Source organism: Hetaerina americana, unplaced genomic scaffold (genome assembly GCF_022747635.1).
Source record: "Hetaerina americana unplaced genomic scaffold, ioHetAmer1.1.p SCAF_4, whole genome shotgun sequence".
Lineage (NCBI taxonomy): Eukaryota > Metazoa > Arthropoda > Insecta > Odonata > Calopterygidae > Hetaerina > Hetaerina americana.
This window is the reverse complement of record NW_027286985.1, coordinates 67703343-67828154: the sequence shown is the minus strand read 5'-3', so window position 1 is coordinate 67828154 and position 124812 is coordinate 67703343. Positions and strand designations below refer to the sequence as shown.

Sequence of the window (124812 nt, the reverse complement as noted above, 5' to 3'; positions counted from 1 at the left end):
AGAAGCTTTAAGATGAGTACCTGCCTTGAATTTCAAATTATTATATGTAATTACATTACATGCATTAATGATGAATGTATTCTGAAGTTACCCAGCAATTTGAGTCTTCAAAGAGAATGCTGTGAACCTATCGGCTGAATATTGGGTTTCAGTATTGGAATGAAGCACAAAAATTTCCTTTCTATATACCATTGCAAATTTAAATAAACAAAGCAGAGCAGTGCCTCTTTCATTCAAATTTTTATTTCAAGTTCATTCTTTGGTCAATTTTTATCAGATTGGCTACATAGAGTGCCTTGGTAGATTTATTTAAATGCCTGGATAAATTTACATGCCCATACCATTCAATCTTCAGGGATTTTATTGGTGAGGGTCAGACAACATAGTGTATTCCTGCTGATGCAAGTAAATTGTCACCTCATCAGTTTCCCGATATGACACATCAGCTACAAGGATGTAATCACCTACTCCCTACTAGGTATTCAAAAGGGCATGCAATTAAAAGATAATCAAATGTCTGAGTAGTCAACTAATCACTAGATGTCAGAAATTTCTTGTAGCCGACAAAAGGTAGTAGCTAACACCAGCATATTCTGTAACCCATTATACTACCTTGATCAAAAAGTTCCCGGAATAACCACCGTGTGGCGCTCCCATCGTTCCGATTTGAGTTCTGTTTTTTTTTGTTAAATTGGTACATCTGTTGTTGATATTCCCTTTAAATCTTAGTGTCATAACTTGACATTTGCAAAAGTTACGGTCGGTTTTCGGTATGTCCATCAGTGCTTCCTGCGATTTTTCCATTACTTCCTCTCGGCTGCTAAAACGCGTTCCCCGTAATGGTTTTTTAACTCGATTGAACAGAAAGAAGTCACAGGGAGCCAAATCAGGTGAATTCGGTGGCTGTTGGATGGTATTTGTTGCATTTTTCGTCAAAAAATTACGAATAATGATAGCACTGTGCGACGGTGCGTTATCATGGTGCAAAATCCACGAGTTTTCTGCCCACATTTCTGGTCTCTTTCGGCGAATTGCTTCACGCAAACGTCTCATAACGCCCAAATAATACTCTTTGTTTACTGTCTGGCCTTCTGGCAAAAATTCATGATGCACTACACCGTTGTAATCCATGAAAACCGTCAGCATTGCCATCTTTTTTGACTGAAAACGACGTGGTTTTTTTGGTCTCGGCTCATTTGGTGAACGCCATTCACTTGCCTGATGTCTGGATTGCGTGTCGTACTCATAAACCCACGTCTCGTCTCCAGTAATGATCCTTTTGATGAATGTGGGATCGGATTCAGCCTCGCAAATCATGTCTTTTGCGACGTCAACACGGTCTCTTTTTTGTATGAAATTGAGGTCTTTTGGCACCAACTTTGCTGCTACACGACGGAAACCCAAATCATTAACCACAATGTCTTGGGCGGATCCATAGGCAATGTTCAAGTCCTCTGCTATTTCTCTGATGGTTAATTTGCGGTTATTGACCAACATTTCTTTTACTTTATCAATTTTTTCACCGACTTTCGATGTCGATGGTCTGCCACTGCGTTCATCATCTTCGATTGACTCACGACCACTTCTGAACCGCTCGTGCCACTGGTAAACGACCGTTTTTTTTAGAGAATCGTTGCCGAAACACTTTTCCAACATTTCCAACGTCCGTGCGCCACTAAATCCGTTTTTTACGCAAAATTTAATACAAGTTCGTTGTTGCAAATTTAAATCCATTTCTGCAATTGTAAAAAATCGCCAACACACACAGAGATAGATGTACTCTTGGCTACGTAACTTTTGCAAATGTCAAGTTATGACACTAAGATTTAAAGGGAATATCAACAACAGATGTACCAATTTAACAAAAAAAACAGAACTCAAATCGGAACGATGGGAGCGCCACACGGTGGTTATTCCGGGAACTTTTTGATCAAGGTAGTATGTAGTCATTTATGTGTATTGTGCCTTCTTGATAGTCTTGACAATTTACTGTCTTTATTGTGTTTGTATTCTTTATATTCTATGATCACCAATGGAATACAGCATGAGCTTGTATTTCCTCAAAAGATATTTTGGTATATCACTCATTTTCTTGAAGTCAAATGCCACAGTAATCAACCCTAATTGTTGTGGGTGGCATAACCTATGATAAAATCTCTACTGAATGTGAAATTTAGACATTTTGAATCAGGAAGCCAATTCGTTTTTTTTTCTATGCTGCTTGCATTTCCAAGAAAGGGCTGGTACCCTGATAATTATGAATGTGTCCTGAGACATAACACAGAATTCAACACCACCCAGTCCAGAGCCAAAATACATCGAAAGTTTAATGATAGAAAATAGGAGAAACATGCATTCTTCTCTGGCTAGGACTTTCATTGTGATGTGAGGATTTGAGATCCAAAGCTGAAAACACAAAAGAAATGTGTAATTTCAAAGGAATATGTTCCCCTCAACCCAGGAATTGTCTTGGCTAATGCAGATATATCTGCAAAACCAATCATTCTTGATGCCATCATAGCATTATTTTGTGTTTAAAAGATTTAATCTTTAGAAAATCTCCCTTTTTTTTAATGCTAGTTTCATGTTGCAGTGAACTCCATGTTTCACTTACTGTGTGTGCCCTTTTTGAGAAATTATGACTAGGCCACAAAGCATGTCAAAAAAGAATTCTGGTTTGAATTTTGGAAGATAGGTGTTCACTCCGAAGGCACATACTGGTGCGACACCCCCAGAAGAGATGAATGGTTAATCCCAAAAAGGATAGATGGAACCTCTAGACTGTAGGAGAGGTATGGAAGAAGGGCAATGAACAAAAGAAAAGGAAATGCAGTTTAGTGAAAGAAGGTAAGTCCTATATGGCTAGTCCTGTCAGTTATTTTTCAGGGAAAAAAACAGGGGAGTGATAGGAAACTGAAACATTAAGCTTGGATGCCAAAGGTCATTGTAATTATTGAAGCTCTTGCTTAAAAATTAAGAATTTATAAAAGAAAAAGAATGTTCTTTTCATTACTTGTTTTTAACTTTATTCCTGCCAATTTGGTTGGTAAATTTTCACTTCAGTGTCCAAAGACACTGAAATTACGTACTGACATACAATTACAGGAAAAAGGTAATATTTATAGTTAAACAAATGACTATGATGAGATCTTTATTTATTGCTAGTTTCTTAGGAGGAAAAATTAATTTTATGTAACAGATATTTCCTTTCCAATTTCTTGACCCTATTTATTTACATATAGGAGCACAACTTCTTTGCTTTCATGACAGAAATCACATGTGGCACCCTTGTTTCTTTCTTTCTGCTTTTACCCTTTCAGACAGAAGTTCCTTTTGTTTTCAGGGTGCACACTTTTCTAATTTTCTACATTAGTATATTATTTATTTGCCTAGATAGACTCTGGAAAAACCACCTGAATACTTTATAGAATCGTGAAAAAGATTTCACCAAAATAAGTTATTTGGGAGATTTTCAACTTTCATATCTATATAGACTGAAAAGCCCCACTCAGTGCTGTTTGTTGCAATATTATGTCATAAAATTACAATAATTCATAAGATATTTGGAAGATCTTCATAGGAATTGTTTGAGGCCAGTAATTTTATCCAAACGTGACCAAGATATTAGGTTTTGTTGCCCTAGTTCTTCCATTTAGATCAGGAGCTTAGGTCTAGCTTAGAGACAAACTTATCCTATGTATTCCCTGACAACCTCCTATGGGCTATAACCATGATGTAGTGGAAGGGCTTGTGCCTTCTGTTGACCTCTAGAGCTGTGCTGTGGGACAATGATATTTGCTCCTGGTAGGGTCACCCATGCCAGATATGTTGAAGGGTAGGAGCCAGACAAAAGGGAGTCCACGCAGTGTCTGTTCTTCAGTGCGACATCTGACCCGTGTGGGGTGGACATTGAGCTATCACGCCATATTAAAAACACTATTGAGGATGGCAATGGGAAACCACCTCCATTATTTATTGCATGACTTTTGGGATGAACACCATAATGAAGATGAGTCCTGGCAACTTTAATAGCCAGTCCACTAGACCGTGTCGTGCTCGTCAGTAGAAGAGTGAAGGCTTCCTCAGTCATCATCGTACAAAATCCTTTCAAAGCTTAACTTACAGAAGAGAGAGTAGAGGATGAATCAGTTAGGTGTGTGGAATATTGAGAAGAGGGAAATAAAAAAATATTGAGGGAGATGAGAGGAAATATAGATAATTAAGGGTTGTCTGAGGTGAGATGGAAGGACGGGGGATTATTGGAGTAATAATTATGGAGTTATTTACAGTGCAGGCAGTAGTATTGGTAGTAAGGGTAGGAATAAATGTAGTGAAGATAGAACAGTTGCTAACTGGTGCTAAAGTTACCAAAAACAATGAGAATTATATCCTGTGAAGTTCTTTCAAAAAGCTCTATTAGTTTCAGTTTAATGACTTTTTCATAACTCTATTAAACCCTAATTGTAGAAGATATAGGGAAGTGGAGATGTCGGCGGACAAGTCATGGACCAGGTGAGAATGAGGCGTTGAAGTTACCAGTATTGCAAAGTAAATTAATGATGGTAACACTAATTTGAAATGAAATTGCATGTGCAAGCAGCATCTTTATGCAAGAGGAGATATATGACTGAAATTAATGGTTATTTATGGATACTAATAATAAGTGCCTCTGTAGAGTGATATGGGATGAAGCTCTGTGATTATATTGTGTGGTGAAACGACCGCATCTGGCGGAAGATATCAATTCCAACTCATTAGTGATTAATTCAAATTATTATCTTGTAATTATGCATTATTTTGGTTTAGAGATTTAAAAATGGCAGTTATTGATTTTTGGGGAAATGAGTTTTTGGTCAACTGCTTTAGAGATGGAAGGACAGCAGGGATTATTGGAGTGATAATTATAGAGTTATTTAGAGTGGAGGGGAAAAGAGCCAGTGAGGAGTTGCAGTAGTATCGAGCAAAAGGGCCGGAAGAAATGTAGTGAATATAGAGCAGTTGAATGATAGAATATTATTAGAAGAGGCAAAAACTGAACCAATAAACTTGGCCAATTTTCTGGTCTACATGCAAACAAGTAACTGTAGGAAGGAAGTAATTGGGAAGATATGAATGAGTGTATGATGAATTAGAGGATATAATTGTGGGTGTGTCTGGGAGGAAACATTTATAGTTATGACGTATTGGAACGTGGTGGTGGGTGAAGGCAGAGATAGTAGTGAAGTATGGCATTTATTGTTTAGATATGAGCAGTGAAGTGACCTAGGGGAGAAAGCAATAAAGTTCTGCAGGATACATGGTTTATACATAATGTATGTAGGAGATGCCTTGGGATTCATAGGGATATCAGTTAGACTATATTATAGTTATACACAGATTAAGGAGCAGCATATTGTTTTTGCAGTTTTCTGTAAGCAAATTTTGATTCATAGAATTTAGTACTAATGAAGTGTAAAGTCAGATCCCAGAGAATGAAACGGGAAAGGGATGAGGAAATGAAATGTAAAAGCATTAAATGGGTGAAAGAAAGGAGTGCTAGGAGGCAGTAGAAAAAATTATGAGTGCAGACTGAGACAAGTATGTTTAAATAAATATGGGCACTCATCAAAAAAGGGATATTCAAAGCCACAAACAAAACTATAAGAATGGTTAAAAGCACAAGGAAACCATTGATTACATGTGAGATGATTAGGAAGATAGATGAGAAGTATCAGAGAAGGTGGCTACTTAAAATGATGGGCAGAACCAAGTCATTTTCATTGTTTAATCTACTTTGTTTGTGATTTGATGCATATTATGTATACATTGGCATTCATATTGTGTGTTTCAAATATAAAAAACATCTTTGAGATTTTGTGATACATGTCATTTCTATGCACAATTATGGATGGGCAAGCCTTTGATGGGACATACTCCTGGCACCACTTGCTTTTGTGCAGTGGTTTGGGGAAGAGAAATTATACTCTTAATTAAAATCTCAGTGAGAACTAACTCAGGGATTTCCTTGGGCAGCATAAACTCAGACAATGCCACGGGATAGTCATTATATAAGCTCAGCAAACAATTTGAGAGAAATGATGAATAACGGCAGCATAAAACTCAGTAATTCCACGTATAAAATGAACTAATGCAACCTAGGTGTCACAGTTGCAGTGTAGCATCATCAGGTAAAAAAATTACATCTGTAAAGGTATATTATATACATATGTTGGCTGTGGAGGTTGGTCAATAATTGGGAGAGGAATGGGTTGAGGATTAAGGGAGGGGTATAACACGTCCTTGACAACATCAGGTTTTTTAGAACAATGGAGGGAGAAGGGCAGTGGTTGGAGGGATGGGGGTTCCTCTGAATTGAGGTCTATGCATTTTGCCACCCAAAGAAGAGGGGAGTGCAAGGTAAACAAAATATCATTCACTATTGAATTATTCCGCCACAATTTTTAAGAATTTCCCATTGCTCAAAACTGTCGAAAGTGGCCCCTTTGCTTTTCAAGTTTAGAATCTGAGGGGTGAAATCACTGGTGTGTTGGTTTTCCAGGAGAAGTTTAGAATAAAGAGAAGTTGAATTGTTCCTCTTGAAGTGAGACTTATGATTCTTAATCATTTCTTTAAACTTCCTTTTAGTTTGTCCAATATACATGGATAGGCAGTCCCAACACTGCAATTTGTAGACCCCCACTTTTGTTGAGTTTTTCAACTTTGTCTTATGTATAGCATAAAATGTACTGTAATTCCCATTTATTGTTAAATTCAATTCAGAGTCATGGGAAATGTCTTTTCAACTTTAGGGAAATATCACCCATTTATGGTTATTTCCTCCAGTGTACTTTTTTGTCCTAGCCATAGATTTGTCTGGTGGCTTCTCTGTTCAATTTTATACTATACAGTCAGATTAACTGGATAGATGTTACTGATGGAATTCTGCTTGATCATCAAGAGCTCTCTTTCCTGATTTTCTGTTGTCAGTCATACTGTTCAAATTGCTTCTGATTTACAAACCAAATATTCAGAGGGCTCAGCCCTCTGCTGTGGTATTGTACAACTTTGAAACATTACTTGAAAAATAAGTCATGGCTCTTTTAAAAAAGCATCAAAATTGGTTAACACAATTGGCATCTAAATTGTATTCATTATTAATTACAATGATACTTATCTAGTTTTGACAAAATGACATTTATTTATATGTGCATAGTATATGCATGGGCATCACAATTAAAATCTATGGTCATTACATGGTTAAAATTCAGATATGAAATGAAAAGAAATTTATGGAACCATATTCACTAAAAACGACTTATTCATATCCTAGTTACAACATTTCACTATAATATTTCACATTTATGTGCATATGATTTAGTTTGGTGAAACATTTATAATCTTATCCCAACAGGAGGGAAGAACTTGGAGGGTTGATTTCACTATGTGAGAATATGAGTAATTGATTGACAGAGGAAAGGGTAAATGGTTTTGGGAACAAATTAGGCCTGAAATATAGAATTGGTTAGAGTAAAATAGATATTAAAGAGCATTTACAGTGTGTTACTTTTCTTAGAAAAATTAAAATATCTTATACTCCATGGGTAGGTAATTGTTTTTTTCACAAAGTTGGCATTATAAGTCTCCAAAATATATCTCATTAGGTGATAATCTCTGTTATACTGATTGGTATAAAACACCTTTTCCGTGCTTTAGCCTTCAGCTCCACACTCTTCCCAATTTGTCAAGAATACATGATACTAAAGCATTTTTGCCTCGAGCAGTATTTTCCAAACATACTTTTTGATTAGTTACATTGAAAATCTGACACAGAAATGGTTCAAATTAAGTGTCAATGGTGAAATAATATATTAAATTAGCTACCTAATTATGCCAGATGATAAAGCAGTATGCAATTAGATTATAGTCCAACAAATAACTGCATATAAAAATAAATGGACAGACTTCAATAATCTCATAATGAATAAATCAGAAATCATTCACTTATTTACCTCTTCCAACTCGATGTTTTCTCATTCCCCTTCACATCAGCTTCTAGCTAATGAATAAATGGTGCAACTATGCAGGAATCTATGCAAATAATAATATATACATGAATAGATGGCACTATTACATTGAAACTAGGTTTTTACTAATTGATTATTGTGGAAATGGATGATAGAAAATTACTCCTGCGTAATGCTTACCTCATGAATAGTGGAAAATTATTATTTTCTAGATTTTTCCAAAGAATTTCCATTAAGTACAGCATCCACCAAAGAAATGTAGAACTTCTGACAGAGTACAACTAACATCAAACCTAACAGATTGATGCATTGAACAGAATAACAATGTGCATCCATCTGTAATGTGATATCATTTTCTACTAGTATAATACAATTTGGTGGGTAGTAGACTATATTATTTAGCTTAGAAAAATGAGTAGCACTTGACAAATCACATAGCACATCAAATATATGACACACCACTTTGGTAGGTGCTTGTCCTTTGGAGAAAAGCTCCCATTACATTTTTCATTTGTGATAAAAGAGTACACCATGTGTGGGTTTGTACATGAATTACTAATTGCATCAAGGTATTACTCAGTTACTGGATAGTAATTATTCAACTATTTCGAAGAATAATTGTTTTCATGAAAGTGACTACTGCAGTTAATAATTACATGAGAAGTAACTATTACATGCAACAGTATTATCTTATCTGTCATCACTACACACATATCACTATACATATACACAGGTATTTTCACAGCACACACGAAAGTCATTTTTCATTTTTACAAAATATCTCTAAAAACAATAAATATGTTTTAAATCATTGTAATATTACAAAAAAATAGCAATGGCACAATAAATCATATAAAAACTATATTCACATTTCAATCAGTCCCATAAAATCAGTACAATCGTATTTTCTTACAAAATAACACAGTTACAAAGTCTCATTAATGTCTACAATTTTAGTTACGTATTGGTAACTAATTAAACATTTTCAATTAGCACTTTAGAAAACATCCTATTTCCATTCTTGGTTTTGACAGAAATACACTGTCATAAATTAGGAATGTCTAAGATACAGACAAAATTCTCTCAAAATATCTTCTTCTGTTTTTCCATATGTGCCACACACATAGAATTGCAGTCCATAATCAGGAACCTACCGACAAAAGGAATTAAATCATTTATGATTACAAAATATCTACGGCAAATTCAAGAAGGAATATCGGAAAGCGTTCAGCGAATTCAAAAGAAAAAGATTAGCGGAAAATTTTTAAAAATCTGAAAGAATTTTGGTCACACATCAGAAAAGTTAAGGGCAATAAGTCAACAGTTAATTCACTCAAAAATGATAAAGGCAAGAGAGTAACATTTTCGAAAAGGCTAAAACAGTAAATTTCTTCTTTAAATGCATTTCCACCAATGTCTCAATGAATGTCTCCAATAGCTTACCAAATCATTCCTGCCTATCTATGCCCAAAATTTAAATCTAATATAATAGAATAGAACATTTGCTGAAAAATATTAAGTCTAATAAATCCTCCAGGCCTGATCAAATACCCGCTCGTTTATTTAAGGATCTAGCGTTGGAAATTGCACCATATCTAGAAATAATATTTAAGAAGTCGCTGGTAGATCACAAAGTTCCCAGAGATTGGAAAACGGCTAACGTAACACCAATATTTAAAAACGGAGACCAGGAGGAACCTAACAATTACAGACCTATTTCCCTCACATCCATTTCATGCCAGGTTATGGAACATATGGTAGGAACATGCAAGTTTGATGATGAGAAACCTCTATAGTCAGTTATTAATGAAAAATCAGCATGGTTTCCACAAGGGTAGAATCCTCCAAGAAACAACTTGTGCTTTTTGTTAGTGATATTCTTACTTCGGGGGAGAGAAATCTTTCAGTAGACGCGATTGTTCTAGATTTTAAGAAAGCCTATAACAAAGTACCTCATAGTATATTACTCACAAAGCTAGAATCATATGGCAGAGATAAAAATACACGGGGTTGGATTAAAGAATTTTTGAATGGTCAGGTACAAAGTGTAGTCCTAGATGGAATTAGCTCAAATGCGGTAGAAGTTACTCCAGGTGTTACCCCAGGGAAGTGTGATCGAACCTCTTTCATTCATACTTTACGTTAACGACATTGACTCTTTAGTCACCAGTACGATATGTTTATTTGCTGACAACGCAGTGGTTTACAATGATATACATGATCCTGAGGACACAGCACCTTCGTCAGATGACCTTAATGCTACACAATGCTGGTGCGACTCTTGACAATTAGGATTAAAATTTTAAAAAGTGTGAAGTGATGAATTATTGGAAAAAGAGAAATTCCCTCGCGAATGCTTACTACATCTAGAACACATAAATGTAGATTTGATTAAATACCAAGGCTTTATCCTCACTCACGATCTCTCCTGGGTGAAACACACATGGGGAAAATGTGGGCAAGCTAACAATAAATTAGGATTTATTAGAAGAGTACTGGATAAATGTGATGAAAAGGTCAAAGAGAAATGTTATCTTTCACTGGTTAGGTCCCATTTAGAATATACTGCTAGTATATGGGATCCTCATGAAGGTGGCTTGATTGCCGCATTGGATTGCGTGCAGCGTAGTACAGGAGCTAGATTTGTAAGACATCCCATGATAAACTTAGCAGTGTATCCAAAATATTAGAGGAGCTAGCGCTGGGAATCACTCAAGGAGTGAAGGTTAAATCACAGATTGAATCTCTTGCATTATTGAAAGGATATCTCTTTAGCTGTGATGTTGACAATGTATTGTACGACAGTAGAAGAGATCATATCAATAAAATTAGAGAGATTAAGTGTGTAACAGATTTAGGATGTTATTTTTTCCACGAACAATAAGGGATCAAAATAACATTGGGCAACCACGGTAGGGATCATATTCAGGTCAAAATTAGTCTGGTTTGTATTCACCCCCTGCCATACATTCTACTGGTGGCTTGCAGGGCTCTAAAATATTTTAAATAACCTGAAAACCAAGATGTCCATCATGTCATTTGGTTGAAGCAGTATTCTAAGAATTGAGAACTTACACCTCATTAATTCTTTATTCATCAACATAATGGTCCAAGCAAATACAAGGTTCTTTTTTGATTTGAACCCACTTGGGTTTATGCTTACATTAGCACATAGCTTAACTTATTTCTGTGGCGTTGCCTTTCCATTGTTTTCTTTTGATTAGCATCTTATTGGCCGAATGTTTTGATTAACTAAAGAGATTTTCAGCAAAGCAATGTTGTTATCATGGGTGGTCTGCCAATTCGAGGTAGGTTATTGATGGGTTGATTAGCACTGACATCGACTTCTTAAGGAAGTAGATCCGCAGAAACTAGACCCCTTCTAACTTTATTTCTATTTCAGCCCTCCATACTCCCAAGATGAACATTGATACCAAAACGCCCATCCTTTGCTTTCTCTACTCCACTTGCCTTGCACTCTTTCACCCATCACAGCCTTTATCATCCCAGTACCTCAAACTTCTCTAAACCTTTGCCTCATTTCAAACTACTCCAATAACTTAGTCTCTTACCATACCATACTGAACACTTTCCTATTCACCCAAATATATTTTCCTAAACCATAGAATACACACATTCTAAGTCCAATCCTTCAAAAATCTTACCTAAACCTTTTGACTTAGAATTTCTGAAATAAATTCCCTATTTTTTATAAATACTTTTTCGGCTATTACAGATCTTCTTCCAGTTTCTTACCACTATATCCATTTTCATCCAGGATTTTATTCACAAGCACACGCTTGTCGCAACTGTTTTAGTGCATATCCTCTTACTTACGTACTTCTTGAAAATCTCATTACTTTTATTTTCTAATGTTTTATCGTCATCCCATGCCTCTCAAATTAATCTTGTAAAATGCTCTAAAAAACTGTAATCAACTGACTGACTAGCTAATTAAAGCTTTATCATCTGACTTAATAGGCACTCCACCCTCTACCTCATCCCTTGACATTTCTTTCATCTAGTGGAAAGAAAGTTAAAATGAATGGAAAAAAAAGCAGGAAATTCTACAGGTATTTCACTCCCTTACTTATTTACTCCCTCATCTTAATTCTTCAGCATAACTTGTGGAGTGACTAGAGTACCTATTTCATATACTGTATTTCAGGATACAACCGCAACCTGTACATGTCTCAGACTGCTCAGGTGTAAGTGGGGAATAAAGAGTTTCGAGGTGGTTAAAGGCCTTTAAGGAGAACCAGGAAGATGTTCACGACGAACAACGCTCTGGGAGGCCATCAACCAGCAAAACTGACATGTATGTTCAGACAGATGTGTCTGGAAAAGGAGAAGGGGGGGAAAATCATAAACGGATACACCCAAAAGGGAAGAATGAAATGAGTTAATTTATTCATTAGCCCTTTTTATAATTACTGTGGAGGATTTTGTGCCCACAATGACATTCCCAAACCGCAGCACTTTGCATTTACCCAGGGAGGTAAGACAAGAATAACATTCCAGGAACTTGATTCTGTATATGGTCATTCCAGCCTATATGTGGAATTGTATTTTAACTTACACTGATCAATTCCAAAGAAACTGCAGGAGATGCAGCAACAGTAACTTTTAACGGAGTCATCCACTAATATGCATTTCAATGCAACAATTTCAGAGGGTAAAAATCATTTGCCTTGACCGGGATTCAAACCTGGATCCCTCAATGTCCGGTCGAGTGTTTCAGCTAGTTATGCTATCGAGGCATCCTCTTAAACTCTGAAATTTTGGGGGCTTTAAAGGAACAAGGTGTTGTGATGAAATACCATACATACAAAGTCATAGGTATTTGTAGTTGTGCGCGATGTGCCACAGTTCACGAGGTTAAAGCAAACTTTTAAACACTTAGGCTGTTTATACCTTGACAAATTCCAAAGAAACTGTGGGAGATGCCGCAACAGTAACTTTTAACAGTAGTCATCCGCTAATATGCATTTCAATGCCAAAATTTCAGGGTTTAAGAGGATGCCTTGATAGCTTAACTGGCTAAAGCACTCGACCGGACATTGAGGGATCTGGGTTCGAATCCAAGTCAAGGCGAATGATTTTTACACACTGAAATTGTTGCATTGAGATACTCTGATCAATCCATATTTCAGAGAATCCCTCATATAGCTGTGTTCATTTGAACCTCACTCATTTCCCTATCTTTCATGACTAAGCAATGAAAAATCAATGAGTTAGATTTGTGGTTCAGACATGATTCAAAGTGTATTAACTGTTAAACGTACACATTATATTAATATGATTAGTCTCTTTCTTATTCGTCATGCCACTTATTTCATCAAATCAAAACATATTATCTGGTAATAATCTCTTAGCGAGTCATGAGACAATTGTATCATTACATGGGTAGTTACTGCCACATTCGGTAAAACTAAGCAATTAGCAATATTTCTTTTTCCTCTGCATTTTCTTCTTCTGTGACAACTTTTTCATTGGTAACACTTTTACCATTGTAATGATTAACCCTAGTAACTTGGGTGAAAAAACACCTCAAAGCGGTTGAAAATATCGCTTTATAAAATAAATTTTCTCTCATCTGATAAACTTTGAAAAAAATCTTTGTGCCATGTGATTCTACATTAAAATAGGACTCTCATAGTCATAATGGGTGTGAGACACAAATTTTTGAAAATTGTAACCAGTATAGGGTGAAAAAAATAGCATTCCCGTTCTAGAGTAAAAAGAGAGAGAGAGAGAAAATGGCAAACCGGTAACATGAAAGTAAATGAGAACAAGACAACACTTACCTGTACCACAAGAGAGGAAGAAATGAGGTGCTCAAGTGCCACAGGGCATGTGCATCTATGGACCAAAAGACAGGAGGGAAATCTAATATTTCAAGGGCTGTAGATGCAATTGCCAACAGTACTGATATGATGCACAGATTACGGGATTTGGATGAGGTACAGCTCTTTGGCCAGGCACACCAGAGAAGCCAACCAAGGGCATTGAGTGCTCCTGAAAAGTTGAAACTCATTGATTTGCATTTCATAACAAAGAGACATGATGAAATATATTTTTATGTATATAAGTTTAAATTCCATTAGAGCAAGTTGAAAGCATACAAATGGGATTCTAGAGCTTCTTACCAAACTGTACAAAAAAAACAGTAGGACCTGCAGAGTGAAAATTAAAATGAAATCAATCAGGATCATAGTTCAACAGTTTAATTTAGAGATGACCCCCCAGGCTTGTTCGTAGATAATTTTCCTATCAGGCTCAGATTATGCTACCTGAAAAAGCTTGAGCTCTGCCTCTGACATGGATTTAGCAGTAACTCCCGAGTGTCCAGGACATCTGATACCAAGCAAAGACGTTGAGGGATCTCAAGGGTGTCCAGATCACTAGGGAGCAGTTTATCATACCTTGTACTTCGTATTTGATATAATCGGTTGATGGTAACAAATGATGCAGCTCTTGCAACTTGCCTCTATTAAACAGTGTGCAAACTTAAAAGTTTCATATTGTATTTTTAAGACTTTCAGAGAACTTTTCAATCGACTTGTAGCTTTAAAGGAACAGAACCCAGATGTAATTTACCACAAACATCATCTTCAGGCATTGCTGACTTACCGACTAAAATGTTTGCCTGCATGTTGTACGAATAATCAAACTTCACCAAAGACAGGTAAGTCACATGATACACAAAAAGAAGTCCACAGATGACAGTGAGAAGAAGTGTTTTGAAATTGATAGTTGCTGAAAAGAATCTGGAAAAAAAATAATCTCAGCATGAGTTTCTCATAATTCAAAGTTGAAGCATTTTTAACAGTCGCCATGACGGCAAAATAGAGACAATTACGTACCTTAATCCCATGACATACAACGAACACAGAACCATTGAATATGCACAAAAGTAATCCATCTTTTCAGTGAGAGGAGTTTCCCAGCCATGGAAGACAGAAGACCAGAACCAGGCGTGCATACAAACCTAAAAATAAAATTCAAATTATTCTGATATTAACACCATTCCTTAATCATTGCCAACATTTAAATGAATAATAATATGCATGGAATTGTCTTCATTCCTACATATGCTCTGAATTCCAATTGCCCTTTTGCCCAACCAGTCTGTTAACTTTCACGCAGTAGTGAAATATCTTTAACTGTATTGTTTATAAACTACTTTATTCCTAATGTTTACTGCAACTTTGCTTATCAAAGTTCATCACACAAAATTCAGGATTGTCAGAAAGGAATCTAAAACCATTTTCTTGTGATTTTTGATGAAAAACTGGCTCAATATTTCCTAAAAATTAAGAAATATCATGGAATAAGGTTATGGACTCAAATGATATGTGCATTTTGAAAGAGGAGCTGATTGTCAGCATGACAGGAGCAGCACGTAAATGTTAATCACATGAGGCTCAGAAACTGGTTAGAAAGACAAAAATTTCATTGAAAAGTTAATTCATTTAACCAATAGTTGAGTAAATGAGCTTAATGCAATTAAACTCTCTTCAAAGGAAATAGATATAATGAGAATCACTATTGATTGGAATAATTAGGAGCACGTGGGAGGTATGTGTGCATGGAATAATAAATGATGCAATTAAAGAGGCACTAAACTAAGGTGGTGAAATAATAAGCTATCAAGTTTTTTTAACAGAAAGAAAATCAGTACCGGATGATATTTGCCACAGAAATAGATCATTAGGAGGAATATTCAGGGAGTCAAAACATTTGTTCCACTTAACCAGCCACTATTGTAGTTCTTTCATGAGTTTTACCAATCCTCAATGTTCATCTTATTTAGGATACAACAAAAAGAAGAATTGTCATAAAATTTAGTGATAAACACAGAGGAGGGGCTCATGATGAAAAAAACAGCATCATCAAAATGTTGAGTGCCATTGAAGTCAAAAACAAAGCAATGCATAAGTGAAAGATAAAGGAAAATTTGATAAATACTGTATTTCTTTAACCATAATATTTATCATTTGTAATAATTTAAGGCAAGAGAGTAGAGTAATAATTTCTACTGTGTTTACTTCTCCAATGCAATGAAACTGTCAATTGTTTATTTTAACATACACCAATGATTAATTCAAAATACATGACAACATATCACATAGATAATAAATGAGTGTTTGAACATAATGTAAATCATTATTATTATTTTGTAAGTGCAGACCCCTCAACCTGAACTTAAGAGAGAATGCAGAACTCAGATATATTAGGAAATTGGCACTGACAGGAATTTCATCAACTAGCACATGATGTTGTCAAACAGAGGTCCCAACGATTTGGGAGGATTGTAATGCTTAAGAATAATTCTGAAAGATGCGCTTATGAAAGTAATAGTGTTCAGATTGATATTTGGGCATTTAATTTAAAATGTTCAAGTAAACTACTCAATAAATGTGTATTCACATTTATTGGGAATGACAGAACAAGGGGATAACCAAGGGACATCGATTTTGTAACATAAATGGGTATTGAGGGGTAAATTGAGTGAGTGAGAAGGATTGTATGAGATGAGACAAGATTACATTGAATATGAATAAATGCATACCAGACTATGGAAATGCCACACCCAATACATTGGGGCAGTCCTAGGAACTTCTTTTCTGAACAACTGAAGCATAACCATGTGTGAACTAAAATTCAGAATTGAAAATAGCACACTTGCAGGCTCCTGAAGTCCTAGAAATCTGACAAAAGGCCACTGAAAAAAAAATTAATTGATCAACCTTGGAAGAAGTAAAAGACTACCTACAATTCTATCAAAATTTAAATTTTGAAGTTGCTGATGAAGTATTTTCTTCTATACTCTATGTGTTTTACACATAACAACAATGATTACAGGACACAATTACTTTAATTTCCTGCCAATTGTGAGAGATGGCATTTTGAAACATCAACTATGGTTAAACCTTTCGAAGACAAAAAAGAATCTAGTTATGTATGTGATTTGGTGAAATATTCTAGATTATGCTAAAAAGCTTTAGTGTGATACTGACCATGTAGATATATGTACCTAATACAATGAACATAAAAGCTGAAGTCATATGAAAAAATGTAAAATAATTAACTCTATTATGATACAAATATAATATATGACGAGTACTTTACCGTGAAAAATTGACATGGTCGGAATATTTGTTTTAGGGGACACAGTTTTCCACTAAAGCTTAAAAATAAGTGGGGATTTGCGTTGATTTTTTTTCAAGTGTTTTGGGATAGGGTGGTTTCCCTCAAATATTCCCATGTCATGAACTTTTCTTTAAGTAAAGTGTGGTCTCCAATGACCAATAAATTTATGTTGTAAACAATGAATTTCTCACTACTGGAGCATATTATGATCTCCTTGCCTCAAAATTGCAGCTGATACTCTCATCTTATATCAAAAATATAATACAACAAATACCTCTAATAAATATTATTTCAGACAACCATATAACTTGAACCTGAATAAGTTGTGAAGCCACTTCACAATATCTAATTACACAACAGCATTCAGTAATATGCCAATGATCAATAATTTTATGCACTGAAATTCCCACTGACACTATGTGAATAACTGACTGTTTTAGATACTCACCCTGCCATGAAATTGGGGAACATCCCAACCTCTTCGAAGGAATGCATCGACAGTAACCCACATGCAATGGTACCTGCATTCTTCAAGGCAAGGCCAGGCAATTATGCTCCCGGGAAATGATGCTGGCTTATAATTTTTTGTATGATAATCTGCAATTAATTTGGGTTAGAGTATGTATCCCTTTTATATTTTATAAAAATATTAAAAATTAGGTACTCAAATATGCCAAGAATCGTCAAACCAAATGATAAAACTTTTTTAAATTGAGAATTAATGGAGAAAATTGAATTTGCAATTTTCTACATAAAGCACGTCGCTCATTTAGACTTTATTCTTTAAGTTTTACAGCAAGATGTATATGCATCTAAAGCCAAGTCTTGGGTGAATAATACATTTAGTAATAACAAACGCCTTTATTCTGAAAGTAAATATACTCCTGTTAACGTTACTAGAACAATATGCGAACACGTAAGTGTAAACATTTTCAGCACTCCAAAGAATAAAAACCACCAATATTGCATAAACACAGGTATTTTGAGAATGATGGTCCGTATAATTTACTGTCCTCAGTTGGCTCAAATCATTTTTTAACAACATAAACAAGGCTCATTCTAATCTTCCCCGTATTCTAGCTGCTTGCTGAACATTTAGGTATTGCAACATTCACATTTAAGGAGTTTTCTTCAATTTCCATCATCTACTCTACCCATTTAACTATCAGACCATAATATACAACAATTCACTAGTCGATATCATATTCATTTCTCTTTCAGCAGCAGTTTGAGGCCTTTTGATATGCCTTTCAAGATATGAGTAGAACAGATTGAAATTGGAAGAGCATTACTTATGCTCATACTAATTATGATAAAAATCAACCATTGGCACATTTTATCTTTTTCCACATTTGAGACAAAATCCAGTGGTATGCGCTACCAAATTGGTAGTACAGTAGTAGTATTGCTATTTACCGTTGGTACAATTTGCAGAAACGCATATAGAAACACAGTTTCTATAAAATGGGCTATCATCGCCGACTGAGGCAATAACTCCTGACAAAATTAAAGGCAAGAAAATAAATATAGACCGCGTCAGTATTGCTTGCAACCCAGTCATATCTTCACAAATTTCATGCGAGCCGGTGAGCGCAACTTCACTTCAATTGTTTCTTAAGTTGTTTATGTTGATTCTTTTGGTTATCTAAATGTATGTTATAAAATTATGTAGCGTCTTTAAAGATCTCAGAGTCTAAAATTATTTTAAATTTATTATTTTATTTTAATCACTTTCATTGTGGACTACCGTGAAAAATTAATCTAAATTTCCTTTGCTGGAGAGAGAAACATTGTTGGTGGGCAATTTAAATACGCGAGTAAACACAACCAGGAAAAAGTAGTACATTTCATTGTGAACTTACTTACAATTACAGGTTTTCGCATAGATTATATGGCAAACTGACGCTATTGTATGCCAGAGTTAATGCTCAACCTAGCTTTTCTATTTCCGGAGAATCACATTACTTTTGCTATCATATGGTTAATCATCCCATATTTGTTGTATTTCTGCTGTACAAGTATAGCAACAAAACATTATTGTAGTCCCTTGGTAATCTGACTAACTTATAGGTTCATTTGAAGTGTCACTATGGTTTCCAATTATAAAGCCTTTATTATTTTCTTTTTCATTTCTACGCTACATTAGAATTACAGAATAAGACTCTCCAACTGTGGTAGGGTCATATTTGGGCCAAAATTAGTCTGGTGTCTATTCACCCCCTGCCACACACCCTAGCGGTGGCTCGCTAGGTACTAAAATAACTTACTCTTCCTTTGCCTGCCTACCCGAGAAAAAATAAGTCATCCTACTGTTGTGACAGACCTTGTAGAGTAATAGATAGATAGATGTCTTCATTAGGGCAAAATAGAGACCACAAGGTCCCTTCTTCCATTTAGCCCTTTGTCAAATACAAATATAATAATAAAGAGGAAATATGAAGCGATATAAAAAATGTAAAAAATGGCAAGTCATTTATGCAATCGATGAAATAAGCCTTAGAAATACTTTTGAGGGAAAAACCTAGGGAGTTCAGACATGAAGACTCTATTAAAAACCCAGGCAAGAAAATACCCACAAAGAAGGGGGGTGTGAAAAACCTGCAAAAGCCCTCCAAGTGAGTAAAAATTAAATAATAATGATAATAAAATAATAATAAAAATAAATGAATAAAGTACAATAAATACATATTTAACAGCGTGAGGTACAACACAAAACAATTTGGTAATACATACCCAATACGAGAGTGTTTTGATTGGCAATGAGATGTTCAAGACTGTGATAGAGGGGAGAATGTCAATTAAACAAGGAAGGGGCAGGGAAAGGGATGCAGTATGGAATGAAGGGAGGAAAGAATTATATGGTGATGAAGAGGGGTTCATTGTAGAGCAGAAGGTTGGGTTGGCCTGTTAAGAGACACAAGGGACTTGTCGCTGTACTGTTTGGTAGCTGGTGTCAATTCAAAATCTACGTTAACCGGTAGATTACTGATAATAATAATAATAAATTATGAGTCAAGGACAAAATTTAATATTTTCTTAAGTAAAAACTTAAATGACATTCTATAAACACTCACTTTTAATAACTAAATATATTTAAATATAACATCTTTCCTGTCCGCTACAGTCTGCAGTTCCATAACGACAGGGCATTGAAGCCATGAGCTCAATAACTCCTCAGTGTACCCTATTAAAAAATACATTTTTCGAGGAATAATCCCTTGGCGAATAATAGCAGCAATTCTTATAATGTTATGCTGGCGTTTAATTATCACTTCTGATAAAACAAGACTGTGCCATGTTCCAGTTATAAACTTCCGGATAAATATATCTTCCACTGCAGTTTCTGCTGGCCGAAGTCCACCAAGAAGGTTACCTGTGAAAAAATAAAAAGATTAATCAAGCAAAAGAAACAATGATGACAGAACATAAATTTCACACACCTTAAGCTGAAAAATAATTTTAAGTTTTTTTACATGAGAGGAACTTGCATTGCGCAAAGACAAATTTTTCAAGGTCTTTGGTGCGATTTCAACAATAAGTCTCTGAAACTGATATCACATAATCTTTAATGCAAAAAATTGAAATCAGAAAATGTCTGCACTCCAACCTTATGCTAAAACTAATGTGCACATTAAGTAGAAATTTCCAAAAGGCATTCATAGGAAAATAGTTCAATATATTATTTTTAATATTATTTTCAGTAATCTACTAGTTTTGTGAGGACACAAGCTACAAATGGTACAGCCTCTCCTAACAAAACACAACCCAAAATCCAATACTACAAAAGGCTCCTCTTTAATTCCACATACTTCCTCCCTTCATTCCACCCAACATCCCCATCCTATTCATGCACCTTCCTTATTTGCCTAATATTCTCCCCTCCACCACAGTCTTTCCTGCCTCTTTTTGATTTCTACCCAACAATCCTCTCTCCTCCTCCATCATGCCTAGCACTCATTTGTTCTACTTTCTTTCCACTTTACCTTTTCCATCCTTCTCCACACCTGCATTTCTTTTAAACCTTCACTACATAGGCTTAATGAAATTTTAATGTGTGGCCTGAATGCAAATCCTGAAACATTTATGCTTATCAATGGAACTACACAGTAAAAACAAAAATTTCTTGAATTGAACCATTTTCAATTGCTTATTCAAAAGTTGAATAATTTAGTAACAATAATAGAAAGTTGAATTATTTCGAAGAACAAATATGGAGCTTAAACTTTCTTATTCTGCTTATATGTTTTGCATTTTCAACAAATTTTGGAAATAATTTCATTTAAACATGAATTATTTAAGATTTTTCCCTACAAGATATATAATTACACAAATACACATTGCTTAGTACAGCAAATCCGCCTGCTATTGAACTGGAAAGAAAGTTTTGGTGCCTAACACTACACCATCAAGGGTTAGTAGAAAAAGGCCAGCAGTAGCGGTAGTTATTAGGGCAGGCGGCCATTTTTGCCAGAAGGGATAAGTGGGTAATTTGATAGAGGTAGGATATAAAGGGATTTAAGGAAGGATGGAGAGAAACTCAAAACGAAATCCCAACGAAAACCCAACAGTTCAACATCCCATCTGATGCACAGCAAATTTGACTTGAAGTTATATGAGGACACTACCAATGGTACAGCCTAGCACTACAAGCACCACACGCACTGCATAGCACCTCTATCGGGATACCACTAAAAATTCTTATCACTTTTGGGATTTGAACTCAGGCCTCAAGACTGGGAAACCAATATGCTACCCACAGCACCATTCCAATCACATTTTGAGAAAGTGATCATCATACCCCATTCAATGACATAAGTTTCACGATACCAGAATGAATCTATGTGACATGCACACATACATGCAGGCTGACAATTCGATAATATTCCACTTTTCTTTAAGAATAGCCATATTTATGTTCATTCTATCATTACGATATATAATATGCTTATTTGGAAGTAATACAGGTATATAGTGTATGTCTGTTTACATTTCAAAACAGGAAGCTACTACAATTGTGTTTGGCGACAATCTAAAATTTGTTCACAAGAATTTTGGTGGGCACTACCCAAGAGATTATATCCCAAATGGATACTTGGGTACAATTTGATAAAAACCAAATTTTTGATCCAAAAATTAATTTGTGCAGTCTTTAAGTGGTATCCTTTGACATGCGTTTTAGGAAGTGAAAGGAATTGTACATCCTGAGCTTTAATGAAAGAGATATAAATCTCACACGTAAATTATTTCAGAGCAATAAAAAGTTAAAAGCAATACATATTTGAAAATTCGCTTTCCAAAAGCCTTATACAATTCATGACATCATCAATCTCATGTCAGCATTATGAAAATGCTCATTTTTTATGAAAATTAAAAAATATTCATTTGGAATAATAATCTCCTTCTAGATGAACCCACAAAAACTTTTTTTTGCAGATGCTATCTTGTATCTCATGCCAGATTTTACACAGAAAATGGGTGATATTAAAAATGAAACTGCGCTCCTTTCACTCGACACCATTAAATACGTTGTAAAATTATTCACTTCATCTACATCTACGCAATACCCCGCAAGGACATGTGTCGGGGGGTGTTAGGTCACCAGCTTTGCATGAACAATCGCAATCGGGTTACCTCTACACAAATATTAGTTTGATCATGCACTCAAAAATGTTAACCACACGAAAGAAAGTACCTACTCAATAATAGTATACATATATCTACATCATGCTGTAGAACTGTTAAAAAGATGGGTCTATTAAATAAAAAGAATAACATGCAGGATACCGACAAATATGTACACTACCAATACTATTTATCTCTTTCGCGATGGCTGTCATATATATTTTGATCTCTAATGGTTCGAGGAAAAAATTACATTTTTAATCCATCCGTTCTACTATAAATCTCCCTGATTTTACGTAGGCGATCTGATCTACCATAGTGAGTCGGGGCCATTAATGTCTTTAATATCCTCAAATAAGAAACCTGCCTCAAATGTATGCAGTAAATTTAAGCCGTATTTAAGCCCATGGCCAACTAGTGGATACCAACCTATTCTTCCAATAGCGCCGTAACACTGCTACCTTGTTAATAACAACTTTTCAGAAACCTAGTTGCTCTACGTACTTACTTGTATTGAAAGAATTCCAGCTTTTTCTGTGAGCAATCTGATGAGGAGGATTGGCCATCTCGTAGGTAAGAGGACGATCTCCTTTTGGTGTAACTTTGTAGCGGCCCGATTGAGACTTCATCAGAGCTGATCCGGTGTGTACTGGCCGGCATATTTTTGGAAATATGTTCCCAGTTATGCAAACTCGTAACACCTGTCATTATGGTAAAACTCGTTTCATTAAACAATTCATACTTGTTTATTTCCCTTATCATGGATCATAAATGTCTTAAAACTCTGGAATTGACAATCCCTTTTGGAAATGAATGCATTTCCGAAAACTAAGGTGAATTCTAGAATAGGTTATAAGTGGATGAACATTTTAATAAAAACCAAATAAACCAAGATAAGCAAATTCTACCAAAATCCAAGCGATAATACGCACCTGTGGATAAATAGACATCCTTCAAGGCTTAACCGTCAACTTTAGGAACCTGAACTTTTCCTCGTAAAAACTTTTACTAAACTTCCCACTCCATATTTCAGACGCTAGACGGGTTTCAATTGTTCTGTATGAACAACGAAAATTAAGGATGAGGTTGATATGAATTCTCATATGCATGGGAAAACTGACAGTAATTATATTTTTAGTGATTTTAAACGTTTTTCTTTTTGAAATTATGAAAAAAGTTGTTGGCTCTTTTTTTTCACAATAACCAGAGCAAAATTTCGAACATTGATGTCTGTTATTCGAGTTAGGTCATGGCGAAAGCTCCATTTACTAGATATTTGGAAAACTCGGAATATTCATTTGTATCTCCTTGAATTTTCTCCGAAACGACTAACTCTTTGGATGGCCGGCTTAAGTTTCATTTTCCATAAAACTTACTTGATTCTATGGGAGCATTGAATATGAATACTAGCATGCTAAGTGACCAGCGGGTTTCTTTACATACAGGAATGGCTTTAATTGTAGGGAAAGTGCAGATAGGGAATCAAAGGGCTATGGAGCCCTTATCTAGGTCTGCAGCTTCAAATCGCATGTCCTCAAAACCACACCCACTCAGGTCCCAGGTTTGAATTACTACAGTCGTCTAAGAGGCAATGATATTTATGATCCATGATTTTTACGCTTTGAAAGATGCATTTTATGCACATTAGCTGATGACTCCATTGAAGCTACTGTTATAGCATCCCCCATAGTTATTCTAATTTATCCATTTTCCATCTTCATGTTAACCATATGGTGAAAAGCAGAGAGTATAAGGACACTAGCTAGCAAGAGAAAATTGCAATCAGATCTTAAAATATAGATGGAAATTACATACATGGTAGTTTAATGTTCGAGTATTTTAAATGGCAGTGCATAATATCATCCACTCTTTATGCATGAGCAAATATATTCCTTGGGTTGATTATTTTTAAAACTTTTTGCTTTGATATCTCATTTACATCTTCCTTACAGATGTTATCCTTACAGGGCACGGCAAGAGCAGTCAACTGGAATGATGTTCCACGGTATAATAGCCTAACCTCTACATTTCCCAGTCATTCCTCAGGTCTCCATGCTATTGTGTGCTTTCCCAAAGAAGGATTGCCCTCTTTCTCACCAAAAGTTAAGATGCAGAGGTCAAGTATTTCCGTGCCCATTGGGGGCATCGCTCTCATGAGTCATATTAGGGAGGTTACACATCCTGCAGAAGATTGTTTTTCATATCAATATAGATATGGGTGCTTCACTGGAATAGTAATACAATATAAGGAGTGCTCTTAACTCACTTGAAGGTCAACTTACTCAATTTCGGACGTTGGAAAATTTCATAGGCCCGCAATCTCAGCAGTGCTGTTGCAGCATATTAATTTTAACGTTTCAAGGATTGAGTTGTGAACTCAGTAGCAAGAGCACCTACCAATAGAATTTAATATTCTGGTAATAAACATTTATATATTTTTAATCAATAGAAAATAAGTTAGCACAAACCCTCCACATAAGATGCCAGAAATGTTCAATACCCTACAGTGAATTATTTTAATTGATAAATACCTGTAGTGTGGGTTTCTCGGAAGGCAAGCGCCTCAGGTCATGCATTGGTGACTAATGGTCAGAGTTGCGTACCTTTCTGTATGGGCAATCGTGTTTACCCTCATTATGCTTTAGTAATAAATCTAGGGGACACACACTATGAGGGCATAATTGGCTTGGATTTTATGAAGAAGTATCGAAGCAAGATTTCTTTCGAGAACTACACCAAAAATTTGAACCTGATCACATGATGTCTTTAGAATCCGTATGCAGTAAAGGTGAGGAAGTAGATTTCATTTCGTTTGAGAATCCCCCGTTAGGACCCTGCAAAGAGGCCGAGAAGTCAACACGGTGCGACATTCTGTTTCATAACCTGAATGACTTCCTGGAGAATAGCAATGGGACGGGTTTAAGGGCTTCCCATGAGTCTGGGTTAGCTTGGAGCGAGGACGCGGAGACGCTGGTGCAAACATTGCTTGCATCCCATAACCTGAATGGCTTCGTGAACCAAGGCAAACCCGACGATCTCCAAGGTACTGTAAATGAGAGTAATGAGTGAATGGACCAGATCTTAGAGCCTGTACCCAAGGAAGAGAGTCAAGGTGAGGAACTCGGTGAGAGTTTTGTGTGCATCAAGAGAAAAGTAAAGATTCCTCCGCTCTCGTATGTCATGGCAGATGCTTGTAAGAAAGATTTGGCAGGTAAAGATGTGGTGATAGAATGGGAAGATGGGAATGTTTTGATACCCCCAATGTTAACACGAGTTTAAGAAGACGGAACAATTCCTCTTTTACTTTGTAATACGGGTAAAGGCGAGCAGGTGTTTAGGAAAGAAACAGAAATACCAGTAGGGATGATAGAAAAGTATATAATTGAAACTGTAAATGTAAATTCGGTCAAAGAGGTAGAATTATGGCCCAAAAAATGTCCGCAAAGTAACCTGTTGTCTGCAGAATGGAGAATCCCTGTCATGCCCAAGAAACCAGCCCCCCCCCCCCCCTTGGAAAGGATCTGCACTTGGTGCCATCCCTGACCCAACCCTTGATGACCATGGCTGCCTCCACATGGGAAGAAGATGCCTGATGCACGGAAGACGAGGGATGCAATATTGGTGTTGTAACCACAACCACCTGGCAGCCTCTGACACCAGGGAAGGACATCGATTGGGCCCTGTTGCACCCACCCAATTCAGTGATGCGACAGGTTACCCCCAACAGTTACTCCCTTCCTATCCAAAGATCCCTTGCCGCACTTCCTAGCCACCCAAGAAACTCCCCGCGAGCCAGTAAACCTCTTTGCCACGCCCACCGCAAGCACAATCGCAGGAGAAGGGCTGCAAATGCCGCCCGGAGAGCCAATATTCAGAAGTGCCTACAACTGTCTCACTATTATACTAGACCTTCCAACTTTCTGACCTCCTACGGCTGCGTTGGGCAGTTAATGTGGTTTGTGGAGGACAAGACCGGCTGGACAAGCGCATGCATGCCCCTCGATCTATTCCAGACAGTGTTTATAGTGCTCACGTGAATGTTGGTGCTAGCTTTGAGGAAAGAGGAGAAGGCATACAAGTAACTCGAGAAAAGAGGAGAAGGTGTATGAGTAACAAATTTCCCAGGCGTGAAGGTGGTGCCACATGAAAAAGACTGAATACGACTGAAAATGTCATCGACTTCTCAATTAATTTCAAGTGCCGTTTTGTGAAACATCACCAAAGATGGAGTGCTTCTAGATTTTAATCTTAGTGATATGTACTTATATTCTAATGTTTGCTGTAATTTTATGACTTTTTCCACGAAAAATCAGGGTAAGAAAATGTAGAAGTTACTGCATTAATGCAGTGTTATGAATTTCACAAGTGAAAACAGGTGAACACTGTGAAGGTGAATGTTTTTTTATTGTTATTGTTTATATGATTTTCATTCATTACTTTTGCCAATGTAATATCAAAAAAAGTGTACATTCATGTAAGGGGTAAAGCACCGAACCACCATCTACTTTATTTCTGTATTGTCGGTTGGTGGTGACAAAATATGGCATGGTACGCACACCCCACCCCCGGGCCTAATTTGCTGCGAGGGTGATGTAGTGTGGGTTTCTCGGAAATCCCCACTATTGGTTAACTCTCCCAAGGAGTACCCCCCAGCATACCAGACAATGTATGGTGATGTAGTGCGGGTTTCTCAGAAACCAAGACAAGACAATGTCCGCTACCCGATTCCCTTGTTGCAACAATGTAGCTACTTTGAAGTCCCTCCACCCCAAGGCACAATGCCTTATAAAGCCAGACGCTCCTGGAGCAGAGAACCATTCCTTACCCATTCCTCACGCGATACCCTGTCTCTGTGTCCATCGGTCGAGCCTACGACCACACCAGAGATGCCCAGCCTTACCCTGCACCTTTCCCGACGTCCCGTGCCACCTCCGTGTCCGTCGGTCGAGCATATGACCACACCAGATATGCCCAGCCTTGCCCCGCTCGCTTGTCCCTACTCCCTGGTGCCTGAACCCCATTGCTTGAAACCCTACTCCTCAGTGCCTGAGCCCCATAGATTGAAAAGGGTTAAATAAAGACTAATAAACCACATATGACTCTCTCATTCCGTGCTACGCTCCCACCAATGATGTCTTGGCCGCAAACCATGCGGCATACCAGAGTTCATTCATCCTCTATCATAGGCCATTCAAGGTAGGTGAGTACTATCATTTTTGAAAGTCTACAGAAAACCACTGGCCCTGGGGAATGGTATTTTATGTTGACATTCAATGATGTGCAGGTACTCTGGCCTCTCAGAGGAACTATATCCAACTAATGCAGCCAAAGTGTCTCCTAAACTATGAAGGCAAACACAACTAAATGTTCAATCTTTCCCTAATTATTGTCATGCCAATGATTTCTTGCAGACTTTTGGAAATTACATTACATTTGGTATAATAAGACTCTGGAATGGGAAGATATGCTGGGAGTTGGAATTCATGTATCGGCCAAAGGGTGACAGATGGCACTGATTGGTGATAAGGCAAGTTTCTGTGGCAGAGGGGTATACCACTAATATTCAGGCAAATGGGGAATTATGAGATGGGCACAAGGATATATGCATGGTCCACATTTAATTTCTATGGTGGTCTGTCAATTAAAATAGGTTTCGGATGGACGCACAGACTAACCACAGTTTCATTTTTAAGGCCAACTAAGACACAACCTGACACACAACACTAAAATAAACCCTACTTCAACTTTTCATTCATTCTTTCTCTCTCTCTCTCTTCATTCCATCCAATATACTTCTTCTTTTCTTCCATAAACTGACTTACCCCACGTTCTCCCTTCTATCACAGTCTTCAACATTCCATCAAAGCACTACCCTTATGGCTTGTACCAAAAAAACATTTATGTACCCTATGAGTATATTTAAGAAATATAATACATTTAAATACTAATAAATAATATATCATTTATTTCAACATGAAACAATGACAATTTACTCATACACATTCCCCCACACATACAGATGCACAAGGCGACAAAGCACCCTAGGTAATCAATACATTGATTAAATGTAAACATATCCAATTTTTTGTACAAATAAATTAATGTATAAAGTCGTGTAAGAATGTCCTTTCACATTCTTGTCCATTTTGTTCACTAAAAGCTGGCATTTATGAAGGTCAAAATATATCTTCATATATAATGAGTACTTTGCTTTGGTTTTAGCATTTTTTAAGAAAGGTTCACAAATGTAAAAATGTTGAAAAATTACAGCAAAATTTTATATATATTTCCCATTATCTTCAAGATTTTTATAAAATTTTCATCAAGAATGTTAGGCTTTAAATGCATTCTATTGATGGTATAGTTCACTGGAATTCACACATTAAGTTCAAGTATGCCATGTACATTACACGACAGCAGCATGTGAAGACTACTTTAACAACCGAAGTTGCTACTAATAATGCTAAATTTAAAAAAAAATGAAAAAAATTTAATGAATCATGAATTCAAGCTAACAGAGGTAGTCTCACATGATAATACTTCATTTTCCATTTTCATCAAAAAGCTTATCTTGCTGGCTGAGCAGATTTTTCAAATTCACTTCAATGGTAGATAATACTTTATAGAGTATGCTCCCACAAAGGTCTCTTGGCTTTATTTGGCCATATCACAGAAGGGTAGCTTGATCAAGTCCCAAGGTATTGGAATTAAACACTTTTCATGTTCTCTAGAGATTAATGAAAATATATCACAACACATGGCTAGAAGGGCACAACACAATAAAGCTTCTCATCGGTCCCATTCTGGGCATTAAATACTCAACACAAGACACTCCCAAAATGTTTTTTTTATAAATATGGAAGAAACTCTTTAAATTAAGCACCAAGATAGGATACATTATGACACACCTACACATTAGGTGAAATACACAAAAAGAATTAAATTAAGACTACAGGAAAAATTACGTTTCCTCACAAACATGGATGCTCACACGCTTAAAAGAAATGGATGGCAATAAAGTAACATTACATGATCAGGTAATTTTGAGAGAAATACAATTCCTTAAACTGATGGCAGTATTCATATTGCATTGAAAATATACTCCCCACTAGCAGACAGTATTTGGTATTTGGCTTTTCCTCTTCTCTTGCCAAAATTTGACTAAAATAACTAATGGTAACCCTCTCACAGCATCACAAAAATTTCTATTTTAATATCACACTCTAGCAATGAGAAACTCTTGTAGGCTTACTCTTTTTCATCATCAGATACACCGAAAGGTATTCATTGTTGTATATTTCAACCACTGCAAACTTCTGAATGTTCATCCCAAGCTGATACCTGTGTGAAGAGAGGAAGAAATGTTGACAAACACTTGCACAGAAAATTAAAATTCTCAAAACACTCTGCACATTTTACCATGTACTCACCATTTCATAAATTCAAAATTTTACTTGAGTAATAACATTATTGAAAAAGGATAAAGACTTGATGAATAAATGGATGGAAAAATATTCATTAATTTTTCACACGAATTTTTAGTTTTCCAAGACAATGATGAATGCAACGGATGATAAAAAGCATTAACAAAATGCAAATGATAAAATTACAACAATGCAGCACCTCATGTCACACCTAACAGTAGGCCCAAAGCATCAATAGGCCAGCTTCATATATTATGTGTTTTGGCAACATCTGTTGAACCAAATGATAGCCACTACCATTTTATTGGGTTTATTTTTATTCCATGTTAGCAGATAATAGCATCAAAAGTGAATGAAGGTGCCAGTACTAAGAATAAGTAAGGAAAATATGTCACATTAAAAAAGATTCAGATGTTTTAGGATGCAAAAGGCATAATATTATAAAATTAATATTGGAACTTAGGATCCATGACAGCATAAACAAATTAATTAAAAATTGGCAATTTCCCAAAACAGAAAAATTTAATGCAATCGGTTTCAATATAACTCCGTCATTGTCAGGTAATGTAACTACATCCCACCTGACAATGATGTAGTTACACTGAAACTGGTTGCATTAAATTTTATTTCGTGGAAAATTGCCAATTTTTAATTAATTATGATATTCCACCGTATCATGCCTGAAACGTCTCTTTTTAAACATAAACAAAGATAATTCACAAGTATTTTCGGGTGAAAATGAAGCAGCCACTATCAAGAGAGCTAGACACAGTGGCAAAAGAGATAACTGAAAATGCCTAAGATGGCACTAGCATGGAGATGCGGTTTTGTACATGAATGTAGTTTGGTACAGAACATTCTGATGATAACCCCTCTTGAGCCAATGATAATTCAAAAAGTCAAACTGATTACCAAAGAATGTTAACGACGTATGTACATGTTTGAATTTTTCTTCAGAACAGTGTTATATCTTTTCAGACACAGTAATCAAAAGTAACACAGACATGACCACAGGTTTGCATGTTAAATTATCACAAAGGGTTATTTTTGAAGAGTTAGTAAGGAGCTTGTAGTGCCATATTTCTTAACAAAATGTGGACAAATATCTCTGTGTGCACTGAACAATAACCAAGGCAAATGCTTAAATAATGAGTAAAGAACAAGTCTATGACTATGAGGTACTTAGTATAAGTCCACTTCCTCAATATTTTCCTATGCTCTATTAATTAATGTTATAAATCACCTCTGAAATCTTAAGAGGTAATGCTGGGCATCGTTACATTTTATACAAAAAGTATTCAAGTGATTTATACAATACAATATTCATATTGAAATGTTATCAGTACATGTTAAACATCAGTTTAATTTTAGACCTAGAAACTTCATGCACAATTAGTTTAAAAGTTAAACATGCCAAATTATTGTATAATGCTTTTCCTGGGACAATACCATAATCTTCCAATTATAATACGCAACTGTTATAATAACCTGTATTTTCTTGAATATAATGTGTAGATGTTCTTTTTAGCAAGCATAACAGGCATAACCACCCAGCTGACATGACCCCACCCCTCTTACGTTTCTAATGCGACCTGAGACGAGGAGAAAGAGTCTTACTTTCTTCCCATTTGTATGTTTCTACACAAATTATATATTCCAAAGATTGGATCTCTATATACCATAGGTAAACATTCTGCCCATCATAATCCTCACTGCCCCCAGACTTAACTTATATAATTAGTTGAGAGGTGATGAATATAGTACAGTATTTTTTTTATCCTCTGTTCTCATCTTTGATACACACTTAATTTTTTCAAAAAATTGAGTCCACTAGCTCAAGAACTGATATTTTGCATCATGCAGCTGCTGCAAAAGCAATAGGGATACACTAAGATTCAACTCGGTATACCTTGTGAGCTTAAGAGAAACCCAGGTTGCCAACCCAAAAAAAAACTGTTGAGACCTGGCTATAAGATGACCCACTTGTTGTGGTCTGAGTACAGATATTGAGACAAACATGGGAACGCAAGACAAGTGTTACAATATCTGGAGAAATACAGTGTTAAAAACCAAATTTTGACTGAAGAAACATGAACTGTTCAATTTGTCACTGTGAATAAAAATTTGAACTATTTCTGCTGCAATATTTGTTTGTGAATGGTTACATGCATGCAAATGCACATGCTACAAACATGCAATACATGACCATGCACTGCAGCACATGCAAACCATTGGCCTCTGTACTTGTATAGTGTTTCTTGTTGACACAGCAGTATTGATATTGTGCTTACATCAATATACTAAATGGGATGAAGGACACCAAAAAAAGATTTTTATGCACTGTCAGTGAAATAAGACTATTTTTAAATTAATGAATGTTTACTTTACCCTAAAAGAAGAACATCTACGAATTCTGGGAAATTTCTCTCAATCTTGGTTGAAGTTAAAATTACAGGGCATGTCCAGGACTTATTGGATATGGGGTGGACCCAAGTTTGTGGACACAAAATTTATTGATGACCCTATGCAATCACTACCTCGTGTCATGTCATCATTTTAAACTTGCTGCTTTTTATGTGGAGGCAATGAGCAGAAAATGAATTAACTTAAGCTGATTAAAATCAACTGTGGAGTGTAAGCCTATGCACTTGGAGCCTGTAAACAAATATGAGGCAAGGGCCTCTAAGGGGACCCAGCCACCAATAATCTGTTCACTAATTAGCTGGGAACTGCATACTCCTGGGAAATGGAAACAATAGCCAAGCCAAACAGTGAATTATGACAAAACTGACAACAAAATGCAAGTCTATCAAATTCAAATTTTAGGTTGATAAGCATGAATATTTCTGTTGCCATGAAAACATTGAAATATCATTCTAAAATCAGGTTAATTTGGTGTTAATTTTACGTAAAGCATCCTCCATAGCCCTAAGATTAGCAATCCATGCTGGAAAGAGTTGGTTAATCCTACCTGACAGTCCCGACTGCAATACCACTGGTTGCCACACCCTGCACAAACAAACTGTGCAGCCCTGCTGTGACACCCTTGGCATTCCGGGACAGGTCCTTCCTCTCCCTCATCCTCCTCATCATCCATGGCACCCTCCTCCTCATCCATTCCATCCCCATCCTCTTCCTCCATAGCAACCTCCTCCTCTTCCACCTCCTCCTCATCTGCCATTCCTTCCTGCACTTCAGGTGCCATCCCTGCAGGTGCTGTAGCTAATGGTGCTGGCCGCTGTCTTGACTGACGCCTGCCATCACCCTCTGAGGCTGCTAGGGACTCATCAATCACCAGACGGTCTGTGCTATCATCTTGCTCTTCCTCCTTTGTGAAGATGATGAAATCAATGGGACTAAGAAACAAATACAAGCCTTGTGGACCACAAACTCTCTGAGCATCGAACAGCCAATCATTCGTTTTAGGATTATTTTTCAGGGATAAGCATCGATAAAAATATGCTACATCATTATCAAACACATGCACACACATACACACACAAAAACACTCATGCATTAGCAGGCACACATACATTAGATTCAATGAATTTTGAATTATTAAAAATAAAGCCAATCTGAATAAATCACTTTTTAGGATATTAGATAACTCCATTATTTCAAGGTGTATTAACATTTCATAGAATTACATTTTTCCTGGCCAGAAAATACTTGACATTACATCTACCAGCATACTATTAATCACCCCTCCATTACATCTCACTTTGCTATGCACAATCTTTCTTGGACTTTACCCAAGTCCACCAGTTGCCTCTAATTAAAAGAAATTGTTTCATAATCACCCGCCAATAGATTTATTGACAATAGTTCCCTGATGGCAGAGGATAAATTTAATTTTTTCATTAGTATATCATGTAATTTTAATTTTGCAAGGATAATCCAAATTACATAATATACTCAGGAAAAAATTTAATTACAACCAATTGCTTTTAAATTCAGATTTAAAATATATTATACAAAATTTTTTTCTGTACTGTTTTGCCCAGCAGCCAAGATTCTTAAAGATGCCCTGGCAATTCAAACACACTTAATTCCAGAATCCTCCCATTACCTGGCTCCAGAATGCTTTTCTGATACTCTCTACGATCATTTTCATTGCCTTTTAACAAATCTGCACCCGAGAAAATACTATACAACAATTTTTTTTAAATCTTTGAATTTGTGATTTTAGCCTCGTCAAAAAACTCTCAAATCTCAGGTCCTGAGCAACAATTTAAATATTTGATAATTAGCAAAATCTTTTGTCCGGGACTCAAGTCTAAGAAAAACACACATTTTAAGCAAAATTATGATAGTCACATTAATATAGTACTTAGTATAGGCACCATCCATTACGTGAAAACATAGATTTCTGAACCCAACAGTTTGAAACCTTTAAATTAGAGAGGTTTATTTTACAGCCATGCGTAACAAATTCAACAAAATTATGTGCCAAATAATCCAAATATACATATCCAAAGGGACAAATACTAAGCGGCAATGGCAATGGGAGGAGTGATGATAATCCCTAACAAGATAGGCAACTCTCATTTTGAAATGCAACTCTCGAAAAATAGCTCTACAACAATATATACAGTCAAAGATAGATTTTTTTATTAAAATTGAGCATTATGACAATAAGAAAATCTGTAACCCAAAGAAATTCAAATATCAAGTCTATGGTGAAAAATCAGAATCAGTATTTCAAACCAGCTCATTAAGTAAGTATTTAGGCAACACAAAAGGTGACTTAGAAATCAATATATCCACCCATGACACTAAAACTGACCAGGCACTAAAATTAACTTGTACACAGTGAAGAAAATGAACTGCGAAGAAAATGAAGGAGTCAGAATATGAAAAATATGACGGGTATAATGAATAACTGATCATAGCACTTTTCCACGTGATTACATTTTATTTTACGACTGGGTTTTGATGTACTACATGATCATCAGGTCCTAATGATGATGTAATACATCGAAACCCGTTCGTAAATAAATTTTATCAAGTGGAAAAGTGCTAAGATCAGTTATTCATTATGTACAACTTCCACCACATCACGCCTGAAGCTACTCAATATGATGGGCATTGAATTTCCGTGAAATTAAAGTGTGCACATCAGAATGGACTACTTTTCACCATATATACAATCATGTAAGGACAAAATTGATGTAGGTGATAGCTATGTATTCTATATAAAATCGTACACATAGTAATCAACCAGAAGGTCAGTTTGGTAGTTGAGGGAAGAGTTCACCCAATACTACACATGACAACGTGTGAAATTTGCACATCAGGGTAGGGGGTCCAGTTCGTTTCCGTTTCCCGGTTATGGTTTCCTAACAAGATCTAGAACACAAAAAATCACATAGTTAAGGTGGAGCTGAAGGTGCCCAGGAATGGAACCCAGGTCCTACAGTCAGTAGTCCAAAGCTCTACCACAGGACTACCGTGACCCATGTGTATTTTGTACATTGGATGGGGCAATATTTTTTTATATATAAATAGGATTTTGGACGAATGTTTGGTAATGTTAGCTCATCTGAAAGGGAGGAAGGGGAAGATGGGGTGAGGGCTAAAGGAAGGGGAAAATGCAAGTTTTGAGAGTTCCGAAAAGCTCTTGGAATCCCAGGAAAAATATATGAAACCAATGAATGCATGAGGTTGGTCTCCAAAAGAGTAAATGTGAGGTTAAATTTCTTTTTCCCATAAGATTGAATGGTCGCAAACTTTAGCGCGACATTTGAAAAACACACATGTTTACTATGAAATAGAATCGATCAAAATATAAGCCACCCAAGGCAATAAAATTGAAAGGAAGCACTTTTGCTGATACCAAATTCATCTTGTTTTGTAGTTTATAAACTATCTGCATTAAAACCTTAAGTCTACTATGTAAAGATAAGCTGTTGATAAATAGAAAATCAATTTAAAAATTTAATGACATGAGTAAAACCACAAAACTACATAGGTACCATGTGCGCTGCTGGTTCTTCCTTTGCAGATCGATTTATAATTGGTTGTTGCTGCTGCAGTTGTTGTTGCTGTTTCAGCACAGAAGACTGAGCTCCACTTACAGGAGTAATGGTGATTTCATTCTTTGCCTAGAATGTAATTCATATATTAGACATTGAGCCAATGCAACAAATTGAAGTGAAAATATTGACACAAGGACTTAAAATAACCTGACTAAGATCTTCAATTCAGCAATTGTATGTGCATATGAATTTCCTCCTGATTTTACAATGGCTAGGTACAACAAGAAGTATTTAAAAGACTTTGTTTAGCCCAACATGAGAACTGTTTCATTAATGAAATAAAATTGTGGAAAATTGTTACCTCATTTATTTCCTTAATATATCTCACATCATCGCCCAGAGGTTGAATTTTGAAGTGCTAAAAATGTCTACAACATCAAGTGTAAAAATGAAAACAATAGCATTTGGGGAAAACATATCAAAGATTGTTAATTTAAGTTTTCTTTTCAATCACATGGCCTCAATTTTAAACCAGGTGGTTCCCAATTTAATCATATTTATGAAACAATTTTTTTCATTTAAATATTTTATTAAATAAGAGGGTCATCCGGAAAGTAGTACCCGTTCGTGCCGCATGAAGTGCTGACGACGCGAGTAGCCGCTGGACGAGGTCAGATAGCTTCAGTGGCTTGTCTGCCTTCTCTGAGCCAAGTTGCGTGACGCTAGCATTGCCTGTGTTGTTTCTGTGATTGTTTACAATGTTTAAAAAAATTGAGAACGCCGCCAGTTGTGAAGTGAGGGCAGTGATTAAATTCCTCAATGCAAGAAACGTTCGCCCATGTGATATTCATCGCCAATTAAAGGAGGTGTATGGAGACAATGTAATGGACGAGTCGTCTGTTCGGCGGTGGTGTCGCAACTTCAACATGGGGAGGGGGAACACACACGACGATGAGCGTTCGGGGAGACCGTCTGTCATTACAGACCAACTGGTGAGCTCAGTTGACGAATTCGTGAGGAACGATCGGCGCGTCACAATTGATGACATCTGTGAGCATTTTCCCAATGTTTCTCGAACAATTGTTCATGAAATTGTTAAACACCATCTGCATTATGCAAAAATTTGTGCAAGATGGGTCCCTCGCGTATCTCAATGAGCTGGCGGCGAAGGACTATGCAGCAGGAATACAGAAACTTGTCACACGTTATGACAAATGCCTTAATTTGCTTGGAGATTATGTTGAGAAGTAGTTTAAAGTATCCTCTTTCAAATAAAATTTTTTATGTTTGTTAATATTTACTTTTGTGTCTTTATTTCACGAACGGGTACTACTTTCCGGATGACCCTCGTATTATTAAAAAATTAGCAATTTTTTGTGTGAGAAAGCAGACTACCCATTAAATGATTAGGCGCATGAATGGTATATGCATTATTTTTCAAAACTTATTAGCGTTAACTACTAAAAATAGGTTGAGTCTTCAGTATAATAACTGTTTCATCTCAATGAGCTGGCATTGAGATTTTGAGGAACTAAACCATGTGGATTACAGATTCAGGTGTGATGTGGTGGAACTGTTCCTTAATAACAGAGATGAAGATTACTAAAATTCTACAATAAATAAAAATTTTATTCATAACAGTTTCAAAGGGACTTAAAGATGATGTAGTGCATTGAAACTGGTCATGAAAAAAATTTTTATTTAGTGGAAAATTGTAGTAGTCTTCATCTCTGTTTTTATAGCATGTAGGTTATAATGGTGATCACCATTATATTATGATTCAATTAAGTATGGTACCAATGCCGTTGAGTGATGAATAACTGAAGTTATTAATCGCACCTTCTCTGTTTATTATAAATCCCTTCTCTAACTGTATTTACATGCAATAAAAGCATGAATTTTGCAATAAAGAGCCTTTATTCTTCAAAATTTGATGACATGAGTTTTCAGCATATTCCAGTATATATTTTACCCTTATGATGCCCGATAAGGTTTAATATATTAGGTAGTAGAAAATACAACATTTCCTCAATTCGAGAAACTGTGGGAATTCACATCCAAGAATGAATGCAAAAATCTCAAAAAAAAGGTCCAAATCATACATTTTTCAGTTTGGGACTACGCATCACAATAATTACCTCATTCCCCCAGGTCATCAGTTTCAAATACTATATGGGTTGCCTACTCACTATTTTTGTCTGGGATGAAAACAAAAAAATTGCCCTGAGTACATTTTAAGTTGTTTTATTGACAATTTTACTCTTAGCCACAAAAAATTCAAATATATTTTTCAAATCGAGATTTATCACAGAAATCATTCAAAAATATGCTATGGCAAGCTTTAAGCTATGTGACAAAGTGTTTCTACAACTAGGACTCCAAATTTTTTTCCTGCCATTGCTGGTCCTCGAAGGTAATGTCTCACTCACACCAAAGACGGATTCCCATTGTGTGTGTGTACCAGAGGATAAGAACCACTTATTTGAAAATATGACCATGGAAGAAGGAAGAGTTCTACTCATATGACCTTTTCAGAAGTGACTTCCTGACTGTCAATGGCAGCTTTTCCCTAATTGGATCTAATTCTAGAAAACAAATGGGTAAATTTTGCTATAAGATAGTCGAAGAACAGGTCAACATCAGCTGGTAGTTAGTCCAGTGTCACCCAAAGTCAACTGGGAACATGGTCTGATTTTGATGCATGACTATTAGACTAAGCATGAAAACACAAAATTCACAATTGATAGAAATAAAATTTACTTCTCAATGCCTTCAATGATCTTTCTTAAAATTCTCGCAATGTAAATATGTATGTCTCTCATTAGCTTTTCTCCCCTCTAATTACAGATTGAAATGAAGATGAAAGAAGTATGCATTTCTCTTTGTCTAATATTATATTGAGACTTTGGATTACACTCTGCTTATGATCAGAATTATCACTGGGGAGGCTGTGGGAGTAAGTGACACAAAGTTTGACATGGGTTATGGGGAGATCAGGTGGCCAAAGAGGATGGAGACATTGGCCCCCAAGAAGCAACCTAATGGGAAAGGAGGGGAGGATGGTTTTGTAAAGCATGGGGACTGAGGAGGAGTCTTTAGCAAAATATATACATGCTGAAGTTTATAGTGCTGCACCAGTGTGTCTATTTGAAGCAAAGTGGATCAAGAAGGCAACAGGGGATATCTCTGAAGTAGGAAGCTAAACAATAGATTGATCCCTTTTTAATTTCAGGTAGTTACCATAAATATTGGATAGACAATTTTACAACCAAACACAAAACAAAATTTTGAAAAACTTTTTTTAACTCATTTGGTAATGTTTCCTGTTTCCAGGCATGATTGGAATAAGGATGTGGATTAATAAGACAGCAGCTATGTAGAATATTGTAAACTGGGTAACATAGGAAAGTGTAGAAAATTTAGCAGTGAAAAAAGAAAATAGTGACCAAATATCCAATCCAGAATGTTTAGCCAACTTCATAAACACTCACTTCATAAACATACCCCAAAACGTAAAGCAGGCCCAGCCCTTAGTGAATCATGCTGATTGTCAATGCAAAGATCATGTAGTCTCTGTTTCTATTTTCCTAGTCACAGAAAAAAATGACTAAATGTTGCATACAATCTCAAAAATTAGCAATCTACTGGAATTGGTGATATTACAGTCATAAGTATTAAAAAAAGTATAAATGTAATTTGAAAACCCTTTATCCATATTTTAAAAGTTAGTCTTTCAAAAAGGGAGACTTCCCAAATCTGCTTAAAATACTGAAATTAAACATCTGTTTTAAAAGGGAGACAGGAAGTATCTTGAGAATTATCAACCAATATTGCTGCTGTCTAATTTCTTGAACATTATTGAATATTTAATGAAGGTGAGGCTGATCTCTTTCTTTGAAAATTTTCAAGTTTTAAATTCAGTACAACATGATTTCCAAGAGGGGAGAAGCATCAGATCTGCTCCAGCTTGTTTCATCAATAAAATTATGATAGGCTTAGATAATGATGTATTCACTGTGGGAATTTTTAATGAACTCTCTCAAGCCTTTGACTATGTACACTACCCTATGTTGCTGGAAAAGTTAGAACATTGCAGAATAAGGTGAATAATAGGTGTTTTAAATCCTACCTCAAAGACAGAAAGCAGGTAGCGGGTGTTATAGGTACCCACTCCAACAATAAACAAAAAAGTTACTTATCCACTACAAAAACAGTAAACTTTGGTGTGCCACAAGGAAGTATACTAGATCCCATACTGTTCTTAATTTATGTGAATTATTTAACAGCCTATGCAAAGAATAATGAAGTAATGCTCTGTGCAGATGACAAAACTTTTTTAATACTATGTAACAAGAACAACTGATTGCTGGAGTATGATGTTAATAATTTCCTAGTACTCATAAGAGACTGGTTCACAAAAAATTAGCTTACATTAAATTAAACAAACAAACAAACTTACAATTTAAGAAAAAATAAAGAAACCCCTGCAATGGATCTTTACATAAAAATAATCTTCTGAAGAAAGTTATCCGTAGCAACTTTTCAGGTATTATAATTGACAAATGTTTAAACTGGAGTTATTGCGGCATTAATACGGTAAACTTTTCTGAATTTCCCATGCCCTAAGAAACCTAGTAAAAGTTGTAGATCAAGTAGTTTTCAATGCAGCCTACTTTCATAATTTTCAATCTCGAGTGTGTCATGGAATTATCTTTAAGGGCTCTCCTAGAGGTGTTCACAAATTATTCATTATGCAAAAAAGAGTTATCAGATATAGGGCCAAAATTCCTAAAGGAGATTCATGTAGACCTAATTTCATAAATCTTGTGATGATATATGTTCAAAAAACACATGTCTATCTAAAAAAATGGAAGTAGTCATTGTTGTGCCACAATACAAAGAAAAAAGGTGCATGAAATACATCATTCGACTTCTCTGTTTCAAAAGATACCCCTTTGCGCTGGCATTATAATTTATCATCATTTAACAGTAGGCATAAAATATACCAACAGATGTTTAAATCTAGAGTAAAATCTTTTTTGAATAGAGATTTGTTTTTATGACCTAAGTGAATATTTTTCATCAAGGTATGACAAGTGGTAATTTTATTATAACCATTTCTCATATGCATACTTTTCGTTTTTGTATGACATCCTGTATGTAATCTTTTACCAATGTAAAATAATTAGATGAAATAATGAATTAATTAATCAACTGATGAAGAGTACCTCTGAAAGGTCTTTAATGAAGAGGATAGAGAAAACCTTGTCAGAATAAATTAGACAGAGAAAGTAATTAAGAGTATGGGTTGGGGTACAGGAAATGAGATGGCAAGTGGTCCAGACACCATCACACTTCTCCTTTCCCTTTTTTTATGACCCAATCCCTCAGAAGAAGGCTTCATGTCTCCAATCTGTTTAATTTCTCTCCAAGCAAACATCATTTTGTCTCACAGGTCCACATTATATTTCCATATCCATCATTGCTAAATTGAATTTTCTTTGTATCAACTGTGATTTTGTGCAATCTCTAATTCCATAAAGCCCTGCCAGTTGAATATTGTTAATGGGTTACATTTCCTTGTAGTGTAGCAGCATAGTCTACTTGACATATTTCCTCCAATATATATGCACAGCCCTAAACTTTAAAATAGATAATTTCAATGCACATGAATGCTGTGTACACAAATGCTCAGAAGTTTTCAAAATTTTTGATAAAATAACAATCTCATGGAACTAGTATAGACCAGGATAGCCAACCATATTTCCACTCACTGTGTTACTGGGAGCAATGAATGCTATTATTATTATTATTATTATTAAGTAATCTACCGGTTAAGGTAGGTTTTGGATGGACACAACTACCAAATAAATATTTTGTAACCCCAAACAAAACACAATCCAGCAACCAACTCTACATCAAGTCCCTCTTTATCTCTGTGTACTTCCTTCCTTCCTTCATCCCGTCCAACATCCCTATCCTGTTCCTGCCCTTTACTCATTTGCCTAACATTCTACCCTATCAATGAATGCTATGGTGTATGAAATTGTGCCTCTCTTCCCATATCAAATTTTCATAACTCAACATTTTTCAACTACATTATATTTTTGGAAAACAAAAAGCTTCAGTAGTGAAGGATGAAAGGTCAGGCATCTATATTCCCAAGTAGTACAATGAATAAATTAATTTCAGCTGATCCAACCTAATTTTGAACAGCCATATGCTGTTTGCCAGAATGTTCTGATATCAAGAAAATCAGTCCTACACCACATCTTCAGTTATGATTGCCCCAAGATCAAATTTTATACTAGGGTCCTCCTATTCAATATGGTAATGTTCAACTCAATAGGTCATCAAGCTTTAAAATAATGTCAGCCAAAAATGAGGAAGCAGTGGTAATAACATAGATATGAAAGATCACAAAAAGTAAGGTAATTTGATATGGAAATAGAAATTTAGGGCTAGAAATACCTCACCACTATTAAATTCAAAATGAAAGACTTATAGAATATTAAAATCTAAATTGTTGGTCATAATTACCACATAAAAATGTTATATAGATGACAGACTTAAAATCCACTGAAATGATTTCATTTAACATTAATGTTTTTCTTACTCAGTCAAATTTTAACATGCAAAAAATTTTGCAAAATAAATGCCATTTTTTCAAATTTGAAAATCATAAATGAAAAACTGCTCTGTTCAGGCTAATACTAATTTCACAATAAACAAAACAAACAATAAACAAACTGCCAGTGGTTAAATTATCAATATGTATGCACTTTTTCAAAGGATATATCATATATTTAAAAAAGATAGATAAAGTTCAAAGAAAGGCAGCAAGATATGTACTCCGAAGGTACAAAAAAACAGATAGTGTCACGGAAATCTTGGACGTGCGGTAATGGGAGAGTTTGCAGAAGAGAAGAAAAAGGAGTCGGTTAGGCACAATGTATAGAATTTTTAAAAATTATGAATTGTGGGAAGATTTATGGAAAGAGATAGAAAGACCAAACTTTAAAGGGAAAAAACGACCACAGTTTTAAAATAAAAATAAGAATGCAAAAAACAAATAAGAAAAATACTCTTTTTTTCAACACAATTATTGTTGAATGGAACCAGCTGCCTGGAGGTTTGTTTGAGCCCTTTCCATCAAATTTTAGGAGTTTTAAGAATAAGTGTAAAGCAGCCACTGGGTGATAAACTTCATTGATCAGTGATTATTATACTAATGTAATTATTAAAATATTCTTTGAATGTGATGTGGACGGCGTGAGAAGTTGTATTGTGAAAGTGAATGATGTGTTAACGGTGTGTGATTTTGACCGGTATATGAAATTGAAGAGTGTGTGATTATGGTCCAAGTGTGGCGATGGACAGTGCGTAGTATGTACTCGTATGGTGTGAACCTAGCCCAAGGGTGATGGTAAAGGGGTAGTTAGTCATCTTTAAGTGTCATTGTATATAAGAGCTTTTTGTCTCAAATCTGTAACTTGTACCTGTATGTATGTGCATTGTAAGAGTGACCATTGACCAGACTTGATTGTTGCCACCAGGACAACTGCCTCATTGCAACGAGATTTATAAAATAATAATAATATTACACAAATCTACAGGCAGTTGATAGTTTTTTGTGGAGGAACAATATTCTATTTTGCGAAGACATACAAATTATGGAATAAAGATTGTCTATAAGTGTTCAAAGTCCCTTATAAGGGAGCTGATTTGGACCCCTTACATCTTGCAAAAAGCTATTATTATAGCACCTTGACTCTATATGTAGAAGAATAGGAACCTTTAATTGCAGTTGACAGAGAGCTTCATGTCTGTTTTCTTGAAACCCCCATGGATATATTATTTTGCATCAGACATGGAAGGTATTATTTCAGTTGGTACAACCTTGCCATTAATCATGTTCTATGATACACATACCACTATTGATATGGATTGTCTACAGAGTCTATACCCAGAGAGTGTTTAATTAAGGGCTATTATTGCATTTGAACCACTGTATTCAATGAATGATGAGAGAGTTTTAGAAAATTATACATTTACAGGCACAGGGCTTTTTTAAAAAATTAAAAAAAAAAATAAATTCAGCATAGTCTATTTTAATTTTTTACCAAAATTATTAAGAGCTGATTAAAATCCAATCTTTTACAAGTCACAATCATGAAAAATACAAACATGTAAACCTTAAAATCAGGTAAATTTGTTGCATGCTCATTTACCTTGGAAGTTTGAAGTAGTTCCCCAATGGAAACAAATGCTTGACTTCCTAAGACAGAGCTGCCAGTAGTCACGGGTGGAGCAGGCCTCACTGATGCCAAACTAGGCTGCTTCTCTGGAGCCGTCAGAAGACGTGCAAGTGTAGGTGCAAAGGCTGTAGCCCTCGGAGAGGGGCCTGAAGATGATGATGACCCTAGCCCAGAAGAGCTAGCTAAACCAGTGCCTGATTTTGTGAGTATACCATGAAGGAGGGACGTGGAGGGAGGAGAGGTGGCTTGTGGGGTCGAGGTCGGTGCAGAGAGTGACATTTGAAGCAGACTTGGCGTTGGTGGTGGTAGAGTTGACCTCGGTTGTGGGGTTGGAACTTCGGGCGGCACAATTGGACGAACACTAGGAACCTCGTTGCCCGCTACCAAAACAGGAAGGAGTGTTACTTCCGGGTAAGGAGGGGGAGGGGGACGGGCTGGTGTCACCAAAGGTCCTGGAAGCACAGAAGTAGTCGTGGTACTCGGGAGGATGTGCCTTGGTTGCCGTGACTGCACAGGGGCTTGTGGCTGCAAAGGGGGGGCAGAGGACAAGAGTCCCTGCCCACCCATACCTGGAATGACAGCCATCATCTGCTGCTGCTGCTCTGTTTGGCTCATCCTAGCGAACTGTACCAGCACGTCCTTGAAGCTGAAGTTGCCAGAACTATCCACGAGGGTTCCCCCAGTCGGGAGATTAATGGGAGGAACAGCCTGACCACCACTGCGAGATGATTCCGTACTTGATGGCCTGGAAGATTCTCTGGTGGGCTGCTGGTGTCGAATTGGGAGGGTGCCCCCAGGGGTACATCCATTACCAGCTGAGAGCAGGAGATAGCTGATGTCAGGAGTGCTCCCATCTTGTGGCTGGATCCCTCGAGTGCGAACTTGGGAGCCCGACCCCAGGGCCAAAGAAGCAATATTCAAGATTCCAGGTGTGCTCGTCACAGTAGACATGCCTGCATCTGTGGCTGCGGGGTTGTCAGATGGTCCACCGTCAGACCCAGCCCCCCCAGTGGGGCCACCCTCCCCAAGAGATGAAGCTGCAGCTGGAGATGGTGTCAAGGATTTGTTTCGACGACCTCTGAGTGGAACGGTCTCCGGGTGACGGGATCGATAATCGGCTATGATGGAGCGAACGTCCAGAATTGGTCCTTGCCGACCTTCCCCGATCACCTGATTTACATTCTTCGAACCATCCAGAGAGCCACACCCATTTCCAGATAGGCCCCCATTGGATGGAACCGTGGCCGGAATCAGGGGATTAGCAATGGATGCAGCCACAGACACCGGATTGGATTGCTGCATCATGTTCCGTCGATTCATGGTTCCTCCAGGGATTGTGGGTGGTTTGGGAAGGATTGGACGATGCATTCTTTGGATGTACGTCGTTGACACAATGGATGGGATTGAAGAAGTGGACAAGGGCAATGACTGAGCCACAGTTGAGTGGGGTAAAGTCGACGAGTTCAGCCCCATCATGTAGGAGCCTTGGGTCCCTTGGGTGTTTCGCATGGTTGCCCTCCCAGGGGACTGGCGCGAACCACTCCCTCCACCAACGTGCACCCTTGAGCCAGGAAGAGCTCCCCCAGTCATGCCCCTAATTTGCATGTACCACTCTTCATCGGTGCCCTCCTCTTCCGAAGATAGGTCGGCTTCAGTCCTGGCCCTCCTTCCCTCCCTCCTGTGTCGTCTCCTCTCCGCAAGGGCCGCCTCCCTCGATATGGCTGCAATCCTCCGTCGCCGCCTCAGTCTAATCAAATTCTCCTCCTTGGACTTCTTGGCTCGGATGATTTCGTCCCACTCCAACTCCTTCTGCTTCGCCATCACCCCCAGCATGTGGATCTCTTTCTTCAGTCTCTCCATCTTCCTGTCGAGGCTCTCATCTGACCCCCCGACACCCTCCTTCTCCGAGTCCCCCGTGAGCATGCACTCCTTCAATTCGTCCCCACCCACTTCCCCACCCTCACCCCCGTGATGACCACCACCTCCCCTGGTGGCTCCATCACCACTGACCATCCCACCACCCACATCTGTGCTGCCCTCAACTCTCCTCCGCTTGCAGCACACATCCCCTGACTCCTCGCTGCTCAGTCCGCCACTGTCCCCAAGGCAGCTTCGCTTCTCCCCGTGGCATTCTTCCTCGGGAGTCTCCTCAGTACCGTCCTCATGCCCTTCCTCCTCATAATCATCCGATGCTGGGTTGCTCGAGTCCACCTCTCCTTTGATTCCTCGACCCTGCTTGTTAGCGCCCTCCTCCGTTTCCTCCTGTGGCTCTAATTTGACCACACTGGGAGAAAAATCTTCTTGGTCCACAGCGATCGCTGTTCCCTTACAACCTACAGTAGGCACTGTCTTTGGAGGACTTTCTGTCACTTCTTTGGGTTCTTTTTTAACTTTGGAACTGGAAAGCGTTTCTTTGGATTGGCTATTATTCTTCTTCTCTGATGATTCATCAGCACTCTCTAAAATATGACAAGAATTATCATTATTGTATTGTTATTAGTAATAAATGATTAGTAATTAAGATAGTTTGGAAATAATTCTCTTTGAAATTTTGAAAACATCTTTGTCATTTAAATTGTATGAAAATTGAGTTCTCATTCATTGATTAAAATAAAAGAACTTGCCATCAGAACTTGTCATCAATTCAAGTTTTCTACATTAGAGAAAGTAATTTAAAAAAATTAAAACATAGGCATCAATAAAATGAGCACATATTATTAATGGAAATTTGATCCCACTAGGTAACCAATAATGCAATAGGAGGAAGACCAACAAAATGAAGTCAGAGAGAGTAAAAAGTAAGGTTTCAACTGACATTAAACCAGTATATAAATGCAGGAATGGGACTTAGCTAGTTTTTTAATTTACCTTATTGCGCGTTAATATATAACTATAGCCATAGCATGACTTTGACAAAAGGAATTAAGTTAAAATGACTTAAAGGTGATGGTACTACTGAGTGCTATGGTTAGCACCAAATTGAAAATCAAAACATTTTTTTTACATTTTTGCAATCGCACAAACAATTTTCTATTAAAGCATGTTATTATAATTTCACAGCATAAGACAATACATATCCTCTAACACTCCTATCAGGGAGTGTTATATGAGTGGTATGAAAAATCTCATTTAATTATGGATTAATATACTTCAATGGTTGCTTCGCTTCCTATTCCCAATACATCTACCAGAGTAAACAACTGTTAATTTAGCCCTTAAATGAGCTTCAGAAATATATGTGTATATGATACAGAAAATCATTTACTATTAAACTTTTATTACTTGGAAAATTATCATAATTTAACAAATCATTCAACATTTTACTACTGACAGAAACAAAACATGAAATGCATTCACTAATATTTTTTGCATATTTATATTTATCGATGACTAATACATCTACAGGGAATACCCACTTAATACTTTCCACAACTTAGATATTTGTACTTATCATGGATACCAAAACATTTCAATGAAGCCACCACATATGACTCAATTAATTTCACGACTACTGTATATTCTTGGCAGAATTCTTTTTTAATACTAAGACCATTATTTTTTACTGCCCACAAGAAAAACTTAAATGCATTCTCTTATGTCAAATAAACAGATCCCATCTAACCTTTGCCACCAAGTTGACCCGCAACTTTGACTGGAGATCCATCTTTCAAACCATCCTTTGTCCTTCCCACGCCACCATTCTCCTCACTCCCAGCAACCACTCTGTCCAAGTCCTTCACCTCGGCTTGTGACAAACTTTCCTTCTCCTGACTCTCCATTGCAACCACCACCATATCCTTCTTGGCCTCAGCCACTCCCTCCTTGCCCATGACCCCACAACCCCCTCCTCCAACCCCCCCTGCGCCCTCCACTCCATGCCCAGCGGCCACCTCAACCAACATGTTGCCACCGTCGTCCCCTTTAGCAAAATCCTCCCCTGTCCTTAAACGTTCTCCCTCCTCATACTCCACTCCCTCCTCCTCCTCCTCTTCCTCCTCTTCGATCTCCGCGACCAACTCAGAGGCACTGAGGCCAGGGGGCGTGCTGGGCTCGTCCACCACCTCCTTCACCACACACACTTCCAAGCCCTCATCGGGCAGGGTGATTCCCTCCTCCCATTCGCTCCCAGCCGCCAGCAGCTTTTCCTCCTCCTCCCCTCCCAGCAGGACCTCCTCCTCGTCTTCCTCCACCACCTCCTCCACCTCCTCCTCCACTTCCTCTTCCTCCACCTCAACCTCCTCCTCTTCCACTATTGCCGCTTCTAGCTCAGCCTCTTCCTCCGCCAAAGCACTTTTGATCGAAGGGGTGCCTTTGGTCGACGAGGATGACTCCTCCTTCGCGTGCTGCTCAGTCTCCATGACAAGCATCCTGCCTTGGCTGGTTCTGGCGACACAGAAGGAAGAGAGAGACAGAGAGGGGTCAAGCACCGCAAATCTATTACCACTTGGTAACCAGAATATGGTAAAACATGAATATATATTCTTCTCAATCATGATGTAAAAGAGAGACTTTCCTTGATATCACGTCATCGTCATTTTATCAGTGATCAGTCCCCTTGTGATGTAGTACTTTGACAATTCAAACCCCCTTTTGTGCCAGCCTACCCCAGGAAATCTCACTGCCATAAGTATTTTTAAAAGAAAACAAAATCAAAATGCTTCCTAAAACAAAAACTATACAAAATGAGTACTATATACTGCTTCTGCACAGTAGTTCACAGCCTTAATGGTATTAACTCATAATTTTGATAAAATGAAACATGGAGAAAAAGGAACTACAGTCACCAACTCAAAAGTTGAAGAGAAGAGTAGACCTCATCTGTTATTCTATGGTAGGTTAATAAATACATTCATTTGTGGTAAGAGAGGGACATATCCTGTACTAATTCTTTCTTCAGTTTCTCATTAAATTTTGGTAACCAGAAAAACAATATTAGTTCAGCCACATTTGTCCACAAACATCACCCAAAACTGAATCTAGGACTTCTTGACCAGCAACCAAAAGCACTCTGAGCTACAATTTCACCAAATAAGGTTATGTTCACTGCAAATCATAAATAATTCATGAGGAAAAAGAAAAAAAAACGTTGTTATCCAGTAATTATCCAATAAATGCTACATCATCATCAAGTGAAGATGACATAGCATTACGTCAAAACACAAGTCAAAAAACTCAAGTGCCACTACAAAGCTGAGAAGGATTTTTTCTCTTTCCTCCAAAATGGATAAATTCCCCATGCCATTAAACCAAGTCTCACGACTCTCATGAAACTATTCAGCGGGGTGAGATGTACAGCTAGGATCTTGGACATTTCAGTCCAGTCACACATTTGATATGTATTGAGGACTTGCATGATTTGAGGGGTAATACCATCCATGAACATTATCTCATTGCATTACTAAGACCCATCATGTAAGGAAAGAAATATACTTTAGGGAATTTTCAAGTGACTTCCTTAAAAAAAAATTTTAAATATAATTTCAATGCAGCAAAAAAAGGAAAATCCTGCATATCATATACAAAAAGAGATACTAGGAGCTATTATTGTCCATAGCATATGATTATTAGTTTACTCCATGAAGTGAACATGGTGATATTAAAATTATTCCCAAACAGTGGACTTTATATGTTTGACAATCAAAATGCTCAAGAATTTTTTAGCCACTTCTCAAAATATTAGTCTTTATTTATGTTTGCCTGCAATTTGTCAACAGGTATTTTCAAATGTCAAGAGTGATCATCAGCATCAGTAATAACAGCTTTCTGAACTTACAAATACATTGTATTAGCCAAACTTAACATTCACAAATTACCCCAAGGGTACACTCCCTTTACCCCAAGGGTACTCCCTTTAGCCTCATTATCCTTTAAATCAAGGGGTTAAATTATCTACCACATATAATCAACCTCCCAAAACACATAACAAATAATATACTGAATATTTGAAGTTACATTCATACAACTAAACCATTAGTTACATAGCGCATCATAATCAAATAGTTAATGCTATATTAATTGGATACATTCCAAACTTTTGGTTTGGAAGTGCTCTCATGTTGACGCTCTCAGAATAATAATTGATACAATTTAAATTACAATAATAAAGAGGGATCTAGAATTCATTAGGAAACCAACTGATTGAGACCTGTACTTGGATAATCTACCTTGCAAAAATAAAAGGAATTAGATGGATTTTGCCCTTTAAAAACTTTGAAAATAATTAACATCTTATTATTATAGTATTTTGTCCTAAGTATCCATAATTTAATACATTTTATCAAGTTATGTTTTGAAAATTTTGGCATATGACCTGGTTTCCTATTATAATCCTCAAGAATATTTTCTTCCTTCGATAACATCACCATGCTGACAAACATTTCTTACAAGAAAAAAAAACTCGTTACAATGAAAAGGTACTTTAATCTGAATCCTTTGAATGTTTTATTCGAATAAATGTACCCAACAAATGAAATAAATCTATATAGTTTCCTTATTAAATTTTGAGAATCAGTAGTTTCATAATTGCCAGGTATCAATAAAACTGATGCCTTTCAGGTATCAATAAACCTTACCTAAATTAAACTTTCAATTTCCTATTTCAACAGCTTCTGTTGTTATTGCATTCAATCTAGCGATGCCAATAAATTCATGAATAAAACCTGTTATAGATAATACTGATCATTATGGGGAATATAAAGATGGATAGTTAAAAGGTATTCGGTACCAGTTTTAAATATTTATTACCGATTAAGACACAAAAAAGTTTGCAGGAAACGTGAGGAATATAAAATTTAATTTAAAATAATGTATCAGGAATATACGAAAAAGTTAGTTTGGCATTAAACCAAGACATAGACTCCCCGACAAGCATTGAATTCCTTGCGTGGTCACATAAAATATTAATGCAATATGAACAAAGGAATTGATAGCACATGCAACGAGAATGAATTGAAAATGCTGGCTTTGACAATCATCGACTTAAATTCATCTACCAGTGAATTGGAAATATTTACTTCCTTTGATCCAACGAACACAGTCTTAAAATGTATTGTAATTTTTCTGAGTGAATTGGAAATTTCGTCTCAAAATTGACGACCCACATTACTTCACCTCCATTCCTCGGAACGGCTTCCTTCCTCGCCTCATCTTCGCTGACGGGCAAACCCACTGAGGAGCTAGAGTAATTAGTAAACAACAAAAATGTGTTTAAAAACCGGCCGAGCAAAGGCAAAATCGAAGGGATGCGGCCAAAAATCGGGGATTCAAAGCTGTGGGTCTAACCGACTACAAAAATAAATGTATGCTTCCAAGCTGGGGGCGGAAATACCGAGGAAAGAGGGTAGGAAGAGAAGGAAACGCCGAGGAGGTCCCCTCTACGTGAGGGCAAGTAGGAAGAAGCGTCTCAGGGACGGAGATGGTGGGGTAATAGGGTGGAGGGAGACGACCTTTCGGAGAAATTGTTCGGGGAAGGGGAATCGGGGAGTGGGGATGAGACGGGGGAGGGAGGGAAAGGAAGCAACAAATGCAAACAGCACCACGGCAATATTATCTTATCGCACACGGTGGAGTTTCTCGTCGCCACGACGAGTAGGACACTAGAAACTGAGGTAGCGCTGAGAAGAGGGAAAGTTATAAATCGGTCTTTTTTCCCTCCACACGCACTTTTATATCCGCTTGTAAACTTAGTAAGCGAAGTCTGGATGTCCGAACGGGAGACGACAAAATCGGCCGGGTGGGCGGGGATTAATTGAGGAACGTAACGTACACGAAAGACGTGTTTACACGTCTCCAAGTCAGAGAAAACCCTGCGTTATACCGCCGTGCTCACCTCGTGCGGAAACTGGGCACGATGACGATGTACGCAGGCGCGGCTGGCGTCCATGACGGTCCACACAACCAACACCACCACCACACGATCGCTACGATGGGGGAAAGCGTCGAATATCTCTCTTCCCCCACCAACAGTACCGCGCACCGCCTTGGATCGATCGAATAAGGACGATGGTGTTCGAATAGGGAAGACGCACACCACACCAGACACTCTCTCTTGCCCACAAGTCACTGCGGGAGACCTCTTGGCAACCCGCCCATTTGGGTTTCGGAAGAGCTCACACTCCTCGTCTCGACGTCGGCAGAAACAAATGACGAACGAAATGCTTCCCGTCCCGAAACACTAGGAAGCAGCTGCAACACCCGTCCCGCCCAGTGCGTCACGCCTTGCCTTCCAGCAGCAAGGGGGGGGGACTGTGCCGAAACTATAAGAAGAGACTTTGCTAGCTGCACCGTGTGCCACAAGACGGTGGAAGTCACCGCCTTTCCAGGCCTCCTCGGTTTCTGAGACTCTCTATCTCCCTCTCCTCCGTCGGCCTCTTTCGAATGGCAGGACACACTCCCTACCCTCCCACCTCCTCCTCCCCCCTGCTTGTCCCCCTTCTCTCCCTCCCCCCAGCTTACCCCTTGAGTTAGCCGTCTCCTTCCGCCTCACTCCACTCGGCGCCCCGCTCCCGATTCCCCCTTCCCCTTCGAGGCCCTCCGAGACGAGAGACTCTCACCCTTTCCCCGACCTCCTCTTCCCTCGCTCCCCACCCAACATCGAACCCTCCCCCTCTTGCCCAGCCGCCCCCACAACCCCTCACTCGCCACCCCCTTTCCACTCCGCGCGACGCCTCGCAAGAGAATGTTCACCCCTCGCCTTCGGATCTGCCCATTGGCCCAGTGAAAATGAAAGAGGCATCCCCATTGGTTCGAATCGTCGGAGGACATCGGGGTCGTGGGTTCCAGAGTTCGAACGTTTAAGCCGATTGGACGAGGCGAGCTTCACATGACCCGACTGCAGCGGGGGACATTCTTTTGTGCGACGCAATCTGCGGACGGACAAAACGGTAGTAGGGGAGTATGACTAACTCCAGGGGAGCGGGAGGGGGGGCGGTGGAATGGGGTAAGAGGGAGTGTGTAAGCAGGCTGTGAGAGGGGAGGAGGCGGAGTAGGTTGCGATGGGTGGGGGAGAAGGGGGCGAAGAAGGAGAGGTAGGTAGGGCGAGCAGACGGGGAAGGAGGGTTTGGATGCGAAAGCAGAGTGCAGAATTGTCGGAGGCCGACTAGACTTTTCTGTCTCCTGCGCATGCGTCCAGGCAAGTTGTAGAGAGAGTGAGCGAGAGCTCAGATGGAGTTGAGCATGTGTGAGTGTGGTTCAATATCGGGGAACTTCCTACGCCCTTCCCTCCCCTTCCCCCTCGCAGGAGGTCTTGGTGCTGGGGTGAAACTCTCCCCTGTCTAACACAACAATTCACAAATCGATGACGGAGAAGTCCACGTTGGTGTAACGAAAATAACCATGAAGCTTCTATGGGTGAAAGAGAGTGAAGTCTCGTTTTAGGGATTCCTTTCCTTGTACCGCCACTTGGTTTCCAGGAAAAATCTGGTAGCTACCCAGGAAATCAGAGCCTGGGTGAATATCCGGCGAAGTCAAGGGGGATCATCAATCGCAATGAACCCGGTACTATCCAGGCAGGAAGCACGGTTCAGCCAATCATTGGGCTCGCAATGCCGCTGTCTCATGAGCACTCCTCTGTACTCCTTTATCCTTTCTTTAAATTTCCGTCCCATTTTCGCAATATATTTAGTGGAACTCTCCGAGCACTTCAGTGCATACGTACACTCCACTCCTCTCGTCTTTAGGAACTTTGTCTTTAATATATGAGATCAGGTTCTTTTGGCATGAATTATTGTAAAAGGCAAATTTTTGGAAGGATATCTCTTTCGCAGTGATGTTGAAAATGTATTATTACCCCCATCGTACTACGGTGGGATAGATCATGTCAATAAAATTAGAGAGATTTAGTGAATAATAGATAGATTTATGATGCCACTTTTTCCACGAACGATAGGGATGAGAATAACATTGCCCGACCGCGGTACGTTATAATTCGCGTCAAAATTAGTCTGGTGTGTATTCACCTCCTGCCAAACACCCTAGCGGTGGCTTTCAGCGTACTAAAATATGAAATACTCTAAAACGTGTGCTTTCCCTGCCGCTCCATAGACAGTCGATGTAATTGTAGATAAATTGAGCGAGATGTAAATTCATACTGCACAAATAGATCGAAAGAGTATCCTCTTAAGAGGACATTTTTATTTGTACAAGAGTATGTGGATGTTTGTGACTTACCAACCAACAAAGTGTATTAAGTAATGGCCGTTTGTTGCGTAACAACATAGGACTTGTATAAGGATTCAAAATCACTCCATTACCAAAGGGTGTAAGCAGTATCACACGGCATGGACACAATTGCGCGTCTATAGATAATGCCACGCATCTAAATTAATAATTTCGCCGAACGCACTTCAGATATGATTCCTGATATACTTTTGGCAACAATGGACCTGGGTTTTCACAGCATGAAATGAAAAGGCAAGTCACAGTTAAAATACTTACTATGAATCTGGAATAAGTTCATCCATCGGAAGCGCAAATATTCTAATACTCACCTAGAATGGCAGATTGCGGTACTCCACGGATATTTTATGGTAGTATTTTCTTCCTGAACTAAATGTGTAGCTTTCATGTACGGTCACGCAGAAGAAAAGGTCATATAGAACTCCAACACGTTTTGAATCTCCCGCCGTGACTTATCCATGCTCAGAAAAAGGCAAGTGAAAGGTATTCAAACCTTTCATTGCCTTGAAGACATAGCATGAATCCTTCCTGTATTGCATTTGCATGTCCTTCACAGACATGAGTGGGACATTGACTGGCACTGACAGCATTTAAAACTCTCATCTAAATAACATGCAGACGTTGGATGGGCATGAAACATATCATACAGTAGATCCGAATTTTAACTTAAAAGATGTTACTCGTCGAACCTCAATTGAATTTTCAAACCTAGGCTCGCTTCCCAGAATTAAGAGTCGATTTAAAAAGCTCTCCTACTAAGAGCAATCTCAAGCATTAGCTAGGGTGTCCTAAACCACATTCCATCCCGTGCATATGTGATATGCAATTGCTGCAAAATAGTAATTGCCATTGGAGGCTCTGCATGATTTACTGACTCCTCATTACCTCTCGTCACACTGGACAGTGGACAATTGCCGCAACAATCAGCAATGGTTGGTTTTAGTTAGGTGCTGGTAGAGTTCTCATCTGACGAGTTTCCGGGTTGCAGGCACAGCTCTTGTGCCACCTGTGGTTCCACACGGCGTTTCAGAATTCCGCGAAATCGCAAGGTTTAGGTATTGGTCGTGGCTGTTGAAAGGAATCACCCGGGTCGGAACCTGAGACCCGGCGCTCAGTAGCCGAGCGCTCCACCCACTCCCAATGCCGTCTGTCATTATGGAGGCTTGCATGGAAAGACGCTTGGATGTGCACCGGTGGCCCAAGACATATGCCGGTAGCTCACATGAAAAGGGGGGCCTGGAGAGACGGCTTTCCTTCTCCCCCCTTCTCTCCCGGTCCCTTTTCCCCTCCTCCATGCCCCTGTAGTCCCTCCACCGTCTCCGCCTGAGGAGTATCGTGATTGAATAGAGCTCGCTGCCCTCTGCCTCTCCTCCGTGGACCGACCCACGGCGAGCAACAGCGGCTCCCCTCTCCTCTCCCCCCTGCCGCCCACAATGTACCCCAAATCCTGGGTACGCCATCGGGGGATTTGTGCTGGGCTGTCCGACATCACGTCCGAGGGCATCTCTCCATCCACAAAACATGACGAACGAGGTCGTAGAGAGGAGAGACTAGAGAGAACTTGGTGCATTCAGCCAACCATTCCACCCTTGCCGATTCTGGTTTTTTTTATTCCAGGCGCTAGGAGAAAAGGTCAGTCAAACAACAGGCCAGCTTCCGACTAAACAAACATTCAATTTCCGACGGAATCTCGCTTCCCGGTACTCCGAAGGCTGAGTAATGAATGGAGCATCCTCTTCAATCATTGAACAATTAAGAGAGAGGCGCCATTAATCAGCGTTCATCGTATTGACGAGATTTCATCGTAAATTGAATACTCATCAGTGTCGAAGTTGACTTGCGGGTTGACCTTTCCCACGAAAAATACCCACACCAACGATTAAATTATTTTTCGCATAAATAAGGATCCATGGTTTTAAATTAAGCAATGATTGGAAAGCCTATCATCGCGTGTTTTGTGAAGTCAGAATGATTTTTTGTGGATCTTTATGCGTGAATGTATGTACGCTGAGAAAAAAATTGACTCCGCCGGCACCATCATACTCTCCGACCATTTCAAAGGTCGAAAGTTCAAAATTCACCTCGGGTAAGTATGACGCAATATCACATATTAAACGGTTTGACATGGATTCACACACTTGAGTAACTAAATCATGAACCCAACCACTAATTTATCACCCGAACTAAAGAAGGCGACAAAAACCATCAGTAAGGTATTTATTCTTGGGATAAAAATCCCTAGGGATCCCATTTTCGCCCAGAATTCACACGCACATCTTTTCGCGCATTACATACATTTATCCATAGGGTCCACCGACACCACGAAGCAACAAACACTTTTTTAAAAATCCGTTTAAACGGTGCATTTCATTCCACGCGCCCTGGTGCCCTTACGCAGCACACAGAAAGCTCGCATGACACACCTTGGTTGCGCAAGAACATGGAAATTGTAACATATTCTTCAGTGAATTCAACCTTAGAAGAAAGACAACGAGTCTAAAGAACAGCTGAAGAAAACCCACGAGTGCATTTAAATGCGAATTAATAAATGCATAGCATAAAACGTCCTTCATACATCCCTCATTCCTGGATGCACAGCTCGATGGGAGACGACAACACCCTCTTCGTGCAATCCCACAAATAGGCAAAGAGGGCGCGCCCTGAGTACGCGGGCTAAGGAAAAGGACCCAGCCGCCATGAAACCGGAGCCCATTCACACTCTTTGACCTTCCGGGGAAACGTTACGTACGCATTTCCTGTTTCGCGCGAAAATACACTTTACCGGGAAACGGATCCTCCTCCCCCAACCTCTTCGCAACACGTGACCGTTCCGCGGGAACCCCGCCGACGAACGGGCACGATTATTTTTTCGCGCTCTTTCCATCTCCTTAACGTATCTGCCGAGCGATGAAGGGATTTTCCTCGATCGACCGGCTAGCTCGCCCGTCCTTTCCCTAACGGCATAGCTGAAGGGAAGGAGGAAAGCGAAATGGAGCCGCTTCCGGTTAAGGACGACCAGGCAACCCTACGCAAACCAGCTCTCTCCCACCCCTCTCTGGCCCCTTCTTTCCCTTCCCGACCTCAGGAGGACCTAGGGAGCACCCTTCCGAAGCTGCTGCGCCCTTCGTCCTTTTACCTCGTGGGGCGGGCGACGGACGACTGAGTGCGGACAACACCACCCTGGCCGCCACACCTGCCTGCATCACGAAACTAAATTCAGTTGAAAAAAAAATGACACAAAGGGGAATGTTCCAGAACTGGTATCATCTCATTCGAGTGCCTCCCTAAGGGTTCACCGCATTTTTACTTTCGGAGAACGAGCGATTATTTCTACTCATCCCTCCAAGGGACGACTTGCGGAAAAGAAAAAAAAACTATCACTTAATCACATCTTGGGTCAGTTTCATGGAAGGACAAGCTTGAGTGTTAAGGGAGTTAGTCTGAAATCACAGGTGTTATGTCTATTTCACCGAACTAGTCGAAACTATTGTCTATTGTTTGGCATTTAGAAAAACTTCACTTCAAGTCCTATTTTTTTTAATTGGAGGGTAGTTCGAAAATATCTCCGAATGGAATGGAGGAAAAACGACACAACTCAAATGAAAACTATCCTCTTATTTGAATTTGAAAGTAATACATTTTACATGGGCTCGATTTGTGGAATTAATGATAAGAGAAATTTTTCGCCCAGTAAAAATTTTACATCTACCATTCTTTTGGGGTTTGCAGTTCATACATTAGAATTGGGACTAGGTAAAGATACATCGTCATAACTCTCGCTGTAATATATGAAACACAACGAATATATTGTCAGAATGTTTGATTAATTTTAATTCGAGGTTATCAACGTTCTTTTCTTTACATGAACCAGCATATCGCGCAATTTAATGATCAAAACCGTGTAACCCTCTTACCGCAACCTGAAGGTAACTTTCTTACGATTTTATGTTAATAAATATTGACATGTACTTGATTAACAAAAAACATAACGCACGGAATAAAAAAATGGACTTAAAAACCTTCGCTATAACAAAAACAGCTGCAAATCATATCATTGACAACCACGCGAGAAGGACATCACAGTCATTCAAATAAGAAATGAACATAGTCTTCACTATGAAGTTAGTATGTTTACAAATGAGCAAATTCGATCGAGTATTTGCAGTCAAATATCTTTTTCTTGCATCGGAATAATGGAATATTTTTAAAACTTAATCTTCATGAATCGAACAAGATAGTGTTTTATCGACTTACAGTGTAACACACTATCCTCCTAGATCATTGTCGTAAATAAGACACTGAAATTATGCGCATGGCTTTTATTTTCCTCATGGATTTAGGTATTGCAGCATCATTGTTAAGGTTGAGTTATTTATTTGGCAATTGCATCTTGCCGATGAAAATGTGGTATCTAAATCAATTAAAAGCTAGGGGGAAAAGTACAAATGAAAGTATATTTATGTTTAAAAAGTTATATATACCCTGAAAGCCACCGTCAGGGTGTGGCAGGCTGTGAATACACGCCAGAATAATTTTACCCGAACATGACCCTACTGCGGTCGAACAATGTAATTATGATCCCCTATTGGTCGTGGAAAAAACGACATCTTTAATGTATCTGTTATGCACTTAATCTCACTAGCATGATCTATCCTCCCGTAGTACAATGGAGGTAATAATACATTTTCAACGTCACTGCTGAAGAGACTTCCTTCCAATTAAAGAAGAGCTTCATTCTGTAATTTAACCTTCGCTTCGTGAGTAATTCCCAGCCTAGCTACTTTTATATTTTGGATACGCTACTCAGTTTATCATAACAACGTTTAACAAATCTAGCTCCTCTAAGCTGCACGCGATCCAATTCGGCACTTAATCCAACTTCGCGAGATCCCATACACTTGCAGCATATTCTAAATGAGGCCTGGCCCATGACAGATAACATTTCTTTTTGACCTTTTCATCACATTTACCAAGTAATCTTCTAATAGCTCCTAATTTTTTGTTAGCTTGTCCACATATTCCCTGTATGTGTTTCACCCAGGAGAGATCGTGAGTCAGGGTAACGCCTAGTTATTGACTTGAGTCTACACACTCCATTTCGGCGTTCCTAATGCAGTAGGCGTTCGGGTGGGAATTGCTCTTTTTCCAAAAATGTATGACTACACACTTTTTTAAGTTTAATTCTAATTGTGAAATGTCGCACCAGCGTTCAATAGCATTAAGGTCATCTGATAAAGCTACTCTGTCCTAAGGATCACGGATATCACGGTTAAACCACAACATCATCGACAAATAAACGTATCTTACTAGTGACTACGGAGTCCATATCGTTAACGTAAAGTAGGAATAAAAGAGGTTTAATGACACTTCCCTGGGGAACACCTGAAGTAACTTCTTCTGCATTTGAACTCACTCCATCAATGACTACTCTTTGTACATGACCATTCAAAAAGTTTTTAATCCAATCCCGGATTTTTTATCTATGCCATATGCTTTTAGCTTAGCGAGTGGTTTATTTGAGGCACTTTGTCAAAGGCTTTCTTAAAATCTAGAAAAATCGCACCCACTGGAGCATTGCTTTCTCCCGAAATAATAATATCACGAACAAAAAGCGCAAGTTGTGTCTCACAATCGAATTAGCAACTATATGCTCCATAACCTTGCACGAAATGGATGTCAGGGAAATAGGTCTGTAATTGATCGGTTCCTCCTTGTCTCCGTTTTTAAATATTGCTGCTACGTTTGCCGTTTTCCAATCTCTAGGAACCTTGTGATTTACCGGCAACTTTTTAAATGTTATTTCTAGATACGGTGCAGTTTCCGAAACGAGATCCTTAAATAAACAAGCGGGTATTTCATCGGGCCCGGAAGATTTATTAGGCTTAATATTTTTCAGCAAAGTTCTATTCCATTAAATGAGATTTTAATTATGGGCATCGGTTTACCGGCACGATTTGGTCCGCTATCGGGAGTATTATGTGGGCTATTAGTGAAGATGCTTTGAAAGAAGGAATTTAATAAGTTCCAAAGTGCCATTTACTCTTTCTCTTTTATCAATTTTGAGTGAATTAACAGTTGACTTAATTCCCTAAACTTCTCTGACGTATAACCAAAATGCTTTTGGATTCTCTTTCAATTTTTCCGCTAAACTTTTCCTTTTGCATTCCCTTAACGGTTTCCAAAATTCATTCTTGGCATTCGCGCTGGATATCTTATAATCATAAGTAATCTCATTCTTTTTTTCGCTAGAGGTATCATCCCTAATTATTTGCCTGTTTCGTAGACAAATTCCAAAGAAACTGCGGGAGATGCCGCAACAGTAACTTTTAACGGAGTCATCCGCTAATGTGCATTTCAATGCAACAATTTCAGAGCGTAAAAATCATTCGCCTTGACTGGGACTCGAACCCAGATCCCTCAATATCCGGTCGAGTGCTTTAGCCACTTAAGCTACCGAGGCGTCCTCTTAAACTCTGAAATTTTGGGGCTTTTAAAGGAACTAGATGTTATGACGAAACTTTTAAAGCTCCTTTAAAAGCCCCAAAATTTCAGAGTTTAAGAGGACGCCTCGGTAGCTTAAGTGGCTAAAGCACTCGACCGGATATTGAGGGATCTGGGTTCGAGTCCCAGTCAAGGCGAATGATTTTTACGCTCTGAAATTGTTGCATTGAAATGCACATTAGCGGATGACTCCGTTAAAAGTTACTGTTGCGGCATCTCCCGCAGTTTCTTTGGAATTTGTCAAAGGGAAAACACCATACGTGTTTAAAGTTGGCTTTAACCTCGTGGACAGTGGCGCCTCGCGCACGACTACGAATACATGTGACATTGTATGTACGGTATTTCGTCATAACATCTAGTTCCTTTAAAAGCCCCAAAATTTCAGAGTTTAAGAGGACGCCTCGGTAGCTTAAGTGGCTAAAGCACTCGACCGGATATTGAGGGATCTGGGTTCGAGTCCCAGTCAAGGCGAATGATTTTTACGCTCTGAAATTGTTGCATTGTTTCGTAGATTTCGAAAAAGCGTTTGATAGAGTAAATTGGGAAAAACTAATGAGATATTGCAGAAAATAGGAATAGATTGAAGGGAAAGGAGGCTAATCCGCAACCTGTACATGTCTCAGACTGCTCAGGTACGAGTGGGGAACGGGGAGTCCGGATGGGCAGTGCTGATGACCAAGCTTTAGTTTGTCAGTCAGCCAAGGGGTTGAAAGCATTGCTTAGTGAATTGGAAATTCAATGCGACAGGTATATGATGAGAATCAATATTAATAAAACAAAGGTTATGCGATTTTCTAGAAAGGAAAACGCTAAGCTAAACATTAAAATAGGAGGGCAAAAACTAGAGCAGGTGGAACAGTTTACGTATCTCGGTAGTGTTTTGGACCAACACGGTGAAAGTAGTGGGGAGGTAAGGAGAAGAATTGCGCTAGGCAAAGAGGCTTTCACAAGGAGGAGGGAGTTGATGACAGGGACATTGAGTAAGGTCATTAAGAAAAGACTCGTAAAAACTTTGACATGGAGCGTAGCTATGTACGGCGCGGAAACGTGGTCATTGAAGCAGGAGGATAGACGTAGATTTGAGGCTTTTGAAATGTGGGTGTGGAGAAGAATGGAGAAGGTGAAATGGACAGAGAAGAAAACAAACGAGGAAGTACTTGGTATGGTGGGCGAAGGGAGGGGTTTGTTGGGAGCAATCCTATGGAGGCAGGAAAAGTGGATGAAGGGGGTATTGACCGGCAGCGGGATGCTGAAGACTGTAATTGAGGGTAGAATGTTGGGCAAAAGAGGAAAGGGAAGGAACAGGATAGGGATGTTGGACGGGATGAAGGGAGGAAGAAGGTACTCAGAGATGAAGAGGGACCTGATGTAGAGTAGGATGTTGGATGTTGTGTTTTGATAGGAGTCACAAAATATTTATTTAGGAGCTGTGTCCATCCAAAAACCTATCTTAACCGGTATATTACCTAATAATAATAAATCATCCCTAATAGTTTTCATCTTGGCGTGACATCTAAGTCAAATTAAAGTAATGCCAAAGGAAATTATTATAACTAGTGGCAATGTAAATGGTAACAGTTGGACACTTGGAATTTTTATTCACTTAAGCTGGCTCACTTGTACGATATAATGCTCCTTGAGGTGAAGCTGTCATACCTGTAACTGAGGGAGTGAAATTACTAGCCTTGCCTGATGAGAGATAAACCTGGTATCGCCTTCAAGATTCGTCGCCGGTGGCTTATCAACTTGTACGATAATGAAGGAGGGCGTGGTGGATGACTTTATTTAGACGTCACTGATAGTCAGTGTGTGTACAACAAAACTGAGATAAGCTATTTTTTTGGACCATCTTCATCTTTTCCAGACCCAGAATCACCTAAAACTTCCGCCCACGTAACGAAGTGGAATTGGAAATCGTGACCTTTGGGTTCGCCGGTGGACGTTGTACCCACTACTCTGACCCAGTCGGCTGATTGTGGGAGAGACTAATGTTGAATAACAAGGCAGACATCTTGTAATTGTCAATGGTGAAGCGTACGAACCGTTTCTCCAGATCAAGCGATTGGATATGATTTTCGGTAATTACGAGATCGTTCGACAGTTTTACTGGTATCCACTTTAGTTATTGTGTTAAAAATATCACACACAGTTGTTAATGCAACGTTACATGCAACAAGCTAACAGCTGATAGAGCCTTTAAAGTTTGGATCCTGCATTGGGAATTTTCCGTTAGGAACACAATTCAGCACATCACTCTTTCATTTTTTAAGATGGATATACAAAACTACAACGAAGTGAAGCCTGAATATGTAAATTTTGAGATGAAACTACGTTAAAAATTAATTTTTCTACATTTTTTTCTGTTTCATAATATTGCAAGAAACGTGTAAGCCCTATAAACAGTTAGTTTGAAGTTGCTTATACCTCTGGTATTGTCCCCAAAATCAACCGAACAAGATCCTTCCAGAACAGCTACAGGATGTGAATCGAATCTGGAGAGTACTTTTTACCCGGGCGATGAATAATAATTAGTTCAAAATTATATTATCCTAAAATTCTGAGTGTTTACTAGGGTGCGGATTTACTTGATCCCAATAGGATATTTTCACGCAACAAAACAGCAAGATTGCCAACATACCAATGCGCACGAGTGTATTTGGAGAACATAGAAAGCAGAACAGCACGAGCGTAATGAAAAAATCAAAACAAACGCATAACTCCCGACGCCCTCTTCCGCGAGCTCCGATATTTTTTTCGCCACAAACGTGTGTGGCTCCGTTTAGCCGTCGAATTTATTTTCGAATGCGTCGCTGCTCGCGGGTAAAATGTTTCGTCCTTGATTCCTCGCGCTCTTTCACGGACGCTTTCTGACGTACAAAGTATCCCTAAAACGAAACAAAACACCCGAGTGAGTAATGCTACCCTCGCACAGCCAGATACAATGAGACTTATTTTTAGACTCGCGGTTGTTTCCACGGTTACTGATTTCAGGGTGATACAACGCCCAGAAAATTTCTAAGAATCACCCGACGAGAAAAATGAAAGGGGCCAAAAAGGGGGGGGGGGGGTGGGGGGGAGGAAGAGGAGTGTCGGGGACTGGTGAAACGGTGAAACTTCCGGAGGAGTCTCCGGGCGCGCATGCAGTGTGCCGGAAAGAGACGAGCGGAGAAATACGGCATTCAGTTGAGAATCCGAATTCCCGCTATATGAAAAAAGCTGTGGCTTATGAGAAGTGAGATAAAAGAAACATCGCTATTCTTTCGCGCGAACTCGGAATAATAGTGGTAAGCGCATGAAAGTAAGAAGCACATAAACTGCGCACTAGTTATAGAAGTGCGGAGTTATGATTGTAGTCCAGGTACTTTCTTTTGATTTTTGTTGATTACCTGCGAATGTTTCATCGATATATCTTTACCATCATCTTTCATCTTCTCTCTCTTTATTGACCTGAATGAGAATTTAATTAAAATCGCCTAACAAGATCAAAATTCCTCATCTTTTTCAGTCGTGAGTCAGGTTAATGACTACCTGAGCCATAAGAAAGTTCAGGCATGCTTTTACTAAGAGAATGCGCCTTGAGTCGACATCGAATATATATAATATTAATTAATTTCACATCATTTCAATCCGTGGCAAAATAACTCGTAATCGGTCTACCTTACATCGGAATAACTGATCGACATTAATAGCCCAAGATCCACCAAAAACGGGAGTGGCAGGGGGTGCAAGCACCAGGTGGGAAAGGTAAGTTATAAGTGAGGATATGGGAGAGGAAGGGAAAAATATTTAATAAAAAATCTATCAAATAACTTTCAAAACCTGGACGCATGCCGGGGGAAGACCTAATTCAAAACAAGGGTTGATTCACCTAACAAATTAGTTATTTATTATGCGAAAAAAAGGAATCAAAAATTAACCACAACCATTTATACGAGAGGCCTCCACCATAACATACATAACCTTTAAGCTCCTAATAAAATAATAATATCCCAGGGAACTAATCGATGGATTAACTCCGTCAAGTAGGCAGTTAAGTATTTAAATTAAACCGTTAAACCAGCGTAATCAACGTGAAGGGCGGTTTGATAGGATAAGACTGAGCTCACGTCGCACCAAGTCCGAAGTATGCGTGAAATGCACATATCAGGATGGGGGGGGGGCATTCTTTTCACCATTTCGCATATTCCTATTTCTACTTCCACAACATTTCGGGTTTTCCACACAGCAAATTTTACACGTATGATTTTAATGGGAGTGTGCACAGCCATTATCCGGACCTGAACACGGAATCCTCATGGAAGAGCCGAACAATTAATCTGAAAGACTAACAGGCCGAAATTAACTATTTATCAGTACTAAAAACGAATATATAGAGTTATAGATTCCAACCATAAAGTTCTGCCAATTGTACTCTGTGTTATTGCTGAAAAATCACTCTATATGTATTATGTTCTGATTCCAGCGAGAACCGCTTTTAATTGCATTCATGATAACGCAAGGGTTTCATTGGGCCAGTTATTCAGCTGCGAATGGAAGAAGTACTCAAAGCATGATCAGAATCAGCCCTTTATTGCTTTTAAGGTAACCTCTGCATAGTTATAATGAACTTCCATTTGGAATTAATTCTCGCCATAAAAAGACCAATGCACGAAGCTACGAGCTCGTATTTTTCAATTGTTTTGGCTACTTACCTAAGGGCCCGGGTCAATAATCCTGGCGACTCAAGACAGACACTCTGTCCTTTTATTTCTGTCATATTCTCTCTGGGGGCGGGATTCGCACAACGTATGATGCAATTGTAGAGCACTATGGCAAACGCAGTTTATGCTATTTAACCGTCTTAGATAAAAAATCCATTCTTATTTAACTTATTGAAAAATTGGTTAAATAACAGTAGTGTACAGATCAAGGTAGTTTATTTAGTGGACCACTACACCTCCAGATCCACTTCTAATGCCTAACTCTTAAAATACCCTAATACTACTCGTTAAAATCAAATATTTTTAACGCCACACATTTCCAACCATCTTTCATTTGGTAAGGAATTAATAAATATGTGAATATGCAATGAAAATATAAGTAAAATATTATTGCACGGTGAAGAAACTGGGTCCTTACTATGTTAGAGACGAAGTGTAGATCGGAGGCTTTTGGAATGTGGAAAAGAATGAAAAAAAACCATGGAAATCAAAAGAAAAAAAATGAAAAAATACCATCTCTGCATGGTATGAGAAGAGGATTGGTTGCTCGGATAAATTCGAAGAAGACAGAAAAATCGGATTCCGAAAATACTTATTGGAATGTTGCAGTCTCTGATAAAAGAGGTGAATGTTTTACAAGCGAGACAGGTGGGCATTGATGTTCGTGAAAATTGATAGGCAACAATTTCGACACTATTTTTTTGCATGGCCAATACTTCTTTAAAGTCCTCAAACTAGACCTTAAAATATTTTTTAATTGGCAATCAACGGAGGAAGGAAGTGACCATCGACGGAGAACAGCATCATGAAATCGTATCGATCAAAAAGTAAAGCACTGCGGATGGTGCTGTATGCCCTCGTCATCCGCGGCGTGCAACTGAGACATCGATCCCACTCCTCGACTCCCAAGAGCAGAAGAGCTTAGGACGGGGTCTCGTCGTTTTGCCGTCTGTATCGGAAAATAACAATCCCGCGGCCGCGCGATAACAATCTTCTTAACGGGATTGGTGGGTCTCTCTCTCTCTTCTTCTCATCTGCAAATCCCGAGTTGGTCGATAACACACTTCCTAGATGTGCGCGAAGGGGATCACGGCGTGCCGCGATAATAAACATCTTTCGTGGGGGCCAGGGGATAAATAAATAAATCTTGGAATGCAATACGCCGAGCGATCCCGAGGGGGGAGACGCGTTACATATTTACATGACAAAGTGCCGTGTCCGTAAACTTCCTCCTTCCGCCCACCCCAAGTCAGTCGAATTGAAAGGCGACGACGGTAGGTCGAATGATGTGCCCTCATGGAGATATCCAAATCTCCAGCGAGCTTGCTTAAAACGACGAATTGATTAAAAAAAACTACGCAAGTTTTTTTTTAACTCTAGCCAGTACATAACAAAGGCTCGGAGTCTGGGAACATGAGGCAGCTTGGCAACACCTGATTTAAATTTTCATTTCTGCGGAAGTTTTGCCCGAATCTCCACCGGGGATAACTGATTAAATCTCGCCTTTGTCTACTGTAGAACCTTCAATGCATGGTAAAGAAGGTGTGCACAGGATTTTTGTACGAAAAATAAGAAAATATTTTCCTTATCGATCGATTGAAAGCAAGTATGACCAGCATCGCATGGTGGACAACGCATACCGCTGGATAACTCGGAAGGTCGCAGGTTCGAGACCCGTATTGGGAATGAAAACTGTGAGTCTTTTAAGTAATTTCCTTAAGCCGAAATTAAGGTGGGTAATTTCCTCAGCATTCGGAATGCTTTCAAAACACAAATCATCTTCAAGAGCTATTATCAATCGGAGGATTCGTTCGTAACCGTTTTCCAAGCTATCATGTTCCCTTGGAATCTCTTCATTCCCTCGAAGATTCTCTGAAATTGGATTTTCCTTCACCTGTTTCTCATAGTCCATCTACTAACTCTGTACACTGTTATGATACACTTAGTAGCGTATCCAACATATTAAAGGAGCTGGGCGGGGAATCACTCACGGAGCGAAGGTTAAATTACAGGTTAAATAAATCTCTTGCATAAATTGGAAGCATGTCTCTTTGGGAGTGATGTTGAAAATGTGTAATTATCCCCATCGTATTATGATAGGATAGATCATAAAAATAAAATTAGAGAGATTAAATGTGGAACAGATAGATTTAATATGTCATTTTTTCCACGAACGAAATGGGTTCAGAATAATATTTTCCGTCACTTGTGAACTTCAAGTAAGCTATCGTGCCACAGGCTATGTCCACCATTAAGTTTTTCTCTTCTTCTTGCCAGTGTCCTCCATAAGCTTTTCTCTTCAACTTGTCTTCACAGTATTTCTGCACTACTTACTCCGTCTATCCATTTCATTTTCATCATTATTGCGTAGCATCACATTTCGGGCATCCCCAACCTTTCTTTCTCTGCCGCTCCCTTCGTCCACGTCTCACATCCTAAGAAATGAAGACTCCCTCTATAGTTTTTAATGAATCGCTTCCTTATGTCAATGCTAGTGTAAGATCCAATAGCTACAACCCAAATACGAAATATTCTGAACATTTCTTTCTAAAGATGATATACTCAGGCGAAGAAGGGCTATTCCATGAGGATGGGTTTCTCAAATTCGAGTAAGCTATTCCCAGTCCCAACATATTACAAATCCATTCTCATCAGCCTTGACCATCACAAAATAGCAAAAAAAAATTACGGAAACTATTTTTTCACCACCCGAACCAATAGAGAGTGCCAAGCATTTTCAACAAATTGCGAGATCACTGGATGATTCCTGCCATCAAAAATCCGGGGTCGGATAAAGATACTATATATCGGGAACATGACCGAGCCTTTAAAAGCGGAAGTGGACTCACCGCGGGGACGAGAAGGCGAACTCCTTGACCGCAACGACCAAATTTTTTTCGTCCCCCGACGTTCACGAATATGTGCATATTTAAAATTAAGAAAAGAAGAGATCTCGCCTTCCTTCCTCGGCGGCATAGCCCCCTGGAGGGCAGGAGGGAAAAAAAATAACACACGCGCCGGAGGAGAAGGGACGGCGACGTCGCTCGGCGGCGCTGGCTGCGGAGCAGAGAAACACCGGGGGGGGGGGTTCGGATTGGGGGGAGAAGACGAGGAAACCCGAGTTCCTCTCCCCCGCCCGAAACCCCCCCTCTGCCCCCCTGTCGGAGCAGAGCGGAGCCGTGGATTTATTCAAGGATAGAAAAGAGGAGCACGGGGGAACTCTCCACACAGCCGCCCCAGCTTTTTAGCGTTGCAGGAGGCGACGGAGCCAGGGAGCGGGCGAACGGTCCGCAGGGCGGGGGGAGGCGGGCGAGAAAGGGGCAGGACGTCTGCGGGGGGCGCGTACTGGGGAGGTGAGAGAGCACGGGGGGAAGGGGAGAGTGTTTAGCGGGGAGGAAGGAACAGAACAGGGATAGGTAGTGCACAACGGACAGTCCGCGAGGCTCAGGAAAAAGAGAGAGAGAATTAGTGTGTGTGTGTGTGTTGGAGACGGACGGAGAAAGAGAGAGGCGAGAGGGATCGTACTTCCCTCCCCGTGCTGAAGGGTCAGTGACCTTTTCAGAGCGCCGCCGTGCGGGCGAACTCGAGGGTGCGGGGGGAAGGAGGAGGAGAGGGGAGGGTGTATGGGGGGGCGGAAGGGTGAGTGGCACCGTGGTGAACGGTGGGAGAGGGGGAGAGGAGGAGAGGAAGGGGGGGAAGGAGTCAGAGGGGGTGTTCGGTCAAAAGGGGTTCGGTAGAGGAGCCATGGGTTGCGGAGGCGAACTCTAACCCCTCTTCCAACCCGGTCACCACCCCTTCCCCCCGCAAGCCGGTGCTCCCCTTCCTCAATCCCTCCTCCGTCCCCAAAAGCCGCCCACTCCACGAGCCTTACACACACACAAGCGGTTGAGAGACAAAGAGCGGGGGAGAGGCGATGGTCGGTCTTCCTTCCTGCTTCCCACCAACACCACCGCACAGCACCGCCGCCTCCTTCACCACAATCAGATTCTTTCTTCCCTTCCGTTTTCCAATGTACGCGGAATGCGAAGGTGCATATGCATCAATTTTTCTCCCGTTTCACTCAACCATGGCCTCCGCCCGGGTTGGAGGACGGTCATTTAAAGCAATCAAGCAAAAAATTGACTCGAAACTAGAATTCAAATTGGCTGAAAATTTTTTTTAAGTTCGCCATATTATTCTTTCGGTCCGACGATTAATCCACAGGCAGCAGAATTGGAACAGTCTTCTCCATCCAATGCTAATTATAATCACCCCCCCCCCGTAACATTTGGTTTCCATTATCATAACAAAAGGACCACGCAAGTCGATTCTGCATCTGATACATCGATCACGATTTTAACAGTGCGCCATTATCTAGAATTTTGATGATTTAAATCTACAACATGTGCTTCAATGCAAATGTGTGAATTCCACAAGCACTAACAATTGATTCTATGACACAGTGTTTAAATTATGGTCGGTGAAATGAATAAAACGCGAAAATTGACTTTGTTTTATCCTTTTATTATAATGAGAATCGAACGTTTTCATAAGATGACGACCGATACACCACCCTCTTTTTTTCCTATTTTTCTAATTATTTACGCTTGCATTTTTTCTCTTTCGCGTTATGACTTTCCCTTTCATTGTACAATCACTGAGAATTCTCATTATGTCTCGAAGTGTGTTCAATCCGTCTGTTTCATCTCTACCGTGTTTGTACTCCACACGGCTCTTCCCTTTACGCTTTTACTCTTCCGGATACCAACTTCTAGTATCTAATTCTATCTGCTCATTTGATCTTTAGTGGACGTCTCCAGCCTAGGCATTCGAAAACTCCAATTTTTCTCTACTCCGCTTTTCCAACATTAGATGCCTTCCATCCTTAAATTTAAGGGTATAAATTGAGCGTTATGCTGATAATAGAAATCCTATGATGTGATTCCCTGCAATCATAAACGGAGAAGAAGAGACTAAAGCTATTGGAAAGGTATGTGACACTCGATTTAACTTATATGACACCGAATGGAACATTGAAGCCCCTCATTTTATTGGCATATCGGACATTTCGGGCAAGATAATGGAGATTGACTGCAAAATCGATAAATTTAGTGGCACTTTCTTTCCTCTAACCAGTCGCGATCACATTAAAAATAGAGATAAACAAAAAAACAAATACGACCTAGCTGCGAACCAAAGACCTAGGACACCTATTCATTTAATTACTGAAGGATGATGACCTTAACACCCCTCCCACCCTTCAACTTAGCGGCTTGCGGGGTACAGCGTGGATGTCTGTCTGATTATCTGTCTCTTGTTGGGCCTCATTTAGAATCGGCTTCTAGTACATGGTATCGCTAGTAGTTATTACTGAGGGTTTTACAGGAACAATCCAAGATGATGACGATTAATCAAAAGAAAATGATAAAAAACGATTGGAAGGAATAGGAAAACTAAAGTTTTTTTTATTAAATCAGGAGGGTATAAACTATGGCTGGTGGAGAATTTCATGTATTTGGGCAGTGTTTTAGAGGAAAAGGGGCATTGCATTGGGTATTTCAAGAGAAGAATTGCATTAAGGGAAGTGTCATTTGCGAGAAGTAGAGAAGTGATGATGGTTACAATGAGTAAAAATGTGAAGAAAAGAGGAATTTAAAATTTTAATGAGGAGCGGAGTGCTTCATGGTTGTGAGACCTGGTCTCTGAGGCAAGAGGATGAGCATTGAGAGTGGAGGCTTTTGAGATGGCGGAGAATGAAGAATATAAGTTGGACAGAGAGGAAGAAAAACGTCGAAGTTTTAAGTCTGGTGGGGGGGGAGGGGGAAGAGAGGAGATTACTAGGGGGGAAATCCGAAAAAGACAGAGGAAGTGGCAGGAGGAAATGCTGAAAGGTCATGGTGCGTTCAAGGCCGTGATAGAAGGGAGAGCGTTTGGAAAGTGAGGTAGGTGAAGGATGAGTGCGGGATTTTAACATAGCACGAAGGCAGACAGAAGTTGCGAAGAAATGAAGAAAGAAATAAATACTTCGATAATTATAAATAAATAGTCTCCAGGGAAGGCCCAAAACCTAACGTCAAAAAAAGTAGAATGCCCTGACTGATGTGTTACCCTCACGAAGTCGGTTTGATGGTCGAATTAGTGTGTGCGGAGAAAACGAGGTGATGTATGCGTAAAATTTTGTCATGATAAATTAATAGTGTAATTAGGTTTTTACGGTAATTAGGTTGGGAATCATATCAGGGCTACATCACAGGTAATATCTCTAGAGTGAATTGGAAGCAGCTATCTTTCGCGATTATGTCGAAGTAAAATCGACAGGTTCAATATGTTTTGTCTCGCATGATAAGGGATCAGTATGTCACCAAAGATGCTGCACAGGAAATAGTTTTTTTGAAGCATTGTAGTAGAGTAGTGTGTGGTTATAATTTTATTTAACCCATATTTTTATTGTTTTCCTTATTAGAAACTCGTGCCGCATGTGTAGAAAAGTGTTGCGAACTGAAATATTTTAGCGAGCCTAAAGTTGTTTGTATATAAAAATAATAAACATCACTTGAATCATATGATATTTCTGTTGGAAAATAACATTAATTTCAACGTCGCATGCTTAGTTTGGAATCACCCTCTGCCATTCACTCCAGCAGAACACACGAGTTTAACAAAGGAAATGAATATGGCCCTACACTATCTGGGTAGGTTAGACCACAAAGATAAGATAATAGAGATAGACTCCATTATAGAGAGATATCAACATTCGTTGTTTCCTTGGACAATCAGGAATAATAATAGTAAGAAATCAAAGTCATAATATTAATAGTTAAGACATTATAATTACACAATTTGACAAAAAAGACAAAATTAAACGCTGCTTAGACATCAGGTACATTCGTAGGTGAGTGCATGTTACGCTAGTAGTTAGTATATGTATGTATTTGCATGTGTATGAGTTAAAATGGGTGTTGGATATACATACCATATACATCTCTGTGGGCGTGAATTTGCATGCTTTTGTTAGTTATGCATGCGGTTTTATTCTGTTTTATGGGTGGTGTCCTAACACTACCTCCCACTCACCCTTGCGGTGGCTTGCGGGGTATTGTGTAGACGTAGTGGCTTGCAGCGTACCATTTAGATCTACAGGTCCCTGTAGACCTGTAGACGGCGATTAAACGATCGCGCGTTAAAAATCTTCTAATTTCTATTCCGATCCATTAAAAATGATATGCTCAGGGACAGATCCAAGGGGTTTACGATACCGCCCCGCCATCGCCGGCTTTTTGGGTTCAGAAAATGAACTCTGTGAGCACGAACCCAGTGAACTCGTATTTTTTTCTACCTACAGTTTATGTTGCTCTATTAATAACGATTCATACGCCTGTGTACCAAAAACAATAGTTACATGATCATTTTGACCCAAATGGAGGTCGAACGTGAAACTACCTCCCGCCCAAGTGTACTACAAATGGTTCTTAAACGACATCCAACCAGCCGCTTTGGAAATTTCCAGACCCGTTCGGGCGCTAATGAGATCGGCGGTCACCGTCGACGTGATCGATGATATAGGAGAAGTCAGGACAGATATGACATAAGAGTTCCTCTCCTATTTTTCCATGCTTTCAAATTTTCCACGATTCACCACTTACTAAGCGGTCCCGTCTTCACGCGGGGCATAAGTACGTTACTTCCTCTCCCCACAAGCCTTTTGTGAGTTATTTCTTTATGTGCGTGCTCAATTTAGCCAGTCATAAATTGGCTGCTATATCTCAAGATAACGTGAGCTTAATCAAAGATTAATCCCATACTCCGCAGCACATTAAAGACACATGCAATCAGTTCCGGCCACGCATAAGTAAGGGACTCCAGTCTTTCTAACTCTCCATTATTCATGGGCGGAGAAAACAAACCTCAAGATTGCTATGCTTTCCCTCCAATCTAGGAGACAAGGGTTGGATCCATAGAGTCCTCTTGAACATTTAATGGGCAATGACACCACTACCTCAAGAATTTCGTAGGTGCAGCATTCATGACACCCTTAACAATCTTGTACACCGTGTTGTACAAGCTTCAGTATCTACCGAATCCAACTATGAAACATTAATTATCATTTGCATGTAATCAATTGGAAAAAATCGTCAATGACCAAACATCATCAACATCGATGGACTGACAGAAAAAAATATATAGCTATAGGATATGCATGGTATGTACATATTCTAAGCACAAATAACCATGAAGAGAATGGTTGATTAATGCAAAAAAATTCGTATTGTACGTAAGCCTGACGGCACATGCCTCAAAAATTTTATGGAGCAAAATAATTTAGAAAAGGATGAGAATTGAAGCAGGAGTATTTTTCGACGAAGATCAATTCGGATTTAGACAAAGTAGGCGCACAAAAATGCTGTTTTGGGCTTAAACCTACTTACAGGAAAGATAATTGGAACCAAGGAAATGAAAATAGGAAAATGAAGAAATAAGGAGAGAAAACATTAAGAAAAATTCATTGCTCTTGTGAATCGAAAAAAGGCATTCCAGCATGTAAGCTGGAATGAAATACAGTTTATGAAGGTAATCGGCGTCTCATATAATGGCAGAAGGCTGATCCGCAGCCTTTATAAGGAACCACTGATATGTCGCCTATTGTGCTACCACAATGCAATCAAATCTGTAAACAGCAGTGGAGAATCAAGAATGACGAAAGGTGTAAGCAAAGAATCTGCATTTAATGAAGAAAACAATGTATTTTTCCATTGCTCTTTATTTTGGTACAACTAGTTTCAACGCTCAGGCGTCTAGGAGTACCTAAATGTTGCGGTATCTCCCGCAGTTTCTTTGGAAATTTGTACCTAAATAGTACCCAACTAATAGTACCAAAATAAAGAACAGTGGAAAAATACATTTTGCTCTTCATTTAATGAACATGAACTTCCACAAAGTTGATAGAAATGAGCTCTTACGGCTAGTAGTATTAAATGAATGAAAAACTCCAATAGCCATAAACAGTTTACCTTTCTGAACAAAAGTACAAATGGGATTAGTTGGCTAACGCCACAAGTCAGGAAGGGGTAAAAGGTAAAAAGAAAAGGGATAAGAAAGGTGAATACGAATACGCATATTTCGGCCACAAACTCTTCAGCGTCCTGAAGGGTAATCGTCACGACAACACAAGTCTCACTCAGCTCACTTCGACTTGTGTTGTCGTGACGATTACCCTTCAGTACGCTGAAGAGGGCTACTTTGTGGCCGAAATACGCGTATTCGTATTCACCTTTCATATCCCTTTTCTTTTTACCTTTTACCCCTTCCTGACTTGTGGCGTTAGCCAACTAATCCCATTTGTACTTTGTTTGGAAAGGTTAACTGTTTACGGCTATTGCAGTTTTTCATTCATTTAATTCCACAAAGTTGAGCCAGAAACCATCGAGTACAAAAGAATCTGCACTCTCACCCAGTACTTTCAAGTCTACACCAAGATAAAAGGGATCTTCCAGAATAACATAACGGTGGAAAAATATCCGTATATTGCATTTCACCAGCGACATAGCTATTGTAGACAAAGGGATATGGAGAACTGAAGAAGATGCTTCCTTAGTTACATACCCTGAGTAAGAGATTTTACCGAAATAAAATAACCTATGTTCATGGAATAAGAGTGGAAGGTGAAGCAGATACTAAATATGGAAAGCAAAAGCTAGAATTGGATATGATCATTGGGAATCGGATTCAACAACGATGCAAGAAGTAGGAAAGAAATGGACGGTGGAAATGTCCAGGCAATTGTTCTATCAGAATCGACAGGTCGACCTAAAAGCTAGACATATAAGTCTGGCACAAAAAAACACTTTGTTTTATTATATACATTAGCGTAAAGATATGGTGGTGAGACACAAACTATAGCTGCTAAAGAAAAGGTAATTTTGAAAATACTGAATATGTGGTAATACAGGAAGTTTATGAGAATCGACGGGACCAAAGTAGGTATTTAACGAAGAGTATTTCAGAAGAGGAAAATAGAAAGGCAGTCAAATGAAATCTCCGAGAAGAAGGGATAATTTAGTGAGAAACGTTTCGAGACATCATGGCTTGATGGTGCGAGTTTACGCAAGGTCAAAGTAAACGGAAAGAATTTTATTTTATTACAATTAAAGACATAATTGCCTACATATTTAATACAGGAATACCCGATGAAGCTATCACTGTAGTATAAACTATACAGTTTAAGAGAGACTCTCCAACCCATGATTTTTAGCTTTTTTTGCTGAGCTCACTGTCTTCACTGCATTAGCTAACTTGAACTACGTCCCTCATAGGATTTGCCAAATTTCTTATGATGAATGAATTTTATTATCTTTTGAGATTATTCACAAGGTTTACCAAATATTATGATTTCGTCATCTCACATTTTGTCATCATTTCACAAGATAACACTCATATAAACAAGAAAATATATTAATAATTCAAAATATTTAACGCAAGAAATCAATTATCAGTCGTGAAATACGAGTACGAGTTCCTTTTCATGATTTTTGTAAAATAATTATTTTTCATATCTCTATTTTATTGCTAAATTCAACTGGTCTAACAAAATGGAACGAAGTGCATTTTAACTACCAATGAACTTATTTGGACCCAAACGCTACGATGTAATAACGAAAATACGAATCACGTTAATTTAGAGAATCAAGCAGCAATTAGACTAGAAATAATGCAGTGGCATATATATATATATATATATATATATATATATATATATATATATGGTTAATATTTGCAACGCAGTGAACCACACTTTTGCAGAAATGGGAATAACAGATCATTTGGTAGGTCAGTCCATTTTCTCCAGAGCATGTCAGAGATCTCTTCCGGAATAATTATCTGCGGCTTTAGCACTCCCTCCTGCCTTGCTCTGATGATAGCGTCTAGCATAATCTCATAATTACGGGGCACTTCCTCTGCGTGCGTGCACTTTTGATCTTTCTCGCGTGCTAATTCGCAGTAAATGATATAGACATATCTTTAGTTTGGTAATCAATCCCCCGGCCACTTTATTCGCATAACCCCTTAGGCCTTAGCTCATCTAAACCTTTCGATAACACTTTCATTTCCGTACATACTCGATACATCATCATTTATTTAATAATATCGTCACATAATGTTTGCTATGATTGGGAATTTTGATGTTCAATTTTTTAGTCGAATAATTAAGGGTGTCTGACAGGAAGCGGCAGCAACACTTTTAAGTAGTTAATTACTCTAATGACCTCGCCCATTTAATCAAAGAACCCTTTCCTCTCTGCGATTATTTAAATTATTCTTTTGATTCTGTCCAAATCTCACACTTTGAATTTTAACGTCGCTGGGTGGAAAATGTGATATGAAAGCAAAGGAAAGCAAACAAAGAAGGCACTTCTCATCATGAGGGGAAAGAGAGAATTGTTGGGAGGAATTCGAAAAAGGAAGGCAGAGTGATCGCAGGACATATTGAGAGACAATGGAATGTTAAATGCTATGAAAAGATTTGCCAAGTTGTGGGAAATGAAGGGATTGCCACAAGGGATTAAGAAAAAGAAATATACGTATTTGAAGAGCAGTTTACTCTAGCGTAGAGTGTCAGGGTGTTTACGGCTGTCAGGCGAGGCTTAACCGAGTAGCGGAGCCCATGGCAGTATCTGTGCCCATCAAAAACATACTATTTGAAATCAGCAGACTATCATTTGTGAGAGTGTGGTTAACCACCTGACCAAATGACTCCCATCCGAGTGTTTAATACTCGTACGACTGAAAGAAGTGCCAGCCATTTATAGATATTGCCTGGATTTATGGGCAACGGTTATGACATTTTTATCCTGCCCCTGAAGGGTTACATAAGTGATCACTTTCAAATTACTACTTCAGACTCCCTAACTTCATTAAAGCTGCGGTAAAGTTCCAGAGTGTGCTAAACAGTCCTAGAGAGGCAAACCGGCCATTGTCCGCCACCAGATAAAATTGGAGGAAAATTAAAAGGACCCTTCTCTAGTCGTAACGGGAGTGATCAGAAAAACACTATCAGTCGGTCGGAATGGATCCTTGTCTGCTTTCTGTTGCTCTTATAAATGACTCCGTCTAATGTTAACAGGAATAAAGGAATGAGAATAGCTTCTTTGGTCTCTCCTAACGTATGATCCAACAATGATGCGTTATGTACTGCGAAAAATAGTTGTGGATTCAAAGTCTGACCAAATGCTACTTATTATTACGGTTTCTTTCCCAGTGATATTTTTATGGCATGTAGTCACTTTCCTTCTTTCGCAGTAGCAAGTCCTTTATTTATTCGTTATCTCCATTTATTCTTCGGGGCATTTGAAAGGTGAGTTTCACAGATGGAGAGTACATCACAAATATACTGTTTTCTTCTACCCAGTTATTGCTAATGCGTAAATATTTCGAGAGAATAGAAATACCTCATTACTTACAAAAGCGAGGACGCATCACACTGACTATGCACAATCGTAATGTGCCGCAGTAAATGTATTTAAAGGAAATAAAGAATGGTAAGTTCAAAAAGGGAAGAAGTGCAGCGGCGCATCGTAGATTAGTAGTGTTGGATTTGGCTATGACAATTGGAAAAATGATGAAGTTCAGCAACAACAGGGAGCAAAGGATGAACTGGTATCCACTGAACGAAGATTGTCATAGAAAAAAGTTACAAGAAAATGTTAAAAGGGAAATTACTTTCGCAGAGAATAACAGGAATCGAATACCATGAATAGCAACATCATAAAGGAATGAAGAATGGATAGCAGTGAAGAGAGACTTGCTTCTATCCGTTCCAAATTAAGTTCGAATTCCATTACATCATCACGCCTGAAACTATTCAATTTGATAATAAAAGAAATTGGAGATTAGGTGCTCGGTAAATCAAATAAAAAGTTAGCAATCGGGGAGAGAGACGAGGCAGTGAAATTAATACGTGCGAAAGGACATAAAACCAAAAGAGGCCAAGGAAAGACGGGAAGCTTGACGGAAAGCTCGGTGGGTAGATAAGCGCATGGACTGGCAAAATATAACACAAAAGATACGTGGCAAAAGTAGAGAAAGTGGAGTTAGCAAATGAACAACTGGAATTGAAGAATATAAATAGGTAATGTTGATAGCAAAAGCTAGAGAAAAGGCATCAAAAGAAATTACATGAATTAAATAGATATATGAATCAGGAGCAGTCATATACGATTGAGAATAGAGAAGGCATGGGTGGAAAGAGTATTTTTAGAGTCAACTGAAAGAGGAAAATCCTGGACAGAGATACGAAGATGGATAGGCAAATAAGAGAATGGGTCCAGAGAAAAACTGGACGGACGTTGAATGTACACTCAGAAAAAAATGAAGGGCCGTAGGATCAAATTAATGCCGATTGATGTGTGGGATGGTTTGGGTGAATATGGGATTGATATACTGCGGGATTTGTTGGAAAAATTCTGGAAGTAGAAAATGACTGAGGATGAGCGGAGAAAGAGCGTACTGCTACCAGCCTGGACATGAAAGGGCGATGGCAAGATTTTAAGGACTAAAGAGTGACAATAAAACTGATTTCGAGATGTCGAAAGAGTGGTCGAAGGAAGATCACGGCAGTAAGTTTAGACATTGAGAAGCAATTTGGTTTCATTCCAGGGAGAGGAAAAACATTCAATATTCGCTCTAAGGGAGTTGATGGAAAAATATAAAGAAAATAAGAGCTACAATTGGTTTATGTATGCCTTGAGGAAGCATATGATATGATGTTTTGACTAGATATTGGTAAGTTCACGAGAGAGAAAGGAGTACCAGAAAAATGCATGAGGCAGGTGGGATCGGAATGGTGCGGTGGCTAATGTACGGGTTTCCCACCAATAAGGGCCCGGGTTCAAATCCTGGAGACAAATATTTTTCAGTAGTATCCCGATCCCTACTTGAGATGCTTTGTGTAGAGCACTTTGAGTGAGCACGACGTCCGTCGGATGGGACGTTAAATGGCGAACCCATTGGTGCCTTTCGATCTGAATAGGCTAATGCCGACGCCGGGTTTCTTCCCACCCTTCCTTTCCAATCCATCCCGTATGATGCCAATGGCCTTAGCTGTCGGTCGCCTCCCATTAAAACCACTCCTATGAGACAGGTGTACGAGTATGAGTTGCATGGAAGATCCGAGAACCTAGTTTGGTATAGGGGCGGTAAAACAGTAGGGAAGATTTTCCCATAGCCAGAGTCAGCTCTCAGCCCATAACTTTCCTATCAGGTCACAGTTGCGGATTAAAGAAATCATGAGTGCTAAGAATCATGGGGAATACTGTTGCGGATGTCATCGTATTCTGTGAAAAGGGGAAAAACTGCTGACGTTTAAAAGGACGGAGGAGTGTTGAAGGAGAATTGGAAGTGATGAAACTGAGTTTATAGCATCAAAAAATGAGCAAGATTCTTCATCAAAATCTAAGAAGAAAAGCAAAACTGTGTCTAAGATTTCGTATACCTTGGGCTAAGGGTAGAGAGCGGTGGATGACTGGACACAGAAATATAACTGTGAATAAACTACGGTTAGGCTATCCTAAGAACAATAGATAATAGAGTAATGTGCGACCGGAAGGTGTCCCATGGTGTCACCAAGTCAATTTTACGAGCTAAGGAGAGGAAGGTGGGTGTGTCTAAGATGAGAATCTTGAGATGGTTATGTGGTGTAATAAGAAGTGAAACGGTGGGGAGTGAGTACATCAGAGGAACGGTCATGTTGAGACATATTGCTAAAATATTACACGAAAAAAGGCCAAGATATCAGGTCACCTGGATTGGAAGAGCAAAGAAATCAGTGGGAAAAGATATGAGCATTGGAAGAAGTGGGAAGGCCCAAGATAGAGAGTAATGAAGGAGAAGGATTCAAGATGGTATCACCGACCCCAGAGGCATGGGATATGGCTATCAGAAAGACACAACACTACGCACTGTCCTCAGACATTAGTGCTCAACTCTCTCATAGTATAGGAAATTTCACAGATATATTCCATTTTTTTGTTTCATTCGCGGGCTTGTAACCCGAACAAAAATACGATTTGAATGCTTTCAAACCTATATAGGAGTTGCTTTTGCACCGATGAAACCGCTGGCTCGGCTAACTGATTTCTTTACCATCGGACGATACTACAATTCACATCTTTCACGGAGGACTCCACAAGCGTCGTCATCCTGACACCATACTATTTAATCTCCCCTAGATAGAGAGTCTGGAAGACAACTGTGGCATACTTAACAATTATTACTAATTGAGATCTCTTTTTGCTACCCTAGGATGGCGAAACCTAACTATCTGCTCGACTATGAACGTGCGAAACTTGCTCATCCTCTTTCGGCCGGCAATCCTTATTGCGGGTCCATACATGCCGCGTATCGCTGTATCGCATCACTTTAGCTTTTACAAGTGACCGACACTCTACGGCGATACTTGCGTCCCGCGCCTGACGCGGATAGACTGATATAGTCGTTATCTTCATACGGGGTTTCCAGGATGAAACGGGAGCCCCGCCGGACTCCGCTGTGATGAGAACATTCCCAGAATCGCGGATATCACAGCGACGTCCTGCTGCAAGCGATAGAATGTGCTGGCGAAATTAAATTAATAAAATGCAGTTTCCTATGTCCATATCAAACATTAGATACACGTGGTTGCAACTGGTCCTGACCACAAAATTATGTTACAGTGATATGATATTCGGGAGAGGAGGGGATCGAGATGGTGCGGGGGCTAACGTACTGGCTTCCCACCCTGAGGGCGCGGGTTCAAATCCCGGCGGCGTTGAATATTTTTCAGAGGTATCTCGATCCCTACTTGAGGTGCTTTGTGGAGGGCACTTTGAGTGAGTACGCCGTCCGTCGGATGGGACGTTAAGCCGCGGACCCCTTGGCGCCTTTCGTAAAGAGTAGGCTAATGCCGACGCCGGGTTTCTCTCCACCCTTCATCCTTTCCTGTCCTTCCCCTATGGCGCAAATGACCTTAGCTGTCGGTCGCCTCCCCTCAAAACTACTACTACTACTCGGGAGAGGAGGAGGACACTTGGAAGACTCGCATTTACCTGGGCTGATTCTTCGGTCGCTCATTTTTCACAACCCGACTGCTTGCTGATTCTTCAGCCTAAGCGATCCTCAAACCGCACTCAGGGAATACTGAAAAGACTTATAATGTCTTAGTCAGCACGCGAAAAATTATTGATCCACCTCACACGTGTCACCAGTTGAATCCCGACCGCCTTCGTACGTAATACTGGCGATAAACTTCCCCTCCTCCACCACTCGAGTGACTGACTCGAAAGTATTACATTTATTTCAGGATAAACGGATTAATTCACATCAAGAGATCTGGGGATTCTAACGACGATCTAATTCATATCCCATGTATATACAGTATCCCCGCAACAGTGACCGTAAGTTCTTCACTCTTATCTGTTGCTCTTGAAAAAATTCCTCGAATATCGCCGTTCTTTTATCAGCTTGAGAGGAAAGGTCATCGTACCTAGTGCTCACCAAGTGACCCCGCACCCAGGATCACGTGCATACCTACGTACACTCACTGTCCTCTCGACGAAACCCCCTTGCAATCGGTCAACGACTCTGGACTTCTTATCGGTTCACGATTCATGGGCGGACGAGAGTACCCGTCCAAGGATACCACAAATTGAACTGACGATCATAGAGCATAGGACGAAACAACTTTCCAGTACGAGACACCTTTAATGTTGCGTTGAGTAAATTTCCTTCGGTCGTTCACGCAATAAATCAAACTCAAAAATTAAATTGATGTCCCGAAATTTAATCCGAATTCCGATGAGAACAGCTACGTGTACATATTCACTGGTTAAAAAATTTTCAAAATGCGCAAAGTCAAATTTAAGGTTAATTCGGCATTATTTTTTCATTAATTTTTATTTTAGATTAGTTCAAAATGAAGGAAAACTAACGGGATAAAATGTCTCTTCTCCTTCAGCCTCAGACCTTGGGGGACTCTTCATGTTTGTCAGAGGGTCATCTGTCCGGACTTAAGGCACCAAAATCAAGGGAAAAACGAAGTATGTAATTAATTCAAACGTTAATTAACCACCTCTCTCATCTCAGCTGTTTTGGGCAGAATCCAATACATCATCTGGAGGTCCCCAAAAATGGCTTCCGCCAAGGTTATTCTGAGGATCCTAGTAGATAATTCTCGCATACTTTTAACGGTCATTTAAAAATGGAAGCAAGAAAAGAGGATCTGAAACCAAATATAGTTCGGGAGACATTCTAGGTGTATTTGTTTTATCTACAATGAGTGTTTGGATAAATAAATAAATAAATAAATATATATATATATATATATATATATATATATATATATATATATATATATATATATATATATATATATATATAAACCATAAACACAGGAATCAACCCGAAGGTCGGTTTGGTAGGTGATGGTAGAGTTCAACACACACACACATAAACAAGGTGAGATCAAAAAATGACCGGACTGATATTATTCAGCGCAAACCGTTCAACGTATCGAAACGAGACACAGTGCATCATCTAGCAACACACCTGACGACTAAACCGACAGGTGTTGCGTTTGTTTACGTCGAGTCGTTACGCAGCAGCAGCGGTGTGTGTCTTACCCTGTTCGTCGCCGCGGCAGCAATGAAGGCGCTACAGGAACAGCGTGTGTGCGTGAAATTTTGTTACAAACTTGGAAAAAGTGCTACGGAGACATTTGGAATGATTCGGCAAGCCTTTGTTAATGAAGCTATGAGTCGAAGCCTGTGTTTAGAGTGGTACAGTCGTTTTAAATCGGGCAGAACCTCGACAGATGAAGATTTGCGAACGGGGCGGCCTTCCACTTCGACAGACCCCAACCATGTCAAATTGGTGAACGATTTGGGGCGGGCAAATCGCCGTTTAACCTCATAGGGATATAGTGGAGGAAGTGAAAATTAGTTTTGGATCCTGTCAGACAATTTTGACAGACGTTTTGGGCATGACGCGCGTCGCATCAAAATTCGTCCCGCGGGTGCTGACTGATGAACAGAGATAAAAACGTGGGGACATTTGTCAGGAACTCCTGGATCGAGCCAATACCGACCCAGAGTTTCTTTAAACCATCGGAACCGGTGAGGAAACCTAGGTTTACGGTTATGATGTTGAGACAGGCCCAGTCTTGTCAGTGGAAAGGTCCTCCTTCTCCGCGACCAAAGAATGCTTGCATGTCCCGGTCCAATGTGAAGGTCATGGTGGTGTGTTTCTTCGATTGGCAAGGGCTGATTCATTCCGAATACCTCCCTCATGGTCAAACCGTCAACAAAGATTTCTATTTAAAGGTAGAAATGAAGAGGCTGAGGGTCGCAATGAGCCGAATGAGGCCAGACATGCGGAGAAACAATGAATGGCGTTTCCACCACGATAACGCGCCGGCTCACACGGCGCTGATCGTGACAGTTTTTCGCCAGAACCGGAATTTCCGTGATGCCGCAGCCACCCTACTTTCGTGACGTGGTTCCATCTGACTTTTTTTGTTTCCAAAGTTAAAATCAACCATGAAAGGGCGCCGATTCGAATCTATTGCGGACATTAAAACTAATTGTACGGCGGACCTGAAGAGGATCCCTAAGGCGGCTTACCAAGCAGGGTTCGAGAGCTGGAAGAAACTTTGGCAAAGGTATGTCGTCAGCCAAGGCATGCACTTTGAGGGCGACAAGTTCGATTAAGCTGCATCCGTCGAAATAAACAAGTTATAAAATCAGCCCTCTCTTTTTTTGATCATACCTTGTATATAGTATGCACAGTACTTATCTTTTCGTGGAAAGGTAACAATATTTATGAAGTGAAACAGAGGTGTTGTTTTTTATGTAGGGAAATAGCTTTCTTAATAAGGTGCTATTTTTCACTAGAATATACAAGGCAAAAGTTTAATAAAAGGTTGTAGTAAATACGCACCAAAAAATGTAGAGCACAGACCTGTTTACAGAGAACATTTTGAGCTTCATGTTTCGATAACTGATACGCAGACTGGCATCCAAGAAACTTGAGTCATACTTAGCTACGTACCTAGATGATAAATCATCCAAAATCAAAATGATAGTAAGTTTCCAAAATCTTTTGAACTCGCCAGAAAACTCAATTGTGGGGTTTCCACAAAAACAAAATATGAATGACTCTCATATGCAAGAAAATGATTACCTTTGTCCGCTAAATCAACCATTTTAAACACTTAGATTTGCCTACAGAGAACTCAGATTATTAGGTAAAGTTAATAGAAATGCTTCAGTGGGCATTAGCATTTAATTGGGGCGCGAGAACTATTTCTTTGAAACTCAATTCACATCTGGCCATCAAGTATGGATCCAAGGAATATAGTATACTTTAATATTTCTCGGATTATGCAAAAAGGCTGGACGAATGAGCTAACATACCGCATGGATTTCTTTGCTTCGACAAAAACTAAAGGCCAATAAAAATATTCCCCGGTTACGTGAATGAAGTTCCTTAATTACTCACCTCCTGGAGAAAGTCTTAGATCCCTCTTGTCCGTAGAAAAGACTGACAATATAGTTTAAATATCACACATATATAACAAGATAAAGAACCTAATTAATTTGACTCCATAAATACAGTACAACATTCAAACAAGTACAGACGGAATAAGACATTTGGGCAAAGCTATTATTGTTTTGGACCAAGAAGTATGTTTTTCCAAGGAGTTCTAGCTTGAGACGTTTTAGACCAAAGTTATTTATCAAAAAGTGTTGCTCAACTATGCCCTATGGACAAGAACCCCGCAAATGCCTCACTACTTGTCGGTACTATCGAGACGAGGTGTCACTCTCCGAATTTTCGTGAATGTAGTGCCCATAATGTCATCCCCTCTGCCAGTCAGCAGCGCCTTAGCGGCCGGACGAATTGGGGGCGTTTAGCTCCAAGAGCAGTTTGTTTCTAGCACTACTAGTCGCAATGGGCTTAGCCAATGCGTGCTACACTGCAGATTATCCACAAATGTCCTCAGCAACTTTTTGAGTATGGAAGAAAATGAGGTACTACTCGTATTCGTATTGGCTGGCGCGTTGTGGATTAGACTTCATGATACCTTTTCGTAATGATTCAATGCTTTTTGAACTGTTCATTTAGGTTCCGACGGTTTTACCCTTTTATATTACTTGAAAACCTATCATTTGCCTTCTCTCCAGTCAAAAGATAATTGATGTACTCATTATTTTAAATTTATTAATTATATAATTAATACACGCCCTGAATATACCTGTTTATTTTTTGGATTACACCCGCCGAAAGCAGGACAACGGAAATAAATTCCATATCGCATTTTCGTGTGATACGGAATACTCCCACGTCACTCATGATGGCACATATAGGAGAAACGAGCACCGATTTAACAAACTGAAACAAGTGCCGATTAGCTGACCCCAAGTCTGGCCACGAACGAGACATGTGTACGCAGCTGGCGAGGGAGGTGGTGACGCATATGACTCATGCGCAGTAGGGAATAGGTCGGTGTTCGGAGGACAATGTTACACGTTACGTACACTAACTCTGGCTGATTGACGGATGTACAATTAATTGTACATACTGAATAGGCGTATAACTTCTAATATTTATTTCCTTTAAATAGAGGCAGTTTTTGGGGAAAAGCGTGTATTCACCAAGAAACTGAACTTGTCGGCCTTGTGGCTTCGGGGCAACGTCCTCGTCCACGTCTCAATCCAAGGGTCGCGGGTTCGATTCCCGCCTGGGTGGGTTTTCCTCCACCTAGGGCTTGGGTGTTTGTAATCGTCTCCACTATTTTCACTGTTAATAGTCCGATGTAAAGGCCAAAAAGTGCTCTTTTCAGACTACGGCTAAATAAATACAGGTAAATAAATACCTGTAAATAAACTATAGTGAAACGGCTGTAACCTCTTAGTTTCCATGCAGTCGATATTTGCGCTGGCTCTTGGGCTGGTACAGTTCAACTTAAAGGTTGTATTCGAACATTCATTGCATCTCTGGCCACTTGTGTTGCATTGAAAGGTGAAACAGAAGTCAAATCATTGAAAATAAGGCGAATCTTCCCAGGCTTACTTCCCTAGATGTGAAGGAATCACAAGATGCGAGTTCCTCGGGGGCGGAATAGAAAATGCCCACCTATGGAGGCCTTCGTGGATTCTCTCCTACCAACCCTGGAACAACCTTTTTTTACCCTGTACGATCCGTCAGCATTCGTAAAAAGATTTTTCCGGTCTTAGGACCATCGGAAGTAAATCATTATGCGCATAACAGCAAAAATCAAAAAGCGTCGTAATTTTGCCAAGCATTGATTTTTTTATATGATAACGACCTTAAATAATGATATTAACTAAATATTAGTGAAAATTTCATATGGAGAGTATTTTTGTTGAGAAAAGAGAATAAGCGTAGAGGTTTTGGAGATATGGGGGTGGAAGAGGATGGAAAAATTAGCCGGACTGAAAGGAAAGCAAAGGATGAAGTTCTAGGCATGGTGGGGGAGGAGAGACGAGGGTTGGAACGAATTCAACGGAGACATGGAAAAGTTGATACACTAGATATTGTTGAGAGAGGTAATGGGGATCTGAAAACGGCAATACCGGTGAGATAGGTTCAAAGGCGAGGCGGAGGGAGGAGAAGAATGAGCATTTTGGATGGATTAAAGAGAGGTGGAAAGTACGCAGAGTTTAATAATGAGTCACTGTAATACACAAAATGGGGTTTAAGCACATTTCCTTCATGTTACATGTAGTTAGTTCTTAGGAGTAGAGCAGTGGTTAGTGCCAGGATTTCAATCAAAACCTACCGAAAACCTACTTATTATAAAACCTACCTAATTATAATTAATTTTTTACAGAAAAAAGCTTCCGGAGGAAATGATTCATGATTAAAAGAATTTATATTATGCAATGCAACATAAAATATAAATTATTGCACGATCCATGTTACGTTTCTGCGCCACATCTTCAGATCGTCTCCTGAAGATGTTGCACAGCAATGAAACTTGGGTTCTTGCCAAAAATCATATTTTATGTAAAATTACAAAGTTGTTTGAATTCTTTTGATTTTTTTATCATTTCCGGAAAAGGGACCTTTTTCAGGGGGGGGGAATGCCTCCCACAGTTCTTAGGAAACCTAAGGGGGGTGTTCCTGCAGAAAATTAAGTTTCCCTCTCCAGAGGTGACACTCCTCTCGGTTGAAGTTTTATTAAGACCTCACTTTGAATTTCGGTGGCAAGCAAGTTGCAAAAGCCTTCTTCCTGGAGGGGGGGGGGGAATGTCGAGTTCGAACCTCTCTCCAATGGCAGTGTCCTTTCTCCGCTTATTGCCCCTGTTGCGTCTCTTGGAGGAGAGAAATGCCTGCACCACGCGAAGGAAAAGGAGGCCAAGTTCCTCCCCGCCGATTTTCCTGTCTGTCCTTTCGTCCTTCCCCTACACAACAGTAGCCAGCTATTCGCGATCTGCTTTGAATTTTTCCAGGCATGCGTCTCAAACTTCAGCTGTGAAACCAGTTTGTCAGATGATCAAGTTTTTTCTTTACTTATCTTACGGGTTCCCACTTTAGTGTTTTCTGATCAAAAATAGCAATTCAGAATTTTCTAAAGTTTACTTTAAAAGAGTGGAATATGTAGGACGATTTCGAATCCATTCATCAGACACAACGCGCACTGGCATCTGCCTGGGATTAGCTGTAACACTTCTTCATGAGCATACTCCAAATTCCAACGAAATACATGTTTGCTCTGTTTTAAAGTATCTTCAGCGTAATATCATTTGTATAACATACCGAAAGGAGAACTATTTTTGTCTGCCGAAATCGTACTCGTTATCTTTTCCCTTGGAAACTCATGTCACTTTTAAAATGTTCTCATTTAAATTGTTAAAAATGTATTCACTGGGGATTTTCACCGAAGAAAGATAATTGGTATTAGATAATGAGTGCTCGTTTATAAATTGGAGATGAATGAAAAACATTATTATTAATCATAAAATTGATGATTGCAATAGTATAGTCACATGCATGTTACGTATGTACCTATTAGACTCAAGTAATTCTAAGGATGAATATGATGAAGAACTGTGAAAAGAGGCCACAGAAAGTTGCAGAGAAAAATAACGGAAGAATTCAAGAAAGGGTCGAAGGGGATAAAAGGCATACAATTACCATTGTTCCACTCTGTGAACCCCAACCCTGGTTGGCAAGGTCCGACCTTTTACGCCCCTCTCGCTGACCGCAAGAGAAACTTCAGATGGAGTGGGGCGAGAGCGACGCAAGGGGACCCCAGGAGAGAGAGACACTCGGGGACGCGAATACTCTGTGGGGCATTCTTGAAAATCAGCGGTCTTCAGACTGACGGACCAATGAATTCCCTTTGGAATTTAATAATGACATATTCATTGCGAACAGTTCATTTACTTTATATCCTCATTCTAAAGATCTGAAAAGTAGGCATTCATAATAGGCATTGCATACAGTTAACGCACTGTACTTTTTTTATAATTTATTTTCCACTAGGTTACCTCTTATTTGGCTCGATTAAGAAACCATTAAATGCATTATTATAAAATATATACGAGGATGGCAGTGGGACGCTGAAAACTGTAATGGAGGGGAGAATGTTAGGCAAATGAGTTAAGGGCAGGCACAGGATAGGGATGTTGGACGGAATGAAGGGAGGAAGGAAGTACTCAGAGATGAAGAGGGACCTGATGTAGAGTAGGTTGCTGGATTTTGAGTTTTGTTAGGAGTCACAAAATATTTATTTGGTTGTTGTGTCCGTCCAAAAACCTACCTTAATTGGTAGATTACCTTGTAATAATTTACGAGGATAGTTTGAAAGGTTCTCGGAATCACCACCAGATGTCAGCGCTAGCGCAACGAGTTTCCCGCGTAGTATTAGGTAATCCTTCATGTGTAAACACGTAATGCGTCAAGGGTTTGGGAAGAGATCTGTGGCGCGGGTTCTTCTCTATCCTTGTCCCTATCTAGTGATTTGTGAAGATGGAAAAAATTGAGATTTGAGCAGTGATCAAATATTTCGTAAAGAAAGGTATGAAAGTAAAGGAAATTCATGCCGACAATCAGAACACTGGAGGGCTCCGCTCTTCATATTCAACTGTTGCCAAGTGTACGAACGAGTTTAAGTTTCGCCAGGGCAGCTTAGATGATGATCGGCGTAGTGCTTGGCCAAAATGTGCCTCCACCCCAGAAATTAGGGATGCCACCTGAACTGACATATTACATTTTAATGGTGGAATTGGATAGAATAAAATTATATGCTAGGTGCCGCGACTCTTTAGGAGCGGTAGGCGACGCAGGACCACGAACCAACAAGATTTACTAGGCAGGTTTGTGGCCGCAGATGAAAACTGGGCCCACTACTTTACCCCAGAGACAAAACAGTAGTCAAAACAGTGGAAGCATGTCGATTCACCACCACCAAAGAAAGCAAGGGCAATACGGTCGGCAGGAAAGGTATGGTTTTCTGGGATACAGAAGGAATTCTGCTGATAGATTATCTTCCCATTGGTCAAGCAATTACTGGATGTTACTGAGTGTTACGCTAATCTCCAGGATCATCTACGGCAAAAAATACACGAAAAAATGTCAGGTTTTTCAAGGAAGAAAGTAATCTTTCTTCAAGACAATGCACGCTCTCACACAAGTGTCGTTTCCATGGCCAAAAAATGCGTGAGCTAAGATACAAATTTTTGCCACACCCATCTTATTCGCCTAATTTGGCTCCATGAGATTTCCATCTCTACCCCAAGCTCAAAATTTTCCTCGGTGGACGGAGATTCTCCTTAAAGAACAAACAGAAGAAGTATTTTGCAGGCCTGGAGGAATCTAATTTTCGAGATGCGATCAAGACATTGGAACATTGCTGGACCAAGCGCATTCGTGTACATGGAGAATACATTGAAATATTAAAAAGTTCCACTGAGTTGAGTCATTTATTTCTATTACATTCCGAGAACTATTGATTATACCCTCGTATTATTCATTTGAAATGATGAAAATAAATACAATTTGTTGGGATTAAAAAAAGGTGGCTAGCTAGCATGACAGAGGTCGACAATTTTATTTGAAGAGGCGTGTACGTAATTTGAGAATGATAAATTCTAAAGAATGGATAATTATGGTTACAAAAAAATTTTAAAGTTTCACTGAGAATGATCCATTTGAAAACATTGTTGCAAAGTGGAATTGATCGGTAAACGAAACAACGCGGAAGCGAGCGTTCTAACTCAGTTGGAATGCTCATTTTAGGCGATAAACCATCGCATACGGTAATGTGGTACCGGAATGGATAGGCTTTTTCTTGGTTTTAAACTATTATATTTATTAGGTCAAATTATTACATTAATTGGACCCAAATTATTAAATTTATTGGATTCACATCATTACGTGAACATTTCCGTGTTTTTCTCCAAAAGAGTGGATAATATCGGACCACGATAAATCTGAATTAAAAAAGAATAAATGGCGTCGTTCTGACGAAGTTACGGGGTTATTCTAGATAGCACCCCATCTGGCTGAAATTTTTAGGAATGTCGGTACATAAGAGTTCTGGTGTTATCTCGAATTTGAACATGTCTACACCAAGAAACAAAACGCGGAATAATGGATCTAAGATAGACACGGGACTGTTGCCTATTCTTCACTCTATGCTATAGCTTAATTCATTATAAGCTAGAAGTTATCATTACTTGGGCAGTTACTGATATTTATACAGCTCAAGTAGAAGAATGTCCAAGTTACGATCGGGAATCCGGATGAAATTCATGGGAATTGATGTCAGACTTTAAAAGGTTAATACTAACTCATAAGAATACTTGGGTCGGAATATTTCGGGACTCTCATCTTGTTTTCCGGGTACATTTCGAAGTATAACCAATGACTATGATTGCAGTGATCCATAGATAGTCAGATAAATTAATCAAACGGCCCTATTTTCCCCATAGCGCAAAAATAGACATTATCTCTATGATCTCCATTATTTCCCTAACTGTTGGATTTGACGGTATTCCATTTCATAAATCACACATTTTACTTCCTCAATCTGGAATTGACGGTGAAATTATGTCGCTTCTTGACCCCCCAGCGAAGGCGACATGGATGAGGAAGGGATTGAAAAATATGATGACGGAGGAGATTTGCTCGTGTCTTGATCACATGACTAGCTACTTAAGCGTGTATCGTACTCAGTTGCACTCATAAATGACGGCGATGCTGACGTTTTTTTTTTATCGTTGGCCAATGCAGAAATTCTCCAAGTTAGTCACGTCACATGTTGCTTATTACCTTACATCTGTAGACGTGCGAATGTCCGTTCAGTTAAGATATGGGCACAAAATGAATATTTCGCGAGAAATCACAATGAATGAAGTGGAATGAGCAGTGGCTGGAGAATCTCATGCCGAGATGCTCGTGCATATTAAATATTACAAACCGGACTTCGTCCACGTATCATCGTTTGGAATGAATTTAGGGTGACAAACCCAAAACGGTCACATACGTTAGGATCAAACCCTTCATTATGAGAGTTTATTCTTTCCCCAGTTGAGCTTACAAAACAGAATAAAAACAGCTCGCCGCGACGACCAAAACCCTCATGCATACGAGCCTAATGGAGGGAGATGAGGGAAATGCTCCCTGCGACAGTCAGACCAACAAGTAGAAAGGAGGGGAAGGGTTAGGCGTAGGGGAGAGGGTGGAAATGAATGAAGGGGAGGTAAGGGTGCGCGGGAGGTAGGAGATGAAGGACCCTAACTCTTAAGAGGGATGGGAGGGTCGTAATAAGAGTTATGGATCTGTGATGTTTATTTTCGCCCTTCTGCGGACATTTCACAGAGTCAGTGAATAATCTTAACGCTTGCTGCCGGGCAGAAACCATCGAGATGGAATATTTTCGCGGACTGCTTGTACGTATACTTCGATGCGGTGCAAAATAATCCCTTTCGCAATCAACCTTGACGGGAGTGGTCGTAAAACAAATGAGAGCGAGGGCTGACTCCACAAAATAACGACTACTTTGTAAGGTAAACGTTTAAAAATTCATACGTTAAAATAACAGTAGCCTAATCAGGGCAGCGTTCAATAGGCGTTACTAAAAGTGTGAGTCATAATGTACGCAATCATTTCGAAGAGTTTCTGCACTCGAACCCATTTGTCTGGAGAATAACATTGGAAGTGTTATTGCCTAGCATTAAGTACAAAGGAAATGGAGAGTTTACTCTTGTAATAATATCTCCGACATTGCAGTTGGCTTGGGAAAAAACGCTGAGAAACTACCAATTCTTAGGAGCTAAAAAAAATCCTGTCTTTCATTGTTACTACTCCATTCTTTGGTTCACAACGAGAAACCTTTGGTTAAAAGAGTTAAAATTAGTTTCCCTCCATGGGAAAATGTCGGGTGAAAGTTATTGGCGTCCCTACCTGCAACTATAAATTCTCAGCAAGGAGAGGAAAATAGTCGGAGACGAAATAATTCTTCTTTAGTCTTTCCCCGATACGGAATGTAAATAGAGCGAGGAGGTTTATTTTACGAATATGCATCAGAGTAAGGTCCACATATTTTTTCGCGAGCTGCCATCCCCACGGTCAATACACATGGAGTAAAACAGGAACACCCAAAAACCTTGAGGTTGAGAAATGAAACTCAAAATACATGAAATAACTCTTCCATTACGACCTCCACGAAGTGAATCACTACATTGCTTTTGTTAGGTTCCTGATTCATGACGTGTTCTTAATATTTTGAAGAACCACCTTCTCCGTCCGATTCTTTCGATAAATTCTAGTGTTTCGCTTTTCGCCCTTCATGTTATCTAACATCAGCATACCTCCACATCACTTCCTGTCCACTTTCATTTTTGATTACATCCTTCCATGCAGAAATATTTGAAGAGTTTGCGATCCATCCAGTTCACTTTTTTCTTATCACTCAGCCACTAGCATTTCTTTTTCTCGATCGCACTCAACTCTTTGTCATTCTTAAACCCAATGCGTTCGACTTACTCTCTCCATTCTCCTCCACAGTCATTTCTTCTCTGAACCCTCTTTAATCTCGCTCCATCGCAGTCCCATGTTTCTGCCCCACATGACGCAACACCAACCTAAGCATACGCAACAATTTCATGAGCATATTTCTTAATGCGCCTCACTCTAAATATCGCAATCCCTAAGGGAAGAAGCTAAGGCTGGAGCAGAGGTAGTGAAGTGCTTCAGTTGGAGCTTTGGCTGAAAACACTTTCACGCGACGACCTATGTCACCTCGTCCCTTCGCCGCTAACTGCAACGGCGCACTTACCCCTTCTCTATTCCCCCTCGCCTTCACCTGTCCTTTCGCCTATCCTTAGTACGCCATTCATTGCATCCCCTCTTTCCAGTTAACCTACACAGCATCTCCCCAATTACCACTGGCAAACTAATGGAACTCGATTACTATGCAATGCGAATAATTTTCTCAAACTGGAGTACTGGATACAAGAACGACCTCTGGCTCCTCTTTGGAAGCTATCGACGAATACATATTCGTATATTGACTATCAAGTACAGGCAACCATTAAATACATTCAAGAACGTTCCTATGCAATAAAAAATGAGCATATTATATTTCTGCCCTCATCGAAAAAACATTAACGTACTTGGTGTGCATTTAAACATGAATTTTCAAATTTCAAAAATACCTTGCGGAATACTTTGAGAAACTCTTTATGCAGTTTATTATTTGCAGACTACTCAGATCAAATTATATGAAAACGAATGATATGACAAGTTTCTCATTTCACTTAAAATAAAAACTCCCTCACGCGTTCCGCGAGTTTATGGAATTCCTCTGTTCGCATCGCGCGCCATGAATCGAAGCACGGCCATTTGTGTGGAAATCAGTACTGAATTGCTGACAATGAGATGCCTATAAATCTGGTCATCAACAATTTTATTTTTCTACCAATATAACTTGATCTGAGTCCACAGCCTCTTACGGTGGGATGCAAACTCCTGCTTGATTTTTACAGCCACTATGATTCATCATCCAATGGGGAAACTGCTTCGTGAGTGAAATCGCTTCGCGATGGATTGGCGTGACCATTCCAAGCTGTGCATCGGATGTGACTCGTTCTCCGATTGTCTAAGACAGAGGTCAGCAACCTACGGCGCGTAAAGGGTTTACGATTCGATCTGACGAGGGCTGGCTGGCAATCCCATTGATTATCTCAGTTAATACCGCTTCTGCCGGGGTAAACCAATTATTTCGGCACGTGACACCGACCAAACAACGTATTTCGGGCGAGATCGACAGTCCGCCCGGGGACAAAAACATTTTGCCGTCCCCAAGTCAGGAAGGGAGAAAAACACAGCCGCCTGGCACGGCTGTAAAACGGACCTCATCACGCATTCCCGACCCCCCTCCCTCTCTTACCCATCCAGAATCGATTTTGCTCGGAGGAGAGATGCTGTCGAGGAAGTCGGAGAGAAGAAATCGCGGAGGGAGGCATAAAAAAAATGGTGGAGGTGAAAAAAAATCGAGAAAAAAAAGGTAAATAATCTGGATCGATGCTGTAGATTTCGCGTAGGAAATCGCGCGGTGAGTGGAGTTTGGTTAGTTTTACTTTGGGAAAGCCAAGCAAGTCCTGTGAGTCGGCCTCACACGAGTCAGCCAGCCAAAGCGGTAGGGAGTCCTCTCCGGCGGCTTTCCTGCAGTGTGTCGAGGTCTGTTTATGCGAATGGAGTATATTCTAAGACGGGTCCGCGTGGGAGAGGGAGGAGGAGGAGTAAGTGGGGTGAGAGCGAGATAAAAGGGGAGTATGGGAGAGAGTGGGGGGGGGATGAGGATGAAATGGCGGAAGGAGGGGAGCAGGGAGCAAGGGGAGGGGGGAAAAGGGAGGGAGAGAGGGGAAAGTGCGGGGCGTTGGGAGGAGTGAGGGGGGAGTGAGGGGTCGCGGCGGCGGCGGGAGGCGAGGAAGGAGAGCGTGGGGCATAAAGTCCGTTTTCACATCACAAGAGAGGCGGTCGGGGAACCAAAAGTGGGTCAGGAGAGCTTCGACCTAAAGGAACGTTCAACGCCCTCGAGAGAGCAAAGGGGAGGTGGTGCCGAGGGGGAGGTAGGGGGCCGATTGGGAGTGGGGGAGGGCAAATGAGGGTGGAGACCATCCTCCCCTCCCACATCCCCTCCCCCCGACCTCCCGTTTCAACCCCATCCCACCCCGTCGCCACCGCTGTCCCCTTATTGCTATGCGATTCCGCAAGGGTTGACGAGAACGCGAGAGCCACCGGCAATGGCTTAAGGGCGAAGAGTTCATCGAAAGGACTCCCGCGGAGAGGGACATATTGTATGCATCAATCCACAGTCGACGAGGAAACGACAATGCCCTTGCACACCTTTTTGGTGCTCAGAATGAAGGCCCCCCAGGGGATGATACGATTGTCAAAACCAATTGGTGGTGACCACAAGGATTCTGTCGGGGGCGTGGGGAGGGGTGCGTAACCGATGTTTCCCTTAGTCTGCGATCGAGGGGACAGGTGATTTGCGACTCTGGGAGAATTCATCCTACTACTCGATGGCTTCGAGACAAAAAAAATTACAACGCCAGTCTCGGCGATTATGAGCCCAAGGCCCTATCGAGTTAGAGGATGAACAAACGATGGAGTCTTTTGCATACAAAGGAATGGAAAAAATTAAGGGCAGGGTATGTATATTTAAGCGTACTGCTCGCTGTTGTTTGGAGCGGGAGAGGCCTTTTGGTGTTCCACATTGTTGTGGACGCAACTCCGCCACGATAACTGAGCGTTCGTGAACGGCCATCGAAGAGCGAAAAGCCAAGGCGAGTCTATAGTGTACGGCATTCATATAAAGGTCCATGTTGCTTTCGTCAAAAGGCGAAAAGAAAAAACCAAGCAGAGGAATCGAAAACGAGGAAGTACGTATGCCTACTGTTCCTTGTCGCGCGAGTTACAACGGCCCTCTCGTGCGCTCCAGCGGCGTTGGGGCGAACTGCGAGAGACGAAAGCCATGACGGCTGGTCTTCGGGGAAGCAGAGCGCGAAATATCAAACGTGGAAAAGGAAGTCATTGCGTCTGATTTTAGGGAGGTAATTGTAAGCGAGTGGCGGGTATCCGTTCAAATCCGACTAATAGACGTGAGTGACGGCTTGGATTTTTACAAAAGGAATGTTTGTGAGATTATTTACTCATTGCTTGCATTTGCTTCTACTATCTAATGGTGTATTCGTATGTATAAAAAACAAGAGTTAAAACGCATTACTCCCAATTCTTTAACTCCCCTCTATTTTATATTATTATACATGATATGAAAATGAATTTTTTTCATTTAAATATTATGATTTTATTTATAGGTATTGAAAGAATATTGTTATTATTTCCATGCGTAGGAATTGGTTAATATTGGTTTTATTCTTACTTCGTGGGCCAGAATAATTTTTCCAGGGATAGGGAATATTTTTTTCTTTATGGGATCTTCATATCAAATGGTGGTCATCATTCCTCCGCGAATTCAACACAAATAATTTTTCAATGTCTAATATGACAGGAGTTTTTGTAACTAAGAGTCTTTAATGCACGACACATGCCCAATACTCTTCGCGTACTCTGTATGCACCCCCTGCCACACACCACACTGATGGCTTGTAAGGTATGAACCATGAGTAGTGAATTACTAGCAGATGTAGATTAAGACTAAAAGCAATGGTATAACACGTCTCAGTAGCTCCCATAACGAAAATTAAGCGGTAGGTATTAAAATACACCAAGGTCTAAATCCTAAGCAGCCAGTTGAAAACATACGCGGCCGTAGAATTTACCCAGACTACCTTTCCGGCATTTATTTAGAATTGGATCCTCTTCCCCAAAGAAAAGTGAGTTGGGCGGGCGGGGAAAAGCGGGCAGTATTCGGTGAAAAGGCCTAAAATTACTTCCTTCTTTCGGCCATCTTTAATACATGCGTTCCTAATGCATGGACGCCATTGTGGTCATCCTGCGACAACATAAATATATTTAGCATCCGTAAGGGAAATTTCAAAATCATGAACTCTAATTAAATGTTGCCATGTCAGGCAACAGAAAAAAACGCCAAGCGCAATGATAGTTTGCATTTATGGTAGGAAGTATTTTCGCTTGTTGAGGCATAATTTTCTATCTGACCTCAGCCATTTTACGCGGAAGCTCTTTTGACGGAAAATCTTTTTCAAACTTCTTACGATTAGTTTTCTTAATATTGAGGTCCCTTGGTTTTTCAAACTGATTCGGGCAATCAATGATAAATTTAAAATTCCTGATGATAAACGTTGTTATGTTTATTTATGTCATCTATTTAAATTGATGTGAACTTATCATTTATTATTATTAATGAATAATGTTTTTCGTAATTATATTGCAATGGAAGTTCATGTTTGCACGTCCCTCAAGTTTTTTTTTGGCACACGACAACCTTCTTGCCAAGGTAGGCGCTTGAAGTACCATGGGACTAAACACTTCGATCCTAACCATACACCATAATACCAAATACCCTAGAATACCACAATTCAACTAAACCATTTTTCAGCTCCACGGATATCTTTCTACATATCTGCATGCAATCTAAAATACTTAATTACTTCCTTTATCTCGTTTACCCATATCTCAAAAACCCTGGACCCAAACTTAATCCCTCAACAACCACGTATCGGAGACATACATAACTAGGATACAAAAGAAAAAATTCTCCTTAAACATAATGGAGTGGTCATCAACTAGCAGATATTTATGAATGCCCCTTTACCTGATTCAATTCTTCTCTAAATGTCTCCACTACTTTGCCCATTCAATTATAAAACACTGCCTAAATAATTGAAGTGTTCGCCCTCCTCTCCTTTATGGCTTCTAATCACAACATTCCTAATTATGAAATCCTCATTTCCTTCAGTACTTTATTTTTCAGTTTGAGCACTGAGTATAATCTTCACATGACTAATAAAGATGTAATTTAAGTACTAGAATACATTGATTATTCGTATTCAGTTACCCTTTACTGAATACGGTCAAGATGTAAAATACCACATTTTTAATCGGTCTTTTCAAAGCTCATACCAATTGCAGAAGTACTTAGATGAATATAAAAGCTTTAATAATGTAAAAGAATTTGGTAAATCTCCAAATAAAAAACTCATTCCTCTCGCCTGATCACTCAATCCCAGTGGAGAGGCAAATAGGAAAACTTTTAACTGATAAAAGACGGCAACATCTAGCATATCTGAGAAATAATTCTACCTTGAGGGTATTCATTTCCAAAACCGAGATTTTTTCGCTAATTAAATTATAACTCCGCTCGGAGTTGAAGCACATTTTAGCCAGCCAGCTTGAGGGGTACCTAAGAGGAATGAGCTTTGAGTTCCCTGGACGCAAACAATCAGGATTATTAATCCCGACCGTACCAGCCGTCGAAAGTCCCTCCGTCCTTGCTCCGTGCTGAAACGCTTCCGACTGCTCACAACTCCACTTCCATATTCATAAACTTAAAGAGGGGTCTTGAACACCTTTGTTGCGCAGTCTCGCCCTTATTGCGCAGCTCGACGAAATGTTTTCTCTCGAAAGCGAGGTTTTGACGAGCAAGCGAATTTCCGTCCTTCTAGAGCTTCTAGTCGCCCTACGAAAACAGGCCGCCAAGGCTCTCTCCAATGCTCTAAAGAGCGCAAGAATGTAGGCATGTACATCCACAATCAGAGAAACGAGTCGCATTAAGAGTTCTTCTTTCAGGAAAACATAAATTAGATTACTTTGTCATTCACGCGGTGGATATAAATTTTCAGTGTTTTTTTTTAGTATCTAGCGGTCATTCTCTTTTGAGGATGAACATCACGCATGCGCTCTGATTCATATCTAGAAATTGTAAAAAAATGAAAAATAAGCAAACACAATTTTATAAGAGGTACCATTGAAAATAAAGAGGAAAGCATCCGAAGGACGATTGCGAACTTCTCAAAAACGTACTCTGATGGATTTGAAGGCAGGGAAAGATCATTGTTTTCAGGTTATCGATATAGTTCCCTCATGCTCATCCCATCTAAATTATGTTGCTTTGGTTGAACTATTTTTCCCACATGAATAATGTGGCAAGACACAATTGTAGATTTTATTTGTCCCACAGTAATTTCAAAATTACCTTTATACGCATGCATACTCGTTTGTGTTATATAACTCAGGGAGGAGAGATAAGGGCGAGGATGCTCGAATTCTCGGGGAATAAAGGCCACGCCAGTTATGTACACAAATGAAAATGTTTCTCGTGTCCTTCTATGTTCCTAAGCATGATTGCCTTATTGGGAGGCAATGGATGTTCTAGGAATGAACGCGTCTCAGGACTGTCATACGAAACTTTCTCGCGACTCATTGCCTTGTTACCTGAACTTCGACCCCTACTCCTTTTTAAGAACTTCACATTCTTCCTTTCGCTGGCTCTTGGTGAAATTTAATGGCTGGATTAAAGTCATTGAATCACAGGTCGTGTGAAATTAATGGGAGCAACGAAAATTAAGAGGAGAGGGTTATTCCTATGAGGTCCTTTCTTCTCTCTTGTTGGCGCTCACGGCCATCTGCTCTGAGTGATCCCCTCCATGAGTAGGTTTTTTTGAAAGTATTTCCGAGCTCAAGTTGACCACCAGTTCGACTATGAATCAATCCGTGCATTATTCTTAGGTCGGCGAGACTCATTGGAAGATTCTCCTTCCGCTCGTGGAGTGCCATATGGCTATCGGAAATGAAAACGTGGAGGAAGAGTGTCAAGTCTTAAGAACACTGGCAGATTCACAAGCAAAACAATTCGACATTGAATGAGGGTAAATGGCTCATCCAGCGACGAAAACGAAAAAAGAACGCATGAAATAGACAGAATTTGAAGAAATTTATGACTCAATGACAAAGTATGGCGATGACAACAGCTGGATAAATTGCTTTCGATGAAGAGGTTTCAGAACTGGTACACTTGAGTACTCTTTCCATCGCAATATTCGTAAAAGCAGCGGAAACATGGGAAAACACGCCATCGTTAACGTTAAGAAGATCTCCTCATCACCATCTGCTTTTTTCTATGATACGAAAATGTAATAAAATAAATCATTGATTATCTCCTCAATTATCAAGGAATAAATACCAGCGTTTATTACTTACTATTTTCGAATTAAATTAACCAACCAGAAGCATCAGTACTGGTAAATATTATTTTATCCTGCCCTGTATTTGTTCGGTAGAATGGACTTTGAATAAGTAAACATATCTTTGAGTTATTTTAATGCACCCCTCCACTCAAATCTATACTACATATATGCAGCTGAGAAATTGTTAGCTACCGTCCTAATACCAATTTACACACACCGAAGCCATCGCTGTCAGGGTAGGGAGTACACGTAGCTGACGGAGTTAACTTTAGAACTTTGTAGAACATTACGTAAATGATAATGAAAGTTTCCGTCCGCCATTATTAGACATATTTCAAAATAATACCTCCGTCATGGTTAGCGGGAAGGATTTCTTTCGATTCAAGAATGATTACCTATGAGATGACGGTGAAAATATATGGATAGTTATAATGTTCAACGCTTGCCAAGCTGCTGACCAATCTGGAATCGCGTCAATTTTTTCGAAGGCAAAAACCTGATAACGAACTCGGGGAGAATAATGAAGGCATATCTTAGAATATTTAAGATATATAAGAGTCAGTGCAAAATTTTACGCCGGGTGACTGAATGTTTTTCAGGTATTTCAGTTCATATGCAGCAAGATCAGCGGCCATCACTTGAATGACGTTCGAGTCACATCCCGCCATTGGATTCTCCTCTTTTCGAGTGCTTCACTTAAGATAGCATTATATTATTGATTTCCGTATTAGGACAAGAATTCCCAGGCAATGCCAGTCACCCTCGGGGATACTATAACACTGTTTACCATGGGAAAACGACGGCGCAATCTCCTTTCTTAAGTACCCTCAAAAATCACTTTTAAGCGATGACTACAAGAATGCAAGACTGAGGGATGCTTCACGCATTGAAATTTAATTACCCTACAAGTAATCAGGCTCACAAAATTTTATCACGCGCTTGATAAGAAACACAAGTGATATGTATTTTATCAGAATCGGTTCTCACTCCCAGAACTAAGGATGTCGTGTGCTACAAGGATCACGCGGACTGCCCCATCAGAAATACGAGTATTTCTATATTACTCATAAAGGTGAGTATTCTGCGTTATCCTTTTTATCATACACTCAATAGTGAAGAGAAGGCTGTTAATTTGAACGAGAATGATGTTTCCGTGTTGGGAATTAAATGCTATATCCACGCATCGGTTTGGTTTCAATTAAGGTATTCTCGTGAGATCAACTTGCGCGAGCGGATTACAATCTAAATTTTTTCTCGAACAATTACGCTGAAGCTTCAAATTTTCATCCGACAGGTTAAAATATTAAAAAACCACGAAATTATGGACGAAGTATGATATTAGTTTATAAGAAATCCTTTGGCCGGGCTCTAATATTTGAATTGGATCTAAGCAGACGTGTCATCTTGCTGCTGATGCTACGGTTATCGTTCTTGAGTTTCGATAGCACAAAACAATTAACTGTCCATTAAAGCACCTTTTTAAGCTGTACCAAAATTATGAAATGTGAGTTCCGTTTATGGCCATTGTAAATCATAATTTTGAAATTTGAGATGACCAAAGGAGAATTTACAAGCCGGCAGATTTGTTTTGGCAACCATTAAAATAAGGACGTTTGGTCTCAAATCTAACATTTTCCATTATTATTACTTTCAGATGATCCCAAATTGTTTCGACATTCTTGCGGTGTGCACAATGTGAATTCAACTTCAAAAACAAGATCTCAGACCATGTGGGAATCCATATCAGTGCTAGCGTATTTAGGCGACGGATCATTTATTCAAATGAATGAAAAATATTTTTATAGCAACTATTTTAACCAATGTTTTGTCAAAACGGTTACTAGCCCATATATGTGTTTATAAAAATGCCCCCGACCATTCTAATTGTTTCGTAGGATGGAAAATTCCAAGTTAAAAAGAAGACGACGTATTATTTCCAGTCAATGAGCCCATTTGTGACCCAGAAAAGTATCCCAGGGTAACACTGTCTTCCTCACCAATCCGTTGATACCGATTACCCCGACTTATGAAGATGTGATGGAAACTTGGACTTCACAAAAATACGGACGGTACCATTAAGTCAGAGAAGTAGATGGACAAATTACTATATATATTTTTAAAATTTATAGAATACGGTAAACTATTGTGGTAGAAGGCAAAATGCTAGCCAAGCGAGGAAGGGGTAGGCAAAAAATAGTCATGTTGGACGCTGTGGCAGGTAGTATGAAGAATTGAAGAAGGGTATTCAATAAATTGTAGTGTATCGGATGTCAGGTTGTGCTCTGTTAGGAGAGGCGCGGGCAAGTATTGTTTTACCGTTGTAAAGGCTATGTCCATCCAAAACCTACCTTAAGCCGGTAGAATATCAAACATAATAAATAATAACGGTATATATATTATTAATTAGAGTTTCTACTGCATGCAAAACAAATTTTGTCCAGCATTCGTTCGATGACGTTGTCAGATGGGAAGATCTCCTTCAAGTATGATAGATTATATACATTATGTAGAGTGGAAACTCATAAACAACTGCAATTCAGAAAAACTTATAGATTAACTCTATCCACTTCCCATCCACTACCCAATTCATTGTGATGAACTTTTAACCACTTTGAAGCGATTGGCTTCTCATCAGCGTATTATCGTCTTCTAATTAAATTCTTTACTAAAATACCGAACATATTGTTCACGATTTTCGATTATTGCTTTAAAAAAAATGAGTATTGGTCTACCGAAAAATGAAACGCATGAAGGCGCATAGAATATTTCCCACCAGCAAGAGTTTCCGAATCTTAATGCCGCAGACGCTGACGGATATTTTGTCTTTCGCGTTCGATGCAGCGACGAGTCGCTTTAAATTTAGCCCGAGCGCCCTTGAAAATCTCCGCGGAGTCCTCTCCGACGTCGTCGAGTTCCTCCCGCATTCCGCGCCCACCCCGCCGAAATCCCCGTCGAAACACTTACGGTCTGCTCGACACCCGGAGGCCAGCGGTCCCTCCGGCGTCGGCGGCGTCTCCTTGGCCACCTCGCTCCACGGTCGTCTCGAGGCCCGAGAACTGTCCCCGACGCAGGACGAGACCGTGGCGTCTCATGAAGCCACACAGCCACCCTCGGCTGACTTTGAACTGCGTGCCGTCGATGCCGTGCCTCCTGGCTATCTCCCGTGCCCTGGAGAGCATCATGTCGTTCGACACTCCTCCGCAGTTCCTCATCCGCCTCACGTAAACCAGAAGTTCTTCCTCGATCTCCGGGAATCTTCCAGTCTTCGGTCCCCGGAATGCTTTGGTCGACATCTTCGCCCGTAGTAGGGCATCCTTCTGCTTACTCCAGTAGCGCACGTTGAATTCCGCGACGCAGTATTCCCGGCCGGCCGCCCGGATGCCGTACTCCTCGGCGTAGGCTATCACCTTTAATTTGAAAGCGGCAGTGTAGGTCGAGTACTTTCCCATGCGGTGGCCTCTCGGTTTCTTTCCGATTGTTCCGACGATTAAACCGATTTCCTATGTTTGGTCGCGACTTCGGATCATCTCAGGATGTGCGAGAGGGGTTGAAACGGAGGGACAGAGGGCGGTAGTGGGCAAGTCGCTGGATTAGAATCCCAGAGAGAGAGAGAGAGAGAGGTGTGAGGTTTGTTGGGGTCGCGTGAGAGGCGGCGAGGTCTTGGTAGGGAATGGTTAGCCGTACAAACACCGAGCAAGGACTCACGTCGGAGGATGGTCACTAAGCTACTGCTATTCGCCGAATTCCCTATTCCTTTACGGCGTCACATTACACGTACCATATGCGGTTTAACTTATCGATCTGGGGCTTTTCCCGGAGGAAGGAACGCTTGTGTACACGAGATGACGTCAAAAATATTTAGTCGATTGAATAATGCCGATTTTCCAGGAAAAGATATGGTGCCCGATACCAGGAAGGAAATGGCTCTCTTTCTAAGAGGAGGCGGCCAACGGAGCGGCGATAAAAAGGCAAGCACCGGCTGCGTGAATTACTCGAGGGCGAGGATTACACCAGTAAACAACGTCGTCGGCATTTATTGAGCAGTGCATAAGGAAGTGCGCATGCGTCGACTATGTGGGGCCTCCTCCTCAGGTGAGAAAAGAAATAAACGAGAGGAGGTGGAATGCTGGGATGAGCCATTTTCATTTAGCTTCACGAGGATGGACTTATAATAATATTGAAAAATGGCCACGATTTCCTACGGCGACGGTTGGCAACATCCGCTTCATACCGATTCTCTACAGCATAAATCCCACAGTATGCTTCATGCTGCAAAGTCAGTGTTGCTCGACAAAATTCCTTTTGGCATATGCATCACTGCGACCGAGATTTGATTCAAGAACGATCGTCTCCGTTTCCGCTCGAACACTCTTCAGCGACGACACATACATATAAACTTTGATTCAAAACTTAACTGAACACACACGCACAAAGAAAGGACACTCACAAATATTTGACATGTACGCATACGCACACGAACATGCAAATGCTTATATGTATGTGTATTTCACCTCGGACAACCCCAATAGAAAATTTTATTTGTTATAAGCCGAAGTCTTCATCACGGTTCTCAACGCACCGAGAAAATTATGTTCATTGAACCGAAAAGGCGAAAACCTCTGAAGCAGCAAATAAAATTCATTTCTTTAATTAAATATAAATAATACGTAGACAAAAATGACCTGACCTGATTGAACAATATTAAATATCTACGAAATGCGTTATTTATTAGATTCCTTACACATACACGCCAGCGCCATCTCGTATATTGAGCTACCATCCATATTTTTGTCTTATATTTAATGGGGGCCATCAATGGCAGATTATGAAGTAATGACTTGCTCTGCGTAAATATATGAAATTATGATTTGGATAAGAAAATAATGGTTGGACTTCGAAGCCAAGTCAATCGAATATGTTAACTTTAGCTAATGACGCTGCGCAAGGACAAATAAGGTAATTAAATGTAGGAACAAAACACGAAACAAAGTAGAAAGAAAAACAAGAACAGCATATTAGCAAAAAATATTACTTGGTGCCGAGTGCTAACCTTCTAGTAGAATCGATGAAGATTTCCTTGAACGCCGCTCTGGAACCTATAACCGTGATGTTCTACTTACCTCGCCGCATTGCATTGAATGTAAGGTCTCAATAATTTCAAGGGCATCGGATGGATGAGCGAGGACGAATTCTCTCCTCTAGTTGTATCGTCATCTGAATTTATTGGAATAATTTTAGGTGCTCGTGTCCTTCATTTTGAAACGTTACCGTCGTCCCAGCATGCGTAAGAGCGCTGAGATTCCTCCAACGGAGAAGTTTATGTACGTGGTGGTTTTGATTTGGAAATTCATGCCTTCAGGTTGGATTGACGATTCGAGAGTTTTGGAGAACACATGAAAATAACGTAGTAACTTGACGGAATCGAGGGATGAGTGTTAAATACTTCACGTACCTGACCTCATTCTTAATGTGTCGAGTAAATTAAAATATCTTATGCGATTCACTAACCGGTTGCTGATCGAGTTCATTTTCCAATTCACTACTAGGCTGGGATTGCGGCACGTAAGAAGTTCTGATTACGACATGTCGAGCACTCTCATCCAGGAGTACATTCATTTTTTTATTTCGTAAGAGAAATAACATTCCTGGTTTCCCTTAGTTTGTGCTAGGGATTGTAGTTTTCAGGGTTAAATTTTGCTAGTGAATCTCAATCAATTTGATTACTGTTACTTTCCAAAAAAACGGAGCTTTTATTTTCATAGGGCACTGGCATCCAAGATCCTCTTGATTTGAAATGTTAGTCACAAGTCGTGGCACGCCTTATATCGTTCGCAGAATCGTCCATACGTGTGCGTCTTATCAGATAAAAGTTTTTTAAATGTACGTCCAAAGGGGAGTGTCATAGTGACTCTTCCCTTTGAACGCTGACTTTACTTACCTTTATCAACAACAAATATTCGCAATTCCTCAAGGTTCAGATTAAGATCTCTTGTCCCTTAACCTTTATATAACTCCGTATCTTCTTTCCTTGTAGCATTCCATCAATATTTGCGCACATATCATTCTGGGCTGCGTTCAAGGTTATCTAAAAATTTCAGCGGTCAGCAAGGATTTGAGAAAATACCCCGCAATCTTATCCCTTCATTTTTTTTCCTGTATGCCTGTGTCTAAGATTTTTTACATTATCTCTTCAAATAATATTGACGATGGTTCCACCAATCGATCAATCCGCTTCATTCCTACCATTCTTCTGATTTTTGCTCTCACTTCATCTCTCTCCCGCTTCCTGTGCCACCGAAAATGAGACTGGGGGGAAGTATTTTTTATGACTTACCTATCAATATTTTTGCACGTACAGTACTCGTGTGAATTTTGTAATATTTAGTCTAACATTCCGAGGTTTTTTTATTACCAAATTTATGAAGGCAGAACGGTTTCTTTATGAACCTCTTAAAAGGAGCATCCAAGAGAAGTGTACAAAATGCAAGAAAGTGGAAATTTCTCGTTTTAGAGTCCAATATCCCCTTAGGTTTTCCAAATGGGAGTCAGCGAAACCTGTTACCTTTTCTTAGGGGTCTAATTGAGAAAGTATTTTGAATATTATGGTCTGAATTACAATTTTAACATGTTTTCTCGAAGAGTTATTTAAATAACGAGACGTCAAAATATGGATATGCATTCATTCCTGAAAACTTTGCACTGCAATGGTGACAGATTTTATATCTAAGATTCTGTAGACCCCATCCAAACTACCGCAGTGCACTCATCAAATCATAAAACAAATAATGCAGAAAAATTTCTGTTCAACAGGTAGGCACTTGATAACGCAATCCGATGGGCCCAATGTTAATAGACTGCCCCTTCTCCTTCCCAACGTCCGTATCAACTTATCAATCACAACGATATAACAGTAGGTGCCTTCCCATTGGAGATGCCAAGTAATCGTTGCACGCAATGCTAGAGGTTACGTTGGGCACTGACTTCCACGAATTTTATTACGCCCAAGAGTTGAAATAAATATTTTTCCAGTGACACCTTGCGCTTCTTTAGAAAAATAACTGTTGAGCTGATAACGTATCGGCCAAATGAACTCGTGTCGAATTCTGCGAGGTTCTTTCGCCAGATGTTATCATTATACAATGAACATTCCAAATGTGCCTATGACTATTATCCAAAGAATGTGAAATGAGAACCTCAATCAATTAATTCTTGGATCTTGTTTTCGTGGCTTACTCGAAGTGAAAGGAGCAGGTGGCGTTTGCAATACATCAAATCCATCAAATAATATTTATTGATGGTGCACATTTATCAACCAAAAGTAATTTAGAGCCCTTGAGAATGTAAAACTTGTTCAAAACCGAGAATGTGCATATGCGGATATAATTTCCATGTTTGATAACTTACTAACGAAATGTCGATGAATTCTAAGTAAAATCAACGCTATTAATCATCATTTACCATTGAATTGGTTTGGCACAGCTCTCCACTATATTCTTCCATTTCCTAAACCCTTCATGGCTACGCAGTTCTTCTCTTTGACGGATGCCATTCTATGGTAACCTCTAAACCCTAACTCGGCAGAATCGAAGGACTTCCATCAGGTCGAAGCATTACCCTCACTCACCTCACCTATCCTTGGTAAAACATATACGGGGAATATTTGGGTAAGAAAATAAAAATGTATGATTTATCAGAGGAGTATTGGGTAAATGTGATGAAAAGGTCAAAGAGAAATGTTATCTTTCGCAGGTTAGAATTCCTCACTTCTAAAAGCCTCATTTAGAATTGCTAATATATGGGATCATCATGGAGTTGGATTGATTGCCGAATTATATCGCGTGTGGCGTGGAGGGGCTGGATTTGTAAAACGTTTTCATGATAAACTGGGTAGCACATAAAGAATTTTAGAAGATCCAGGCTGGAAATCACTCACGGAGCAAAGATTAAATTACAGATTGAATCTCTAACATTAATTGGAAGGATATCTCATTAGCAATGATGTTGAAAATGTATTATTAGTTCCATAGTACTACAGTTGGAGAGATTATGCAAGTAAAATTTAATAAATCAAGTGTAGAGCAGATGTCGTACGAGTACAGATATCTCTATAAACCACTACGACGTTGGCAAATAAACGTATTCTGCTACTCTGCTACTCGCATTAACCATGGAGTTTATAGATGAGTGTTAATGTAAGTTTATTCTTGAGTACCGCATATAAACCCAGTAGCTTTCAAGAAACGAGCGTGATTCCAAAGCCTGAGGTAAAGGCCCCAGGGAGGAGAATGTTCGGATTAGCTACCTTATTATTTTGCACCGTGTCTTTTATTAAATTAGCACAAAAAGGGGTATATATTCGGGAGAGATATTCGAAAAATCTAATTATTACTAACAACAAGTCAAGGTAAGCTTTTAATGGGCGCAGGCATTAAGCAATTTTACATTTCTCATCCTCACCAAGCACGACACTAACACCCTTCATCAGAACAAATCATTTTTAAACTCAACATTTTTCTACCGCTCTTCGTTCTGTACCTGTATAACTTGGTAATTTTTTTTGGTTCACCCTATCTCGATTTTCCCACTGTTACAGACCTTAACATTCCAATACCTTTCAGTAACTCCTTCACCCACTTCTGCCCTCTTCGAATTTCTTCCAACAACCTTCACTCTACCCTTAACATGAGTAACACTTCTTCGTTTATTTCCTATCTGTCGATTTTTTCCATGCTTCTCCACACCCATATCTCAAAAAAGTCTCGAATCTAAACTCAATTCTTCGCCTCAAAAGCCAGGTTTCCGAGTCATAGTAAACTACGCCACATATCAAAGTTTAAATACATCCTTTATTAAATTAATGAACTCGTCATAAATTCATTCCAAAAACTTCTTTGCGTAACGCAATTCTTACTCCAATGCCCTTGTCATTTGGTTCATCTTCGTTTTAAACACTTGGAGGTGAACTTTTCTACGTGCTCTAGTTTCTGACCCCAAGCTGTAATGCTTAGCTTAATTTCTCTATTACCTGAGGGACTCATTACCTTCTCTTTCTTATAATCGGTTCTCGTTCAATACATTTCACACCAATCACACTAGTTCTTTAATGTGCACAGCAATAATTGCAATGCCTTGGCTGACTGGCGAAATGAAGCTTGATCATCCGCAAATTTAGCTTATTTCAATTCAAACCTATTTTCGTCTCTAACTCCAGGCACTTCCCAAGCTTCTTTTACCATTTCCTCTGCGAGCACGTGGAATAGGTGATAGTGAAAACCCTATCTCATGCCTATCGCTGACCATCCAGGGTTCCCATCCGTTACCCGCACCTGTACAGTCTAGGATGAACAGGTTTTGGTTTAGTCCCTTATCACTCCAGTTACTCATATATCCTGGAATATGCCCATTATTTGGCCCCAATTTTCTCCATCGGGCGACGGGGAAAATTGAAAATTTAATTTAAGTTTAAGATTTCCCACATTAAAATTCGGTTTCTTGAAATCCGCGAAGTAAACTGACATATTCTCGTTTCACTCCGTATGCCATTCTACCAGTGACCTCTTACAGCTTTGGTGTTATGCGTACCCACTGTGCGCTCAAAATGATCTTCTGCTAGGCAATCATTTTGTCCAATTTTGCATCATTTTATTGATAATCCATGAACTATTTCCTTTGCTGCGGGCGACTATGATGCCATCTCCTTCACCTAGGTTCTAGCGTTTTCCTCTTTTCTGGGTTGGGAAATAATGCTGATCGAAAAAATTCTTTAGACCAACTACATCCCTCATACATGCAAATACGTACTCCTCCTTCTATGCTTTCCTCTGGAGTAGTTCAGAAGGGATGTCAGTCCTCAGTATTCTTCGTTATTATTTGTTATGCTACCTTATCTATCTCGCCACCACTGAACCTGATCTCTCCTGGACGACATGTTCACTGTTAATTTCTAAACCGGCGGGTCAAATATTTTACACATATCTCTTACATGTATACTTTCCATCATAGCTGAACCACTTCCGATTCGATTAATATTTTTACTTTTTTGTCGTTTGCCGTGTTTACGTATTTTACTCTCTTTCTACCAGATCTTTCATTTTCTTTACAAGACAACCATTATACCCCATCTCTGTAAACCCTTCATATTTTCTCATTGCTTTTCCCGCAACCATTCTTTCTCTCTGTTCGGTTCACACCTTAATTGAGAGTCCAGCTTTTCGTCAAATCACCTTCCTAATTTTGTATTTACAGTCTACCATTTCTGCTCACCTCAATCTTCCTAAATATTTCTTCCCCAACCCATGATTTCCAAATTCTTTTCATATTAAGCATTCATGTCGTTTCGCTTGCGTCTAGCATTTACTTTTCTTTTACATCTTCCTGTCTTTGTTAGCACCATTGTACCCAAACTCTTGTCCTTACACCAGTGTGTAATTACCAACTTCCTGGTACTCCATTCTACTTGCCCGAGCGAAACATCCTCCATTACATTCGCTTCAAATTTTCCCTTTTCATCCACGTGAATTTAGCGTAACTTTTCATAGACACTTAATTGTTCCGAATCCGAATCTGCTTCTGGGAAACTGTGAGAATCCTGAATTTGTGGCCGAACCATAACTGGCATCTCCCTGAATCTTCCCGCACTTCCACTGAATCTATGGTGGTATTTAAACCAGGTGGTAGGTACATATACTTAATTATATACTTAATAATTATTTACTAAAATATAAATCATTTCTCCTAAGAAATTAAACTATTTTCTCCCCGTGGTCATCCCTTTTTTTACCGAATTATCTCATTCCCATCCTTGTCCATACCCTCAATTATTCCCTCTAGTTCATCGCATACACTCTTCTTTCCTATTATTATTTGTTGTCGTGCAGGCCTGATAAAGAACCCTTGTTGAAAAAGAAAAATTAGTTGGTTCTGCTCTCATCTCTTCTAATAATATTTATATCACTCACCTACTCATTTAATAGAATATCCTGGTTAAAGCTAGAAGGCCGCAGGCATTTACATATTCTTTCACTTCTCTACGGAATACTTTCAAAGCACACACCTAAATATCTATACAAAAACTTCCTCTTCATCAACTCAATCCACAACAGAAATACCAGGGGTAATAATAAACTTCTTGTCCCACACCATCGCACGGAAATCTATCACAAATCTTTTCATGTTACAGCATGCCGTCTGTGGAACTCTCTCCCAGATGACATAAAAAACTCTTCATCAACAACAAAATTTAGAAGAGCACTTCACAAGTTCATTTTCCTCAGGTACTTAACTTAACCAGTATCCCTCCGTCATTCCACTCAGCTGTTATACAGATCACTGTGTCTACTTTGTTTTTTACCCTGCTTTTTGTTTTGTCATCTCAAGCGTTAGGAGTTTGCATAATTATTTTTAGAAATATTACGCTTCTCATTACTCCGCATGTGTTGTCAATGTATTTAATGTCTCCATTTAAATTTCAGTAACTTAATAAAATGTATACAATGTAAAAATGATTGTTACAATGTACATGTATCTTTCCTCTAATTAATAGGGTTTTCGCAGGTTTTTCACACCCCCCTTCTCTTCGTGGGTGTTTTTCCTGCGTGGGTTTTTACTAGTTGAGCAATGTCACGCTCTCCCTAGCTTTTCCCACAAACCTCATTCTTTGCTTAGACTTTCCTCATTTTATTGCATTCTATCTTCACTGTCATTTAATTTGAGTATTTGAAGGTGTATTCTTAATTTATATATGTATATGTATGTATGTATGGGTGTGTATGTGCGTACTTATGTATGTATTTATGCATGTGTATGAATGCATGTATGTATGTTTTATGCGTGTATATGTATGTGTGTGTGGATATGTATGTATATGTGTATGTATGTGTATGCATATAGGTATATATGTGTGTGTATGTGTATGTATGTGTATGTGTGTGTCTATATATATGTATATACTTTTTTCTTTTCGATGTGCAAATTTGGATTAATGAATTTATGTCTATCTCTATGTGTTTATGTTTAGATTTGAATGTAACTGTAAGTTTAAATGGCTAATATAATATGTATATGACGATGGGTTAAATGGAAGAAGGGACCATTTGGTCTCAATTTCGCCCAAATAAAGACCACTATCTATCTATCTATCTACTCAAAGTTTACCAATTAATTAAAAATAGCATCATGATATTCCACCATATCACGCCGGAAACGTCTCTTTTTATTCAAAGTTTACCAAGTTCCAACCTGTCTGTTTGCTTCATACTACTGCCAGCCCCCGCTGGATTTCTTTCCCGCCGCTTTAGATAACTCTCTATCTGTTAAACCAGGGGTTCCCAAACACTGGTGTTCCCCTTAACTTGAATAGGTTTTCCGCGACAGTTAGGAAAGATTTTATGCACAGCAATGCATTCTACTATCATGCCACTATCTATTCCAATTAATAAATTAAAAGAAATTTTAAATTTCTTGCTTCATGTCTATGCTCGCGCGTGTGGATATTTTAAGAATAAGTGGCGACGTGTAAATAATGCTCGTTCCCACTGCCAATGTACGGACCTTCGTATTGTACCAACCACTCGCCCGCTCCCACGAGTTATGTTACTTTTGTAACTCAGTGCTGCTTTCCCTGGGCTGCTGGTTGAACTAATACCAAACACACATCTAACATAGGATATTTTAGTAGAAATGAAGAGCACTTTCCATCTTTGTATGTTTGGAAATGCCTTAAGAATGAAAAAACAGCTCTCCATCACTCTTCATCAAAAGGCAGTCGACGGCATCAGTCCGTAAATTCGCAAGGGAAAGGTCTGCGGGAAATTTCATAAGTCAGTCCATGCTGAAGAACAGATAGTATAACTTTTCCAGTAGATATAGTGGAAAATTGTTTTGTTCTCTGTTATGTTCGAATTCCACGACATCACGCCTGTAAGTCCATGCTGTTTTTTATCTTTCAAATTTGGTTGACTTTGAACTGAAATTTTTTGTTGGTAAGTTTTTCCTTATTACAGAATTTAAATATTTTTTAAAACTACCCATGAATTTTTGGTTAAAAACTGGAAATTTGAAAAAAGGAAGGCCAAGCCAAGGCTACCTGATACATCCAATAAGTCTGTCATTGAAGAAGAAAACGATCAAAAACCTGTGATTTCTTCAATTCTAATATGAAAGAACAAGTTTCATCTATGAACAGACCAAAACGGGAGTACGATGGAAGTTGTTTAAACTTGGGTTAACATGTATTGTAAATTAGGATGCTCCTGAGGCATTGTGTGTTTTATGTCATAAAATACTCGCAAACAGTTCTTTGGCTCCAGCAATACTCCGCGGGCACTTTGAAACTATGCCACAGTGATTATAAAGGAACAGACGTGGGATTTTTAAGAGACAACGTGGATCACTAGACATATCAAAACTTCTAATGATTACAAGGGCTATAGCTGAAAATGAAACTGCAATAGAGGCAAATTATCGCGTGAGTTATTCGTATTGCACTTTATGGTGATGCTCATACTAACGGGGAGACACTCACTAAGCCATGTACGAAAGACATGGTGTCACTTTATTAACGAACAGGCTGCTGAAAAAATAAATGCAATACAATTATCAAATAATAATGTTTCATAACGTATTGAAGATCTTTCTACTGGAATAGAGAACGAGTTAATTCGTCATCTAAGACTTTGCAGTGAATATGCATTGCAAATGGATGAATCTACAGATGTCGCAGGACTAGCTATACTGCTAGTATATGTCACACACACATATGTCATATGCACATATGTTAACCACATGATAACATTTTGAAGAAGATTTACTCGTGTGTCAATCTTTACATGGACAAACTACAGGAGGAGATATATTCCAGGATTGCATTACAAATCAATTGATAGGTTGGGAGAAGTGTACTGATATTTGCACAGATGGTGCTCGAGCTATGGTAGGAAAGATGAAAGGTGGTGTATCACGTATCCAGAAATTAGCTACAAGAGCCACCTGTATTCATTATATTTTGCATAGACAAGCTAGTGACTAAAAAAATTTCACAGATTTAAAACGTGCTATGAATGAATCCGGGCAAGGGATAGCCTATGTAAAATCAAGATCACTTCAACGCAGTTTATTTAAAATTTTGTGCAATGAAATGGGTAGTGGACACAAAGCACTTTTATTGTATACAGACATGAGATGGTTATCCAGAGGGAAGGCACTATTAAGACTCAGTGAACTGTGAACTGAGGTATTGGTTTTTATAAAGACACAAAGTATTTCATTACTAGTACAAAAATAAGTCGAAGTTTCAACAAATCCATCACGGTTGATAAAAATTGCATATCTGGCAGACATTTTTACCAAGTGTAATGAAGTTAACTTACCATTACAGAGAAAAGATATTACAATTTTGAATACAAGAGTTAAAATTCTATTTTTTGAAAAAAAAATACAATTTTGGATTTCGTCAGTCGAATGGAATAATTTTGATTGTTTTCCTGCCTTTCATGAATGTTTGACTGAATTAAATTTTAAAGCAGGTTACGACGTTTCCAAAGCATTTTTAGAAATTTTTTACCTATATAACTTGAAATCAACACTTTTATATTATTTTCCGAAAGCTACCAAGGAATATTCATGGGCTCCAAATCCATTTTCCGGTAACAGCTAAACCAGTAGGGTTAAACGTAAGTGACTATGAAAATCTAATTAATTTAATTCGCTACTCTAATTTTAAACAAAAATACAAAGATCAGTCTTTGAATGATTTCTGGTCGAGTTTGTCAGAGGAGTACCCCAATTTATCAAAACAAGCTTTATTGTTTTACTTACATTTTCTACAACCCATTTATGAGCAGAGGGATTTTCTATTTATGCTGTAACGAGGTCAAAGTGATGGAACTGGCCAGACCAGATATTAGAATACAACTTAACAATATTGTGCCTGATATCAAGAAGATATGTAATTCAAAATCATAAAAGTCATGAAATGCCTTATTTATCCATATTTTTATGTATAACTTACATTATTATAGTTTGATATTTAAAAATAATTACTAAAGAAATAATTTATTTATTAAATTTTAACGAGTGGAGTTAACCAAACTAAAAAATAAGCTAAGTGTTCCGTCATACTTCCTAGGTTTGTGAAGTGTTCCATTCCAGAAAATGTTTGGGGATTCCTATGTTTAATCAAATAAGTCGCTTCTGCTTCCATCTCGCCTCAGCCTCGCATAACTCTAACATGGTTTTCCTTTAAATACTTCCTGCCTAATGTTCTTTAACTTATTTATCCTAAAAAATCGTGCTAAAGAACCAAGTCCCTCCTCAAAAGAAGCTATCTTCTTCTGTGTCTTCTTTGCTGCCGTTGTCAATTCCGCTGAAGGAAGATTTCGTTTGATGCCTTGCATGTCCTGCTGTCGGGCACGACATCCGGGCAAGTGTTTTAAGTCACGTAATTGAGAAGAGTCATCTTTATGTCTTTTACCCGTCCTAATTGCGTGGAATAATTTACTGCGGCGGCTTCCAGTTGCTTTCATCTAAAGTATTTACGTGACGCCATCTCTTTAAATGGCCACCCAAATGGAGTCAAACGCATTTGCATCCGCCTCATTAAGGAACTGACGCTGCGTGGACTGCCTTCCAAGGGGAAAGGGAAAAATCTATGTATTTCAAACACTAAATGTGGATATGAGTTATCGCTAACCACTCAAACACTCTCTTACATAACTCTTACATAAATTGTAAGGTGGGGTCTTTAGCGATCATGTAGAAAATGCATGGATGGCTACGTCGTACGATGATAGGAGGTATCATGTTAATAACATTAGAGAGATTACATTTAGAACGGGTAGATTTAATATGTAATTTTATCCACGAAAGTCAAGGGATCAAAATAACATTATCCGATCGTGCTAAGGGGGAAAAGCATTTTGCGTCAAAAGCAGTCAGGTATGTAATCCCCCCTGCCACACAGCCTAGCGTTGGCTTTCAGGATACCTTGTAGATAGAGATTAGTAAAATAAAAAAAAACTTGCTTTCTTCCTTCCAAATATTACAATTTCCCCTGAGGATTGTTTAGCCGTTTCTCTCTATCAGGATTATAAGTAGATGTTATAAGTAAATAATATAAGTTAAAATAAAAGCATAGGTACTCTTCACACATTACTGTGTGGCGGCGAGACCTGGGTGTACCAGGATAAACTAATTTATAATAATGGCTAACATAAAGACTAATTAAATAAGGTTGGTATGGAGTACTCGAGGAGTGTTTGTAATGAAAATGGTCGAGATACGAGGATGGGGGATGAATGGGTCATGAATGTATTTGGATTGGAAATGCACTGATCATGGACCAGCACGAAAGAAGTGACATGTGTTGCTTTAATCATACTAATCGTGCTGAGTGAATGGATGAGACACGAATCACCAAAAGGGCATACGAGGGAAGAGTAAATGGTCGGAGAGGCAGGGGTAGAACGAGAAAGACATGATGCGAAGAGGCGTAAAACAGTATGTAAGGACAAGACAGTATGGAAGAAATTAGTAAAATTTTCCCAAGCTTGCTCAGACCCTTGTCTTTTGAACTTTCCTATGAGTAAAGGGTAAGCATGTGTGTGTCCATCCTCATTGAATTCCCCACCAAGGAAGCACTCAGTGAATTCCATCTAGCGGAGGAAACAGTTGTCCGATCTCAAGCGATCAAAGGAAACCTTTAAGATCCATGCACCAGGATGGTATAGGAAACCAAGAGCAACGTCATGATTCCAGCATTTTATTCAGGTTTGGGTCGGAACGCGACCCTGTCATTGTCACGACGCCCTAGTGTCGTGAAAAATATTCAGCAATGCGGAGAGACTGAAATAATGTATCCTTCTAATTTGGTCTTCGAACTACTCTAGGCTCCCTCGAAGTGCCTTTCGGGTAGCGCTGGAAGTATGCGGGAGGTAAAATGCGGTGGAATTAATGAAAAACAGCTCTATCGAAATGTTTGTACCTTCCTACTTAACCGAGAAAATCTCCAGGGACAATATCAAAGATCACAGAAATATCATCAGTAGAACTTTGCGATGTAATATCCAAAGTGATGGGATACAAAATGCGTGGTATGTGTCTCCAATGGTGGATGGATATTGAAGAAAGGTATCTCCGTCCATGGGTAACCCAATTGCCAATGTGCATATAAAACAATCAATCATTCGTTATCAGATTCCGGGGCTTGATTATCTCACTTCTGCACTAGGGTTCGAGGTTATGGGAAATTTGATATATCATTCGGCATTATTTTCAACGAATATGTGACTGCCTACATGCATTAATGCGGACTATGGGCTACGTCTCCCTGCGTTTCGAAACATTTCTGCCTGCAAAAGACTTACTTTTAAGGGTCTTCCCGCTTTTCAATGGTCACCCTGTATTGAAGTGTAAATCCTCCAGCCTTCTCGGTCATTGCAATCTTCCTCTTCCAATCCTTCATCATGAGGTTATTTCTTCTCTCCACGTTTTCCTTGGCCGTCCACGTTTCCTTCTTCCTGGTTGTGACCATGCTGGCAGAGTTCTCGGTCATCTTTCCTCGTCCATTCTTCGAACATGGTCATGCCATTCAAGCGCTCGTCCATGGATTCTTTGTGCCACTGATTCTTTCATGCACAACTTACATAATAATGTCATTTTTTTCCTTTCTAACTTTGATATCCTGGCTCCCATCCTCGTCCCCTCCATCTCCTCAGATTGTATTTTACTTTTCAGACGTGCACACAAGTTCAGCTCTCTGCCCCATAAGTCTGTATGATCTCTATTATTGTTTGAAGGATTCTCTTCTTTATTTTCTTGGATGGTACTCTATTTCATAGAAAATTTCAATTGCTCCTCAAGCCTGAAGCACTCTGTACTCCGCATCATGAGCACACCTTGCGGATTCGCGAAAGATTGAGCCTAAATACTTACATTGTTTTACTGCCTTGATGGCTTCTCTCGGGGCAGATTAATAACTTTTCCATTTCCTCCTACCACCAGTTGTTTGGCTTTCTTTATGTTTTATATTTACCCTAATCATATTTCAACATCAACCTCCCGAGGACGCATTTTAGTTACCACTTTAACTTCCGAAGAAAAAGAAGAGATCCAAATAAATTTTTTTCGCGAAATTTGCAAAGTTATGTTTTCCCAATGGAAATACTGGATTCAATGATGGCTAGAATTAGAGGAGCTTGAGAATGAAAATGAGGAAAAGAAATTCGAGAAAATAACCTTCCAAGGCATGTACGATTAATCGCGAGTGCTTCTTATATACAGGTACATATGTATATCATCATCATCAGTATTTCAATCCTAGGATTAGTTAGTTAGATTCATTAGTCTACAGCTACAACATTTTACTCTATTTTAATGCAAGGCTGCATATTCTAGGGAGGATAATGTGATGGTTCCCCATTGCCTTCCAAATCGCAGTACTGCGGCCAATACCATGAACTTCACTGTAGCCCACAATTGTGGAAGCAACGCCACCAGTGCCCAATGGTGAAACTGCTACGCTTTTATTAGGAGTCCATTTTTCTCGTAGCCACGTCTCGAAATACCATTATTGTGATATACAAGTATTTATTCATGGAAAATGGTAAATTATCGACTGGAAATAAAAATTTCAACAGGGATACACCCCTGTTTTCTTTTCATACCCCGAAATAAGACCATTCATTGTGACTTAAGTAGATCTGCAGACCGAATTGTATCGTGTAGCATGTAGACTGGGCAAGAACAGTGCGGTTAGCATAGATGGCTGCTGCAGTGTGTGGAGAGAACGTCAATGAAGAACGCTTGTCTTTCCAAGAACACATAATCTACCATATCATGCTTCAAACCAATTTCCATACATTTCCTAGTACTTCGTGCGCTCATTTAAGTATAACGTTTTAGGTCAAAAGAGATTTTTCACATGCCTGGGCTTGTCTCTAAAAAATAAAACTGACGCTCACTCATTTATCACGCATATCGTAGGATAACGTTTCTTGCTGAAATCCGCCTTGTTGAGAATGTTCTCTCTTTTCTGTACTGCATACCACTTTTCTTCTACGTGCTATGAGTTTGAACAGTGGTGGGCACCAGAGTGCTTTCAGGAGCTCCCCACGAGTAATCCTTTCTCGTTTTGACGTCCTATTAATGAATATTTTGCATGAAAAAATACAGAAATTTTGTTTTCAGACAAAAAGTAACTGGGTAACTTCCCGAAACGCCAAAAATAAATGCCGAGACTTCGTTTTTTTTTTGAAACTGCGAAATATTCATCAGACGTATGCAAAACTTATTGGTATACCACCTAAATGAATAATTTCTTCTTCGAATGGAAGCGAGATTTTTTTCTCGACTCTGCTATCCGTTCAACTAATACACCTAACAACTTAATTCTTGGGAGAAATAGTGTTTTTTTCGTTTTTATAGTATTAGTTGGATTGGCAGGTCTCTGCCGCAGGAATAAAATCCTCGCAGACCCTGAGTACTAGTATACCCTACCTGTATCTTTGCTTGCGACTCTCGAGGGCGACAAATCCGTACGGGGGAATGTTTGGAAAAACATTTATTAATATCATTTACCTTTTCATTTAATTTTATTAATTTTTTTGTGATTACAGGGTAAACTTAATGGTGTATCGTTGTTCAGGCGAGCGCTCCATCGCGCCGTGTTACAAAGTCGAAAAACACACTTCACATGGAGGCACGTCTTTCCAGTCAGACCGCTCGGAGCAAACTGGCGACCAGGTGAGTTGGAAGGGCAGACCCCATACCACATTTCGCGACCAGTTTTACCACGCTGCCATGGATAATCGCGTCACAATAAAATCATTAGCATTACTTTCATAATAGACCATATAAGTCATGTTTGCAGGTGACCAAGCAATAGTTAGCTAAGCAGCCAGGGGCTTTCAGTTATTATCGAGTACTTAACAAAAGGTATGGGACGTGGATTAACTGCAATGAAACAAGAGTAATGACAAATCCCAAGAAACTGCGGGAGACGCCGCAACAGGAACTTTTAACGTAGTCATCCGCTAATATGCATTTCAATGCAACCATTTCAGAGCGTAAAAATTACTCGCCCACTCTAAAATTGTTGCATTGAAAAGTAACGACGTTTTCAAGGAGTAGGAATGTTAAAGTAAACATTAAAATAGGACGGAATCAACTACAGCAGGTGGAGAAGTTCATGTACTTGGGCAGAATTTGAGAGGAAAATGGGCATGAAAGTGGAGACATAGGAGAAGAATTGCATCAGCAAAATAATAAATTGCTAGAAGAAAAAAATTGATGCCGAGTAAACTGCATGAAGATGTGAACAAAAAAACATTTGTATGTACTTTAATATGGAGCGAAGTACTTTATTAATGCAAAACTTGGTTTTTTGAGGCAAGAGAATGAGCATAGATTGGAGGTTATGAATGTTAAAGCAGGGTGGGCGAAGAGAGGGAGTTACCAGGAAAATCCAAAAGGGACAGAGAAAGGGGGTGTAGGAAATACTGAAAGGTAGTGGTATGTTAGCAGTAGAAGGAAGAGCATTGGGCAAGCAGGGTAAAGGAAGGGAGGGAGTACGGTTTTTTCGGGGAGAATGAAAGCAGTCACAATTCATGAAAAAATGAAGGGGGAAATAATTATTATTGGTAGTCTACCAGTTAAGGTAGAATTTGGATGGACACAGCCTATACAATTGTTAAACAGTACATTTACTTGCCTCTCCTAACAAAAAACACTCTCGCGTGTCATACATTCTCCCCTCCATCACAGCCATCAACATCCAATTCCCAATTAAAACTAAATCATCTCTCCTGTCTTCTTTGGATTTCTCCCAACAATCCTCCCTTGTCTCCTACCAAGCCACACCTCCATAATTTAACATCCCATCTGTATGAAGAGGGGGCATGTTAGTCTAGTGTGTAGAGGACTAGGCCAGTGATTGGAAGGCTTGGGCTCAATTCCAGGTAACGTCTATGGCCACCCTCAGTTTCATCCAAGCTGTGTGATTTTTTGGCCACCACATCTTTTTAGGAAACCATAGGTGGTAGAGGGAAAGGAACAACCCCCCCACCCTGATGTGTGAATTTAGGATGTAATTGGGCTTCATATTAGGTGAACTATATCTTTCCATATCTTCAGGTTATTTTCAGTGGTTATCCACAGAAAATAATGTTTTAGATGTCAGTCTTATTCTGTATGGTATAAAGGTTACATGAGGTAAAATGGATGCAGAATTTATATACTACCATCATAGTTAATTATCTAATTTTTAACTCAACAGATCACAAAAATGAAAAAGTACTCAATGACATACTCATATATATGGACAGGTTTTGGATCATTTACCTCATGAGTATATATGTATTTGCCTATTGAAAAATGCAAGGAAAAAATTCACTATGCCTTTAAAGTAGTGTGGAAGAAATTAGTACTTGAGCAGGTGATTATGCACATCAATGGCCAAAAATATTATGCATATCCAAATATGTAAAATTCTATAGTATTATTGACAATCAATGCAACTGAATATTAAGCAAGTGTCGGCAAAGGCATTTGGTTCGATCATTTGACTACAAAATTCTGGATAGGCAGCCTATCCTACTCTCCTCCAATTAAAATGTTTGTAAAAATTTATGCTTTGTAACAAACCTTTTTCATGCATAAGAGGTAATAATGGTGTATCATTTTATCATGCGAGGTGCTAACAGTCTCATTTCTATACCGCATAAAACTGTGCATGAAATGTGAAGTAGAGGAAGTGGCAGTTTCCACTGTCATTCCACAGCATTTTCAGAGCATGATAAAGGAGCGATTAATGCCATAAAATAATGATGTTCCATAGTGTTTAATGCTTACACCTACTCAAGTCCCCAAAATACGTAGGTACTGTCGACCTCATGGGTTGTGGAGGCGTATTTCAATATAAACTGCTGGCAGAAAATACATCTTAATTGTCCTCATTAGCACATTCCTTGATTTATTAATGTGAAAATTTGATTTCAAGAGTAAAATGTTCCACAAGTAAAGTAGGGTAAAGTCAGTTTAAAAAATTTTCACGGTGAAAATTGAAAGATAAATTTCAGTAAATTTTATGAAAAAATTTAAACGAAGTAGCTGTATTTACAATTTTTTTTGGAAAATAGATATTTCTGCAGCAACTCATTAGAAAATTGTAGCACCAGAGGCATAGTGCCATGGATATTATGCCTGGGAATAGGTTACCATCAATACCTAATTTGGATGGAAATAGATGTTTTCTGATATCAGCATCATCAAAAGCCAATACACTCACTCTCATACTCATGCCAGTGATCACTTCATGTGTGCCTGGAAACTCATTTAGGACTGGCATTCCCTCACTCTGGCAACTACCGCTTACCACAAACAAGTGACAATTGAAAATCAGTCATTGATCAATCATTGGTGAAACAACAGTGAGAAAATAATATGGTGGCAATATCAAACCATACCATTCATCAAAAGCACATGTACAACAGCAGACCTACTTTTGGAGTTTCCCAGCAAGCATTTTTCTATGATATACAGAATTACCCTCTCTGTCATTGAATCTGAATTGTGAAATTTGTATCACTGCAGTGAATAGAGAACTATATTTCATAAATTAAAATGCTGTTACTAACAGCATTTTAAGCCTTTCTGAAGAAGTCATTATAAGTACATTCGTGTAAAATGAAACTTCAGAAACGACACTAGAAATTCATGAATATTTGTGAGGGCACCTATACAGATATATGAAAAACCCATATTAATATGCACAATCAAGTAAAGTAAAATATATGTACAGTAAAGTAAACATATACAGTTATGTGTGCTTAACATCTCATATGGTGATTAAATAAAATATGTACTACAATGGTGGGTCAGTAAGTGAAGAATAGTAATTGGTGGCAGTTGGGTGGGATGGGGACCAATCAAATTATTTTACTTTTTGAGTACCAGATCTTGTTCAGCAACTATGATATTTCATTTTCTATGAAATCTATTCAGGAAGATTAATAAGGTAGCAAAAAATTCATAACCTCGGATAGAATTAAAGCTGTAACCTTTTTATGAGTGTATTAATCTCTATCCCTGTACCATCATTTGATTTCCCATAAAATATAGCAGGCTGAAAATCACACAAATTGCTTTTTTTAGATAAGGTTGCCTTAGATCATCACCTGGGATTTGAACCCCAGACCTGACCAGCCACAAAAAACTTAACCTTATAGACCAATATCCCCCTTGGAAGAACACTTTTCATTTACATTTCACCCACAGGAAAGGCTGCTCTTAATGTGAGCAAAAGTGAACAAAAGTACTGTAATTCTGAGTTGAGGAAGGTTAAGTGAAAATAATTTATAAAAGTAAGGAGGAGAACTCACCTATGACACTCTTTTTGATCAAGCCTTTACTCCTGGTGTTGTGCATCTGAATATGTCCTACAATATATGCTGTTGATTTCTTATATTTCTCAGTTTCTTGACCGATTCTCTCTTCTAAGTTTTCCTTACCTAAGTTTTAGGTACCATTCCATTTTTTCTGGCATTGTCACCTTCCTTACCATCACTGCAGAAAAGTAAAAAAAACACATGGTAATGTATCCAATACCTTAATTATGAGGCATATTCATAAAGTAAGGGCGGTTTGGTCACAGGAAAAAATATACTCATATGAAACACATTTTATTGGCACTTTTAGTTAGCTACAAACCTACCTCACTTCTCTACATAATCGCCGTTCACTTCTAAGCATTTTTCGTACCGCTGCACCAGTTTCTTTAACCCCTCTGCATAGAAGCTCACCGCCTGAGATTTGAAGCAATTGACAACGCCGTTCTTGAGTTCTCTTTGG

General features: G+C 39.3%; 3 protein-coding genes across 4 annotated transcripts; all 3 read right to left on the bottom strand.

Annotated features, from left to right (window-relative positions):
* Positions 1-7280: 7280 nt before the first annotated feature.
* Positions 7281-18963, bottom strand: PGAP3 (Per1-like protein PGAP3). Of its 2 annotated transcripts, XM_071589809.1 has the most exons (7): positions 18576-18962; positions 17608-17756; positions 16579-16731; positions 14870-14994; positions 14637-14773; positions 13811-14021; positions 7281-9153 (listed from the first exon to the last, which is right to left on the bottom strand). In XM_071589809.1, the coding sequence occupies exons 1-7, from the start codon at positions 18718-18720 to the stop codon at positions 9087-9089; spliced, it is 987 nt and encodes a 328-aa protein (XP_071445910.1). In that variant the 5' UTR covers positions 18721-18962; the 3' UTR covers positions 7281-9086. The 2 variants fall into 2 exon arrangements, with proteins under 2 accessions (XP_071445910.1, XP_071445911.1); XM_071589810.1 differs by lacking the exon at positions 16579-16731 and having other exon boundaries at positions 18576-18963.
* A 287-nt stretch (positions 18964-19250) lies between these two features.
* mRpS24 (mitochondrial ribosomal protein S24) lies at positions 19251-23816 on the bottom strand. The gene is made up of 3 exons (XM_071590025.1): positions 23714-23816; positions 23290-23482; positions 19251-20532 (listed from the first exon to the last, which is right to left on the bottom strand). Exons 1-3 carry the CDS (start codon positions 23729-23731, stop codon positions 20243-20245), a joined length of 501 nt encoding a protein of 166 aa, XP_071446126.1. The 5' UTR covers positions 23732-23816; the 3' UTR covers positions 19251-20242.
* A 4931-nt stretch (positions 23817-28747) lies between these two features.
* LOC139692477 (uncharacterized) lies at positions 28748-104581 on the bottom strand. Its single transcript, XM_071590693.1, has 6 exons — positions 103936-104581; positions 48064-48824; positions 44415-46900; positions 36181-36309; positions 33177-33533; positions 28748-30122 (listed from the first exon to the last, which is right to left on the bottom strand). Exons 1-6 carry the CDS (start codon positions 104418-104420, stop codon positions 30081-30083), a joined length of 4260 nt encoding a protein of 1419 aa, XP_071446794.1. The 5' UTR covers positions 104421-104581; the 3' UTR covers positions 28748-30080.
* Positions 104582-124812: the final 20231 nt, after the last annotated feature.

What these genes read in the sequence shown, in the direction of transcription:
- PGAP3 (XM_071589809.1), bottom strand. Translation starts at nt 18,720, where the DNA reads ATGACTGGGTTGCAAGCAATACTGACGCGGTCTATATTTATTTTCTTG. An exon ending in TTCTGCAAATTGTACCAACG is followed by an intron (nt 17,757 to 18,575) that starts GTAAATAGCAAT and finishes AATTAATTGCAG; the next exon opens with ATTATCATACAAAAAATTAT. An exon ending in TGTGGCATTTCCATAGTCTG is followed by an intron (nt 14,995 to 16,578) that starts GTATGCATTTAT and finishes TTTTATTTTTAG; the next exon opens with GTTTGTATGCACGCCTGGTT.
- mRpS24 (XM_071590025.1), bottom strand. An exon ending in CTGGAATTCTTTCAATACAA is followed by an intron (nt 20,533 to 23,289) that starts GTAAGTACGTAG and finishes ATTTTTTCACAG; the next exon opens with GTAACCTTCTTGGTGGACTT.
- LOC139692477 (XM_071590693.1), bottom strand. Translation starts at nt 104,420, where the DNA reads ATGGGAAAGTACTCGACCTACACTGCCGCTTTCAAATTAAAGGTGATA. An exon ending in CTCCGGGTGTCGAGCAGACC is followed by an intron (nt 48,825 to 103,935) that starts GTAAGTGTTTCG and finishes CTGTGTCGCCAG; the next exon opens with AACCAGCCAAGGCAGGATGC. An exon ending in GGGTCAACTTGGTGGCAAAG is followed by an intron (nt 46,901 to 48,063) that starts GTTAGATGGGAT and finishes GTCATATTTTAG; the next exon opens with AGAGTGCTGATGAATCATCA.